Genomic DNA, 144,179 nt, shown 5'->3' with positions numbered 1-144,179 from the left:
AGGTTCGGTAGTGACTTGATCCGAAGCATCATGATCACTATCATCAGCTTCCACTTCAATTGGTGTAGGTGCCACATGAACAACTTCTTGTGCCCTGCTACACACTGGTTGAAGTGATGGTTCAATAACCTCATCATGTCTCCACCATCCTCCCACTCAATTCTTTCGAGAGAAACTTTTCCTTGAGAAAGGACTCGTTTCTAGAAACAATTACTTTTGCTTCCAGATCTGAGATAGGAGGTATACCCAACTGTTTTTGGGTGTCCTATGAAGATGCATTTTATCCGCTTTGGGTTCGAGCTTATCAACCTGAAACTTTTTCACATAAGCGTCGCAGCCCCAAACTTTTAAGAAACGACAACTTAGGTTTCTCCAAACCATAGTTCAAACGGTGTCGTCTCAACGGAATTACGTGGTGCCCTATTGAAGTGAGTGTAGTTGTCTCTAATGCCTAACCCATGAACGATAGTGGTAATTCGATAAGAGACATCATGGTACGCACCATATCCAATAGGGTGCAACTATGATGTTCGGACACACCATCACACTATGGTGTTCCAGGCGGTATTAATTGTGAAACAATTTCCACAATGTCTTAATTGCGTGCCAAAGCTCGTAACTCAGATACTCATCTCTATGATCATATCATAGACATTTTATCCTCTTGTCACAATGATCTTCAACTTCGCTCTGAAATTACTTGAACCATTCAATAATTCAGACTTGTGTTTCATCAAGTAAATATACTCAACATCTACTCGAATCATCTGTGAAGTAACAACATAACGATATTTACTGCATGCCTCAGTACTCATTGGACTGCACACATCAAAATGTCTTACTTCCAACAAGTTGCTATCTTGTTCCATCTTACTGAAAACGAGGCTTTTCAGTCATCTTGCCCATGTGGTATGATTTGCATATCTCAAGTGATTCAAAATCAAGTGATTCCAAATGATCCATCTGCATGGAGTTTCTTCATGCGTATACACCAATAGACATGGTTCGCATGTCTCAAACTTTTCAAAAACGAGTGAGTCCAAAGATCCATCAACATGGAGCTTCTTCATGCGTTTTACACCAATATGACTTACATGGCAGTGCCACAAGTAAGTGGTACTATCATTACTATCTTATATCTTTTGGCATGAAAATGTGTATCACCACGATCGAGATTCAATAAACCATTCTTTTTAGGTGCAAGACCATTGAAGGTATTATTCAAATAAACACGGTAACCATTATTCTCCTTAAATGAATAATCATATTGCGGTAGACATAATCCAATCATGTCTATGCTCAACACAAACACCAAATCTCGATGGTAGAGGGAGCGTGCGATGCTTGATCACATCAACCTTGGAAACACTTCCAACACATATCGTCAGCTCACCTTTAGCTAGTCTCCGTTTATTCCGTAGCTTTTATTTCGAGTTACTAACACTTAGCAACCGAACTGGTATCTAATACCCTTGTGCTACTAGGAGTACTAGTAAAGTACACATTAATATAATGTATATCTAATATACTTTTATCGACCTTGCCAGCCTTCTCATCTACCAAGTATCTAGGGTAATTCTGCTCTAGTGGTTGTTCCCCTTACTACAGAAGCACTTAGTCTCGGGTTTGGGTTCAACCTTGGGTTTCTTCACTAGAGAAGCAGCTGATTTGCCGTTTCATGAAGTATCCCTTCTTTCCCTTGCCCTTCTTGAAACTAGTGGTTTCACTAACCATCAACAATTGATGCTCCTTCTTGATTTCTACTTTCACGGCGTCGAACATCGCGAATAGCTCAAGGATCATCATATCTATCCCTGTTAAGTTATAGTTCATCACGAAGCTCTAGTAGCTTGGTGGCAATGTCTTTGGAGAAACATCACTATCTCATCTGGAAGATTAACTCCCACTCAATTCAAGTGATTGTCGTACCCAGACAATCTGAGTACAAGCTCAACGATTGAGATCTTCTCCCTCAGCTTGTAGGCTAGAAAACTCGTCGGAGGTCTCATACCTCTTGACATGGGCACGAGCCTGAAAATCCCAATTTCAGCTCTTGGAATATCTCATATGTTCTGCGACATTTCAAAAATGTCTTCGGTGCCTCAATTCTAAACCATTTAACATTACCGAACTATCATGTAGTCATCAAAACGTGTATGTCAGATGTTCGCAACATCCATAGACCACGTTCGAGGTCTAGCACACCGAGCGGTGCATTAAGGACATAAGCCTTCTAGTGTCCGCATAATTGCTACTGTCAACTTTCAACTATATTTTCTCTAGGAACATATCTAAAACAGTAGAACTAAAGCGCGAGCTATGACATAATTTGCAAAGGGCTTTTGACTATGTTCAGGATAATTAAGTTCATCTAATGAACCCCCACTCAGATAGACATCCCTCTAGTCATCTAAGTGATTACATGATCCGAGTCAACTAGGCCGTGTCCGATCATCACGTGAGACGGACTAGTCATCATTGGTGAACATCTTCATGTTGATCGTATCTACTATACGACTCATGCTCGACCTTTCAGTCTCTTGTGTTCCGAGGCCATGTCTGTAGATGCTAGGCTCGTCAAGTCAACCTAAGTGTTTCGCATGTGTAAATCTGGCTTACACCCGTTGTATGTGAACGTTAGAATCTATCACACCCGATCATCACGTGGTGCTTCGAAACGACGAACTTTCGCAACGATGCACAGTTAGGGGGAACACTTTATTGAAATTTTAATGAGGGATCATCTTATTTACTACTGCCGTTCTAAGCAAATAAGATGCATAAACATGATAAGCATCGCATGTAATCAAAAAAAGTGACATGATATGGCCAATATCATTTTGCTCCTTTTGATCTCCATCTTCGGGGCTCCATGATCATCATCGTCACCGGCATGACACCATGATCTCCATCATCGTGTCTTCATGAAGTTGTCTCGCCATCTATTATTTCTACTACTATGGCTAACGGTTTAGCAATAAAGTAAAGTAATTACATGGTGTTGTTCAATGACACGCAGGTCATACAATAAATTAAGACAACTCCTATGGCTCCTGCCGGTTGTCATACTCATCGACATGCAAGTCGTGATTCCTATTACAAGAACTTGATCAATCTCATACATCACATATCATTCATCACATTCTTTTTGGCCATATCACATCACATAGCATACCCTGCAAAAACAAGTTAGACGTCCTCTAATTGTTGTTTGCATGTTTTACGTGGCTGCTCAGGGTTTCTAGCAAGAACATTTCTTACCTACGCAAAAACCACAACGTGATATGTCAATTGCTATTTACCCTTCACAAGGTCCCTTTTCATCGAATCCGATCCGACTAAAGTGGGAGAGACTGGCACCCGCTAGCCACCTGATGCAACAAGTGCATGTCAGTCGGTGGAACCTGTCTCACGTAAGAGTACGTGTAAGGTCGGTCCAGGCCGCTTCATCCCACAATACCGTCGAAACAAGATTGGACTAGTAACGATAAGCATATTGAACAAAATCAACGCCCACAACAACTTGTGTTCTACTCGTGCATAGAAACTACACAATAGACCTAGCTCATGATGCCATTGTTGGGTAACGTAGCAGAAATTCAAAAATTTCCTATGAGTCACCAAGATCTATCTATGGAGAGACTAGCAAAGAGAGAGAGGAGAGTGCATCTACATACCCTTGTAGATCGCTAAGCGGAAGCGTTCAAGAGAACGGGGTTGAAGGAGTCGTACTTGTCGTGATCCAAATCACCGGAGATCCTAGTGCCGAACGGACGACACCTCCGCGTTGAACACACGTACAACCCGGTGACGTCTCCCATGCCTTGATCCAGCAAGGAGAGAGGGAGAGGTTGAGGAAGACTCCGTCCAGCAGGAGCACAACGGCGTGGTGGTGATGGAGGAGCATGGTATTCCAACAGGGCTTCACCAAGCACCGCGAGAGATGAGGAGAAAGAGAGGTAGGGCTGCGCCAGGGAGAGGTCGAAACTCTTATGTGTGGTAGCCCCAAAACCTCAAGTATATATAGGGGAGAGGGAGGGGGCTGCGCCCCCTCTAGGGTTCCCACCCCAAGGGGTGCGGCAGCCCCAAAACCCATCTAGGGTGGCGGCCAAGGGGGGGAGAGGGGGAAACTTGCCCCCCAAGTAAGGTGGAGGCGCCCCCTCCCCAAACCCTAGGCGCCTTGGGCCCTGGTGGGGGGGCGCACCAGCCCACCTGGGGCTGGTCCCCTCCCACACTTGGCCCATGCTGCCCTCTGCGGCCGGTGGCCCCACTTGGTGGACCCCCGGGACCCTCCCGGTGGTCCCGGTACGTTACCGATAGCACCCGAAACTTTTCCGGTGACCAAAACAGGACTTCCCATATATAAATCTTTACCTTCGGACCATTCCGGAACTCCTCGTGACGTCCGGGGTCTCATCCGGGACTCCGAACAACATTCAGTAACCACGTATATCTATTCCCTATAACCCTAGTGTCATCGATCCTTAAGTGTGTAGACCCTACGGGTTCGGGAACCATGCAGACATGACCGAGACGTTCTCCGGTCAATAACCAACAGCGGGATCTGGATACCCATGTTGGCTCCCACATGTTCCACGATGATCTCATCGGATGAACCACGATGTCAAGGACTCAATCAATCCCGTATACAATTCCCTTTGTCTAGCGGTATTGTACTTGCCCGAGATTCGATCGTCGGTATGCCGATACCTTGTTCAATCTCGTTACCGGCAAGTCTCTTTACTCGTTCCGTAACACAACATCCCTTGATCAACCCCTTGGTCACATTGTGCACATTATGATGATGTCCTATCGAGTGGGCCCAGAGATACCTCTCCGTCAACCGGAGTGACAAATCCCTGTCTCGATTCGTGCCAACCCAACAGACACTTTCAGAGATACCCGTAGTGCACATTTATAGCCACCCAGTTACGTTGTGACATTTGGTACACCCGAAGCATTCCTACAGTATCCGGGAGTTGCACAATCTCATGGTCTAAGGAAATGATACTTGACATTAGAAAAGCTTTAGCATACGAACTATACGATCTTTGTGCTAGGCTTAGGATTGGGTCTTGTCCATCACATCATTCTCCTAATGATGTGATCCCGTTATCATCGACATCCAATGTCCATGTTCAGGAAACCGTAACCATCTATTGATCAATGAGCTAGTCAATTAGAGGCTTACTAGGGACATGGTGTTGTCTATGTACCCACACATGTATCTGAGTTTCCTATCAATACAATTATAGCATGGATAATAAACGATTATCATGAACAAGGAAATATAATAATAATAACTAATTTATTATTGCCTCTAGGGCATATTTCCAATAGTTCACCTGTCACTTAATAACCTGGGGTGATCAATATTAAGCGGGAAGAACAAAAACCCATCTCATAGTGCTTTCAAGAAGGTCTCAAGATAGTCAAATAATTATGTTTATGAAATATAATGGATAGCAAACACTATCCGAAGGCTTCTGATTCGAATACGATCAGTAAACCGTTCCAAAGGGGATAAGCTAAGATTCAGATACAATTATATAGCCCCCAGTGGCTTTGGCGATGCCGATCAAGTGGGTATCGACAACTATGTTGTCTTTGGTTCGAATATGACCTATGTTTGAACAGGAAGCCCCCAAGTGACCATAAGAGTTGTTTAATGGTGCCGATTCGAATATGATCCACGTCAGACCCAAAGGGGTTAAGCTATGATTCAATTTTGATCAAGAAGCCCCCAAGTGGGTTTGGCAGTATGCCGATCAAGTGAGTATCGACAGCTATGTTCTCTTTTGTTCGAATACGACCTATGTTTGAACAGGAAGCCCCCAAGTGATCATGGCTAGATTCAGATATGATCATAAGCCGGACCAAAGGGAAAGCCGGATTCAGATATGATCCGCTCCCTGTTGGTTGTTTCCACTATATGGTAAAAAGAAATATAGACTTTTGAGGGTAAAAAAAGGACAGAGGTCCTGCTTTATTGCTTTATATAATATATACATCGTCAAAATATATAAATCTTGAGAACCGGTGGCTCAAGAATAGTAAGGACGAAGATGGGCGATATTCCAGAGTCGGCGGGTCTCCTCCTTCGACTTACGTGAGTCTTTGTGCTCTCGAATATTGATGAGGTAGTATGACCCGTTGTTCAGATTCTTGCTAACCACAAAAGGTCCTTCCCAAGGAGGGGATAGCTTGTGCATATCAGACTGATCTTGGATGAGCCGGAGCACTAAGTCACCTTCCTGAAAGGTTCTGCTTCTAACCCGACGGCTGTGATAGCGACGAAGGTCTTGCTGGTAAATCGCCGAGCGGGCTATTGCCAAGTCTCTCTCCTCATCCAACAAGTCAAGTGCATCCTGACGAGCTTTTTCGTTATCAGCCTCAATGTAAGACGCCACGCGGGGTGAGTCATACCGGATGTCACTTGGTAGGACTACCTCAGCTCCATAGACCATGAAAAAAGGTGTATAACCCGTGGATCTGTTAGGCATAGTGTTGATGCTCCATAGTACAGAGGGTAACTCCTCCACCCAACAACCCGGGGTCCGCTGTAAGGGGACCAAGAGCCGTGGTTTGATACCCTTCAGGATCTCCTGATTAGCTCTTTCTGCTTGACCATTGGATTGAGGATGAGCAACAGCCGAAACATCAAGCAGGATATGTTCTCGTTGACAGAACTCTTCCATGGCACCCTTGGAGAGATTAGTGCCATTATCAGTTATGATGTTGTGTGGTAAACCAAAACGAAAGATCACCTTTTTGATGAACTGAACCGTTGTGGCTGCATCACACTTATTGACCGGCTCTGCGTCAACCCACTTCGTAAACTTATCCACTGCCACCAGGAGGTGTGTCTTTTTATCTTTAGACCTCTTGAAAGGTCCAACCATGTCAAGCCCCCAGACTGCGAACGGCCAAGTAATTGGAATCATCCTCAACTCTTGAGCCAGCACATGAGCTCGTCGTGAGAATTTTTGACATCTGTCACATTTGCTGACTAGATCCTCTGCATCAGCATGAGCCGTCAGCCAATAGAAACCATGACGGAAAGCCTTGGCCACAAGAAATTTTGAGCTGGCATGATGACCACAATCTCCTTCATGGATCTCACGAAGTATCTCTTGACCCTCCGCAGGCGATACACAACGTTGAAATGCCCCCATGACACTGAGGTGATGTAACTCGCCATTAACAATCGTCATTGACTTGGATCGCCTGATGATTTGTCTCGCCAAGGTCTCATACTCAGGTAACTCTCCCTGGGTCATGTAGGCCAAATATGGCACTGTCCAATCCGGAATGACATGAAGGGCATCCACCAGCTGTGCCTTCGGGTCTGGCACTGCTAGTTCTTCCTCTGTAGGTACCTTGACAGAAGGATTATGCAAAACATCAAGAAAGGTATTAGGCGGCACCGGCTTACGCTGAGATCCCAACCGGCTTAACGCATCAGCCGCCTCATTCTTCCTTCGATCGATGTGCTCTACTTGATAACCTTTGAAGTGCCCAGCCACAACATCTACTTCACGATGGTAAGCCGCCATAAAGGGATCCTTGGAGTCCCACTTACCTGACACTTGTTGAGCCACGAGATCTGAGTCGCCCAAGCACCTTACCCGGCTCAAATTCATCTCTTTGGCCATCCGGAGACCATGGAGCAAGGCCTCGTACTCAACTACATTGTTAGTAAAGGGAAACATAAGCCGGAGCACATAACGAAATTTGTCACCTCGAGGGGAAGTTAAAACAACTCCAGCCCCTGAGCCTTCTAACTGCCTGGACCCATCAAAGTGAATAGTCCAATATGTGTTATCTGGCTTCTCCTCAGGTGCCTGCAACTCTGTCCAATCATTGATAAAGTCCACCAAGGCTTGAGATTTAATAGCAGTACGGGGCATATACTTCAAACCATAGGGCCCAAGCTCAATAGCCCACTTGGCGATTCATCCTGTGGCCTCCCTGTTCTGAATGATGTCTGCCAAAGGGGCGAAACTTACCACCGTTATAGGATGACTTTGGAAGTACTGCTTCAGCTTCCGGTTTGCCATGAACACGCCGTAAACAAGTTTCTGCCAATGTGGATATCTTTATTTAGACTCAATGAGCACCTCGCTGATGTAGTAAACTGGCCGTTGAACCGGATGCTCCTTTCCTGCCTCCTTACGCTCCACCACAATGGCGACACTGACGGCTCGTGAGTTAGCAGCCACATATAACAGCAACGGCTCTTTATCAATGGGAGCCGCAAGGACCGGTGGCTCAGACAATTGTCTCTTTAAATCTTCAAAGGCAGTATTAGCAGCATCACTCCAGACAAAGGTGTCTATTTTCTTCATCATCTGATACAGCAGTAGGGCCTACTCACCTAACCGGCTTATGAACTGGCTTAAAGCAGCAACACGACCCGCCAGTCGCTGAACATCATTGATGCACGCCAGTTTAGCCAAAGAGGTAATTGCCTTGATCTTCTCCGGATTAGCTTCAATGCCTCTGTTTGAAACCAAAAAACCCAAGAGCTAACCTGCAGGTACACCAAATACACACTTTTTCGGGTTAAGCATCATTTTATAAACCCGGAGATTATCAAAGGTGTCTTTCAGGTCAGATATCAAGGTTTTCTTCTCTCTGGACTTCACCATGATATCATCCACATAAGCATGAACATTGCGCCCAATTTGATCGTGGAGACAGTTATGTACACATCACTGATAAGTCGCCTGAGCACTCTTGAGCCCAAACGGCATAGATACATAATACAAGGCTCCAAACAGAGTGATGAAAGCCGTCTTCTCCTGGTCCTTAACTGCCATCTTGATCTAATGATAACCAGAGTAAGCATCCAAAAAGCTTAAACACTCACAACCCGCCGTAGCATCAATGATTTGATCAATATGGGGGAGAGCAAAGGGATCAACCAGACAAGCTTTATTTAAGTCTGTGAAATCCACACACATCCGCCAGGTGCCGTTCTTCTTGAGCACGAGCACCGGGTTAGCCAACCACTTCGGGTGAAAAACTTCAACAATAAACCCAGCTGCTAAGAGCTGGGCGACTTCCTCTCCAATAGCTTTCCGCCTCTCTTCATTGAACCATCGAAGAAACTGCCTGACCGGCTTATACTTTGGATCAATATTGAGAGTGTGCTCAGCGAGTTCTCTCGGTACACTTGGCATGTCAGAAGGTTTCTATGCAAAGATGTCCCGGTTCTCATGGATGAACTCGATGAGCATGCTTTCCTATTTAGGATCCAAATTGGTACTGATGCTGAACTACTTAGATGAATCACCTGGATTGAAATCCACAAGCTTGGTTTCAGCCGCCGACTTAAACTTCATCGTCGGGTCATGCTCGGTGGTTGGCTTCTTTAAAGAGGTCATATTTGCCGGGTCAACGTTGTTTTGATAAAACTTTAGTTCCTCCGCTGCACAAACAGACTCAGCATAAGCCGCGTCACCCTCCTCACATTCTAGGGCTACCTTTCGACTTCCATGCACGGTGATGGTACCATTGTGACCCGGCATCTTAAGCTGCAGGTAAACATAGCACGACCGTGCCATAAAGTTGGCATAAGCCGGCTGTCCAAATAGAGCATGATATGGACTCCTGATTTTGACCACCTCAAAGGTTAATTTTTCAACTCTGGAGTCATACTCATCTCCAAAAGCCACTTCCAGTTCAATCTTGCCAACCGGGTACGCCGACTTACCAGGGACCACTCCATGAAAAACAGTGTTGGACGTCTTTAAATTCTGATCAGTTAACCCCATGCGTTGAAAGGTCTCATAATAGAGGATATTGATGCTGCTACCCCCGTCCATGAGTACCTTAGTGAATTTATATCCACCAACCTGAGGCGCTACCACCAAGGCTAACTGACCCGGATTATCAACCCGGATGGGGTGATCTTCCCTGCTCCACACAATGGGCTATTCTGACCACCTCAAATAACGAGGAACCGCCGGCTCAATAGAATTTACAGTCCTCTTATGAACCTTCTGGTCATGTTTGCACAAGCTAGTGGTAAACACATGATACTGCCCACTATTCAGCTGCTTCGGATGGCTTTGATAACCCGACTGCTGCTGCTGTTGTTCCCCTTGACCAGATTGCTGCTGATTATAACCGCTCTGTTGTCCCTGAAAGCCGGAACTTGAACCGCCACCCGGGCCATGAAAACTGCCAGCTCCTGAGCCGCCGCCCGACCCATGATTGCCATCAAATGTATTGGAATTCTTAAAAGCCTTCATGATCGCACAATCTTTCCATAAGTGGGTGGCGGGTCATTCCCGGGTGCCGTGTTTCGGGCATGGCTCATTGAGTAACTGCTCAAGAGACGAGCCTGACCCACCAGATCGGGGGGGGGGGTCTGCCCTTACGTCTCTTATTGTTATCCTGTGCATTGGCATTGGCTACAAACTCCGGGTTACCCTCGGCCATACGCTTGTTGCCCCCTTGATTCATCGGGTTATGCTGCTGCCCCTTTCCTTTGTTGTTCTTCTTTCCCTCCTCTGTCTTTTCCTCATCAGACGCGGGGTCCTTGGTACTATCAGAATCGGCATATTTGACTAAAGCGGCCATCAGCATACCCATATGGTTGCAATCACGCTTAAGGCACCCCAGTTTCTGTCTCAGCGGCTCAAAGTGGCAGTTCTTTTCCAACATAAGGACTACAGAGCCAGCATCCATCTTGTCAGACAAATGTATTATCTCCTTGACCCGGCGTACCCAGTGAGTCATGGATTCACCCTCCTCCTGCTTACAATTTGTCAAATCCACAATGGACATAGATTGCTTGCTAGTGTCCTTGAAGTTCTGGATGAAACGGGCCTTCAGCTCTGCCCACGAATTAATGGAATTGGGTGGCAAGCCCTTTAACCAGGACCGGGCCGTTCCATCTAACATCATGGTGAAGTATTTAGCCATTGCCGCGTCGCTGACCTCCAACAGCTCCATGGCCATCTCATAGCTCTCGATCCGCGCTCCGGGCTGTAAGTCGGTCGTGTAATTCGGCACCTTTCGAGGTCCCTTGAAATCCTTGGGTAGGCGTACATTACGCAGAGCCGGCGCCAGACAAGGAACACCGCCGGTTCTAGTAGCCACTCCCGTATCAACGGAAGTCATCGGATACTCTGGGAAGTCTTGATGAGACGTCTGTTGAGCCGCTAGCTGAGCCGCCTGCTCGTTCTCCTGACGTACCCGACCTTGTACCGGGTTATAGCCACTGGGCTGGTTCCGGAGCTGGGCATTGCTTGTCAAAGATTCTGACTCCATGTGCCTGCTGTAACTTGGACTCCGGTTTTGACGAGGTGGTGCTAACCAAGGCGGAGGAGTTGAGTGAATCCTGTCCCGACTATAAGAATAAGTCTCTTACTGAGCCAGGGCCGTCTGGACAAGTTCCTTGATCCTCCGGGTCTCCACTGCTGTCGGATCATCACCGTCCACCGGGAGAGCTGCCAAACGCGATGATGCTACGATTAAGTTCTCCATGGGGCTGGAGAAGTGACCCGGCGGTATCGGTACGTAACGAGGCGGCGCCATGTTCCCATGAGGAGGTGCCATCTCCCGAGGTTGAGCCGATCCTCCTGTTCCAGCTGTCATAAACTGATTTGCATCTGGCGGGTTACTTGGGCCGACTCCGGGTGTAGCAAAAAGAACCCGAGGGTCGTAAGTCGGAGGCAAACGGGATTGAGTTTTCTGGTGCCTCCTTCTCATCACCTCATTAGATGCGTTCAAGCTCATCGTAAGCTGGAAAGCCTCTGACTGGAGCTGCTGCGCCCGTGCATCCAAAGCCGCCCGTTCCGTGGCTAACCTGGTATCCTCAGCTGCTAAGGACTCCTTGGCCCGAGTTATTTCCTCGCGCACCCGCGCCACCTCCGCGTCATGCTCATCTTTATTTGCAGGAATAACCGTGGCGGTTAACAAGGCCGTAAGCTTATCCATGAGATCTATCAGCACTTGAGCCGGCGGGCGCACAGGGCCTCCTGCCCCGGCCGCTCCTATCTCGGACGTAATTGCAGCAGCGGCTGTAGAATTTTGGCCGGGTTGAGTCCCAGACATGAAGACTCCTGCCCAATTTGGCGACTCATAGGGGTCCGGAATACTGGAGCCATCGGAACAGCCCCCAAGCACGTCATCTTGCACTTGATACATCGAATCTGTTGAACCGGCGGATGAATCACCGTCGGAGATGACGGCCGTCTCACCACCATCTTCAGGTCCTTCAGAAAGTTCTTCTCCATGGACGCAACCCACAAAGACACGCTTCATGCCGGGTTGGACTCAGGCGGGTCTCGCACGCTGAGCCGTCTCGACGAGGTCGGTGCAGTTGTCCGGCTCAGGGCCCGGCTCACCAATCCGGCCGATGAAGACGTGGATTCTGCCGAAGGGGACCCGGTACCCGTACTCAATTGAGCCGGCGTCGGGGCCCCAATCTTCGTTGTCGATGTAGATCTTGCCGCGACGACTTTTAGTCATCCGGCCCACTGCGTATCCCTTGAGCCCTTCGAAGTTGCCCTTCAAGAACTCAAATCCACTGTGCGTGGCCCCACGGTGGGCGCCAACTGTCGTGGAATTGTCACGTCAGATATCCTAGTGAAAGGACTTCATCGTGGAGCCATCGCAACTAGGAAGCTTGAAGGGGTTAGTTGGGACAAGAGACACGAGGGGTTTATACTAGTTCGGCCCCTTACGATGAAGGTAAGGCCTACGTCTAGTTGGGTTGATATTGCTTGACGTTTCGATGACCAGGGAGCGAGATACGCTATGCCTGGTTCTCGATGAGTTGTTTCTTACCCTAAGCCGCCAGCGGGTCGTCCCCTTATATACACGGGTGGACGCCCTGTGGCCTACAGAGTCCCAGCCGGCTCATAGACAGTGTCCGGCTCGGTGACTAGTTAAGTCTACCTTATGTTACAAGTCATATTATCATGACGGTTTACCACTATGGGCATTAAGCCTCTTGCGGGCTTTAGACCCTTTATTGAACCGCCATCTTCATGCTTGGTCTTGGGCTTCTTTCTAGGTTCACGACGAGAACAAAAGGAAAAAAAGTATCACGACACAAAAAATCAAAAAGTTTCATCGCATGAAACATGGCAAGTTCGGAAAATAAAACAACATTATTATTTTTGAGTAAGATTAACTGGTCCATCCAAAACAAATTATGAAAAAAAATCATAAGAAACGGATTCCGTGCTTCCAAATAAAAAACATGAAGTTCAAATTTAAATAACCGAGAAGTTCAATATTTATTAGAAAGTAAGGAAGGTGAAACCAAAAATATAGTGTAGTTTAAAATGTTTTTGAAAAAACAAAATTCCCCATTTCTAAAAAACCTAGAAGTTTAAGTTAAAATAACGGAGTAGTTTAGTGTTTGTAAAAGAAAACTTGGATTTCTTTAGTTCCTAAAGAATAAAAACCAAGAAGTTCAAATTACGATAACACGGATGTTCGATGGTTATATACCATGAAGAAAAACAACCTTCAACTATAAAAGTGTTAACTTGAGAAGTTCAAATTTGATAAAATAGAGAGTTCAAAAAAAATGTTATCGCTATACTAATAAATATTCCCATGGATATTCCCATTATTGAAAATGGATAACCAAAAAGTTCAAATTAAAATAACAAAGTTGTTCAATATTTGGAACATAAAACATTTTATCATGGTTTTAATAACCCTGAGAAGGTCAAATTAAAGTAATAGAGCAGTTCAAAAATAGTTTATAAAAACAGTTTTTTTCCGTTTCTAGGAAAAACATGGAAGTTCAAAATTATAAAATGAAGTCGTTCAATGATTAACTTCTAATTTTTTTCGTTATGCAAAGGGTCAAAATGTTATGTTCGGGAAGGTCAAGTATATTACAAAACTATGATTTTCTTATTACTATTTGAAACAAACCAAGAAGTCCAAATTTTAAAAATGGTCCTGTTTGATTTTTGTAAAAAACTTAGATTTTCCTTGTTACTAAAGAATAAAATGATGAAGTTCAAATTAAAATAAAGGAGTAGTCTGATGTATACGAAAAACTCAAATTCTTTCCGTTCTCTATGGAAAATAAAAACATAAACTTGAATTAAAAAAAGTTTGATGATTATTTAAAAACATATTTATTTCTAAGAATAAGGCTAACAAGTTGAAATTACAATAATAGAGAAGTTCGAACTATATAGAAAACTCAGATTTATTACAATAAGTTAATGTGCACCTTCGCGCATGGTTCAGAATTTATATTGCGGGACGCCGACCTCCAATTACATGTTTTTAAATGGAAAAAAATGACGTCCGACCTTCAATTATGTGTAATTCGACGTATACACAAAGATGTGACAGAAGTTCATAGTGAAAACAACGAGAAGTTCAAGTACTGCAAGGAATGCATTTCAGATGAGAATAAAAGTATAAAAAAATAAAAGCTTAAAAGGTTTGTTGAAAGAAGTTCAAGTGCTCTGTCCGGGGAAGTTCAAAAATTCTCCCAATCCATTACAAATTTGGAACAAAAATGCTCTACATGAAAAAGTTCTTTTCTATAGAACAACTTTTCAAAAGTGGTATATTGTATGCTCTATTCGAAGAATAAAACCAAGAAGTCCAAACTAAAATAACGGAGTAGTTCAATGTATATAAAAAACTCAGATTTTCCTCATTACTAAAACAATAAACCCAAGAAGTTCAATTTATAATAGTAGAGTGGGTTGATGTTTTTTCTACAAAAATCAGATTTCTCCCATTACTAAAGAATAAACTAAGAAGTTCAATTTATAATTATAGATGTTGGAAATATGCCCTAGAGGCAATAATAAAATGATTATTATTATATTTCCTTGTTCATGATAATTGTCTATTATTCATGCTATAATTGTATTAATCGGAAACTGTGATACATGTGTGAATACATAGACCACAACATGTCCCTAGTGAGCCTCTAGTTGACTAGCTCGTTGATCAAAAGAAGGTCATGGTTTTCTGACTATGGACATTGGATGTCATTGATAACGGGATCACATCATTAGGAGAATGATGTGGTGGACAAGACCCAATCCTAAGCATAGCACAAGATCGTGTAGTTCGTTTGCTAAAGCTTTTCTAATGTCAAGTATCAGTTCCTTAGACCATGAGATTGTGTAACTCCCGGATACCGTGGGAGTGCTTTGGGTGTACCAAACGTTAAAACGTAACTGGGTGACTATAAAGGTGCACTACAGGTATCTCTGAAAGTGTCTGTTGGGTTGGCACGAATCGAGACTGGAATTTTTACTTCGTATGACGGAGAGGTATCTCTGGGCCCACTCGGTAATGCATCATCATAATGAGCTCAATGTGACTAAGTGGTTAGTCACGGGATCATGCATTATGTAACGAGTAAAGTGACTTGCCGGTAATGAGATTGAACGAGGTATTGGGATACCGACGATCGAATCTCGGGCAAGTAACATACTGATTGACAAAGGGAATTGTATATGAGATTACTTGAATCCTCGACATTGTGGTTCATCCGATGAGATCATCATGGAACATGTGGGAGCCAACATGGGTATCCAGATTCTGTTGTTGGTTATTGACCGGAGAGCTGTCTCGGTCATGTCTGCGTGATTCCCGAACCCGTAGGGTCTACACACTTAAGGTTCGATGACGCTAGGGTTATTAGGAAGACTTGTATGTGATTACCAAATATTTTTTGGAGTCACGGATGAGATCCTGGACGTCACGAGGAGTTCCGGAATGGTCCGGAGGTGAAGATTTATATATGGGAAGTTATCATACGGTCACCGGAAATGTTCGGGGGCATACCCGTATTGTACCGGGGCCACCGGAAGGGTTCCGGGGGTCCACCGGGAGGGGCCACCTCTCCCGGAGGGCCTCATGAGCTGTAGAGGGAAGGGAACCAGCCCTTGGAGGGCTGGGCGCCACCCCCCTTGGGCCCATGTGCCTAGGGTTGGGGGGGACCCTAAAGGGGGTGCCCCCCTTGCTTGGGGGGCAAGCCCCTCCCCTTAGCCCCCCCTCTAGATCTCATCTAGAGGGGGCCGGCCCCCTTCCTCCTTCTCCTATAAATAGAGGGGCGAGGGGAGGGCTGCAGCACCACATCCAAGGTGTAGCCCCTCCCCTCCCCAACACCTCTCTTCCTCCGCAAGAGCTTGGCGAAGCCCTGCCGGAGTATTGCCACTCCATCACCACCACGCCGTCGTGCTGCTGTTGGAGCCCTCTTCCTCAACCTCTCCCTCCTCCTTGCTGGATAAAGGCGCGGGAGACGTCACCAGGATGCACGTGTGCTCAACATGGAGGTGCCGTTGTTCGACGCTAAGATCGGAAACCACCACGATCTGAATCGCTTCGAGTACGACTCCCTCATCCACGTTCTTGTAACGCTTCCATCTCACGGTCTTCAAGGGTATGAAGATGCACTTCCCTCTCTCTCATTGCTAGTTACTCCATAGATTGATCTTGGTGATTCGCTGAATTTTTTTAATTTCTGCAATGATCCTCAACAGTGGCATCATGAGCTAGCTCTATGCGTAGTTTCTATGCACGAGTAGAACACAAGTTTGTTATGGGCGTAGATTTTGTCAATTTACTTGCCACTACTAGTCTTATCTTGTTTCAGCGGCATCGTGGGATGAAGCGGCCCGGACCGACCTTACACATACACTTACGTGAGACAGGTTCCACCGACTGACATGCACTAGTTGCATAAGGTGGCTAGCAGGGGTCTGTCTCTCCCACCTTAGTCGGATCGGATTCGATGAAAAGGGTCCTTATGAGGGTAAATAGAAATTGGCATATCACGTTGTGGTTTTGGCGTAGGTAAGAAACGTTCTTGCTAGAACCCTATAGCAACCACGTAAAAACATGCAACAACAATTAGAGGATGTCTAACTTGTTTTTGCAGCATATGCCTTGTGATGTGATACGGCCAAAAAGGATGTGATGAATGAAATATATGTGATGTATGAGATTGATCATGTTCTTGTAATAGGAATCACGACTTACATGTCGATGAATATGACAACCGACAGGAGCCATAGGAGTTGTCTTTATTTATTGTATGACCTGGGTGTCACTGAATAACGCCATGTAATTACTTTACTTCTTTGCTAAACTGTTAGCCATAGTAGTAGAAGTAATAGTTGGCGAGACAAATTCATGGAGACACAATGATGGAGATCATGATGATGGAGATCATGGTGTCATGCCGGTGACGATGATGATCATGGCGCCCCGAAGATGGAGATCAAAAGGAGCAAAATGATATTGGCCATATCATGTCACTATTTTGATTGCATGTGGTGTTTATCATGTCTTTGCATCTTATTTGCTTAGAACGACGGTACTAAATAAGATGATCCCTCATCACAATTTCAAGAAAGTGTTTCCCCTAATTGTGCGCCGTTGAGAAAGTTCGTTGTTTCGAAGCACCACGTGATGATCGGGTGTGATAGATTCTAACGTTGACATACAACGGGTGTAAGCCAGATTTACACATGCAAAACACTTAGATTGACTTGATGAGCCTAGCATGTACAGACATGGCCTCGGAACACAAGAGACCGAAAGGTCGAACATGAGTCGTATAGAAGATATGATCAACATGGAGATGTTCACCGATGATGACTAGTCCGTCTCACGTGATGATCGGACACGGCCTAGTTGACTCGGAACATGTATCACTTAGATGACTAGAGGGATGTCTATCTGAGTGGGAGTTCATTTAATAATTTGATTAGATGAACTTAATTATCATGAACTTAGTCTAAAAACTTTTGCAAAATGTCTTGTAGATCAAATGGCCCACAGTCATGTCAACCTCAACTTCAACGCGTTCCTAGAGAAAACCAAGCTGAAAGACGATGGTAGCAACTATACGGACTGGGTCCGGAACCTGAGGATCATCCTCATAGCTGCCAAGAAAGCATATGTCCTAGAAGCACCGCTAGGTGAAGCACCCGTCCCAGCGAACCAAGATGTTATGAACGCTTGGCAGTCGCGTGTTGATGATTACTCCCTCGTTTAGTGCGGTATGCTTTACAGCTTAGAACCGGGGCTCCAAATGCGTTTCGAGCAGCACGGAGCATATGAGATGTTCCAAGAGCTGAAAATGGTTTTCCAAGCTCATGCCCGGGTTGAGAGATATGAAGTCTCCGAGAAGTTCCACAGTTGGAAGATGGTGGAAAATAGTTCTGTCAGCGAGCTCATACTCAAAATGTCTGGGTTGCACAACCGCTTGTCCCAGCTGGACATTAACCTCCCGGATGAGGCGGTCATTGACATAATCTTTCAGTCGCTCCCACCTAGCTACAAGAGCTTTGTGATGAACTACAATATGCAGGGGATGGTGAAAACCATTCCTGAGGTATTTTCAATGCTGAAATCAGCAGAGGTAGAAATCAAAAAGGAACATCAAGTGTTGATGGTCAATAAAACCACTAGTTTCAAGAAAGGCAAGGGTAAGAAGAACTTCAAGAAGGATGGAAAGGGAGTTGCCGCAATCGGTAAGCCAGTTGCCGGAAAGAAGCCAAAGCACGGACCCAAACCTGAGACTGAGTGCTTTTATTGCAAGGGGAACGGTCACTGGAAGTGGAACTGCCCCAAGTACTTAGCGGATAAGAAGGCCGGCAACACCAAAGGTATATGTGATATACATGTTATTGATGTGTACCTTACCAGTAGTAGCTCCTGGGTATTTGATACCGGCGCGGTTGCTCATATTTGTAACTCAAAACAGGAGTTGCGGAATAAGCGGAGACTGGCGAAGGACGAGGTGACGATGCGCGTCGGGAATGGTTCCAAGGTCGATGTGATCGCCGTCGGCACGCTACCTCTACATTTACCTACGAGATTAGTTTTAAACCTCAATAATTGTTATTTAGTGCCATCTTTGAGCATGAACATTGTATCTGGATCTCGTTTAATACGAGATGGCTACTCATTTAAATTCGAGAATAATGGTTGTTCTATTTATATGAGAGATATGTTTTATGGTCATGCCCCGCTGGTCAATGGTTTATTCTTAATGAATCTCGAACGTGATGTTACACATATTCATAGTGTGAATACCAAAAGATGTAAGATTGATAATGATAGTCCCACATATCCGTGGCACTGCCGCCTTGGTCACATTGGTGTAAAACGCATAAAGAAGCTCCATGCAGATGGAGTTTTGGAGTCTCTTGATTTCGAATCATTTGACACGTGTGAACCATGCTGTCGGGGAAGCTAATCCACGAACACCTATGGGACCGGTGAACCGAGCCCCTTTCGGTTCGGCGGGGGATGGAGATCGCACGAAGAGCGGATCGAGGTGAAGCACATGAGCAGTTTACCCAGCTTCGGAGCTCTCCGGAGAGATAACACTCCTACTGCTGCATGTCTGAGTGTATTGAGTTCTTGCTCGGGAGCGCTGAGTGCTACAGTACACACTAGCTGCTAACAAGATCGAGCGTGAGTGTTTTTCTGCCTTCGAACCCCCCTCTACGTTGCGCATGGGCCTCCTTTTATATGCTAAAGGGGTTTCCGACAGGTGGCAACGTAGACAAGGGTAAAAATGGAAAAGGAATTGCGGTTGGTACAACTACCTATACAGTGTATCATACCTAACCCTGACGGCAGGGGACAAAGGCATTAAATGCCCGTCTATGTCGCCCAAATAGTGCAAAAAGGGACCGTCAGGGACGCCACCGCTCGCCACGATGGCAATCTTGTCAGCGTCGCTTGCCACCGCGCACCGCTGGCTGCACAACCTCTTGCCACGCGCGCCTGGAAAGGCCCCAGGGCGACACGTTGATGGATGTGCTGGAGTGCGGGTACAGAGTGGTAGCTTGCCGCGGCAAGTGCTTTGCCGCGGTCGTTGTCTTGTCGCGTCCGGAAGCTTGTTGCTCACCGGGCCTCGCCGGGACGCGTGGCGCGTTGCGGCAAGTTCCTTGAGATGCCTTGGTTGGCCTTCCCGGCAAGCTCCTCTTGCCGGGGCCTTGTCTCCTTGGCTTGAATACTTTGTTCTTGAATGGCTCCACAGGAACCACGGAGGACCTTGGCGGTCACCCGGCAAGCCTTGCCGCGGGGTGCTGCAACTGCCCGTGCACAAGTTCGGGATACTAGGGTACCCCTACTCTAGTACACCGACAGGAGCCCCCGGGCCTGGGCCACACACGGTGCCGAGCGCTGTTGGGCTAGGCCCAAAACAGGGCACAGGCACGCGCGGCCTGGGTTACGCTGTATTTCACTCTATATCCACCGTGCCCTCCTCGAACGGCACGCGTCGAATGCGGCATCGTGGGAGAGATCGTGGGTGGTTTTTTATTCGGAAAGACAGAACGTTTGCCCCCTCCCTCTTTATAAGTAGGGGAAACAGGGGTAGTTCGCCCATCTCGCCGGTCGCTATTCCAATCTCAAAAACCTCCGCCGCTCCCCCCTTCTTCCCAAAGCTGAAAGAGAGCAGCGCTCCGCCCCCCATCGCCACCGGCACCACCAACGCCGTCGATCTCTCTCACCACCTTCGCCATGGCTCCGAAAGCCGGGAAGGTTGTGAAGTCGGCCGAGGCGCAGCGGCTCGCGGCGCTGCGAAAGGAGCGGGCAATCTTCCCCCCTCAGCTCGCTGCGAAGGAGCTGAGGGAGTATTACTACCTCTTCTGGTCGATGGAGACGTGAGCGCATCCGCGCACGAAGGTACTCTCAGCTGCCGCTTTGGAACTGGCTCCGAATGGATATCCCTTCTTCGCGTTGTTCTTCTACTGCTGGCTCTGCCCGCCTTTCTCTGAGTTTTTCTGTGATATTATGAACACCTACGGGTTCCGCCTCCTTGACTTCACCCCCAACGCCGTTCTGACCATGGCAGTTTTCGCACATCTCTGCGAAAACATTGTCGGAGTCTATCCAAATGTAGCTCTTTTTCGCCACTTCTTTATGCCCCGAGTTGAGAGAGGGGAGCCTTTATCCGGCGGAATCGCCTAGATCTCGAGAGCTGGCAAGAAGGAAGCTTATCTGGAGGGAGAGCTCCGCAGCAAGTGGGAGGAATGGAGAGCAGACTGGTGCTAGATTGTCGAGGAGAACCCGCAGCCATTTACCGCCCAGTGCCAAGCCCCAATAGCGCGCGGCAACGATTGTAGAAACGTGGCCCCGGAAGACGATAGGCTGAAGATTGCCGTCACCCGGATCCTACGCCTCAGGCTTGTCGGGCTCACCGTAGGCGCCGTTGGCGCAAATTTTCTTCGCCGCCGCATCGCCCCTCTGCAGGAGAGGAGGAGACCCGCCTGGGAGTTCCAGAATGCGGCGGATATCATGAGGTTGCGCCCGGGCCTCAACTTCAACTTCACTGTCCTGGAACTGGACGCGATGCTCCTGGAACTGTTCAAGCGCGATCCTCAACATCCCGAAGCATTCATGTTGCCGAGGGGTGTCGTTCCGCTGTGCAACAACTCCTCGCTCGACCGCATCCGTGCAATGATGCCGCTGTGCGATTCGCACGGAATTGTTCCAACTTGGCAAGAGCTTGCAGACGACGTCGTGCAGGAGTTCTTTGACGGCTTAGTAGAAGTGCCGGTCCACTCCGATGAACAGAAGAGCCTTACTCGCGACACCACCAATGCGGAGATGCAGCGCATCGCCACTAGGCTGGAAGAGGCGGCGGCAGCCGCTGCCGCAGGCGAATTTGGATTCACCGTGGAGGAGGCAGAGGCAGCAGAGGCGGCAAGCCTTTCCGAGCGAGAGGAGCTTGCCGGCGAGGGAGAGCTTGTCGGGCCTGAACCTGAGTCGAGCGAGCCTGCTGAGGGCGCGAGCGACTCGTTGAAGATCGACTCCTCCTCTTTCTCACCTTCAGATAGCTCGCCGCAAGCGGAGCCTCCAGCTCCACCAAGAAGGCGTCTCCGCAAGGCCGTGGACGTAGCGGGGCGGCAGACGGGTCAACAGCCGCCGCGCCGCGCGATGCGCTCCATCGTGGCAGGCACTGTTGCCGCGGGAGCACCTCACGCCGCTGCGGCAACTAGAGCGGGGCCCTCCCGGACCACCGCTTCTGCTCCCGCCAAGCGGCTAAGGGAACCTACTCCTCCGCCTTGTCGCGCCGAAGGTGGGCCGGACTTTGACCTCTCCGCGCTCAGCTCCGACGAGGAAGAGGAAGAGTAACATTCCTTGCTGTACTTGTAGTTCTTCAATTCTTGTTGTTTTGTCTTGTATCTGATTTGCTTTACTCTGAACCCATTCCTTTTCAGGACTCTGGCCCAGAGAGCGGCGAAGAGAGCCAAGGTCCCGGTGATTGTCATCGAGGACGAACCCACCGCGACAGCAGGGGGTGTGTCCGAGACCACCTTGCCGGACCCGGAAATTACCCAAAGCAGCCCCCAGCGCAGCCCCCAGCATAAGTATATGGTTTACTTCCTGCTGTTAGGCGCGCATGGGTGCTCTTTCTTTGCTGACATCTGATTCTTGGTTTGCGTAGGAGCAGAGCAGTCTCACCAGGAGTGCCCGGAAGCCGCTCCCGACATGCCCTCTGCTTCAACTACACCGCCAAGGGAGGATTCCCCGGCAAGGGAGCGTTCTCCGGCAAGGGACAATTTTCCGGTAAGGGAGAAGTCTCCGGCAAGGGGCAGTTCTCCGGCAAGGGACAGCACCAGCGACCCCTCGATGGCGGAGACCACGGCTGTAGATCCTAGTACAGGTAATCCTCTTGCTTGAAAACTTCCCATGGGTTCTTCTTCTTCTGATTTTCTTTTTGAATATTTGCTTGACTTTTCTCCCTTTTCCGGTCATCAGATCCATCTGCCACGGAGCCGATGGAAACCGAGGTCGCCGGCGATGAGAACATGCACGGCGATACCAACGACGCTGCTGCCACCGAAGAAGAGGCCGGCGCCGATGATCCCGCCGGCGAACAGGCCGCCAAAGCTGCCGCCGCAGAAGCTGGCGAGGGGTCCGGCGATCGCACTGACGGCCCCGAGGCCGCAGGAGCGTCGGGCGCTACGCCGACCGCCGATCCCTCCGCCGCTGCTGCAGCGTCAGGCTCCGAAGAGCCCCAGCCCGGCGCCTATTTGAAGGTCGGCGATGGCGTCTTCATCAAGCCCCCCTGGGCGTCGAGCTCTAGGGCGCCGATCGAAGGAGAAACCTTTGATGAAGAGTTGCTCGCCTCCGCTGGGCTGACGCTGGTCGACGCGCTGAGCAGCAGCAGCGGCGAGCCTGAGAAGGAGCAACTGCTGTGGAAGCTATTGTCGCTCTACCGCGCTCGACAGGCCAAGCTGGTATCCCGAGAAGCGCTTGTCGCGAAGGCGGGAGAGGACATCGAGAAGCGTGCGGAGGAGCTCCGGGGTCTCAACCAGGAAGCTCTCCGGTCCCTGGCAAAGGAGCAGGAGCAACTCGCCGAGGAGCGGAAAGCCTTCCTCCTTGAGAAGGCTGAAGTTGAGGAGCAACAGCGGCTTGCTGCCGAGAAGCTGTCTGCGCAGGAAGGCGAGTTGGCGCAACGGAAGGTTAACCTTGATAGCCACGAGGAGGAGCTTGCCGCACGCGAGCAAACATTCGGCGGGGCTCTCAAGGAAGCAGAGGATGCTGCCGCAGCTGCCGAGGCCGCCAAGAAGGAGCTGGAGACGAAGGTGGCGCAGCTGGAGGCCGATCTCAAGGTGAGCGGCGAGGAGCTTGCTGCGCTCAAGCGTGAGCGCGAGAAGGACGCCTACACCCATGGCGAGCTGCAGGGTCGTCTCGCCGAGAGGAGCAAGGAGCTTAGCGCCGCCAAGGACTCCAACGCGGATCTTGAGTTGAAGCTAACTACTTTGACCAAGACGTTGGACGGCGCCAGGGAGCAGGAGGTGGCCTTGAAGGAGAAGATCAAGGCCGACGAGGCGCTGCTGGCCAGTGCTGCTGCCGCCCAGAACACTTTTAGGGAGAACGTGGAGCACTGGACCGAGGGTCTCGTGGATGTTGCCGCAGCCATCGACGGGGAGCTGGCGCAGCTGGGGATGGAGGATCTCGGGTATTCCTCCAATGAGCACCTCCAACCCAGCGCCAAGCTCAGCTTGTTCTTCAAAGGCGTGGCGACGGCCCTCCAACGACTCCGGGAGAAGATCCCAAAGCAGCTGGCCGACGAGTCACGCAAAATCTGTGCGGGAGCTCTTCAAAAGGTGCTGGTGAAGGTGGCCTTCCGCAACCCAGGCCTCAACCTCACCAACGTCCTCAGGACCTTGCCGCCGGATGCTGATCTGGAAGCGCTCAAGACCCTTGTCGCACCCATTATGGACAAGGTGAGCGGGATCAAGAGGGTTGAGGGTGATCGCGTAGATTAGGCCGCCCGTTTTCTCTTTTTCTTGTCGCTGCTGGTCATGTTATGAGAACAATCTGTTAGAGCTGCGACAAGCTATCTTATAATATGACTCTATTTTGGGTAGCGATTGCTATGTTATTTCCTTTACTTGATTCCTTGCTTTGTATGTTTTTGCCCTACGCTTTTAGGGAACTTGTCGGCGCAGGCACCTTAGCCACGAGCGCTGAGTGCGGGACGTCAGCAGCCTGCTGGCGGTGCCGCTACCGACAAGAAACCTTGTCGCAACTAGTCGCAGCTCACTTAAGTTGTTGAGCGGACTCAAAACAAAGTAAGGGCGCAACTAGCTACGAGTTGGTTCCTCTGCGCACAGGTTTTCCATACAAAGCACGGTCGTTCGAGGAAGATAACTTAAAAATTTTAAAACTGATTGCTCAAACTTTAGCAACTTAGCTTTTCTGTCGTTTGCTTCCCGGTAAGGCGAAAATTCCTCGAACGACGCTTGGTCCACACCATTATCTTCTCCTTTCCCCCCGGCAAACTTGTGGGCGAGGGAACCTTCCCTTCTTTGAGAAAGAGAAAGAAGAGAAAAATAAAGATATGGGGCCTTACGGCTCGTTATTGCTTACCGGGGGTAGGCGCTGCACAAAGTGTCAGATAACACATGCAAAGAAAAGTAGAAAGCATGAAATTGACAAGATGTGCGGAGCACATGAGCTTTACTTATGCACGGGGTCTGCGCCCGGCTTCGTACAAAGGATTACATGGAACATCGGCAAGACTTGTACAAAAGGTGGTTGCCGGAACAGGTTCCGGCAACCGTGCCTTACGGGTAAAACTTACGAAGATGCTCAATGTTCCAGGAGTTGCTTACCGGAATGCCATCTTCGGTCTCAAGGCGGACAGCGCCAAGCCTAGTGACTCGTTTCACCCGGTAAGGGCCTTCCCACTTTGGCGTCAACTTGTTGGAATTCTTGGCAGACTGAACGCGCTGAAGAACAAGGTCGCCTTCCTCGAGACTTCTGGCATTAACTTTGCGGCTATGGTAGCGGCGCAAAGCTTGCTGGTATCGAGCAGCTCCTACAGCGGCCTGAAGACGGTCCTCCTCAAGGAGCAGCGCGTCATCTTGTCGCAATTGCTCTTGCTCAAGCTCATCATAAGCGAGCACTCGAGGTGACCCGTATACGAGTTCCGTGGGGAGAACTGCCTCTGCTCCATAGACTAGAGCGAAAGGTGTCTGGCCAGTGGCTCGATTTGGCGTCGTCCTGACCGACCAAAGAACCACCGGCAGCTCCTCAATCCAGTTCTTTCCGCACTTGCGCAGCCTGTCGAAAGTCCTGGTCTTGAGCCCGCGCAGCACTTCAGCATTCGCCCTCTCCACTTGACCGTTACTTCTCGGATGAGCAACAGAAGCGAAGCAGACCTTGGCGCCAAGATCTTGGACGTACTGCATGAAGGTGCGGCTCGTGAATTGCGTGCCGTTGTCGGTGATGATCCTATTAGGGATCCCGAAGCGGCAAACAATCGACCTGAAGAACTTGACTGCTGACTGTGCTGTCACCTTCCTCACTGCTTCCACTTCTGGCCACTTTGTGAACTTGTCGATTGCAATGTACAAGTACTCAAAGCCCCCGATAGCTCAGGGAAAGGGGCCGAGGATGTCGAGCCCCCAGACCGAAAATGGCCAGGATAGAGGGATCGTCTGGAGAGCTTGAGCTAGCTGGTGTATCTGCTTGGAATGGAACTGGCACGCTTCACACTTGGTTACTTGTGCAGTTGCATCCTGGAGGGCTGTCGGCCAAAAGAAACCTTGCCGGAATGCTTTGCCGGCAAGTGCTCTTGCGCCAATGTGGTGACCACATATGCCTCCATGTATCTCTGCCAACAGCTTTTGTCCGTCTTCCCGGTGAATACACTTCAATTTCACGCCGTTGAGTCTTCTTCTGTACAGTGTGTTGTCGACAAACTGGTACATACTTGACTGCCGGGCTACTCTTTCCGCTTCTTCTTGCTCTTCGGGAAGTTCTCCTGTCTGAAGGAAACGGACAATCTGCTGTGCCCATGCTGGAGCTTGCGGCTCGACAACAAGGACTAAAGGCACATCTGCTGCTGCGGGAACATCCGCTTCTACGGCGAGAACCTGCGGCTCAGCCGGAGCTTGACGTTCCCTGGCAAGCTTGCCGGAGCAAAACTTGTCGGGAGCGTCTGCTTCAACAGAGAAAACCCTAGGGCTTGCCGGAGCAGACTGCTCCTCAGCACCCTTGGTGTTGATCTTGAGGACCTTCTTGGCGGCGGCTTCGGGGACCTCTGCCGGAAAATAGTCACCAGAAATCAACTTCCTCTTCTTGCTCTGTCCAGTTGATGGCGTTACAGATGGTTGAGTCAGTTTGAGCACAAAGATCCCTGGTTCCACAGGTAACTAAAGTGCGGCGCACTTCGACAGGCCATTGGCAATGTCGTTCTGAGCTCTTGGAACATGTTCCATCTATAGGCCGTCAAAGTGCTCTTCTAGCTTTCTCACTTCATCTACGTAAGCTTCCATCAACGGACTCTGATAATTCTTGTTCACTTGGCGGACGACAAGCTGTGAGTCACCCTGACAATGAGCTTCTTGATCCCAAGGTCTGCTGCGATCCTGAGACCGGCAAGCAAACCCTCATACTCTGCGGTATTGTTCATTGCTTGCTCCTTGGGAAAGTGCATCTGGACTACGTACTTGAGGTGCTCTCCGGTGGGTTCAACAAGTAGCACACCCGCACCGGCGCCTTGCAGCGAAAAGGCACCATCAAAGTACATCAGCCACTCTTTGCTTGCTTCCTTGACGGGGATGCTCGTTTCTGGAATTTCTTCATCTTGTGTTGGCGTCCATTCTGCTATGAACTCCGCCAATGCTCTGCTTTGGATAGTCGAAGTGCTCTCAAACTTGAGGCCAAAGCTTGACAGTTCCAGTGCCCACTCGACAATCCTACCTGTTGCTTCTGGATTTTGCAGTATCCTCTTCAGCGGAAAACGAGTGACGACTGTGATCTCATGTGCTTGGAAGTAATGGCGCAGCTTTCTCGAGGCCATGAGAAGGCCGAAAAGCAATTTCCGCACACCAGAGTACCTTGACCTAGCCCCCCACAGAAGGGAACTGACAAAGTAAACTGGGCGCTGCACCATTCTTTTCTGCATCTTCTCACGCGCCTGTGCAGATCCATCTTTGTCGGGACCAGAGCTTGCCGGGACCAGAGCTTGCCGATGAAGTCCCCTGCTTGTCGCTGGATGCATCTGCCGTGGTTGCTGGCTCATCGTCCGCCTCCCTCTCCGCTACTAACGCAGCACTAACCACTTGATTGGTTGCCGCTATATATAGCAGCAACTTCTCTTGTGGCCTAGGTGCGACAAGTGTTGGAGTGGAGGACAGGTATCTCTTTAAGTCCTGCAGTGCAGCCTCCGCTTCCGGAGTCCATTTCATTGGACCTGCCTTTTTCAATATTTTAAAAAATGGCAGGGCGCGCTCAGCAGACCTAGAGATAAACCTGCTGAGAGCAGCTACGCAACCGGCAAGTCTTCGTACATCCTTGACGCGCTTTGGTGCTTCAATCTGCTCAATGGCCTTGATCTTGTCGGGATTGGCCTCAATTCCCCACTGAGACACGAAGAACCCGAGAAGCTTGCCGGAGGGGACTCCAAACACACACTTCTCGGGGTTAAGCTTGAGGTTGATCTTGCGCAGATTTGCAAAGGTTTCGTCTAAATCTTGAATCAGAGTCGCCTTGTCCTTGCTCTTGACCACTATGTCATCCATGTAGGCTTCCACATTTCTGTGCATTTGCGGCTCAAAAGCGTCATGGACTACCAATGCAAATGTTGAACCAGCATTCTTTAAACCGAAAGGCATCCGTATGAAACAGTATGTGCCACATGGGGTGATGAATGCGGTCTTCTCCTCATCCTCTTCTTCCATGAAGATCTGATGGTATCCTGAGTATGCATCAAGAAATGAAAGCAAGTCACATCCGGCCGTGGAGTCAACAATCTGGTCGATGCGCGGCAAGGGAAATGGGTCTTTGGGACAAGCTTTATTGACATCGGTAAAGTCGATACAAGCCTCCATTTCCCGTTTGCCTTGCGCACGACTACAGGGTTGGCCAACCACATAGGATGGAGCACTCCTCTGACAAGGCCTGCTGCTTCCAATTTCTTGATTTCTTCTGCGATGAATTCTTGGCGCTCCACTGCCTACTTCCTAACTTTCTGCTTGACGGGCTGCGCATGAGGACAGACGTTAAGATGGTGCTCGATTACTTTCCTGGGAACACCGGGGATGTCAGACGGTTGGCACACAAATATGTCGACGTTCGCCCGCAGGAAAGCAATGAGCGCGCTTTCCTATTTAGGGTCGAGAGTGGCACTGATGGTGAAGGTACCACCAGTGCCATCCTCCTTGGCGGACACCTTCTTGGTCTCTGGTGGAGCTGCCATTGTCTTCTTACACTTGCCGGTGGAGCTCGATGGTGCGTCCTCGACGGTAGCGCAGCACTTTGAAGAGGTGCGCTTGCCGGAGTGGGCATCAGAACTCTTGCCGGACTTGGTCTTCTTCTTCGCCCCGGGAGCTTCAATGGCAAGTGACTTGCGATCTGTTGCGGCTGCTGCTTCCCGGTAGATCTTGTCGGCACAGATAAGAGCATCCTTCTTGTCGCCAGGGATAGAGATGACACTTATCGGGCCTGGCATCTTCAGCATGTTGTATGCATAGTGAGAGGCTGCCATGAATTTGGCGAGTGCTGGACGGCCGAGTATCCCATTGTAAGGCAATGGAAAGTCAGCAACGTCAAAAGTGACCCTCTCAGTCCTGAAGTTCAACTCGCTGCCAAATGTCACCAGCAACGTGATCTTTCCCTTCGGCTTGCTCCTTCTCGGATTGATTCCTTGGAATATGCCGGTCTCTTCGAGCTCGCCATCAGGGATCTGGAGTTTCTGGAGTACCGCGAAGGAGATCAGGTTCAAGCCGGCCCCGCCGTCAACTAGCATCTTAGTGACCTTGAGGTTGTGGATAGTTGGTGAAACCAACATCGTCAAGCACCCGACCGCAGTTATGCGATCAGGGTGGTCCTCAATATCAAAGATGATAGGCGTGCTGGACCATTTCAGAGGCTTGCGTGACTCGACGGGTGGTTGTGCCGCATTGACTTCCCGCACCCACCGCTTGTGCTGGCGGTGTGAAGTATGCAGAGAAGCACCGCCGTCAACGCACAGGACCTCTGTGGCTTTCTGGAACTCCTGCTCATCGGTCTCATCATCATCCATATCTTCATCGTCGTCGTCATCTTCATCCTTGTCGCGGCCGCGGGGAGGTCTATCTCCTTGCCGCTGCTTGGCCTTGCCGTGGCGTCCTCCTCGGCCGGGGCGTTTCTTGCCGGCTCCTCCAGCACCTTCTTGGGCCTTCTCCTTGTCGCGTTGCTCGTATTCAGCCTTTTGCTGCTCGATAAGCTGCTCAACCTTCTTGCAGCTCTGGAGGTCATGGCCCTTGGTGCGGTGGATCTTGCAGTACTGCTTGTTGGTGCCGTCCTGCTTGTCGGCGACCGCCACAACCTGGTAGTTGGTGCCTGCGGCAATATCCCCGCCGGAGCTACCAACTTTGGCTTTCTTGGCGCCACCTCCGTTGCCGGACTGCTCAACGACTAGCACATCTTTGCCTTTCTTATTCCTGTTGTTCCGCCGCCGGTTTTTCTTTGCCGGGGCAGCCTCCTCACTATCAGATCCTCCTGCTTCTGTATTCTCTCCGGGGAGTTTCCTCCCTTCCTCAGCACGTGCACACTTGTCGGCCAGGGCATATATCTCACTGACGTCTCTGATCTTGCACATCGCCATCTCCTCCCGCATCCTGCGGTTTCGCACGTTCTGATGGAACGTGCTGATTACCGCGGCAGGGTGGACATCTAGGATGTTGTGCTGTACGCGGCTGAATCTCTGAATGTACTTGCGCAGGGGCTCTCCTTCCTTCTGGGCGAGCAGATGAAGGTCGCTCTCTTGGCCATGAGGCTTGTGGCCGCCTGTAAAGGCGCCGACAAACTGATGGCATAGGTCTGCCCAGGAGGATATGGAGTTGTTCGGCAAGTGCATGAGCCAGGATCTGACATTGGGCTTGAGCACCAGCGGGACGTAGTTGGCCAGGATCTTGTCGTCCCGCCCCCCGGCAGCTTGCACCGTGATGGTGTAGATGCTGAGGAACTCCGACGGATGCGACTTGCCGTCGTACTTCTCTGGTACGTCTGGCTTGAAATTCTTCGTGCTGGGCCACTGGACTTGCCGCAGCTCACGAGTGAACGCAGGGCAACCTACCGCATACAGCAAGTCGCCTGGTTCCCCTGGTGAATGCATGTCGACAGAGGGCCCAGCGCGCTGGTCCGATTGACGCCGCGCTTCTCTTCGGCGCTCGATGCGAGTTCGAGCGTCTTCTTGCTGTCGTTCGTGAAGAACTTGGCGCTGATCGCGACGAGCTCGTGGATCTGATGATGCGGTGGAGTCGCTGTCGAGGTGGATCCGGCGAGTTGATGATCTTGGCCTTCGGGGTGGAGAGTGCATGGTGGTTGCACCCCCACCGGTTTCGTCGCCATCGGCTCGTGCCCAGCAGTCCTGCCGCGGCAGCGATGTACTCGGCTGCCGCGGAGTGTCGCTGTTGGCGAAGCCGATGAGACTCTGAATGGTGGCCCTCCATTCATCGATCTTGTCTGCCGTTGGAGGGTAATCCAGGAGCAGTTGAGCTCGCGCCAAAGCTTCTGTTGGAGTGGTGGGCGGCAGTGGCGAACGGTGCGAGGAGCGGGATATGCTCGGACTTCTAACTATGTTAGAAGGAGCAGTATCCCGTCCAGGCGACCGTGTCTCGCTCGTGCCAGCATGTTGGCGTGCATGCTGGTCTTGAGCACCCCGAGATCCACCAGCTCAATCTTGGTCCAATGAACGTATGGCCCTACGAATACCATGACGCTGTCGGTCCTGCGCCTCCTGAGATGGGCGCGGTGCATGTACGGACGCCGAGGTCTGCGCAGCCTTGTCCTTGGACCTGGCGGCACCGTGAGCTCCCTCATCGATGCCCGTTCTTCCGCCGGCGTCTACCCCACCACCCGTTTGCTCCGGTGGTGGTGGGATCGACGTGGACGGAACAGCTGCCGCCGAAGCCTTCTTCTTCGGTGGCATGTCGATGAAGAAGATGAAGATCTAGCTCGTGTGAATGCCGGATCAGGTTCACACAACCTCAACGCCCCCTACCTGGCGCGCCAAAGATGTCGGGGAAGCTGATCCACGAACACCTATGGGACCGGCGGACCGAGCCCCTTTCGGTTCGGCGGGGGGCGGAGATCGCACAAAGAGCGGATCGAGGCGAAGCACACAAGCAGTTTACCCAGCTTCGGAGCTCTCCGGAGAGATAACACTCCTACTGCTACATGTCTGAGTGTATTGAATTCTTGCTCGGGAGCGCTGAGTGCTACAGTACACACTAGCTGCTAACGAGACCGAGCGTGAGTGTTTTTATGCCTTCGAACCCCCCTCTACGTTGCGCATGGGCCTCCTTTTATATGCTAAAGGGGTTTCCGACAGGTGGCAACGTAGACAAGGGTAAAAATGGAAAAGGAATTGCAGTTGGTACAACTACCTGTACAGTGTATCATACCTAACCCTGACGGCAGGGGACAAAGGCATTAAATGCCCATCTACGTCGCCCAAATAGTGCAAAAAGGGACCGTCAGGGACGCCACCGCTCGCCACAATGGCAATCTTGTCAGCGTCGCTTGCCACCACGCACCGCTGGCTGCACAGCCTCTTGCCACGCGCACCTGGAAAGGCCCCAGGGCGACACGTTGGTGGATGTGCTGGAGCGCGGGTACAGAGTGGTAGCTTGCCGCGGCAAGCGCTTTGCCGCGGTCGTTGTCTTGTCGCGTCTGGAAGCTTGTTGCTCACCGGGCCTCGCCGGGACGCGTGGTGTGTTGCGGCAAGTTCCTTGAGATGCCTTGGTTGGCCTTCCTGGCAAGCTCCTCTTGCCGGGGCCTTGTCTCCTTGGCTTGAATACTTTGTTCTTGAATGGCTCCATATGAACCATGGAGGACCTTGGCGGTCACCCGGCAAGCCTTGCCGCGGGGTGCTGCAACTGCCCGTGCACAAGTTCGAGATACTAGGGTACCCCTACTCTAGTACACCGACACATGCCTCATGGGCAAAATGACCAAGACTCCGTTCTCCAGAACAATGGAGTGAGCAACCAACTTATTGGAAAATATACATACTGATGTGTGCGGTCTAATGAGCATTGAGGCTCGCGGTGGCTATCGTTATGTTCTCACCCTCACTGATGACTTAAGTAGATATGGGTATGTCTACTTAATGAAACACAAGTCTGAGACCTTTGAAAAGTTCAAGGAATTTCAGAATGAGGTAGAGAATCAACGTGACAGAAAAATAAAGTTCTTACGATCAGATCGTGGGGGAGAATATTTAAGTCACGAGTTTGGTATGCACTTAAGGAAATGTGGAATTGTTTCACAACTCACGCCGCCTGGAACACCTCAGCGTAACGGTGTGTCCGAACGTCGTAATCGCACTCTATTGGATATGGTACGGTCTATGATGTCTCTTACCGATTTACCGCTATCGTTTTCGGGATACGCTTTAGAGACAACTACATTCACTTTAAATAGGGAACCGTCTAAATCTGTTGAGACGACACCGTACGAATTATGGTTTGGAAAGAAACCTAAGCTGTCCTTTCTAAAAGTTTGGGAATGCGATGCTTATGTCAAGAAACTTCAACCTGAAAAGCTCGAATCCAAGTCAAAAAAATGCGTCTTCATAGGATACCCTAAGGAAACCATTGGGTATAACTTCTACCTCAGATCCGAAGGCAAGATTTTCGTTGCCAAGAACAGGTCCTTTCTGGAGAAAGAGTTTGTCTCGAAAGAAGTAAGTGGGAGGAAAGTGGAACTTGATGAAGTACTACCTCTTGAACCGGTAAGTAGCGCAGCTCAGGAATATGTTCCTGTGGTGCCTGCACCGACTAGAGAGGAAGTTAATGATGATGATCAAGGTACTTTGGATCAAGTTGCTACTGAACTTCGCAGGTCCACAAGGACACGTTCCACACCAGAATGGTATGGCAACCCTGTCCTGGAAATCATGTTGTTAGACAACGGTGAACCTTCAAACTATGAAGAAGCGATGACGGGCCCAGATTCCAACAAATGGCTTGAAGCCATGCAATCCGAGATAGGATCCATGTATGAAAACAAAGTATGAACTTTGACGAACTTGCTGGATGATCGGCGAGTGGTAGAAAATAAATGGATCTTTAAGAAGAAGATGGACGCGGATGGTAATGTTACCATCTATAAAGCTCGACTTGTCGCTAAGGGTTATTGACAAGTTCAAGGGGTTGACTACGATGAGACTTTCTCTCCCGTAGCGAAGCTGAAGTCCGTCCGAATCATGTTAGCAATTGCCGCATACTATGATTATGAGATATGGCAAATGGACGTCAAAACGGCATTCCTTAACGGCTATCTTAAATGGCAGCTCTGTAGCATTTCTCATATTATATGTGGATGACATACTTTTGATGGGAAATGATATTGAACTTTTGGACAGCATAAAGGCCTACTTGAATAAGTGTTTTTCAATGAAGAACCTTGGAGAAGCTGCTTATATATTAGGCATCAAGATATATAGAGATAGATCGAGATGCCTCATATGTATTTCACAAAGCACATACCTTGATAAGATATTGAAGAAGTTCAATATGGACCAGTCCAAGAAGGTGTTCTTGCCTGTGTTGCAAGGTGTGAAATTGAGCTCAGCTCAATCCCCGACCATGGCAGAAGATAGAGAAAAGATGAGTGTCATCCCCTATGCCTCGGCCATAGGGTCTATTATGTATGACATGCTGTGTACCAGACCTGATGTAAACCTTGCCGTAAGTTTGGTAGCAAGGTACCAAAGTAATCCCGGCATGGAACACTGGACAACGGTCAAGAATATCCTGAAGTACCTGACAAGGACTAAGGATATGTTTCTCGTTTATGGAGGTGACGAAGAGCTCGTCGCAAAGGGTTACGTCGATGCTAGCTTCGACACAGATCTGGATGACTCCAAGTCACAAACTAGATACGTGTATATTTTGAATGGTGGGGCAGTAAGCTGGTGCAGCAGCAAGCAAAGCGTCGTGGCGGGATCGACATGTGAATCGGAGTACATGGCAGCCTCGGAGGCAGCACATGAAACAATCTGGATGAAGGAGTTCATCACCGACCTAGGAGTTATTCCCAATGCGTCGGGGCCGATCACTCTCTTTTGTGACAACACTAGAGCTATTGCCCTTGCCAAGGAGCCCAGGTTTAACAAGAAGACTAGGCACATCAAGCGTCACTTCAACTCCATTCGTGAAAATGTTCAAGATGGAGACATAGATATTTGCAAAGTGCATATGGATCTGAATGTCGCAGATCCGTTGACTAAACCTCTTCCACGAGCAAAACATGATCAACACCAGAACTCTATGGGTGTTCGATTCATCACAGTGTAACTAGATTATTGACTCTAGTGCAAGTGGGAGACTGTTGGAAATATGCCCTAGAGGCAATAATAAAATGATTATTATTATATTTCCTTGTTCATGATAATTGTCTATTATTCATGATATAATTGTATTAATCGGAAACCGTGATACATGTGTGAATACATAGACCACAACATGTCCCTAGTGAGCCTCTAGTTGACTAGCTCATTGATCAACAGATGGTCATGTTTTTCTGACTATGGACATTGGATGTCTTTGATAATGGGATCACATCATTAGGAGAATGTTGTGATGGACAAGACCCAATCCTAAGCATAGCACAAGATCGTGTAGTTCGTTTGCTAAAGCTTTTCTAATGTCAAGTATCAGTTCCTTAGACCATGAGATTGTGTAACTCCCGGATACCGTAGGAGTGCTTTGGGTGTACCAAACGTCACAACGTAACTGGGTGACTATAAAGGTGCACTACAGGTATCTCCGAAAGTGTCTGTTGGGTTGGCAAGAATCGAGACTGGAATTTGTCACTCCGTATGACGGAGAGGTGTCTCTGGGCACACTCGGTAATGCATCATCATAATGAGCTGAATGTGACTAAGTGGTTAGTCACGGGATCATGCATTATGTAACGAGTAAAGTGACTTGCCAGTAGCGAGATTGAACGAGGTATTAGGATACCGATGATCGAATCTCGGGCAAGTAATGTACCGATTGACAAAGGGAATTGTATACGAGATTACTTGAATCCTCAACATCGTGGTTCATCCGATGAGATCATCGTGGAACATGTGGGAGCCAACATGGGTATCCAGATTCCGCTGTTGGTTATTGATCGGAGAGCTGTCTCGGTCATGTCTGCGTGATTCCCGAACCCGTAGGGTCTACACACTTAAGGTTCAATGACTCTAGGGTTATTAGGAAGACTTGTATGTGATTACCGAATGTTGTTCGGAGTCCCGTATGAGATCCCGGACGTCACGAGGAGTTCTGGAATGGTCCGGAGGTGAAGATTTATATATGGGAAGTTATCATACGGTCACCGGAAATGTTCGGGGGCATACCGGTATTGTACCGGGGCCACCGGAAGGGTTCCAGCGGTCCACCGGGAGGGGCCACCTCTCCCGAAGGGCCTCATGGTCTGTAGAGGGAAGGGAACCAACCCTTGGAGGGCTGGGCGCCACCCCCCTTGGGCCCATGCGCCTAGGGTTGGGGGGGGGGGAACCCTAAAGGGGGCGCCCCCCTTGCTTGGCGGGCAAGCCCCCTCCCCTTGGCCGCCCCCCCGCTCTAGATCTCATCTAGAGGGGGCCGGCCCCCTTCCTCCTTCTCCTATAAATAGAGGTTCGAGGGGAGGGCTGCAACACCACATCCAAGGCGCTGCCCCTCCCCTCCCCAACACCTCTCCTCCTCCGCAAGAGCTTGGCGAAGCCCTGCCGGAGTACTACCACTCCATCACCACCACGCAGTCGTGCTGCTGTTGGAGCCTCCTTCCTCAACCTCTCCCTCCTCCTTGCAAGATCAAGGTGCGGGAGATGTCACCAGGCTGCATGTGTGTTGAACGCGGAGGTGCCCTTGTTCGGCGCTAAGATCAGAATCGACCGCAATCTGAATCGCTTCGAGTATGACTCCCTCATCCGCGTTCTTGTAACGCTTCCGTCTCGCGGTCTTCAAGGGTATGAAGATGCACTCCCCTCTCTCTTGTTGCTAGTTACTCCATAGATTGATCTTGGTGATGCGTAGAATTTTTTTAATTTCTGCAACGATCCCCAACAATAGAGTAGTTCAAAATTCAAATAACTCGGTTTTCTATACATAAGCTTTTTTGTGTTGCCACCTTGCACCTCAGGGCGCCGAATATGGTAAGGATCCGCTAAAAGAATTTCTATTTAACCATAGAGAATTTGGAAAAAGTTTCTACATGGGGAAGGAGCGGATTTTGCAGCAGCTTTCCAACGCCATCACATTTGCCTCATTCCAATAAATGGTTTAAAAATCAACTCAAAAATATGATTCACATTTTTTTATATGAAGAAAACAGTTTTAAAAATTGCTCTTAAACCGTGTACATTTTGCCAAAATTATAACTTGCTCATGATACTTGTGTCCATAGCTTTCCAACGGTATATCTGAAGCCCCATTTGGGCAATGTTTGCGGAACTTCAACCTAGCACTTGGGGAAGCTCAAGTGCTACTGTTGCGGCAGGTTATGTAGTTACTAGAATATTATTCTCACCACACGTTCATCACAACCCGAGAGCAAATCCGCCAATGAGAGAGATTCCTATTGAAAACGGGCATTTAGTTGCTAAAAACCATTTCCAGGTTACACTTACATCACATAGAACACGACTGACGAGTATAATTCACGCGGGGAGACACGGTTGCGAAGATAGCCCGAAGGTCGGGTTCCTATAGAGGGAAGTTCAGGTTGTGTAACTCAGGAAGTTCAGGATTTTTCCCATTACTAAAATAAATAAAACTAGGAAGTCCATATTAACAAGATGGAGAAGTTTGATGATTATAGAAAACTCAGATTTTCCTCGTTATTAAAGAATGGAAACAAGAAGTTCAAAAATGAAATAACAAAAATTTCAACTTTTAAAAATAGAGCGCTTCAAAATTTCATAAAATAGATTAAGAAAAAACAAGGAAGTCCATATTAAAAAGACTGAGAAGTTTGATGATTATAGAAAACTCAGATTTTCCTTGTTCTTAAAGAATGGAAACAAGAAGTTCAAAAATAAAATAATAATAAGTTCAACTTTTAAAAAATAGAGTGCTTCAATTAAGAAATTTATATTAAAATGCATAAAAAATTCAGATATTCTCACGTAACTGAGAGAAATTCAGATTGATAACTGACAGAAGTTCACGTACTATATGGTGTGCATTTCGTATTAAAAAAGAATAACAAGCAAAGACTAAAAGTTTTGTTGTTATAAGTTCAAGTCCTTGGTCAAAAAAAGTTAAAAAATATATTGTGAGAGAGGTTTCAATAAAAGGAATATCATTTGTGTAACACTGCTGAATGGATGAGAAAATTACAAACGAAAATATATCACAGAAGTTCAACGTGAAAACAGCAAGAAGTTCAACTACTACACTGAATGAATTTCAGATGAAAAACTTTTTAAACCATCACGAGTATGAAATAAAATGATCAACATGGGAAAGTTACATGTTTACAGCAGCTTTCCACCTAGATATTACTTGCTCAATTCCGGAGAGTGGATGGAGAGCTACAAGAAAAAAGCACGTGAAAAACAGAGTGAAGTTCAGGTAGACATGTTGAGGAGTTCAAGTTCTTCACACGATGCATTTTTGCAGAACGCACGATCTCGCTATTTTCAAAATTACATGAAAACGGCTAGGAATCAGAGAAAATCATCAACATGAAAAAGTTCCACATTTTCCGTAGCTTTTCAAGGGTATATTATTTGCGCCATTCCGATAAAGTTTGTAGAAAATACGGCGAAAATATGTTTTGCGCCATTTTCGAAACTGACTTAAAACCGTAATGAATTGGGAGAAACAATACATACCAAAAAGTTTTGCATTTGTTCAAGCTTTCCAACGCCATATCATTTGCTGCATTTGAGCTCGAAAATACGATCTCCGTAGAACTTGTACCATTTTCTAAATTACTCTTAAACCGTTCAAAATTATAAAAAACTTTCAAAATGAAAAAGTAGCACATTTTCACAAGCTTTCCAAAGCCATATCGTATGCCTCAATTGGATTAGCCGTTTAGAAATGACATCGAAAATATGAACTCGGCTGTTCGGTTTGCGAAATTTTACGTTTTTTCAAATTACTCTTTAACCATAAGGAATTAGAGAAAACTTTCAACATGTGGAAGGAGCGGTTTTGCAGCAGCTTTCCAACGCCATATTATATGCCTCATTCCGATAAACGGTTTAGAAATGCGATCAAAAATATGATTCACGTTTTTTGTGTGAAGAAAAAACGGTTTTCAAAACTGCTCTTAAACCGCCTACATTTTGCCAAAAATTTAAGTTGGGTCATAATACTGGTGTCCATAGCTTTCCAACGGTATATCGCAAGCCCCATTTGGAAACCTTTTAGCTGAAGCTCAACCTAGTACTCGGAGAAGGTGAGGCTCGTTACTCGGGAAGTTCATGTTGTGATTAGAATATTATTCTGATCCCGTGATCAGAATAGTGTTTATATATATATATCAGGATCTTTCCAACACATTGTGCTTGCCAAAGGATAAAGTGTAAAAAGAAAAGGTGAAGATCACCATGACTCTTGTATAAGGGTAGAAGGTAAAAATAAAAGATAGGCCCTTCACAGAGGGAAGCAGAGGTTGTCATGCGCTTTTATGGTTGGATGCACAAAATCTTAATGCAAAAGAATGTCACTTTATATTGCCACTTGTGATAAGGACCTTTATTATGCAGTTCATCGCTTTTATTTCTTCCATATCACAAGCTCGTATAAAGCTTATTTTCTTCACACTAATAGATCATACATATTTAGAGAGCAATTTTTATTGCTTGCACCGATGACAACTTACTTGAGGGATCTTACTCAGTACATAGGTAGGTATGGTGGACTCTCATGGAAAAACTGGGTTTAAGGATGTTGGGAAGCACAAGTAATATCTCTACTTGGTGCAAAGAATTTGGCTAGCATGAGGGGGAAAGGCAAGCTCAACATGTTGGCTGATCCATGACAATATAACTTATTCAGATATAAGAAAACATAACCTATTATGTTGTCTCCTTGTCCAACATCAACCTTTTAGCATGTCATATTTTAATGACTGCTCACAATCATAAAAAATGTCCAAGATAATATATTTGTATGTGAAAACCTCTCTTTCTTTATTACTTCCTATTAATTGCAACGATGACCGAAACTATGTTTGTCAACTCTCAACAACTTTTATTCATCATACTCTTTATATGTGAAGTCATTACTTTCCATAAGATCAATATGATCTTTTTATTTCTTTTTATTCTTTCTTGTTATTCCCTCAAGATCATAGCAAGATAGCAAAGCCCTCAACTCAAAACTAATCTTTATTATATATAGCTCAAGGTCTCAATTACATAGATAGAGATCAAAACAAAACTCAAAGCTAGATCAAACTAAAACTTTATTCTACTAGATCAAGATATAACCAAAAGGATCGAACTAAGAAAAACAGTGAAGATAGAAGTGTGATGGTGATATGATACCGGGGCACCTCTCCCAAGCTTGGTAGTTGCCAAGGGGAGTGCCCATACCCATGTATTTATGTCTCTTTCTTCGGAGGTGGTGATGATGGAGTTATTGATGACGTATGCTTGTTCCTCCATGGTCCAACCACAATGCTCTAGGTTCGAGTAGAACTTGGGGTCTGCGAGGTAATCAGCCACATAGCTTTCTCCTTCCGAATCTTGGGATGACATGTTGCTCTAAATCTGCGACAGAAACAACTCAAAACAAAAACAGAGGATTTCGTTGTGGTATGGTGGTCAAAACCTTCGGGAGATTATATAATGAATTTTTACCGACCAAAATAAGTATCATGCAAGAAAATGGAGTCCAGAGGGCACACGAGGTGGCCACGAGGCAGGGGGAGTGCCAGGGAGGTAGGGCGCGCCCTCCACCCTCGTGGATGCCTCGTGTCCCTTTCGGACTACTTCTAATTTTCCTTATTTTTTAAATATTCCAAAACGGAGAAAAATTGCTATTTGAGCAGTTTTGGAGTAGGTTTACTTACCATACCACATACCTATTCCTTTTCGGAGTTTGAAACGTTCTGGAAAGTGTCCCTTATGTACTACTCTGAGCGGTGTCAATAACATTGGTTTCAACATTTATGGGATTACCTAAGATATAATGTTTGATTCTTTGACCGTTCACCACCTTCGGATTTGTGCCTTCAGCGTTGTTGATTTTGATGGCACCGGAACAATAGACCTCCTCGACAACGTAAGGACCTTCCCATTTAGAGAGAAGTTTTCCTGCAAAAAAATCATAAACGAGAGTTGTATAGCAAAACATAATCACCTACATTAAAATCACGCTTTTGTATTCTCTTGTCATGCCATCTTTTAACTTTTTCTTTAAACAATTTGGCGTTCTCATAGGCCTGGGTTCTCCATTCATCAAGTGCACTAATGTCAAATAGCCTTTTCTCACTGGCAAGTTTGAAGTCATAATTGAGCTCTTTAATAGCCCAATATGACTTATGTTCTAGTTCGAGAGGTAAGTGACATGCTTTTCCATAAACCATTTTATACGGAGACTTATCCATAGGATTTTTATATGCAGTTCTATAGGCCCATAATGCATCATCAAGTTTCTTGGACCAATTCTTTCTAGATCTATTAACAGTCTTTTGCAAAATCAATTTAATCTCTCTATTACTCAATTCTACTTGACCACTAGACTAAGGGTGGTATGGAGATGCAATTATATGATTAACATCATACTTAGCAAGCATTTTTCGAAAAGGACCATGAATAAAATGTGAACCACCATCAGTCATTAAATATCTAGGGACTCCAAACCTCGGAAAAATAACTTCTTTAAGCATCTTAGTAGAGGTGTTATGATCAACACTACTAGTTGGAATAGCTTCTACCCACTTAGTAACATAATCAACAACAATTAAAATATGTGTATACCCATTAGAGGAAGGAAAAGGTCCCATATAATCAAATCCTCAAACATCAAATGGTTCAATAACAAGTGAATAATTCATAGGCATTTCTTGACGTCTACTAATATTACCAATTCTTTGCATTCATGACAAGACAAGACAAACTTACAAACATCTTTGAAAAGAGTAGGCCAATAAAAACCGATTGCAATACCTTATGTGTAGTTCTATCTCCGGTGTGGTGTCCTTTGTAAGCCTCAGAGTGACACTTGCGTAAGATATGTTCCTGTTCATGCTCAGGTACACAACGTCTAATAACACCATCTACTTCTTCTTTATAAAGGTGTGGGTCATCCCAAAAGTAATGTCTTAAATCATAGAAAAACTTTTTCTTTTGTTGGTATGTGAAACTAGGTGGTATAAATTTAGCAACAATGTAATTAGCATAATCATCATACCAAGGAGCAGTACGAGAAGCATTTATGAGAGCTAATTGTTCATCAGGAAAGCTATCATCAATAGGTAGTGGGTCATCAAGAACATTTTCTAACCTAGACAAGTTTTCTGCAACGGGGTTCTCAGCTCCCTTTCTATCAATAATATGCAAATCAAATTCTTATAGCAAGAGAACCCATCTAATAAGTCTAGGTTTAGCATCTTTCTTTTCCATAAGGTATTTAATAGCAGCATGATCAGTGTGAACAGTTACTTTGGAATCAACAATATAAGGTCTAAACTTATCACAAGCGAACACAACTGCTAAATATTCTTTTTCAGTAGTAGCATAATTTCTCTCGGCACTATCTAGAGTTTTACTAGCATATTGGATAACATTTAATTTCTTATCAACTATTTGTCCTAGAACAACACCGACAACATAATCACTAGCATCACACATAATTTCAAAGAGTAAATTCTAATCAGGTGGCTAAACAATAGGTGCAGAAATCAAGGCTTTCTTAAGTATTTCAAATGCTTCTACACAATCGTCATAAAAAACAAAAGGAACATCTTTTTGTAAGAGATTAGTCAGAGGCCTAGAAATTTTAGAGAAGTCTTTAATAAACCTCCTGTAAAAACCAGCATGACCAAGGAAACTTCTTATACCTTTGATATCCTTAGGACACGACATCTTTTCAATAGCATCTACTTTAGCTTTATCAACTTTAATACCTCTTTCAGAAATTTTATGCCCCAAGACAATACCTTCATTAACCATAAAGTGGCACTTTTCCCAATTCAAGACAAGATTAGTTTCTTCACATCTCTGCAAAATTGGATCAAGGTTGCTCGAGCAATCATCAAAATAAGTTCCATAAATGGAGAAATCGTCCATGAAAACCTTAATAATCTTTTCATAAAAGTCAGAGAATATAGCAGTCATACATGTTTGAAAGGTAGCAGGTGCATTACATAAACCAAAAGGCATAAGTCTATAAGCAAAGGTACCGAAAGGGGAAGTAAAAGTAGTCTTATCCTGATCCTCCTTTGACACAGGTATTTGAGAGAAACCAGAATAACCATCTAGAAAGCAAAAATGTGTATGTTTGGATAATCTTTCTAGCATTCGATCAATAAAAGGTAGAGGGTAATGATATTTTCTAGTAGCTTTATTTAATTTGCGGAAATCAATTACCATTCTATAATCTGTAACAATTCTTTGTAGGATCAATTCATCTTTATCATTAGGAACAACAGTAATACCTCCCTTCTTAGGGACACAATGGACATGACTTACCCGCTGACTATCGGCAACATGATAAATTATACCTTCCTCCAGAAGCTTTAGTATTTCATTTCTTACCACTTCTTTCATCTTAGGATTTAACCGTCGTTGATGATCAACAACTGGTTTAGCATCTTTCTCTAGTTTTATTTTGTGCTGGCATAGAGTGGGACTTATGCCCTTAAGATCATCTAGAGTATATCCAATAGCAGCACAGTGCTTCTTCATAGTTTTCAATAATTTCTCTTCTTCATGCTCTGAAAGGTTAGCACTAATAATAACAGGATATATCTTTTTTTCATCAAGATAAGCATATTTCAAAGTATCAGGTAATTGTTTAAGCTCAAACACGGGATCACCCTTGGGTGGAGGAGGATCCCCTAGGATTTCAACAGGCAAGTTGTGTTTCAAAATAGGTCCCTGTTTAAAGAATACTTCATCTATTTCCCTTCTTTCATTCATAAACATATCATTTTCATGGTCTAGCAAATATCGTTCTAAAGGATCATTAGGAGGCACGACAATAGAAGCAAGACCAATAATTTCACCTTTACTAGGCAATTCTTTATCATGGGGTTGTCTATGAAATTTAGCAAAATTAAAGTCATGAGACATATCCCCTAAACCAACAGTAACAATATCCTTTTCGCAGTCTATCTTAGCATTAATAGTATTCAATAAAGGTCTACCAAATATGATGGGACAAAAGCCATCTTGTGGGGAACCAAGAACAAGAAAGTCAGTAGGATATTTCATTTTCCCACACAAGACTTCAACATCTCTAACAATCCCAATTGGTGAAATAGTATCTCTATTGGCAAGCTTAATAGTAACATCAATATCTTCTGTCTCAGCAGGTGCAGTATCATGCATAATTTCTTTGTATAAGGAATGAGGTATTGCACTCACACTAGCACCCATATCACATAAGCCATCATAACAATGATCTCCTATTTTAACAAAAGCAACAGGCATGCCAACAATAGGTCTATGTTTATTTTTAGTATCGGGTCTAGCAATTCTAGCAGCTTCATCACAGAAGTAAATAACATGCCCATAAATATTATCGACTAAGAGATCTTTAACCATAGCAATACTAGGTTCAACTTTAATTTGCTCAGGGGGTGTAGGTGTTCTAGCATTACTCTTACGAATCACAACTGAAGCTTTAGCATGATCCCTTATTCTAACAGGAAAAGGTGGTTTCTCAATATAAGCAGTAGGAACAATAGGATCAACATTATAAGTAATAGTCTTTTATTCAACTTTAGTAGGTTCTACTACTTTCACTTCAATGGGAGGATGATATTTAAACCACTTCTCCTTAGGGAGATCAACATGAGTAGCAAATGATTCACAGAAAGAAGCTACTATCTCAGAGTCAGTTCCATATTAGTGCTAAATTCACGAAAAGCATCGGTATCCATAAAATATTTAAGACAATCAAACTTAGGTGTTATACCTGACTCCTTACCTTCGTCGATTTCCCAATCTTCAGAGTTGCATTTAATTCTTTCCAACAAATCCCATCTGAATTCAATAGTCTTCATCATAAAAGAACTAGTACAAGAAGTATCGAGCATAGAGCGATTATTGAGAGAAAGCCGAGCATAAATTTTTTGAATAATAATTTCTCTTGAGAGCTCATGATTTGGGCATGAATATAACATTGACTTGAGCCTCCCCCAAGCTTGAGCGATAATTTCTCCTTCGCGAGGCCAAAAATTATATATATAATTACGACCATGATGAACCAGATGCATAGGATAAAACTTCTGATGAAATTCCAATTTCAATTGCGTGTAGTTCCATGATCCAATATCATCACATAGCCTAAACCATGTCAATGCCTTTACCTTCAAAGATAAAGGGAAGAACTTCTTCTTGACAACATCATCGGGCATACCTGCAAGCTTAAATAATCCACAAACTTCATCCACGTAGATTAGGTGCATATCGGGATGTAATGTTCCATCTCCTGTATCTGGATTAGCTAGAAGTTTCTCTATCATACCCGAAGGAATTTCAAATTAAATATTTTCAGTAGGTTCAGTAGGTTGAGGAGCATGTCTTTGCTCTTCTGGTCGGGGTGAAGATACCCCGAACAAGCCCCTCAAAGGATTATTTTCCATAGTAACAAGTGACACTAAATTTCAGCACACTATATAAATGTTTCCTTACCAAATTCCACCTACCAAAGGCGCTTTACTCCCCGACAATGGCGCCATAAAAGAGTCTTGATGACCCACAAGTATAGGGGATCTATCATAGTCCTTTCGACAAGTAAGAGTGTCGAACCCAATGAGGAGTAGAAGGAAATGACAAGCGGCTTTTAGTAAGGTATTCTCTGCAAGCACTGAAATTATCGGTAACAGATAGTTTTGTGATAAGGTAATTCGTAACGGGTAACAAGTAACCAAAGTAACTAAGGTGCAGCAAGGTGGCCCAATACTTTTTGTAGCAAATTACAAGCCTGGACAAACTCTTATGTAAAGCAAAGCGCTCCCGAGGACACATGGGAATTACTGTCAAGTTAGTTTTCATCATGCTCATATGATTCACGTTCGTTACTTTGATAATTTGCTATGTGGGTGGAACGGTGCTTGGGTACTGCCCTTCCTTGGACAAGCATCCCACTTATGATTAACCCCTCTTGCAAGCATCCGCAACTATGAAAGAAGAATTAAGGTAAACCTAACCATAGCATGAAACATGTGGATCCAAATCAGTCCCTTACGAAACAACGCATAAACTAGGTTTTAAGCTTCTGTCACTCTAGCAACCCATCATCTACTTATTACTTCCCAATGCCTTCCCCTAGGCCCAAATCATGGTGAAGTTTTATGTAGTCGACGTTCACATAAGACCACTAGAGGAGAGAAAACATACATCTCACCAAAATATCGAACGAATACCCAATTCACATGATTACTTATAACAAGACTTCTCCCACGTCCACAGGAAGAAACGTAACTACTCACAAATCATATCCATGTTCATAATCAGAGGGGTACTAATATGCATTAAGGATCTGAACATATGATCTTCCACCGAATAAACCAACTAGCATCAACTACAAGCAGTAATCACTACAAAAAAATACACTTCCGTGATGATACGTGTTTGTCATAGTAGGTCACGTTTTCTGTCATGCATGTACATCCATGACGATTTTATGAAAGAATCAATATAGTCATACATGTGATGTCGTAGAAGTGTTCCATGAAATTACCAAAATTATCATCACGAAAGTGTCCACTTCTAGGACGATAAATCTCGCGTCATAGAAGTGCTTTCGTCAAGGGTAACCGACATGTGGCATCCACCGTAACGGCTCGCCATTAAGCTATCGGGTCCGTTTTTGGATCCGATAACCCGTTAACAGCCCCGACCAATGGGGATTTTCCACATGTAAAATTATCATTGGCTAAAGGAAACACGTGTCGGCTCACTGTTGGGACAGATGTCATCCACTCATTGGACCGAAGGCGCCTATGATACGTCGACATGTGACACGACCCAACAGAGGCCCATTCCTGTGAAAAGGCCGGCCTGTTTGACTTGGTCAAAAGGTGGCGGGCCAGCCCATGGAAAGCCTGTTAATGGCATGTTCGGATATAGCCCATTTATAGCCCGCTAACCCAGGGCCCATTACGACCTATCTGAATTAGGCCCAGTAGCGTTATCTGGGCCGTCCAATATGGTTCCAGCCTGTTTTAACTTCTGACCCATGTATGGACCATGACGTCTTTCGGCCCATATGAGGCCCTTTGTAACTCTTGGCCCATTAACGGCCCGTGGTGAAACTGGCCCATAATAAACAGTGCATCACTTTATACCCATTAACGACCCATTATTACATTAGCCATTTCTGGCCCATGTTATCTTTTGGCCTTCTCAGGGCCCATTTATTCTTGGGCTCATTTCCACCATTTGGTTACTTACGGCCCGTTACTGTCATTTTCTGCTTGTGGGCCAAATTCAACCCGTGGTTATAGTCGGTCCATTTGTGGCATGTTAATACGTTGGGCCGTTTTCATAGCGTCATCAAATACGGCCGATTAATGACAACCTGTTATGGTCGGCCCATGAATGGACGACTCCACCTCTAGCCTGTTTAATGCCATAATGTGGTCTGTTATTGGCCCATGTTTGGCCAATCAATCATATGGCCCGTATAAGGCCCATTGATGATACGGCCCGTAGAAGGCCCATTGTGTCTACGACCCGTAGAAGGCCCATTGTTTCTATGCCTCGTAGAAGGCCCATTGTTTCTATGGCCCGTAGAAGGCCCATTGTTTCTACGGCCCGTAGGAGGCCTAGTGTCACTACAGTAAATATGTAGCCCATCGTTATTGTGGCCTAGTTTTAAAAAATAGGTTATTGCGGCCACTAGCAAACCGCGGAAAAAGAGCTGCACTCAGTACAAGCAAACAAATAAACAAGAAACAAGGAAATAAATAAGCAAGCAACTTATGCTAGGCTATCATGGCTATTACACATATTACATCCACTGGGCATCAAAGTTCGCCACCAGTGCAAATATAGGGAACAAAGCAGCATATCACATACACTGGTTGTCAAAGTTGGCGACCAGTGCAAATAAACGCCGCAACAAAACAAGTCCGGAACTAAAACCACTTCAGAAGAGCTCAAGAAACAATATCCTGGGTACCCATAATGCTGGCAAGATGCTTAGCAAGCTTATTAACTTTCTCTTGTTTGGCGCTTAAATCCTCCAGCGCTTGCTGTTGCACAAGAAAGTATGCATCTGAATTCTGTAGGGACTTCCTCGGTCCTTCGGCTTCTTGCTACAACACAGTTGACTGATGCCTTTCAGCTTGTAGCTGAGACTGAAAAAGCCGAAGTGATTCAGGCAGCGAGTTTGAAGAGCTTGTGCCAGTGGTACTGGCGAGTGACTCGAACACTACATCAATGCAGGATTGTGGGGTTTTCTCACTGTCTAGAAGATCGTTTTTATCACCTTTCTGGGAGACCAATAGGGTTGTATCACTATCTTGAACCTTATCTGCATTACTTTCTCTACCACTGCATAGTGGGGTGCTCTTCTCCAATATTATGTTCGCATACTACAAGAGAAACAAGCAGACACATCACAGGTTTAGCATGTAGTATGCGAAACTCATTTTGGTAAACCGGTTCAGTAGTAAGGTGGTCAGGATAACAGCATGAAACAAACATATATCTATGTACTATGGTCACTGTATTGTCCATATCATTCTAGTTTATGTTGCCTAATCAAGATAGACACATAATTCAACTCATATATTTTTAAGACATGACAACATAGACAGAATATAAGTGTGAGAAACTACACAACATTGGCAGCACTTGTAATGTGCATCATATGAGAACATAACTATTTATACAACTGAAACTGAAATCAACATAGAGCAAGAAGTTAGAACAGCAATCCAGTTAAAGAAATAGGTTCAAAACATACCTTTTGCGCCATTGGAGTTTCAATTGGATCCTTCAAATTTGAAAGTAGTTGGTATGAGTAAATACAGTGATGCAATAGCAAAGGAGTATGGACCATAGCTACGGAATCTGACCTGAGAACAGTTGCTCTTCTGCTTTAAACATGGAGTTTGGGTTCGCTATGGTGGTCTTCGTGCTTTGGGCACTACAGTTGCTTTACAAACTGCTCATGTGGGGGTACTCTGTGGTGCACCTGGTGCTTTGTCAACTAGAAGTGGGTTACTATCCGCTGGGGTTGCGGTTAGATGGGTTGTAGCTGGTTCTTTGCCCAACGGTGTAAGAGTGCAATCTGGAAGAGTCTCGATTATGTGTGGTGGGGCTAGTTTGTGGGCCAGTACAACCATGGTTTTATCTGCATTGACGGGTAGCACTGTTGAGGGAGTCCTAGATAAGGGGGTATCCGAACAGCCGGACTATCTACTTTGGCCGGACTGTTGGACTATGAAGATACAAGATTCAAGACTTTGTCCCGTGTCCGGATGGGACTCTCCTTGGTGTGGAAGGCAAGCTTGGAGATTCAGATGTAGATCTCCTCCTCTGTAAACCAACCCTGTGTAACCCTAGCCCCCTCCGGTGTCTATATAAACCGGAGGGTTTAGTCTGTAGGACAACAACAATCATACCATAGGCTAGCTTCTAGGGTTTAGCCTCTCTGATCTCGTGGTAGATCAACTCTTGTAATACTCATATCATCAAGATCAATCAAGCAGGAAGTAGGGTATTACCTCCATCGAGAGGGCCTGAACCTGGGTAAACATCGTGTCCCCAGCCTCCTGTTACCATTAGCCTTAGACGCACAGTTTGGGACCCCCTACCGGAGATCCGCCGGTTTTGACACCGACATTGGTGCTTTCATTGAGAATTCCTCTGTGTCATCATGATAAGGCTTGATGGCTTCTGCAACCTTCAACAATGCCGTCCTAGGCGAGGCTTTTCTCCCTGGACAAATCTTCGTGTTCGGCAGCTTCGCACTGCGGGCCAACTCGCTTGGCCATCTGGAGCAGATCGATAGCTATGCCCCTAGCCATCAGGTCAGGTTTGGAAACCTAAACTACACTGCCGACATCCGCGGAGACTTGATCTTCAACGGATTTGGGCCCGTGCCAGGAGCGCCGAACGATCACGACGTGCTCGACCTAGATCTGTAGTCGGAAAGTATTCGGAACATCGCACCTCCCACCGCTCCGAACTCCATTCCAGAGCAGGTCGTGCCTTCCGAGGACGGATGGATGGACCCCGTCCCGAAGGCCGCACACTCACCGGCGTTGGAGCCGTACATAGACTCCTCTCCTAAGGAAATCAGTATCTCCGGACTCCCGGACTCGTCTCCGGCCGTATGTTCTGGACCGCACGCACTCGTGCCCGTCGAATCTAACTGGGCTCCAGTCATGGAATTCACCGCCGCAGATATCTTTCAGCACTCCTCCTTTGGAGACGTGCTAGATTCATTAAGGTCTCTATCTCTGTCAGGAGACTCCTGGCCGGACTATATCTGGCCCGTGTGGGATACGGACAACGAAGAAAATCGTGACCCACCCACCACCCACTTTGTAGCCACTGTCAATGACCTAACAAACATTCTCAATTTCTACCCCAATAACATCGACGGTATGGATGTTGATGATGGGGACGGTCTGGAAACAACGCCCATGAGGCACTGGACAACCACTTCATCATATGATGTCTATATGGTGGACACGCCTAAAGAATACAATGGTGACAAAAAGGACACAACGGAGGATAAACCCCCCGGGGAAAAGCAAAAACGACGGCGCAGACGCTGCCTTAAGTCCAGTCACAGTAAAAATAGCGATAACAACCGAAAATAGGATGACACTCCGGTTGATTCCGAATGCAACAACGACCGTATGGACCCAGCGATGGAGCAGGATAAGCCAGGTCATGCCAAACACAGCCCAGAGCAGACGCTCAATCACAAAAATCCAGAGGGCCGAACCCATCATACTACCTCCCAAGAGGAGAACAGTCCGGTTGACGATGCTTTCATCATCCCGGAGGAATGTTCGAAACAAGATAACCTCCACAGCAAACTCATGGCCACAGCGTGGAGCCTGAAGAAGCAGAAGCAAAAGCTTAAAGCCGCGCAGGATACGCTCAACCGAAGATCGAATAAGGTGCTGGACACCAAAGGGAAATTTGACGATGATCTCCACACAAAGAGCTACCCAAAGCGCAAACTACTACCCGAATTCGATGATGAAGCTGCGGCGCCCGTTCCGCCAAAAAACAATACGACCACTCAGCCGGACCAACCACCTCACGGCTGCAATAGAGCAGCCACCGATACCGCACATGATTTACGAGAGCTCCTGGACAAAAAGGCCAGTGCGGCCAGATCCATCTACGGATCCAGAGGACGTGCTCCAACGCGGGATCATGGTCACCACAGGGATCATACCGATTGAATTCTAGTCCGGAATCAACACTGGGAGCAACAACAGCCGACAGCATACTGCAACACGGCCAGATACAGAGGAGTTGTGCACCCCCTGTGCTTCACCGATGAGGTGCTGGATCATGAATTTTCACATGGATTTAAGCCCGTGAATATAGAGCCATACGACGGAACGACGGACCCTAGAGTCCGGATTGAAGATTCTATCCTCCACATACACATGGCTCGTGGGGATGACCTCCACGCAATAAAATACCTTCCCCTCAAGTTAAAAGGACCAGCTCGTCACTGGCTGAAAGGCCTCCCCGAAAACTCAATTGGTAGTAGGGAGGAACTTGAGGATGCTTTCAGGGCCAACTTTCAAGGAACCTATGTCCGGCCTCCGGACGCTGACGATTTAAGTCACATAACACAGCAGCCCGGAGAGTCAGCCCGCAAGCTTCGGAATAGATTCCTCACTAAGAAGAATCAAATTGTCGACTGTCCGGATGCCGAAGCCTTAGCCGCCTTCAAAAACATTATCCGAGACGAGTGGCTTGCCAGACACCTCGGCCAAGAAAAGCCAAGGACGATGGCAGCCTTAACAAGCCTTATGATCCGATTTTGTGCGGGCAAGGACAGCTGGTTGGCTCGTAGAGGCACCAGCGACCCAGGCACATCCGAAATCCGGGATGGCAACGGGAAGCCACGACGCACTAAGCACAAACGTCGGAATAACGATAGTCCGGACAACACGGCGGTTAACACCGGATTCAGGGGCTCTCGACCTGGTCAAGGGGAAAAGCCATTTAAGGACAGCAAGAGGGACCATCCGTCCTGAATAAAGTCCTGGACAGATTGTGCCAAATCCATGGCACTTCCGACAAACCTGCAAATCATACCCACAGAGAATGTTGGGTCTTCAAGCAGGTCGGCAAGATAAACACCGAACACAAGGAAAGGGACACACCAAGCGAAGAAGAGGATGAGCCTCGTTAGCCGAACACGGGGGGGGGGCAGAAAAAATTCCCACCAGAAGTCAAAATGGTGAATATGGTACACACAACTCACGTAGAGTTCGCCGCCCCCAAATCCAATCCATGGGCGGCCTGCCCGATCACCTTTGATCATAGGGACTACCCGGCCGGTATCCGACACGGAGGATCGGCTGTCTTGGTGCTCGACCCAAAAATTGACGGATATCATCTCACTCGCGTCCTAATGGACGGCGGCAGTAGTCTTAACTTGATATATCAAGACACCATCCGGAGGATGGGGATAGACCCATCCAGAATAAGCCAAAGTAGCGCCGCCTTCAATGGAGTAATTCCAGGCGCCGTAGCCCATTGCTGGGGCTCCCTCGTATTAGAAGTGAGGTTTGGTTCTCCCGACAACTTCAGAAGCAAGAACTTACTCTTCAACATCGCTCCCTTCCGCAGCGATTATCATGCATTGCTTGGAAGAACGGCCTTCGCTTGCTTTAACGCAATACCGAACTACGCCTGCCTTAAACTTAAGATGACCGGTCCACGTGGCGTCATAACCATTGTCAGAAAGACAGAACAGTATGCGGCGGCTCTAGTAGCCAGACATTAAGCGGCCTCTCCTATCGGAAGCATGATCGGTCGTCAAGACCACGCACACGGTTAGACGGGTCCAGTCCATCATTTTTTCACAACAGCCCAGAATAAACCCGCGCTAGGTGCCTTACATGTATCCCCATAAAATGATACTGGGGGCTGTTAGTACATAACAAGGCCCACAATTTGGCTTGCCTCATTAATATGCAAGAATGCCATACCTCGAACATCCCTCGAGACTAACTAACTTCTCGCACGCTTACTCTTTCTTCATGAAGTTTTCGTTTTTCAGACATTCTTCGTGCTACACCCTTCCAGGATACGGCACAACGGAGACAAAGGCGCAGACGTGCAGCAGGGCCCTGCCCAAAGGTTTCTATTTAGATTAAGCCCCTGTGTAAACCTTCTTTACTGTCTTTTGTTGCTTGACATCCCATGGGCATTTCATACACCCATAAGGGACACTGCCGTTATAGGCTTTTCACCACGACAGACCAATGCACGTACCTGGAATTACAGGGTCAAGGGCGTTATTCCGCCCACTATATGTTATAAAGTCCGAATACCCTCGGGAGTGTTCGGCGTCGCAAGTTTGGCCTTATATGCATCAGCTCCGAATCATGTCTTTGGTCAAATGTTGGGTTATCCCGGCTCCTGGGTTTGCGGCCTTACGTTCCGTTCTATCGGCTAAGGCGGCCAAAGGAGAACTACTGCGATTGTGCCCTGGTTATTCCGGATGAGCACCTCATTAGAGAAAGCCGAAAACTGACTGTCATGATACAGCGAGAGACTGGTCAACCACTCGAGGACTCCTCGGAATCTATAGGATTCCTCCGCATTAATGAAGGACCGGTTTTCCGGTCAAGTACGTGCACCGTATCCGGACTCCTACGGCTAAGTGAAGGTGTTACAGCTATATAGTCCGGTTGCCTGGTTCGACGTGCGATCACCTCCTTAACGGACCAAGACGTTGGATCAAGTGTGTTATGCCTATCTTTTCGAACACCACTGCATTATATGTGTGGGGGCTAAAGCCAACGACTGCTAACTTTCACGTTATATGCATACATTAATGGCCACACAGGAGACATCATAATACTTCTAGGAAAAAGTATAAATAACAGCCTCTATATGTAACACATAATTGTTTACAACTCAGTGACTTGTCACTCGAACACAACATTCTTCGAGCACTGAGCCTCTATTCTACAGGCACCTTCTATGACCTGCTCGAAATACTGCTCGGCTGGGTCTTGGCTTCCCGCCGGACCCTGGGTCGCAACGCCGGTGGCATCCATATCTGCCCAATATGTCTTAACACGGGCAAGAGCCATCCGCGCACCCTCTATACATGCCGACCTCTTCATGGCATCGATTTGCGATCTGGCGCCAAATAATCATTGCACCAAACCAAAGTAACTGTCCAGCCTCGGCTCCCTCGGCCATAGATGGTCAATTACAGACCTCATCGCAAGGCCGGATAGTCTATGGAGCTCGGCTATAGCGGCCATCTTCTCATTTAACAACAATGAGCGTACTAGGGCATTAAATTGCTACCAGAACAGCCTCTCCATTTCATTATCTTTATGATCCTTGAACAACTTGGCCGCATCTGCCGCACTCTTCGCCAAGTCTGCATACTCATCTGCAGCGCTAAACAACTTATCCAAGGGAGCATACTTGGGATCTAAAAACTTCATCCGCAATAAGTAAGGATTCCCAGCCGCGATTTCTCCGGCCTGTTGAAGTTCATCCCGCGCGCCCCTAATTTCAGAGTGCATCTCCTTAGCCGAATCCAGCACCTTCTTCAGGTCAGCCGCCTTTGCCTGATTCTCCTTCTTGAGAAGTTCATGCCGGCCGGCGGCGTCCCTCAGCTCAACAACCATCTTGGCTATCTTCTCTTCGCTTCGAAGACGAGCGGCCTGTTCGGCTTTCAAGTCTTCGGCCTCCCGTAGAACAGCCGCATTGCTGATCCGGTCTTGTTCCTTGGCTAGGGCCAGCTCCGCCTTCAGGGCCTCAACAACAGCAGCTCCACCTGCAGCCAACATCATATTACATTAATACTTCAAATACTTTCCACGGTTCCTAAAAACCAAATACGGAAACACCGATTGCATACTCTATGACTCGTCCAATCGCTTGTTCATAAGCGTGATGTCGGCATCCACCACATCAATTTTTCGCCCCAATTCGGCGACTTCAGCAGTCCGGTCTACCGCCGGACCCTTAGAAACCCGCGCATGAATACAGTATGATCAAACCTGGGAATGTGATCCTCCGTTTGCCGCTTAGGGCTGGCAACCAGAGTCTCAGGGGCTACTATCTATACAGAGCACATCTATCGCATACGGTACAACCAAAAAATTGCGCATTGTGTACCTCAAAGCCTTTGAGCAAGCTCCTAAAAGCTTCATTTAACCCACTCGTGGCGAAAGAAATTTTCTCCAACACTGTACCCATTAGTGTACGGTGATCCTCCGAGAGAGCAGCTGACTCTAGGAGGCCCATCAGTATGTCCGTCCGGGCACCGGATTCTCCCAGACCTTTGCCATTGCCCTCCAAAGGAGTCAAACGTGACGGGCTCGGGGCGGCCTAAGTGTTAGCTTCTGGCCTTAGTGTATCTAGACTCCTTCACGACGACACCTTAGGGTCGCCGGCCCCACGGGGCGGAGAGGTAGGTGGGGTTTCGCTCTCCATCATGTCCGGAAGAAGATCCCCCGAAGGCAAACCCTGTTGAGATGAACTGCTAGCCGGACTGTAAAAAGATTCTGGTTATTATTCTCAAAGGGAAAAAGCGATAAGCTTCTTATATATGAACTTACAACTCGGTGGAGGGCTGGCCTGTTGGCGGGCATGACGCGGTGAGGACGTCCTTCGGGGCCGGGCTCCCTGAGGAAGGTTTCTTCCCTTGCTTAAGCGCCTCCATCTCCGAATCTTCAGAGGCAGCCCTTTCCTTTCTGCGGGGGGAGGAGCCCTTGGATTCACCTCCCCGACTATCCTCCCTCGTAGAGACATTAATTCCCTTGATTTGGATGAGCAATGTATGAGGCACACCTTCCCCTTCCGCTTTCCTCGATGGCACTTGGCTTAACGTCCGCTCGAGCATCTTGGCTATGGCCAAACTGGGCGAGCCTTCGGGAAGGGGGGCCGGACACCTGATTCTCTCCGCCTTGCTAAGCCAATCCTGGTTGCGCACAGTGTTCAGAACAATGCTATGACAAATATAAGCAAAGTGTTTGGTTATAAGGTTACTTACTTGGGTATCTGGGTGATTGCAGCTCAGGCCCGCATCCTCGATGGTGTCCGGACACTTTATTCATGGTCCGAAGAACAACTTATACATCCCTTCGGGCGTTGTGCCGAGGAAGTGCTGAATGGTTCGCGGGCCTTCTGGATTGAACTCCCACATCCGAAGAGGCCGATGTTTGCACGGCAGGGCCCGCCGAACTAGCATTACCTGGATTGTTTTGACAAGACTAATGTCCCTCTCGAGAAGCTCCCGAATGCGGCTCTGCAGCATCGGTACATCGTTCACGGGTCCCCAGTTTGGTCCCATGTTGGCCCATGACGCCAGTTGAGGAGGGGGGCTCGAGCGGAAGGCGGGTGCGGCCGCCCACTTTGAGCCTCGGGGAGCTGTGACATAGAACCACCTCCGTTGCCATAAATCAGATACCTCCGGGAAGGAGCTTTCGGGCCACGGGGCATCAGCATTCCTGCCTATTATGGCGCCTCCGCACTCTGCGTGTCGCCCCTTAATCATCTTCGGCTTCACATTGAAAGTCTTGAGCCATAAGCCGAAGTGGGGGGTAATATGCAGGAAGGCTTCACACACGACGATAAACGACGAGATGTGGAGGATGGAATCCGGAGCTAGATCATGGAAATCTAGCCCGTAGTAGAACATGAGCCCTCTCACAAAGGGATCAAGAGTAAGGCCCAAGCCCCGGAGGAAGTGGGAGACAAATACGACGCTCTCGTTGGGCTCAGGAGTGGGAATAACCTGTTCGGGAGCAGGAAGCCTCTGCTTGACATCGGCGGTCAAATACCCGGCCTCCCTGAGCTTCGCAATATCCTCCTCTATGACAGAGGAAGCCTTCCACTGGCCTTGATGGCCATATCGGGACATGATCGAAGATCCGGGGTGCTTAGGCTCGAGCTTTGGGTGTTGGAACTCAGGGTGCGAGATGCGCGTGCGTGGAGATAGAGGGATAGGCCTCGACTCCCTTATAAAGGGGGGGAAGAAAATCAAGCGTCCCCAAGCGTGGTCATTCTGGACTTGCCTAAAAGCACGGAGTCATGCCAACAGGCACGATTGGATTACCCATACCCGTATTGATGAGGATCCCATAGTAAGAGGGACACGATCTCTGCTTCGACAAGACGTGCCAATGGAACCGCCTCGTAATGTGCACGGTAGCCTTCTATAAATAAAGCGGTTTGAATAAAAATCGGACCGCGGTGTGACGTTTCAAAGAGTTGTCAGCAGATCGGATTCGTGGATTATTATTCTCTCTACGGTGGTATATGGGATTTATCTTACAGAGTCGGACATGGTCCTTGTGTTCGGAATTTATCTTGGAGTATTCAGAGATGGAACCCGCCTCGCAATGCCAAAGACAATCTACGCGCCGGACTTGTCGTCATTGAAGCCTGGTTCAGGGGCTACTGGGGGAGTCCTGGATAAGGGGGTATCCGGACAACCGGACTATGTAATTTGGCCGGACTGTTGGACTATCAAGATACAAGATTGAAGACTTCGTCCCGTGTCCGGATGGGACTCTCCTTGGCGTGGAAGGCAAGCTTGGCGATTCGGATGTAGATCTCCTCCTTTGTAAACCGACCCTATGTAACCCTAGCCCCGTCCGGTGTCTATATAAACCGAAGGGTTTAGTCCGTAGGACAACAATAATCATACCATAGGCTAGCTTCTAGGGTTTAGCCTCTCTAATCTCATGGTAGATCAACTCTTGTAATACTCATATCATCAAGATCAATCAAGCAGGAAGTAGGGTATTACCTCCATCGAGAGGGCCCGAACCTGGGTAAACATCGTGTCCCCAGCCTCCTATTACCATTAGCCTTAGACGCACAGTTCGGAACCCCCTACCCGAGATCCGCCGGTTTTGACACTGACAACTGTCTCGTGAAGAACGGGTTTTTGCTCCCTTAGATACTGCCATCACCCCCTCCATTTCAAATGGCTGATAAACAAGAAAAGAAATTGAACGTACAGACATTGTACACTACTAGAATCAGCAGATTTGCCGTTCGCCCATTCTTTGCCGTCTACTAGCTGACGGCAAAGGTAGGCTTTGCCATAAGACAGTAGAAAGCGGACGGCAAAGAGGCAGCGGACGGCAAAGAATGGCTTTGCCATAAGCCATCTCTTTGTCGTCTGCTAGCGGACGACAAAGAAAGATTTGCAGTCAGCTTGCGGACGGCAAAGAGGGGGTTTGGCCCACTGGCTGTCAACCCCTAAAGGGGCCCCTCTTTGTCGTCCGCTAGCAGATGACAAATCTTTCTTTGCCATCTGAGGGGGTTTGGCCCACTGGCTGTCAACCCCTAACGGGGCCCCTCTTTGTCGTCCGCTAGCAGACGACAAAGAGAGGGTGGACAGCAAAGCTTCAAAATTGACTTAATAGCCATGCCCCCGTCATCGCCCTCTCTCTGTCTCCTTTCCTCTTTCTTCCTCCCTCATGCCACCCCACCCATGCCGTCACCGCCGCACCCTCCCTGCGCCGTCACCACCCCCTCCCGCCCCGTTACCGCCCCTCCCTGCCTCCCGACCCCCCCCCCCCCCCCCCCCGAGCCTCCCCATCGCCGCCTCCCCGCCACAGCCGCGGGTTGACCTCCCCCCGAGGAGCGCCGCCCGTCGTCGCCCCATCGCCGCCCCGCCTTGTCGCCGCTCCATCGCCTCCTCCTCCCTGACCCGTAGCCGCCCCCACGGTGAGCCCTTGCCACCCCCCTGTCCTATTTTCTTTTCTGTTTAGATTAGGTTATTTAGTTTAAGTTTTTCAGTTTAGGTTTAATTAGTTTAGGTTATTTAGTTTAATTAGTTTAGGTTTAATTAGTTTAAATAGTTTAGGTTTAATTAGTTTAGGTTTAGGTTGAATTAGTTTAGGTTATACAGTTAGCTGGATTAGATTAATTAGATTAGATTAGATTATATTAGATTAGTGTTAGATTTTAGTTAAATAGTCATAATTAAAGGAAGTTAAAAAAGATGAAAAAAAAGAAGAAAAGTAGAATAAGTAGAAGGGGGAAGAAGAAGAAGAAGAGGAGGAGGAGGAGGAGGAGGAGGAGGAGAAGAAAAAGAGGAGAAGATGAGAATAAAAGAGGAAAAAGTAAAAGAAGGAAGAAGAAAAATAAGAAGAAGAGGAGGAGGAAGAGTTCTGTTTTTTCTGTTTTAGATAATAGATACAATAGATATATAGTTAGCTAGATTAGATTATATGATACTAGATTAGTGTTAGGTTTTAGTTAAATAACCTAAGGTCGCGAGTGTCGTGGTCGAGGGTCGAGGGGTCGGGGTGTCGTGTCGAGGGTCAAGGGGTCGAGGTGTCGTGTCGAGGGTCAAGGGGTTGAGGATTTGCTATCCCGACCATGACACCCCGACCCCCTGACCCCGACCCCTCGACCCTCAACCACGACACCCCGACGCCTCGACCCTTGACACTACACCCTGACACCCTGACCCCTCGACCCCCGACACGACACCCCGAAACTTTTTATTATGTTCATGATGATGATACACACTAATTTTTTATTATGTTTATGTTGTACTAATTTCGTTTACTCTTTCTCATTGCAGGTGTTGACATATGGTGGGCTTGGATCGAGAGCGCTCCAATCCTCCTACCTCGGCGCCTGGGAGGGGTGTTGTTATTCCACCCCACAACCTTCGGAGGGCGCTGGTAGACAACATGCACACACACCCCCAGCATCTTCGGCGGGCGCTTCTTCTTCTACCGGGAGAGGAGGTCAGGGGAAGAAGAGGGGTAGAGGTGGACGGGGTGTTGGCAGAGGTAGGAAGGTTGTTTTGCCTTCCTCACCGCCACCACCCGCTGAGTCTCCGGACCACCGAAGTGCTCCGTCTGAGGTGGACCCGTCTGACCTGGACCCGTGTCAGACTCCGGTCCACGAGCCTCGGGACGATGAGCCTCTGGTCGCCGAGCCAAGAGTCGATGAGGCTCTGGTGGCCGAGCCTCAGGTCCTAGTGTCTTCCTCCTAGGAGACTCGGGTCCCACAGTCTTCCTCCCAGGAGACTAGGGTCCCAGAGTCTTCGTCCCACGTGACTCTAGAGACTAGCGACCATGATGATAATCTCGACGAGACCTTATCTGAGGATAGCTACAGCAAGAACGAGCGGGTTGAGGAGGGCAAGAGGGTCTACCAGCGTGGTAGTACTAAGCTACCTTCCGTGTCGGTAACCCGTGACCAGAGGTGGTTGATTCAGCCTAATGGGGAGAAGTAAGTGCATTAATTTACTCTTTTTAACCTTTTTCCTTCATGTTTGTTCAAATTAATATCTAATGTGTTGGCCTTGTCATACTGCAGGGGTTGGGTACACGCAGATAAGGTCCGCAGGCCCAACCAGGTCCTTGGTACTCTAGTCCGGCACCACTTCCTGGGGTGGGTCACATTGCTCGGTGAGGGTGAGATTCTATAGCTAGCACTCACCTGGGAGTTGTACCAGGCTGCCCTGGCCCCGCTGGGGGAGATAGTCGACGGTGTTGTGTGCGATACGGCGGCCGACATTGTGAGGCGGCGGTCTTGGGTAAGTTATCCTTTACAAAATTAAAAATCAACAGTACCTAGTGATTGTAATAGTGATCGGTGTTGTCTTGTTTGATTGCAGACCTTCTACAGGTGTCTTGAGGAACACGAGGCGGAGGCGGCTATGGTTCTCGAAGCCGAGTGCAAGCGCCTACTTCGGAACACACGGCACGAGGCTCAGGTCCAGGATGTCCAAGACTACTATGCCTCGACTAACATCAGGATGCAGAAGAAGAAGTGCCGCCTCGAGTATCTGAGTAAGGAGAAGTACATGATGGTAATTGCCTATTCTTAAGGCCTGGTATCAGTTTCCTTGATTTGATTCGTAGGCGTAGCGCTGGAATTTCTCTTTGTATAACTTAGGTGCCCCCGAGATGGTGTGCGGATAAGATGGACTGTTGGGAGAGGTTGGTGGATGAGTGGTGCTCTCCCCAATGGCTAGCCACCCACAACAAGGCCAGGGACAAGCGTGCCCAGATGTGAGGTATGCCGCACCATCAAGGGAGCTCCAACCTATTTGAGTATGGGGATCACTTGGCATGTGGTTTGATTCATGCAATTTCATTCTTCATGCTAGCTTTAATTACTAATTTACCCCTGTTCCTCTCTTTCAGGCAAAATACAATAAGAAGGAGGTGCTGCCACTGTACAACCTCTATGCCATGGCCCATAGTGCCCCATTCAAGAAGGCCAAGGCATTCTCAAAGGATGACCTCAATCATCCAGAGAGCTTCACCAACATCTCCTCCCACAACAATCTTATGAGGTACAGAGACTGGGGGAAAGAGATGAAAGGCGAGGAGTTCAACCCGAGCCAGAGTCCTTTTGATCCTGAGCTCGTGATGCTATCTGGTGATTGGAGGAAACATGGCCACATAGCCATTGGGGATGGGATCATACGTTCTCCTAGAAGTCTCTCGGAGATCAAGAAGCGGCAAATGAAGTCTCTTCCTGACATGGGGCCTCGACCACGGCCAGTGGATCTCGCTATCGAGGCTAGGGCCCAGGAGTTTGTGGCAGAGGCAACCAGGCAGGCGGACGAGAAGGTGAGGCACATGGAGGAGAGGATGGCTAATATATTGGAGGCGGAGAGGAACCGGAACGACGCGAGTCACCGGGCCCTATATGAGATGCTCGTGGTAAGTTTCTCCCGCATACTAGTCAAATCATGCACGCAATGTTCGTTTCATTACTGACTCATATGACTGACTCGTGAAAACAAAATGTGCAGACCGTGTGCGAGAAAGCCAGCCAGACCCCTCCGCCGATGCCCCAGATTGCTATAGCGGACACTGTGAGTTTCATTTGAATGGTCATTAGTTACTAGTATTCACATTTCAGTTGCATCATGCTAACTAAACATTGCAAATGATCTTTCGCGCAGCACGCCTCCCACAAAGGATTGACCGATCCTTCTCTGTCTCATAGTGGCGCAACCCCGACCGGCCCTTCACCTCCCGGGTCATGGTAAGTTTTCCCAAGTGCTTAGCTAGTTCATTTATGACATAATTAGCTCACTTGGGTATAAAATGGCATAACAACCTAGGATAGGTCAATAATGATCTATAACTAGCTTAGCTACTTCATTTATGACATAATTAGCTCACTTAGGTACAAAATGGCACAACAACCTAGGATAGCTCAATAATGATCTATAATTAGCTTAGCTACTTCATGTATGACATAATTAGCTCACTTAGGTACAAAATGGCATAACAACCTAGGATAGCTCAATAATGATGTTGGATTTTGGGTTCCGGTAGACCCTTTAGATTCGAACACTGGGGTGCACACGGAGATTTCGCCCTCTACCTACCTGCGCCTCACCGCCTCGCTATGGATCTAAGCTATGAAAAGAGCAACACAAGAGACACAATGTTTATACTAGTTCGGGCCACCATTGTGGTGTAATACCCTACTCTAGTTTGTGGTGTGGTGGATTGCCTCTTGGGCTGATGATGAATAATACAAGGAAGAATAACCTCGCGAGGGTCTATTCTTGGCTGGTGCGATGAACTGCTAGAGGGAGTTCAATCGCTCTCCCAGATGATGATCCGGTCGATTTCTAGATGCCTCTACATTGTGGGTGGCTAGTCCTATTTATAGGCAAAGGCCCTGGGCCTCTTCCCAAATATTGAGCGGGAAGGGCGCCAACAATTGGCCATTTTGAAGGGGAACATCTAGTACACTTATCCTGACTAAAGTTGGTCCTCGCCTGCCAAAGGCTCTGGTGGTGACGCCGGCTTGGGCTCCACGATGACCTCCATCCTGCCGTTCTGCTGGTCTTGGTCTTGTTGCACCGAAATGGATGCCTTTGCTTGATGCTCTTGCCTGCGCTTGCTCCCTTTGCACCAAAGAGGAAAGGGAGGACACTGCGAGGGCTGGCGCCCGCCTGGCGCCCTTGGTCGTCATGGCTTGCATCATGGGCACCTCGTGAGGTACCCCGCCTTGATCTCTCCGCCTCCTCGCGAACCAGCCTGATGAGGCCGTGCCTGAGGAAGCTTCTTGTCGTCCGCCCCGCGAGGCTTGGCCCCTCGCGAGGGTCTTGAGCTCGTCCTGATGAAAATGGGCCGCGCTGGGCCGCCCCTTGAGCCACGCTGCAGGCTGCAGGCAGGCAAGTCTGGGGACCCCCGTTCCCAGAAGATAGTAGCCCCCGGGCCCAAGGCGCGCCCGGACTTGGCTGAGCAGAGAAGCGAAGGGGCAAGTGCGAAGCGTGGCGGTCCCTAACAGCCTACGGCCTTGGGCGCCGCGTGGCAGTTGATTGGACGTGGACGGCTCCGCTTCCCCACGATGCCTCGGCAACTGCGCGAACTGACAAGTCCCTGCATGCAAAGCGGGTCATGATTACCTGTGATCGTGGAGGCCGGCGGTTAGCCTCCTCTGTCTATAAGTACGGGGCGACGCCTGCCCTTCCGGTCCATCCCTTCTCGCTTCTCTTTCTTATTCATGGCTCTGCCAAAGAGGTTCTCAGCCGCGGAGAAAGGGAAGGCCCGCCAGGCGGGGCCTGACCTTCCCCTGCCCAAGCGCGGTCGAGGCCGCCCCCGCAAACACCCTGTGACTCCCATGGTGGCTCCTCGCGGCCGTGGAGGTGATCTCCCGCATGGTGACGGGCGGCAGGCCGCCGCTGGGGGGCGCGCCATGGCCGCGCAACCCCCTAGGCCTCGCTCCCACTTGGCAGAGGTTCTGCCGGAGTTCGTTGTGTGGTCGGCGGAACCGGCCAGCACCCGGCTCCAACTTCCTCGCTCCCTCCTAGGTGAGCTTCCGGCTGGCGCCCCGGGCGGCCTCTGGCTTTAGGCGGACGGTTGCTGCAGCCGAGCCTCCTGGGCTTCGCTGGAGGTCTCTGCAGCCGGGAGCCTGGCTCTGACCCGCGGCTGGCAAACGTTTGCCCGCGCGCGATCTGAGCCGGCGGTGCACCCTGCACTTCAAATTCGACGGTGATGCCACCCTCTACGTGAGGGTGTTTTCGGAAGATGGTCGCCGCGTTGGGTGCTGCCCTAAGAACGATGATCATGGCCGTGGATCCACCCCTAGTGATGATGAAGACGACAGCACGCGCATGGTCGGCGGCGCTCGTGGTTCATCGAGCTTCGACAGCTCTTCTTCGGGCAGCAGCTCCTCCAGCGGTGGCCGCGATCGGCCCCCGCACCGCCGCGCCCGCCTGGAGGGAGGTAGAGGGTCCGCCCGCCATCGCGCCTTGGTGAAGCGCGAGATGGAGTCCTCCTAAGCTCCGGAGGCAGTTCGAGCCTCCATCGCGAGTTGGTCGGGCGAGTCGCGCTCGTTTTGTTCTTTTTTTTCTTCTCTTTTCCTGCGCAAAGAGACAACAGTGTAGGGACCCACGAGGGTGCGCTTGGACTATTGCTGTTAATTATCTTACTACTTCCGCTATTCTGATATTGTGCCTTTGTGCAGCGCGCCTGCGCGCAGAAATTACTTAGCTCGGGGGGAGGCCTGCTGTGGCCTTTTCTTCCCGAGGCCGAGGCCTCGTCGAACGCTTTGAGTCCTGCGAGGGTTAGTCTGAAGAGGTAGCTCCCGGCCTCAGCCGCAGAGGCGACCGACCCAGGTCCTGTGTTCGTGCCGCGGTGCCCGTGGGGCACGGATTGGAGGGGTGCTCCTGTAGTGGACCCGGGTAGGGAAGCCTCGAATGATAAGGGCAGAAAACACTCGCGAGGGTGCCCGCATTGCTCCCTCGCGACACTTGCGCGAGAGAAATCGGGGCAGGAGAGCGAAAAAGCCAAAGACGACAACAACTTCAATAAAACCTCGAATGGGGATGAACAGCCAACTGCAGAAAGCAAATGAGAAAAGCCGCGTCCGGCACCTAATCTAGTCTTTGACGTCTTCTCACCAGCACAGAGCTAAGTGCTGCCACTTGGCGTGGGAGGGAGCCCCAGGGCCTAAGGTCGGCGCTCCTGAGACTCCAGGGCGTGTACAGCCCCACTCATTATTACGTGAGAGTGTCACGGGCGGCGAGCTTCACAGGCATTGTCCTTCTTCACAGGCTCCGGGCCTTTCTCGGGAGGATAAACTTCACAGGTGCTTGCCTTCTTCACAGGCACCGGGCCTTTTCCAAAATGCGACAACTTCACAGGCGTTCGCCTTCTTCACAGGCTCTGGGCCTTTTCCAAAACGGAACAGCTTCACAGGCGTTCGCCTTCTTCACAGGCTCTGGGCCTTTTCCAAAATGCAACAGCTTCACAGGCGTTCACCTTCTTCACAGGCTCTGGGCCTTTTCCAAAATGCAACAGCTTCACAGGCGTTCGCCTTCTTCACAGGCTTTGGGCCTTTTCCAAAACGCAACAACTTCACAGGCATTCGCCTTCTTCATAGGCTCTGAGCCTTTTTAAGGGTAAAATCTCCGAAGGTGCTGGATGTTCCACGCGTTCTGGACGGGTACCCCCTCCTGAGTCTCCAAGCGCGCGGAGCCGGGCTTGGAAACATGAACAACCTTGAACAGGCCCTCCCACATGGGAGAGAGCTTATGCAGTCCCTCCCTAGAGAGAACCCGCCTGAGCACGAGGTCCCCTACCTCGAGAGTCCTAGGGCGGATGTTGCGGCAGTGGTATCGCCCCAGTGCTTGTTGGTATCTTGCTGCTCGGAGCGCAGCCTCCCGACGACGCTCCTCCCCCAGCACGAGGTCCGTCCCCGCATGGCGTCGTGCTGCGCCTCATCGAACGCCAGGACCCGTGCGGAACGATGCCTGACCTTGTGAGGGAGGACCGCTTCAGCTCCATAGACCAGGAAGAATGGGGTCTCTCCAGTTGGCTTGGTCGCGGTCATGCGGATGGACCACAGCACGGACTGAAGCTCGTCATACCAACCTCGGCCGCAGGCCTCCAACTTCTTCTTGAATGTCCTGGTCTTGATGCCTCTCAGGACCTTCGCGTTGGCCCGCTCGGCCTGACCGTTGCTCCGGGGGTGCGCCACTGAAGCGTAGCATATCTACGTTCCAAGGTTAGCACAGTATGTTTTGAAGAACTTACTGGTGAACTGCTAACCGTTGTCGGTGATGATGCGGTTCGGCACCCCGAACCGGCTCACGATGCCCTTGATGAACTTGACCGCAGACCCTGCAGGGATGGTGCGGACGGCTTGCACTTCAGCCCACTTAGTGAACTTGTCCACGGTGACGTAGAGGTAGAGATAGCCCCCTGGCACCCGAGGAAACGGACCCAGGATATCCAGCCCCTAGACTGCGAATGGCCATGAGAGGGGTATAGTCTGCAGACCTCCAGCCGGCTGATGGATCTTCTTGGCATGGAACTGGCAGGCCTCGCAAGCCTTTGCCAGTTCGACAACATCATTGAGCGCAGTGGGCCAATAGAATCCACTGCGGAACGCCTTGCCAATGAGGTTCCGCGATGATGAGTGATGCCCACAGTCTCCCCCGTGTATATCCGCCAGCAGTTCCTTCCCTTGCTCCCTGGTGATGCAGCACAGGGACACATCATTCGGTCGCCTCCGATAGAGCTCTCAATCCCTGATGCAGTATGCTGTGGCTTGCCGTGCCATGCACTCCACTTCCTCCTCCTTCTCTGGCAAGGTCCCTTGCATCAGATAGCTCCGGAGCTCCGTGATCCAGCACCCCTCCCGAGGCTCCATTGTCAAGAGCAGACGCGCTCCTGAGGCCGGGCCACAGACCGGGGCTCCAGAGGCTGGCGGCTGGGGGAGCTCCTCCCGAGGCTGCACTGCGCTTGATAGTGATGGCGTGGCCGAGGGCTTGAAGAGCCGTTCTTCGAAGACGCCAGGCTCCTGAGGTAGCCGCCTGGATGCTCGTTTGGCGATGTCATCGGCCTCCTGATTTGTGCCATGGGGCACATGCTGTAACTCCAGCCCCCAGAACTGCTTCTCCATCCTGCGGACCTCCGCAAGGTAAGCTTCCATGTGCTCATCCCTCGGCTCGTATACTTTGTTGGAGAAGTTGACGAGGAGTTGCGAATCTCCCTTGATGGTAAGGCGCTTCACTCCTAGGGCGGCCGCGGCCTTCAGACCTGCTATTGGGCCTTCATATTCTGCTATGTTGTTGGAGACCTTTTCTCCGTGCTGGAAACAGAGCTGCACGACGTAGTAGATCTTGTCTTGAGTAGGAGATATAAGCACCACGCCAGCCCCCGCGCCGTGCCTGGAGAATGCCCCGTCGAAGTACATGACCCAACCGTCCAGCGCCTCGCTTCCCGGGGAGAGGGATCGATCCTCATCAGCCCTGAGGCCCGGCGCCTCCGCCCATTCTACCATGAAATCCGCCAAGGCGGCCCCCTTGATGACTCTGGTTGTGCTGAATTCGAGCTGAAACGCTTGCAGTTCAATGTTCCACTCGGCGACTCTTCGAGCCGAGTTAGGGCTCCTGAGCACCCTTTCCAAAGGGTACGCTGAGACAACCTTGATGGGGTGGCCCTAAAAATAATGCCGCAGCTTGCGCGAGGCCACCAATAGCGCTAGGAAGAGTTTCTGAGGCATGGGGTACCGCGCCCTCGCATCCTGCAACACCGTGCTGATGAAGTACAAAGGGTGTTCGACAAGGTTGGGAGTGCTGGTGTCGATGGCGCCCTCCGGAGACCGTGGCGCCTCCTGAGACAGGGGAGCCCCTAGTGGCTGGTCGCTAGGGGGAGGGGTCTTCGCTGCCCCGAGTGTGTTCTCCTGTGACGGCTGACCCTTCTTGGCTGTGGTAGCAGTCTCTGTGGGTCTTCCTTGTTCACGCTTCACTTCGACATGGGCAGATGCCGTGGCTTTGTTCCGACGCTCCTCTCTAACCGCCACCAGGGCTGCGCTAGCGGAGTAGGGAGTGGCTGCAAGGTAGAGCACCAGGGGCTCCTGAGGGCGTGGGGCCACCATTACAGGAGGACTAGTTAGGTACCTCTTGAGGTCTTGGAATGCCTTGTCGGCCTCTTCAGTCCATTCAAAGGGTCCCTTTTTCTTCATCAGTTGGAAGAAAGGCAGTGCCCGCTCCCCCAACTTGGAGATGAAGCGTCCTAGTGCCGTCACGCACCCAGTGAGCTTCTGCATTTCTCTGAGGGTCTTTGGCAGGCTCATTTCCTCGACCGCCTTGACCTTTTCTGGGTTAGCCTCGATGCCTCTGTGAGACTCGAGGAAGCCCAAGAGCTTGCCTGAGGGGACCCCAAACACACACTTCTCTGGGTTGAGCCGCAGGCTCACAACGTTGAGGCTCGTGAAGATTTCCTCCAGGTCTTGTATCAGGGTCTTGGCCAAGCGAGACTTCACCACAATGTCATCGACATAAGCCTTGATGTTTTTCCCGAGCTGCGGGCCCAAGGTGATGTGCATCAGCCGCTGAAAGGTCGCCCCTGCATTGCGCAGTCCGAACGGCATGCATGTGTAGCAGTATACCTCACACAGGGTTAGAAAGGCCGTTGTTTCCACATCTTCTACCGCCATCTTGATCTGGTGATACCCAGAGAAGGCATCCAAGAAACATAACAGGTTGCACTCGGCGGTGGAGTCGACGATCTGATCGATGCGGGGGAGCAAAAACGGATCTTGCGGGCAAGCTTTGTTGAGGTTGGTGAAGTCGACACACATACGTTCCTTCCCCCCTTTCTTTGGCACAATAACTGGGTTGGCCAACCAATCCGGGTATTGGACCTCGTGAATGACCCCTGCAGCTTCCAACTTGCGGGTCTCTTGGATGATGAAAGCCTGCTTTTCCGTGGACTGCCGCCTTGCTTTCTGCTTCACGGGGCGGACATTGGGGCACACGTTGAGGTGTAGCTCGATTACGCCTCTAGGGATCCCCGCCAGCTGATCGGGCTCCCATGCGAATACCTTCTTGTTCGTGCGCAGGAACTTGACCAGGGCCTCTTCCTGCTTGGGCTCGAGGTTGGCGCCTATGGTGAAGGTGGCGTCAGTGGATCCGTCCTCGTCAACCAGCATCTGTTTGGTTTCTGCCTTGTCTTGGGTGAACAACTGCTTCTTCTTGGCTGGCGCAACCCCCTTGGGCTCAGGGGCGTCCGAGTCTGCAGGCTGCGCCGAAGCCGCCGCCTTAAAGGCGAGCTTGAGCGCTTGCAACGCATCCCCGGTGTCTCCGCACACGGTGAGGACGCCGCTGCTCCCGGGCATTTTCATGAGGTTGTATGCCGGGTGAGTCGCGGCCATGAATCGGGCCAGCGGTGGGTAGCCGAGGATGGCATTGTACGAGAGGCCGATGGGGGCAATGTCGAAGTCGATTAGCTCCGTGCAGAAGTTGTCGTAGGTGCTGAAGGTTACCGGGAGACGGATCTGCCCCAGGGAGCTGGATGACCCGCCCCCAACACCCAAGAAGGGCCGGCTGGGCTGAAGCCGCCCCGGTGGTATGTGGAGGAGGCTGAAACTTTAATCGAGAGCATGTTGAGGACCGAGCCGCCGTCGATGAGAGTCCTCGTGACAGCCACCTGGCAGATGGTGGGGGTGCACAGCATCGGGAGCGCGCCCGAGCAGGCTGCGTTGGAGGGGTGGTCCTCCGAGCTTAAGGCCAGATCGGCCTTGAGCGCCGACCGACCTGAGGGAGCCCCCTGCCGCATGGAGGTAGCACCAACCTGGCAGACTAATGGCTTTACGCGGTGGCCTGAAGGTGGCGCCTGCGAGCCGCCCAGGAGGGCCGCGACGACCGGGGCAGGCGGCGCGCTGCTCATTGCAGGGCGAGTCGCGGTGTCGACGGAGAGCGGGTCGGTGGAAGGAAAAGCCCCGGCGCACCCCTACCTGGCGCGCCAAATGTTGGATTTTGGGTTCCGGCAGACCCTTTAGATTCGAACACTGGGGTGCATGCGGAGATTTCACCCTCTACCTACCTGCGCCTCACCGCCTCGCTATGGATCTAAGCTATGAAAAGAGCAACACAAGAGACACAGGGTTTATACTAGTTCGGGCCACCATTGTGGTGTAATACCCAACTCTAGTTTGTGGTTTGGTGGATTGCCTCTTGGGCTGATTATGAATAATACAAGGAAGAACAGCCTCGTGAGGGTCTGTTCTTGGCTGGTGCGATGAACTGCTAGAGGGAGTTCAGTCGCTCTCCCAGATGATGACCGGTCGATTTCTAGATGCCTCTACCTTGTGGGTGGCTAGTCCTATTTATAGGCAAAGGCCCTAGGCCTCTTCCCAAATATTGAGCAGGAAGGGCGCCAACAATTGGCCATTTTGAAGGGGAACATCTAGTACACTTATCCTGACTAAAGTTGGTCCTCGCCTGCCAAAGGCTCTGGCGGTGACGCCGTCTTGGGCTCCACGATGACCTCCATCCTGCCGTTCTGCTGGTCTTGGTCTTGTTGCACCGAAATGGATGCCTTTGCTTGATGCTCTTGCCTGCGCTTGCTCCCTTTGCACCAAAGAGGAAAGGCAGGACACTGCGAGGGCTGGCGCCCGCCTGGCGCCCTTGGTCGTCATGGCTTGCGTCATGGTCACCTCGTGAGGTACCCCGCCTTGATCTCTCCGCCTCCTCGCGAGCCAGCCTGACGAGGCCGTGCCTGAGGAAGCTTCCTGTCGTCCGCCCCGCGAGGCTTGGCCCCTCGCGAGGGTCTTGAGCTCATGCTGATGAAGATGGGCCACGCTGGGCCGCCCCTTGAGCCACGCCGCAGGCTGCAGGCAGGCAAGTCTAGGGACCCCCGTTCCCAGAACGCCGACAAATGATCTATAGTTAGCTTAGCTACTTCATGTATGACATAATTAGCTCACTTAGGTTCAAAATGGCATAACAACCTAGAATAGTTCAATAATGATCTATAATTAGCTTAGCTACTTCATTTATGACATAATTAGCTCACTTAGGTACAAAATGACCTACACGCTTAGCATTTTTACCTACCTTAGCTAAAAAATGGCATTTTACCTACCTTAGTTAGAAGAAGAATAAGGAAGAAGAAGAAGAAGCAATCTTCTTCTTCTTCTTCTTCTTCTTCTTCTTCTTCTTCTTCTTCTTCTTCTTCTTCTTCTTCTTCTTCTTCTTCTTCTTCTTTTTATTCTTCTCTTCTTTTTCTTCTTCTTCTTCTTCTTCTTCTTCTTCTTCTTCTTCTTCTTCTTCTTCTTCTTCTTCTTCTTCTTCTTCTTCTTCTTCTTCTTCTTCTTCTTCTTCTTCTTCTTCTTCTTCTTCTTCTTCTTCTTCTTCTTCTTCTTCTTTTTCTTATAGCTAGTCGTCTTCTTCTTCTTCTTCTTCTTCTTCTTCTTCTTCTAACTTTCAACTTTCCTAATTTGCAGATTTGCTTGAGATGAGGAAGCTAGCATTGATGGAAACTTGTTGCAAACTTGTACTTGTGCTTGTGCTTCCTTTTTATTTGTGGAAACTTGTTGGATATGTTGTTGGTTGGAAACTTGTTGGATATCTCTTGTTGCAAACTTATTGTATATATGGAAATGTTGGAAACTTGTATATATCTCTTGTTGGAAACTTATTGTTGAAATTATTTTGAAATATGTACACACACGCACACACACACACACACACACATATATATATATATATGTGTGTGTGTGTGTGTGTGTGAAATTCTATCAAAATTGAATGAATTTAAGAAGAAATAGAAAAAAATCAGGGGCTATATAGACACTTTGTCGTCCGCCAGCGGACGGCAAAGAGCTTTGCAGTCCGCCAGCACACGGCAAAGCTGCCATGTGGCAGCTACTTGTGCAACCTGGCAATTAGGGGCTGGCCTATTTGGCAGATTTGCTGTCAGCCAGCAGACGACAAAGGCCTTTGCATCTTTGTCGTCCGCTGGCTGACGGCAAACACCTCGTTAACCACTTAACGGACTTGAACTACCACGTGTGTCGTCTAAGCTCTTTGTCGTCCGCTGGCTGGCGACAAAGCCTTTTTCATCTTTGCCGTCCGCCAGCTGACGGCAAAGATCCCTTTGCTGTAGCCTATTCAGCCGGACCTATTGCTGTCTACTAACTGACGACAAAGGTCTTTGTCGTCCGCCATGTATGCCTTTGTCGTCAGCCTTGGCGGACGGCAAAGTTCCTAATTCCTCTAGTGGTATGAATGACAGATGTGGTAATTCATATATATGTTGTCTAACCAAACATGACAGCATGACACAATTTCACATATATGATGCCTAACTAAACAAGATAGCATGACACATTTTCAGATATATGATGGATAACTTAACATGATATAATGGGATAATTCAACATATGATGAGTATCTAAACAGGATGACATGACAAAACTGTATGATGTCTTTCTAAAATAGGTTGGGATGAAATAATTCACATACATGTTGTCTAAGTATACAGGATGGCATGATATAATTGACATAATTGATTCATATACTAAGCAACTGACACTCACATGTATGATCTCCAAACTAAGCAGATGGAATTCAATATTGTGCATATGATGTCTAAACTAAGCAATGCAAGACACCATATGCATGATATGAGAAATATAAACATTGCAACTTAGAGCATACACCTCAGGTGGGATATAGGACTGGTCATCTGTCTCTGAATCCTCCTCTGAGGAGCTCCCTGTAACCATCGAGATATATGCTTCAACAGGTACCATTGCCTGCTCTGAACACCTTGTTTTCACTCCAGATTTTTCCATAACCGGCTCAAACGGCTGATACACATGAAGAGTAGTTCAATATACACAGATTGTCGACAAATGGAATACATAACAAAAAAAAGATGCCATGAGATAATTCACATATATTATGCCTGGCTACATGGCGGTGCATAATTCACATATATGATAATTGGCTGAAAAACATGGCATTGCATAATTCACATATATGATATAGAAAGCAAACAAGAGGCATTCACACAAAGCATGTCTAATCTAAGCAGATGGCATGGCAATGCAAGACACCATATGCATGATATGAGCAATATAACCCTGCCAAGTTAGAGCATGCACCTCGGGGGGGGGGGGGATATGAATGGTCATCTGTCTCTGAATCCTCCTTTGAGGAGCTATCTGTAACCAGCAAGAAATTTGCATCGACAGGTAGCACTGACTGCTCAGAAGACCTTGTTTTCACTCCAGATTTTTCCATGATCAATTCAAATGGTTGATGCACAGGAAGAGTAGATGAATGTATAAACATTATTGACAAATGGAATAAATTATGAAAAAAATAATATGGCACGATACAATTCACATATACGATGACTAGCTAAACAGGATGGCATTGCATGATTCACGTATATGATGCCTGGCTAAAGAAGATGGCATTGCATAATTCCCATATACTCCCTCTGTCCCTAAATATTTGTGTTTTTAGAGATTTCAAATGGACTACCACATACGGATGTATATAGACATATTTTAGAGTGTAGAATCACTCATTTTGCTCCGTATGTAGTCACTTGTTGAAATCTCTAAAAAGACAAATATTTAGGAACGGTGGGAGTATGATATAGAACAAACAGGTGGCATTCACATAAACCAAATCTAAACTAAGCTGATGACATATAAGATGTATAATGTAAGCAATGCGAGGCGCCATATGCATGATATGACCAACATCAGCATACCAGGTTAGAGAAAACACCTCAGGTGGTAAATAGGAGTGGTCAGCTCCCTCTGAATCCCCATCTGAATAGTTATCTTCCTTTGGAATACAATCTGGAATGGCGGGAGGGGGCCCACTTCGCCCACCATGGAGCGGCGTCTACATGACATTATATTCCCACACAACGGTCTTCTCTTTTTATCTACATGTTCAGTACGATTGTGTACAATAACTGACGTGCATAATAAAAAAAATACTTAGATTTTGTAAGGCCTAAGGGGTGCATGCAGAAATCAAGACTGATGGTAGCAAACGAGTGGATAGATCCAAAACTAATGATAGCAGGTAGATTATAGCTTCAGTTTAAAAAGATAGACAATGGATCATCTACTATTTGTTGCCCACCCAACATGAACCACACAGAAGACCCCAGATGAACCAAATAGTAGACAGATACTATTCGTTGCTGCCTCGATATGAGACCCACGGGTATTTTAAAACTCAAGTTTGAACGATAAAGTACTCCCTTCGTCCGAAAATACTTGTCAGAGAAATTGATAAAAACGGATGTATGTAGAACTAAAATACATCTAGATACATCCATTTCTCCGACGAGTATTTCCGGACGGAGGGAGTAGCAGGTAATAATAACCGATGTATAACGTAAGCAAACACGAAAGACTGCGACCTCTCTTCCGGAACCTTGTAGTCCTTAGGTTCATCTGCTCAGTCGATGATGGTAATGCAGTTGGCATGGCTGCCGGCAACATGGAAGATGATCTAAGGCGGCGAAAGAAAGTCTGCAGGGCGAATCTCTGCTGCAGTGAACGCTTCTGTCGATGGTGCACCTCAGGTGGGGTGGATGATGGCATGGCAGGAGCAGGACATAATACACAGAGTTTTCTTTGACGCCTATCTGAAAATGAAGTAAATCTATAAGGGCTCCTTAGAATTGGAGGATTCTATAAACGCAGGGATAGGAAAGACACAGGAATAGGATAGGAATGCACGTGCAAAACACAACATTTGGAAACATAGGATTTCTGTCAACCTGGGTGTTTGGTTCACATGAATTGGAAGAACACAGGAATGGAGAAACATGGTCAAATTAAATTCAAACCACGTGAAAAATGAAAAAATAAGAATCTTATTATGCCAGTAATGCAATTAGTTTTGTTCTTCATACATATTAATTTGAAAAGGACGTCCAAGTGGGTATTAAAATTCCAGCATTTTTTCTTTGAAAGAGACACCAAAGGAAAGAAATCCTCCAGTTTTGCTTTGCTCCACTCCTTCTAACCAAATGCACGAATAGTAGTACCATAGTAGTTACATAGCAAAGGATCCCTGAGGGATCAACATGAATGCAGAGTAACAAAGTGATGCGACGAGTGTGCAACCTCTTTGGCATAGCCTTGTGGACCTCAACATCATTGGGTTGGACGTGGAGGATGGTGATGCTTGTGTGACTATCGGAGGCGGGGAAGAAGATCTGAGGCCTCTAAAAATGGCGCCGAGGGTACTACTCCGCTATGATGGACGGTTTCGTCGTTGGAGTAGTGAATGTGCAACTATCCCTGGGTGGTTTTGGTAATGATTAACAACATATAGATCATTGAACTAATGCTATTTCAAGATGAATATTTCAGGAAAGTTCAATGATTGGCATGGCATGGATTAGGAATGTGGACCCCTCAAAATGTAAGAACAAGGGATTGGCTCAAGCTCTAAAGCTGAAGACTCTACATTTTACTTTTAGTGATCCAAGATCACATTGAGTCCATAGGAAAAGCCAATACTATTAAAAGGGGATGAGGTGTTGCTTAATGGCTTGCTTTCTCTCATGATGCTTAGTGATATGCTCCAAAGCCCTCAACCACTTTCTCATATCCACATATGTCCCAAACCAGAAGTCAAACTCAGCCCCACCGATTTGATCTATCCGGCGCCACCGAGTTCATTTGACATAGCCACTGCCAGAAACCCAGGTGACTTCGGTCTCACCGATAGGGATCTCGGTCTCACTAAGATGGGATTGCAAACTCTCTGTTTCCCTTCGTAACATTTCGGTCTAACCAAGATGAGCGATTGGTCCCACCGAGTTCGCAATGCAAACTCCATGTTTCTCTTTCGTAACGTTTTGGTCTCATCGAGATGAGCGAATCGGTCCCACCGAGTTTGCTTGGCCAACTCTCTGGTTAGCTAATTACCAAAGTTGGCCCCACTGAGTTTGTATAATCGGTCTCACCGAGATTATGTTATGCCCTAACCTTAAATAAATCGGTCCCACCGAGTTGACATGTCGGTCCCACTGAAATACCTAACGGTCACATTATGAACTAAATCGGTCTGATCGAGTTTTCTGATTCGGTCCCACCGAGTTTGGTAAATTGTGTGTAACGGTTAGATTTTGTGTGGAGGCTATATATACCCCTCCACCCTCTACTCATTCGCGAGGAAAGCCATCAGAATATGCCTACACTTCCAACATTCATTTTCTGAGAGAGAACCACCTACTCATGTGTTGAGGCCAAGATATTCCAATCCTACCATATGAATCTTGATCTCTAGCCTTCCCCAAGTTGCTTTCCACTCAAATCAACTTTCCACCAAATCGAATCACATGAGAGAGAGAGTTCAGTGTTGGGGAGACTATCATTTGAAGCACAAGAGCAAAGAGTTCATCAACAACGCACCATCTATTACCTTTTGGAGAGTGGTGTCTCCTAGATTGGTTAGGTGTCACTTGGGAGCCTCCGTCAAGATTGTGGAGTTGAACCAAGGAGTTTGTACGGGCAAGGAGATCGCCTACTTCATGAAGATCTACCTTAGTGAGGCAAGTCCTTCATGGGCAATGGACATGGTGGGATAGACAAGGTTGCTTCTTCGTGGACCCTTCATGGGTGGAGCCCTCCGTGGACTCGCGCATCCATTACCCTTTGTGGGTTGAAGTCTCCATCAACGTGGATGTACGATAGCACCACCTATCGGAACCACACCAAAAATCTTCATGTCAACATTGCATTTGCTCCCTCCAAACTACTCCCTTTACCTTCATATGCAATGATTTACATTCCGCTGCTATAATCTTAGAATTGGATGTGTAGGTTGATTGCTTGACTTGTGCTAAGTTGCTAAAATCTGCAAAGAACTAAAATTGGGAAAAGGCTAGATTTTTATTTGGTAAAGTAGTCTAATCACCCCTGCCCCCTCTAGACATACTTTCGATCCTACAAGTGGTATCAGAGCTATGGTCTCCATTTGCCTTGATTTCCATAGCTTTTGCTGATCATAGCCTTGGTTTCACAACCTAGGAGAGTATGGCGTCTAGCGAGGGAAATTACCACCATAGAGGTCCTTACTTTGATGGTACTAATTTTGCTAGTTGGAAACATAAGATGAAAATGCATATTCTTGGAAATAACCCTGCTGCTTGGGCTATTGCGTGTATTGGCTTGCAAGGTGAATTCTTTGATTGGAGAGAACCGAACCATGAAGCTACCGCGGAAGAGTTGAAGATGCTGCAATACAACGCTCAAGCTTGTGATATTCTCTTCAACGGATTGTGCCCCGAAGAATTCAACAAAATCAGCCGTCTTGAGAATGCAAAGGAAATTTGGGATACTTTGATTGATATGCACGAAGGTACTGACTCGGTCAAGGAATCCAGATTGGATGTCCTTCAAAGTCAACTTGACAAGTTCAAAATGAAGGATGGTGAAGGTGTCACTGAAATGTACTCTAGGCTTGCTATCATCACAAATGAGATTTCCGGCTTAGGAAGTGAAGAGATGACCGATAGATTCATCATCAAGAAGATCCTAAGAGCCTTAGATGGAAATATGATACTGTGTGCACACTGATCCAAATGATGCGAAATTACAAAGATCTCAAGCCAACGGAAGTCATTGGAAGAATTGTTGCTCATGAGATGTCACTCAAGGATAAAGAAGAGCTTCACAACAAGTCAAGTGGTGCTTATAAAGCCTCATGTGATTCTCCTACATCATCAAGTGAGAAACAAACCTTGAATGAAGAATTGAGGCTAATGGTGAAGAACTTCAACAAGTTCTACAAGAGTAGAAGCAAGGAAAGAAGTTCCAAGTCAAGGTCCTACGATGACAAAAGATCTTCGAGTCATGAACGTAATTGCTACTATTGTGGAAGACCCGGACACTACTCCAATGAGTGTACGACTCCCTACAAAAGAAGAGAAGATTCACCTAAATGAAGAAGTAGAAGAGAAGAATCACCACCAAGAGAGAGAGAAGGAGTAGAGATGATCGTTATGAACGAAGAACCTCCCGGAGAAGCAAGGATTCAGAAAGTAAGGACAAATCATCAAAGAGCTACACAAAATGAAGACATCAAGCTCACGTTGGTGAATGGGTATTCGGCTCCGATTCTGACCATCACTCTGAAAGAAGTTATCACTCCGACTCTGAATATACTCAAGATGAAGGTGTTGCCAGTCTAGCACTTGTGTCAACCAACTCCTATGACATATTTGACTCGCCAAATGAAGGAATTGGAAGATGCTTCATGGCTAAAGGCCCAAAGGTATCACATCCCAAGTATGTTGATTTCAATAGTGACGAAGATGATTTGCTAAGTGATGATGATTTACTTGTTGATAACTCTAGTGATGAAACGTCAATTAATCATGCTAATCAAGATAAAACGAATGACAATGATAAGGAGAAGATTGAGCGTCTAACTAAAGAACTAAACACTCTTAAGTTAGCTCATGAAACTACCTTGGAAGATCATCGAGAACTTTTAAAGACTCATGACAAGTTACGCTTTGAAAAGCTCAACCTAGAGCAAGAGCATGAGTTTTTAAAGGCTATCAATGATGATCTTCACAAGAAAAGTTCTTCTTACATTGCCAAGCGTTTACTCTTGTCTACTTACATGCCACAAGTAAAATCTAGCAACAGAAGTAAGAAAGATTCTTCCTCTAGTAGTAACAATAATCATGTTAAATCCAATGTTGTTGCTTCTAGTAGTCCTCTTGATTCCACTAATGATTCTCTTAGCCAAGTTACACTTGAGCAAGAAAATAGCTTATTGAAGGGAATTATAGAGAAAGGTGTTTACAAGAGCCTTGCCAGAAGTAAGCAATTTGAGGAAATTGTACGCAAGCAAGGAAGGCACCAGAAGAATCAAGGTGTTGGTTTTGAACGAAAGTTCATGCCAATGGAGTTGAGTGGGAAGAAGATCAATACCCCAAGATGAAGTTTATTCCTCAGCAAGAGAAGTATGATCCTACTTATTTCCAAGGGACACAAGCTCAATATGATCTTCCACCACAAGACCACAAGCAAAAAGGCAAGGATGAGCTTCAAGAGGAGATTGATGCATTTGAAGAAGCTCCCAAAGCCTTGGTCAAGTGGGTTCCCAAGACTACATCAAGTTCTACTTCATCAAGTATGACTACAATGTAGGAGATATGCCCTAGAGGCAATAATAAATACTATTACTTATCTTCGAGTTCATAATTATGTTTATGTTCCATGCTATAACTGCAATGATTCTCGAGTCTACAATATCCATGAGGCTCGGAGGAAGACTCATATGCACGTGTGGAATAATAAATGGTAAGAAGTATTCCTAGTTTGGCCTCTAAGACTAGCGCAAGTGTTGCATGATGGTTCTGTTTTCCTGATCATGGGCATGTCTATGCCAGCAACTTTGAGGGCACAATGTTAAGAGAAAATTTGTGTTGAAACGACCCGGTTTGATGTTATGCTATGAGATTCATTCGTCACAAGTTAATGGTAAATAACACAGAGATGGTTAACGTTTGCATGATTCCTTAGACCATGAGAGTATCGAGTTTCTTCATGCTTGCTTCATGAACTTTGGGGTTTGTTAAACGTCATCCGTAAATGGGTGGCTATTACGGCGGCTTACGGGTTCATGGAAAAGTGTGTCAAGTAACTTGATAGCTCAAGATTGGGATTTGCTCCTCCGACGATGGAGAGATATTCTCGGGCCCTCTCGGTGTTACGGTATCCATCATCGTCTGGCCAGACACTTTGTGATTTGATCACAGGGATGCCGAAACACGGAAACGAGAAAAGAGAACAAAACCAGTAACGAGGTAACTAGCATAGTGGACAAGTTGTCGATCCACGGGGATGCAAGTAAATATCACCTCGGGTCTTTGTAACATATCGCGAAGCAACAGGAATAGCACACGGCAACTGGAGGTTCACTCGAATATTCATTCGTGTGGGTATAGGGGTCAATATGGGTGTCCACGGCTCTGATGTTGATCATTGATCGGAAGGGGTTTCGGGTCATGTCTATACTTCACCGAACCTATAGGGTCACACGCTTAAGGGTCATCTATGTGTTGAATACTAGACAAGGAGTCTGAGAGAAAATCACCGGAAAATTTTCGGACACAGGAAAAGTTTCGGACAGCGGAATCGTACCGCAGAGAGAGGTCATCAGATAAGTTTCAATGATACCGAAAAGTTGTTTCGGGATATACCATTAAGTCAAATTGGTTTCGGCACATGCCTGATAATTCTTGGAGGGTGCCAGAATCATTCTGGAAGCTTTTTGGAATTTTCTGAGATAAAAACCGGAAATGTTCCGGAGCTGCCGGAGCCACTTCAGATGCGTTTCACAGATGAAAATCACTAAAACCGGAATTTTTTTGGAACGCGTTGAAAATTATTATGGCGGGTACTGGAAATGTTCTAAGCCCACATAAATATTTTTAGTTCGAGTGGACGCTGAAAAATGTCGTCGTGAATAGTGAAAGTGCTTTTTGGGATATTTTATGGAAAGCCACCTTCTGGGGCTTTTCCCAAAAGGCTTCTAGAAGGACTTGGGGATCAAGGAACCCCCTTTGGGGGCCCCCATGAAGGTGGGACGTTGGAGGGTGTAGCTCTTGCATGGGGCTCCACTTGTCATCCCTTTATGCCTTTTATACCCTTTGTGTGTGACACAAAGTGGGGGCACTTTTGGTATTTCAGAATACCCATCCTACCCCTTGGTTTCCCTATAAATAGGAGGTGAGGGGGCTGACCAAACCTCATCACTTGCTCTCATACACATGTCATGCATTATCTGGCTTCTTCTCTCCCTCCCACGAAAAGAGTTTCGTAGAGCCGTAAGGCTGTCTGGGTTCCGGCAGGAACTAGTTCTGGATGGCGCAGCCCTGTCGGATAGATGACACTGTATGTGTGGAACTCTGTAGAGAGATTGTAGTTTCGGTATTAGTTCGTGAGTGCCTCCCGAAGGGCTGTCCATGTGGCCGTCCGAGTTTCAAAGGTCCCCCCGAAGGGCTGTCTGAGTGACCGTTCGAGTTTCGAAGGTCCTCCGGAAGGGCTGTCCGCGACACCGTCCGGGGGGGCCGTTCAACCGCCTCCTGGAGGGCTGTATGAGGAGCAGATGAGGTTATACATCCTCGCGGTTGGGAGGTTGTAAATCCTAGCTGCGGGGATCTGCACCGCCGTTCGTCATCGACTCTACTTCCCGCTGCGCTACGAGTCGGTAACGAAAAAGATCAAACCATGTATGCAGTCTCCATAGTGGTCCTAGGCTGGTGCGTAGGTCGGAAATTTTTTGTTTTCTGCTGCGTTCCCCTAGAGTGGCATCAAGAGCCGTGCTATGCGTAGATGCAGGTTACGATCTAGAATACATGGAGATGTATGGGTATTGCATAATATAATTTTGGAGTAGATGAGATCTATTGCTGAAAATTATTTATGCGGGTGACAAATGAAATCTGTTACCCGACGTTCTTGTTGCTTCCCTAGAATTTGCATTTGCTCAATCTCGAGACAACATGGTGGAATTTTACAAAGTTCTGGGAATCCGTGATCCTAATTGATCATGGAAGTGCTATCAGTTCTTTGGATTCTGCCATAGTCAAAAGAAAGATGAAATTCGCAGATGAAAGGGCATTGCAGATATGATCTGCACGGGGGTCATGCGTATGATGAAGTTTAGTATGGGGCTCGAGATTTAATTATCTCGTGTTTCATACACCCCGAGATGTTAATCTAGCAACTTGAATAATCATACTTGATGATAAAACGTTGGTAGCTGCGGTTTAAGTCGAAACCTTAGAAGCCACGAAAAACAAGTTTTTGCATGAACCAATTAGAAACGTCGAACTTGGTTTTGCAGGAGGGTTTGCATGTGCATGTGATGTGGTATAGCAATGCTCATATTCAATTTGATTATGTATGAGGTGACTATATGATGTAATTAACATGACCTGCGTGTCATGATTTGGCATGATGGCTGGAGCCATATGATTGCACTTTAATGACCTGCGTGTCAACCTTAAGTAATGCATTTATTTTATCCGCTATGGAGATAGCAATATTATCCGGTGCATCAACAAGGTGGTGGAAATCTTCATGAAGGTGAACACCGACGCGAATGCCGAAGACAAAGAAATGAAAGACTTCTCCGTCAGAAAGGGCTATACCATATCATGCTATTATGAATTGCCTGAGATGTTTATCCCTTATGATGCACCCTTCTTGATTGCGCAGTAGTCGCTTTTTATTAGGGTGATCTCTCACTTAAAATATCAAAGTAGTTAGTGTTCACCCAAGTGTAGCACCGTCTGAAATTTGTATCTTTTCAGGGTGCGCCATGTACACATGAGCACGAATGAATCGAGAGGAATGAGATGGGTGAGGTCAGACCTCGCAGCAAGATCACTTGGTTGCCTTTGACGTTCAGGCAGGAGAGTCCTGAGCTCGGAACACGCCCATCGAAATATGAACAAGAATCACATAGAGATGTGATCGGCAAGTTGGCCTAGCGATTGAAATTCGTGTCATCAGTGATGAACCCGTCAATGGCATCGAATAGAAATATGGATCTTGAATCACTCTAAATCAATTATGAGAGATATTGATTTGAGTGGGAGCGCACTGTAGAATTAACTTGTTTAATTCTCAGTGCAATTAATTATGAACACTATCTAAGTGTTTCTTGCAAAATAGTTGTAGAATAATGGCTCGCGTTTCCACTTTCCCTGTTAAAATTGAATAGCTGTTAAATATCTGGTTAAAACTTTATGATTGGTAACATAATATGAGGATTGTTCTCAAAAGTGCCGAGAAGGACTTTGTCTATCGCATGCTTTCCGTATCCTCCCGCTAATGCTATGGATCATGTGACTCTCGTCCTTCAATCCAAAAGCTAGAATTCTATTATGGTCAAGTGGAATATGTTTGCTTCCATGAAACCCAAACTTCGAAAGTTGGGATAGTTATATGATATTCATGGAACTGAAAATTATTTTCAGATACAAACAAAGCAATGTTTGTTTGCAAGTATTAGTAAAAGTGTTTACTATGCATTTGACTGTTGGGAAAGGGATCCAGAAGAATGCCTGTCATATAATGAAAGGTGAATAAAACAACAACTTAAAGAGAAAGGAAGTGTCCAAATGGTGTTATTGTGACTTACACGCCTAGGAAATATGGGGCTAACGCCACTCTTAAGTTGGGTGCTTCTTTTGCGAGTAGGAGAAATACTAAAAGTTAAACTGTTAGAAGTATAAAGGCAGAAAGAAAGATGACTGGAATATCCAGCTCATGTATGAATGTCATACAAGTTTTTGATCTATAAGTAGGCTGGTCAAAGATATAGTTCTTGGGAATTATGGTTAAACATGTTAATCACTAATTCTTTGGTATTGTGAGTTAATCACAAAGATACCCGCTTGATTGCATTCTGTTGCGAATCAATGTAAGAGCTACTATGGCCTAAAAAGACTAGCCAGAAATGAGGTTAAGGTATACACAGGGAACATAGTAAATGTTACTATACCTTCCATCGGTGTATTGCCGTCTATATTTATTTTCATAATTCATGTAGAGTTTTACAAACTCTAGCCCATTGCATCAGGTATCTTGCAAGAAGGTTGTTCATAAGAGAACTTTTTATGTTCGATGTTATGAATAACACAAGGGCCATACTTTCATTATGAATGAGATGTATGTTATGAATATTGATAATAATAAAATACCTCTGGGTTTACTTTCATAATTCATTTTAGAGTTTCATACACTCTAGCCCATTGCACAATGTTTGTTGCAAAAGAGTTGTTCATAAAACCAACAATTGTTGTTAAGTATTATGAATAACATGAAGGGCCATGCTTCCATCCAAGATGGGATGTATGTTATGAATATTGATGGTAATATGATACATCCATAACGCTGACGCTAAATGTCGCGAGACTATGAGAATACCACACATGTGTGGCACTACATTTGGTCACATTGGAGAAACCCGCATGGAAAATTCCATTATGATGGATTTTGAAGTCGTTTGATTTTGAATCATCTGACACTTGCAACTTTCCTCCGAAAAGTGAAGTGACTGAAATACCGTTCACAGGCCATAAGGAACGAGCAACAAACTTATTGGTGATCATACATTTTGATGTGTGTAGTTCAATAAATGTTGTTGCAAGTGGTGGATTTATTTATCTTCAGAAATGACTCAAGTAGATATATGGATATTTACTTGATGAGACGTAAGTCTGGATCTTTTGAAATCATTCGAAAGGTTTTCAAAAATGAAGTAGAAGTTATTGTAACAAGAAAATTATGTTTCTGCAATTTGATTGCACAAAGGAATATTTGAGTTACATGTTTAGCGAATGTCTGATGAGTTGTGAAAGGGGTTTCATAACTTGCACCTCCCGGAACACCACTGCAAGTGAAAAGTCCGTGGAGATGTAATCTAACCATTTATGACATGGTAAGGTCAAAGATGACATAAATAAATTTGCCATTATCCCTTTTAAAGTGATGCTTTAGAGACTGCGGCTTTTACACTGAAAAGAGCTACATCGGGTCTGTTGAAATGAAGCCATGGTATGGTACGCCCAACCATGTTATATCTTTTCTTAACATTTGGAATATGGGGCTTGTGTAAAAGGTTACAAACCTATTCCAAATCAGACAAGTGCTACTTTGTAGGTTATACCAAAATGTTGGGTATTCCTCCCTCACTATACCGAGGCAAATAGTTTTGCCGCGAAACGGTGTGCTTTTAAAGAGAATGGTTCTTTCAAAAAGGTGAGTGGGAGAATAGTGCAACTCGACGAGATAAACAGTATCTTCGTCATCAGATCAAAGGAAAGAGACCTTGGAAGTAATTCCAGAGTTTCCTACTGCGACTGATACGGAAGTCTCTACAATAAAATGTATGAACTTCGGTCGAACTTGCAGCTGAACCACGTAGGCAAGGCTCGTGCAAACCTCTCAGGTGCGCAAACGAGATATTGTTGTTAGACAACATTATACCTACGATACACAAGGAAGCGTTGATGGGCCCTGACTCCGGAATTGGCTAAATGCCAATACAACCCGAGTTAGTTTCCATATAAGTGATTCAAGATTAAAACCTTGATACACCTTTCGGAAGACTTAGAGTCTAACGAATATTTATGGAACTTAAAACTGATACGGATAAAAATGTTTTATCCATAAAGCTCGACTTGTTGAAATAACAAGTTCAAGAGTTGACTACGATGAGGTTGTTTTCATCGTAGCGATGCTTAAAGTCGGTTCGGGTTGAACTAGCAATTAATACATATTTCAATCATGAGATATGAAACATGGATGACAATAGGATTTCCATCTGATGGAAATGAAACCAAGGACTTGCATGTGTTACAGTCCAAGGCATTTTGTCTATCCAGAGGATGCTAGTAAGGGTGCAAACTTCAGAGTTCCAGCGATGGACAGAAGAGAGCAAAATGGAGTTGGAATCTTCGTGCTTTGATGAAATGGTCAAAGGGGTTTGACTTCATCAATGGGTAACGAAGATGCTTGTAATTCAAGAAAGTAAGTGGGAGCGTAATAATATTTCTAAAAACCTTGTGTGCTTGACACATTGTTAATTGGAAATAAATTTCTTGACACGAATTAGGACTTCATTTGAAAATAGTTTTTTGATGAAGTGCTTAGGCTAAATAGCCTCAATATTAGGCATAATGATCTATGGAGATAGATTTACCTAATAGGGCTAAGCAATGAATACATATTGACAAGGTGCTAAAACCTTTTAGCATTTAAAACCGCCAAGGAGTGATTCTTGCCGGAGTCACATGGAAGAGTTTTTGCAAGAATCGGTGTCCCAAAACACTGATGAGCAAAATACATGATGCAGATTCCACACACTTTTGTGTTTGGATTAATCATGTATTCCATGGTATGTAAAACAACCAGATATGTCCGATACTCCCAAGGTGTTGCGAGTATGGATACTAAAGTGATCAAAGTACTGATCGTGGGACAACAGTGAAAGATGTCATTGAGTACTAGAGTAAGTACTGATGATATGTTTTCTCGCAAGCGGAGATCATGAAGAGTTCGTTGTAAAATGTTACATCGATACAGTCTTCATCTTTTCTCCATGCGATTTTCGATTTAAGTTAAGGGTTTTGTGTAATACACAATATGGTGGCACGGTAGTTGGAAATTGTTCCCAACAGGATACTGTGGCGAATTCTATAACAAATGACTAAGTATGTTGACGCTTTAGAAGCGACAAACAAGATGTTGAATCATATAGTTCATTCATGAACTTAGTATGGTTCCAACATGACTTTTGTCAATGGGACACTACTGCAGGTAGTTTCTCCATAACTCAGTCTGAGGAATCCAGGTTCAACCTGTGATTCACATTTATACAAAGCCAAGTCCGCACAAAATATGAATTTTGTGAAAGCGTGAAAACGCGAGGATATGCAGAGATAGACACGGAGCTGAAGTTGTCAGATCCGATGGACATCAAGCTATACCACATGCGAAGCATTTTTTACACCGGTATGCCATGGGTGTAAAGTGCATTAGCATTAACTAGATTATTGACTCTAGTGCAAGTGGGAGTCTGTAGGAGATATGCCCTAGAGGCAATAATAAATACTATTACTTATCTCCAAGTTCATAATTATGTTTATGTTCCATGCTATAACTGCAATGATTCTCGAGTCTGCAATATCCACGAGGCTCGGAGGAAGACTCATATGCACGTGTGGAATAATAAACGGTAAGAAGTATTCCTAGTTTGGCCTCTAAGACTAGCTCAAGTGTTGCATGATGGTTCTGTTTTCCTGATCACGGGCATGTCTATGCCAGCAACTCTGAGGGCACAATGTTAAGAGAACATTTGTGTTGAAACGACCCGGTTTGATGTTATGCTATGAGATTCATTCGTCACAAGTTAATGGTAAATAACACAGAGATGGTTAACGTTTGCATGATTCCTTAGACCATGAGAGTATCGAGTTTCTTCATGCTTGCTTCATGAACTTTGGGGTTTGTTAAACGTCATCCGTAAATGGGTGGCTATTACGGCGGCTTACGGGTTCATGGAAAAGTGTGTCAAGTAACTTGATAGCTCAAGATTGGGATTTGCTCCTCCGACGATGGAGAGATATTCTCGGGCCCTCTCGGTGTTACGGTATCCATCATCGTCTGGCCAGACACTTTGTGATTTGATCACGGGGATGCCGGAACACGGAAACGAGAAAAGAGAACAAAACCAGTAACGAGGTAACTAGCATAGTGGACAAGTTGTTGATCCACGGGGATGCAAGTAAATCTCACCTCGGGTCTTCGTAACATATCGCGAAGCAACAGGAATAGCACACGGCAACTGGAGGTTCACTCGAATATTCATTCGTGTGGGTATAGGGGTCAATATGGGTGTCCACGGCTCCGATGTTGATCATTGATCGGAAGGGGTTCCGGGTCATGTCTATACTTCACCGAACCTATAGGGTCACACGCTTAAGGGTCATCTATCTGCTGAATACTAGACAGGGAGTCTGAGAGAAAATCACCGAAAAAGTTTCGGACACCGGAAAAGTTTCGGACAGCGGAATCGTACCGCAGAGAGAGGTCATCGGATAAGTTTCGATGATACCGAAAAGTTGTTTCGGGATATACCATTAAGTCAAATTGGTTTTGGCACATGCCTGATAATTCTTGGAGGGTGCCAGAATCATTCTGGAAGCTTTTTGGAATTTTCTGAGATAAAAACCGGAAATGTTCCGGAGCTGCCGGAGCCACTTCAGATGTGTTTCGCAGATGAAAATCACTAAAACCGGAATTGTTTCGGAACGCATTGAAAATTATTATGGTGGATACTGGAAATGTTCTAAGCCCACATAAATATTTTCAGTTCGAACGGATGCTGAAAAATGTCGTCGTGAATAGTGAAAGTGCTTTTTGGGATATTTTATGGAAAGCCACCTTTTGGGGCTTTTCCCAAAAGGCTTCTAGAAGGACTTAGGGATCAAGGAACCCCCTTTGGAGGGCCCCCATGAAGGTGGGACGTTGGAGGATGCAGCTCCTCCATGGGGCTCCACTTGTCATCCCTTTATGCCTTTTATACCCTTTGTGTGTGACAAAGTGGGGGCACTTTTGGTATTTCAGAATACCCATCCTACCCCTTGGTTTCCCTATAAATAGGAGGTGAGGGGGCTGACCAAACCTCATCCCTTGCTCTCATACACATGTCATGCATTATCTGGCTTCTTCTCTCCCTCCCACGAAAAGAGTTTCGTAGAGCCGTAAGGCTGTCTGGGTTCCGGCAGGAACTAGTTCTGGACGGCGAAGCCCTGCCGGATAGATGACACCGTATGTGTGCAACTCTGTAGAGAGATCGTAGTTTTGGTCTTAGTTCATGAGTGCCTCACGAAGGGCTGTCCATGTGACCGTACGAGTTTCAAAGGTCCTCCCGAAGGGCTGTTCGAGTGACCGTTCGAGTTTCGAAGGTCCTCCCGAAGGGCTATCCGCGACACCGTCCGGGGGGGCGTTCAACCGCCTCCCGGAGGGCTGTATGAGGAGCAGATGAGGTTATACATCCTCGCGGTTGGGAGGTTGTAAATCCTAGCTGCGGGGATCTGCACCGCCATTCGTCATCGACTCTACTTCCCGCTGCGCTACGAGTCGGTAACGAAAAAGATCAAACCATGTATGCAGTCTCCATAGTGGTCCTGGGCTGGTGCGTAGGTCGGAAATTTTTTGTTTTCTGCTGCGTTCCCCTACATACAAGCCCAAGGATTCCCATCAAGATGATGTGGATCCCAGAGAAGAAGAACTAGAGAGTTCTTGAGGGTGACTCCGCCAACACACTTCACTCATATCATTTTGGCAAGAACAAGTGCAAACTACTTCCACATCTTGCACTATGTCAAGGAGTCACAAACCCTCTTGTTGGTAAGACAAGGGACAAGTAACCTAATGCTTTCATGGACATCATCTTGTGTGTGCATCACTCTATGTCTGTGGATATCCTTGTTTGTTCCTTATGGGACTAACCCGTGTAGGTATTGAAAGTGCAACTCACTCAAATGGATAGCTCCGAATGATCTACATCAACATTGAGCATCCACATCTTCAACACCTACATGAAGTCATCATTGACAAAACCCAAGGTTAGTTCACCCCTCTTAGGGGGGATATCACATCTAGGGGGGAGCTTTACTATAAGACTTGAGCTAAAGCAACTCTAACGGTGTGAACACATTAATGCTTTATGTAAAATTGGTAACCCCACTTGTTCTTAAATGATGAGTATGACCTATGATCAAATGTTCTCATTTGACTCCTAAGTCAATCTACTCATATATAGATGACCTAGTCATCGCAAATTGCTTGATAGATGCTAGAGTGTTTGTGCATGCTTTGCCACATATTTCATTTGCCATTTTATTGTGTGAGCATGTTGGTTGCATATTTTACTCATTCAAGGACATCCACTTGTTGCTTTGATTGTTTGGCTCTTTCTCTTTTGCCAAGTGGATGGACAAGAATGCCTAAGAACCTTCTGTAGCTATCTATGCTTTTCTCGTCTCAAACTCTATTCATGCTACATCACAAAGTTTAATCAAGTCAGAATTGAACCACTCTGTGTGAGGACCACTCGAAGTCCCCGATTCATCATGGACTTAAACTTCCAAAACCTCTCTGTGCATTTCGGTATGACCGAGTCATCCATTTCGGTCAAACCGAGTTCACTAAGTTGATCTAGGTTTTCATCTCGGTGCAACCGATTTGAACATTTTGGTCACACCGAGTTGCAGTAACCGCTTGCGATTCTGCATCTCGGTGCCACCGAGTTGTTCCACTCGGTCACACCGACAGGGTCGGGATATATATACCCATAGGTGAGATTTTGGAAATTTCTTCAAAACCCCTCAGCCTGCACGTATCCTGCTCTGCATCCTCAGGTCTCCGGATCGCCTCCTTGCCGCGAGCGACCTCCCACCACTGGTTTCTGCCGCCGTCGATGGAATCTGCTCTGCCATTGCCGCCGTAGCGGACACCCGCTGAACTAGGGTATGTGTTCGACCCCTTGTGCTCTCTATTTACCTCCGATTCTAAGCACGAGGACAATGCCATGATTCTTGCCACGTATGAAATCTATCTATCCAGAAAAAACTTCTTTAGGCTTAGTTTGATTCAAAAAATTTAGGGTTAGCTCTCCGCTGAACTCATCTCGGACCGACCGAATTGTAGAAATTGGTCTCACTGATTTGGCTTAGGCCATTGCACATGCGCTTTTCGGTCTGACCAAAAACTGCAAATCGGTGTGACCGAGTTCAATTCTCTATGAAACCCTAGCAATCTCGGTGCCACCAAATTGTGACTCAGTCTGACCGAGTTCACTAGTTTAGGTTCCAAATGTTGCTTCGGTATCATCGAGTTTATCAATTCGGTAGCTCCGACATCATTTCAGTAGAGAACTAAAACTAAGTTTTTGACTCATTTGGTTTGCAAAAATCTCTGCACTTTGTGATCCTCATCTACTCTACCTCATCTATATCTATTCACAGGGTTTGCTGTCAGTTTGCCTGCCAAGATGTCTGACCAGAGTGATAGCCAGAATAAGTCTGAAGAGCAAGTGCAAATGAGTGAGGGCACTAGTACCTCAAGCAGCTATGATGAGGGCAGCAGGAGCACACCAAGTAACTTGCCCAAGGCAGCCACTAGAGAAAGGAAGAAGAGAACCTCAGACCCTAAGGATGAGGACTATGTTGCTGTTGAGGACGAGGCCACCTCAAATAAGAAAGTGCTAAAGAAAGAGTATGGCACTGCTGCTACAACAAAGCCTGGTATGAACAATAAGGCACCTGCAAAGAGAGTCCCAACTCCAAGCCAAGGAAAGTTGCCATAGGAGAAACCATGAAATTCACAATAGAATCAGATGATGGTGATGTAGTTGGAGATGGCAATAAGAAGTAGAGGGCAAGAACCACAACTGCAAAAGTTCTTGGAAAGTCAACTATGGTGAGAGACTCTAAAGAGGAAGAGGAAGAGGATGTTGCACCAGCACCCAAGTCCCAAAAGCTTATGGGAGATGCAATCAAGTCAGGGGCTGCTTCTAAGCCCAAAGCTGCTCCCAAAGTTGTTGCTCAAACCACCAAGTCTGCACCCAAGAGAAGCACCAGAAACATCCCAGCTGAAGAGAAGAACAAGGCCCCAGTGCCTGAAGTTGATGAAGAAGATGTTGAAGCCCAAGTGCTGAGAAAGCTCAAACCAAAGATTCCAGACCACAATGACACTCATCCAGTGGCACATGACATGAACATCAGAAAGGATGTAGGTATGAGACTTTGGAGGAAGAATGCAGGTATGAGAACTGCAGTGGACTACAGGTTCCACACCAAAGAACAACAAGATTTCTATGAGACCATTTTGCTTGACAAGAAGCCAATTGTCTGTGATATGAGATGGATTAACTGGACATACATCAAAGAGAATGAAGATCACTTCCTAGGTGTATATGACAGGTTCAAAGCTTGTGGAGTTGACAAGTTTGTCGGACAGAAGCTCACCAAATGGAATGATGAGCTAATCATGCAATTCTACTCCACTGCTCATTTCTATCCAGATGGAAGGATAGTCTGGATGTGTGAAGGTACAAGGTACCAGTCAACTGTTGATGAATGGGAAAAGTTGATCAATGCACCAGAAGACCATGAGGATGATGGATGTGTATGCCAAGAAGAAGAATAAAGACCACAACTCCATGGCAATTATGTACAAGGAAATTCCTGATGAAGCCCTGGAAACTCACAAGTTGGGCTCAGTGAAATACTTGTTGTCTGGTCTGCCTACTATCAACACCATCTTGAGGCATACTCTATTGCCCAAATCTGGAGATCATAGGATGATAAGAGGACATTCAATCAACTTGCTGCACATTTTTGACGTCCCTCAAAAATTCAAGGTCATGAGTCTGATTGTAGAGACAATCAAGAGCATAGCTGCTGATCAGAAAAGGTCTTGTGGGTATGCTCCACAAATTCAGGTGCTCATCAACTCAAAGATGGGTACATGCACTTACTTGTTGGACAAGGAGCACTTACCTCTCAAGCCAGAATTTGAAGACAACACAGTTGTAATGGATAAGAATGATCCTTCATCAGTGCAAGCACATGAGAAGAGAGCAAAGGCAAGGGCAGAAAAAGCTGTAAAGATGCCAAGTGTTGAAGAGGCACCTCAAGTGTTCTTGAAGAGCAAACAAGATCAACTTGGCTTTCTGATCCAATCTACTTTGAGGATTGAGAAGGGCTTGGCCACCCTGACTCAGAATTAGGAGAGTTTGGAGATGATCATTGAATAAAACTTCTATGATCTTGATCTGAAAGTGACTGAGATGCAAATAGTAGTTGAGCAGCTCCAGGAGGATGCAAAGGAGAAGAAAGGGAAAGCTACTAAAGAAGCTTTTCAGTGAGTGCCAAGAGGTTAGAGGTTAGCTGCAGTGCCAGTACCTGATACTAGAGCTACTACATCAACACCAGCATCCACAGCTTTAGTGCCACCTCCAGCAGCGACTCCATCAGCTCCAACTACATCGACAGAAGCTTTCGTCCTTGGAGTCATCTCTACACCACCTCACGGAGACCAAGCCTGAGAGACGCATAGCACTATGCATATATGAACTTTTTAGTAACTTGTTACCAAAGGGGGAGAAATATGTATAGATCATAGCCTTCGAGAGAGAGTGTTGCTTTTTGTCTCTCTTGCACTTTATTTGGTTGAACTTTATTGTATGCTTGTTTGATACATTATGTCCTGGTGTGAGATACTTGAATGATCATGTGTTTGATCATATGCTACTTTAATGTATGTTTGGATGATATTATCTCTTATATCCATATACGATCATTCACTTTGCTTGGTAATGAGTGCATGCTTTTAATTGCTATCACTTTGAGCGCTCCACCAAGATGTATGTGACATGGAAGAGTAACCCATGATACTAATCGATTGTGCATTTGCATTCAAAAGAAAATCTTAAATAATGCACAAATTTAGGGGGAGCTCTTGCTTATCACATACTTCTCAAAGCGGTGATGTATTTAAATCTTATTATCATTTATCGAAGCTTTGATCTATATGTTGCCATCAATTACCAAAAAGGGGGAGACTGAAAGTGCAACTATCCCTGGGTGGTTTTGGTAATGATTAACAACATATAGCTCACTGAACTAATGCTATTTCAAGATGAATATTTCAGGAAAGTTCAATGATTGGCATGGCATGGATTAGGAATGTGGACCCCTCAAAATGCTAAGGATAAGGGATTGACTCAAGCTCTAAAGCTCAAGACTCTACATTTTACTTTTAGTAATCCAAGATCACATTGAGTCCATAGGAAAAGCCAATACTATTAAAAGGGGATGAGGTGTTGCTTAATGGCTTGCTTGCTCAAAATGCTTAGTGATATGCTCCAAAAACCCTCAACCACTTTCTTATATCCACATATGTCCCAAACCAAAAGTCAAACTCAGCCCCACCGATTTGATCTATCCGGCGCCATTGAGTTCATTCGACATAGCCATTGCCAGAAACCCTAGTGACTTCAGTCTCACCGATAGGGATCTCGGTCTCACTGAGATGGGATTGCAAACTCTCTATTTCCCTTCGTAACATTTTGGTCTAACCGATATGAGCGATCGGTCCCATCGAGTTCGCAATGCAAACTCCCTGTTTCTCTTTCGTAACATTTTGGTCTCACCGAGATGAGAGAATCGGTCCCACCGAGTTTGCCTGACCAACTCTCTGGTTAGCTAATTGCCAAAGTCGGTCCCATCGAGTTTGTGTAATTGGTCTCACCGAGATTACGTTATGCCCTAACACTAAATAAATCGGTCCCATCGAGTTGACATGTTGGTCCTGCCAAAATGCCTAACTGTCACATTATGAACTAAATCGGTCTGACCGAGTTTTCTGATTCGGTCCCACCGATTTTGGTAAATTGTGTGTAATGGTTAAATTTTGTGTGGAGGCTATATATACCCCTCCACCCTCTCCTCATTTGTGAGGAAAGCCATCAGAACATGCCTACCCTTCCAACATTCATTTTCTGAGAGAGAACCACCTACTCATGTGTTGAGGCCAAGATATTCCAATCCTACCATATGAATCTTGATCTCTAGCCTTCCCAAGTTGCTTTCCACTCAAATCATCTTTCCACCAAATCCAATCCCATGAGAGAAAGTTGAGTGTTGGCGATACTATCATTTCAAGCACAAGAGCAAGGAGTTCATCAACAAAACGCCATCCATTACCTTTTGGAGAGTGGTGTCTCCTAGATTGGTTAGGTGTCACTTGTGAGCCTCTGTCAAGATTGTGGAGTTGAACCAAGGAGTTTGTACGGGCAAGGAGGTCACCTACTTGTGAAGATCTACCCTAGTGAGGCAAGTGTAGGACCTTGAGAAGAGGTGTCTAGAGGGGGGTGATTAGACACTAAGTACCAAAGTTGCAGCTTTTAACTTCTTTAAGTTTAAGTGGAGTTTAGGCACAAGTTTAACATTCACAACATATAGCAAGCAAGCATGCAAAGAGTATATGAGCAGCGGAAAGTAAAGCATGCAACTTGCAAGAATGTAAAGGGAAGGGTTTGGAGAATTCAAACACAATTGGAGACACGGATGTTTTTGGCGTGGTTCCGATAGGTGGTGCTATCGTACATCCACGTTGATGGAGACTTCAACCCACGAAGGGTAACGGTTGCGCGAGTCCACGGAGGGCTCCACCCACGAAGGGTCCACGAAGAAGCAACCTTGTCTATCCCACCAAGGCCGTCGCCCACGAAGGACTTGCCTCACTAGCGGTAGATCTTCACGAAGTAGGCGATCTCCTTGCCCTTACAAACTCCTTGGTTCAACTCCACAATCTTGTCGGAGGCTCCCAAGTGACAACTAGCCAATCTAGGAGACACCACTCTCCAAGAAGTAACAAATGGTGTATTGATGATGAACTCCTTGCTCTTGTGCTTCAAATGATAGTCTCCCCAACACTCAACTCTCTCTCATAGGATTTGGATCTGGTGGAAAGAAGATTTGAGTGGAAAGCAACTTGGGGAAGGCTAGAAATCAAGATTCATATGGTAGGAATGGAATATCTTGGCCTCAACACATGAGTAGGTAGTTCTCTCTCAGAAATAGTAAGTTGGAAGTGTAGGTTTGTTCTGATGGCTCTCTCCATGAATGAAGAGGATGTGGAGGGGTATATATAGCCTCCACACAAAATCTAACAGTTACACACAATTTACCAAACTCGGTGAGACCGAATCATCAAACTCGGTCGGACCGATTTAGTAAACCTAGTGACCGTTAGGGTTTTCGGTGGGACCGGCATGCAACTCGGTAGGACCGATATGGTTAGGGTTAGGGCATAATGTAATCTCGGTGAGACTGATTACACAAACTCGGTGAGACCGATTTTGGTAATTAGCTAACCAAAGAGTTGGTCAGGCAAACTCGGTGGGACCGATTACTCAAACTCGGTGGGACCGATTTTTGTAATAAGTTAACCAGAGAGTTTGCATTGTAATCTCGGTAGTAACGATTACACAAACTCGGTGAGACTGATTTTGGTAATGGACATACACAGAGAGATTGCAATCCCATCTCGGTGAGACCGAGATCCCTATCGGTGAAACTGATTTGCCTAGGGTTTGTGGCAGTGGCTATGACATCTAAACTCGGTGGCGCCGGATAGAAAGAATCGGTATGGCCGAGTTTGACTTTAGGTTTAGGTCATATGTGGATGTGAGAAAGTAGTGGAGGGTTTTGGAGCATATCACTAAGCACATGAAGCACGAGCCTCATTAAGCAACACCTCATCCCTCCTTGATAGTATTGGCTTTTCCTATAGACTCAATGTGATCTTGGATCACTAAAATATAAAATTAAGAGTCCTGAGCTTGAAGCTTGAGCCAATCCTTTGTCCTTAGCATCTTGAAGGAGTTCCCACATCTTTTAGTCCATGCGACTCCATTGTTGAACTTGTCGGAAATGTACTAGGTAAAAGTGTTATTCCAACAAAAGATATGTTGACATTAATTACCAAAACCACCTAGGGAGCACTTGTGCTTTCAATCTCCCCCTTTTTGGTAATTGATGACAACATACATCAAAGCTTTAGATAAAGATATAGAGAATAGCAAGTAAAGCTTTGGAAAGACGTGTAACAAGCATAGGCTCCCCCTACATGTATGCAATCATGTGAATATTGAATATAGAAGAGCATAACCATGATATAGTAGGCAATGTGTTACATGTATCTTGGCCATATGCATCAGAGCAAAGAATGTTAAAGAAAATACCTTCATGCTTATGAGTCCTTCTTGCAAACAATATGTACATCAGCGAGAATTCCTCATACACATGAGTATGATGCATATACTTACCTTGTAGTCTTGAGTTGGCTTAGGATGGAATGAACCTGCACAAACAAGGTTAGATAACACAGGTACATCTACTAGCCAGAGCAAATAGAAGAAACCACAAGAATACCAAGACTGGGATGACATGTAGATAGTGAGTACTAAGTACCACATTGGATTAGACATGTCCCCAAGAGTAAAGATATGCAATGAATTTAAATGATTTTTTCCCTTAGATGTCTTGCTCCCCCTGAATCTAGCATGGGATACTGGGAGAAGATAGGGAACAGAAAATCAGAGCTGAAAGATATAAATGAATAGAGCTAATGCAAGCTAATGCAAATAAGCACATATGAACATGTCTTTTCCCCTCAATAAGACATGTGGCATCTCTCCTCTTGAACACCAAGCATCTGGGATCCTTGAGAAATACTTTCTACTTGAGTATTCTCTCCCCCTGGAGATCTCTTTCTCCCCCTGAGGAGGTGATACTAACCCTCTCTGATGTGATCTCTCTAAGTGATAAGCTTTGATGTGATCTCTTTCTCCCCCTTTGACATCAATTTCCAAGAAGGGTTTGATCCTTGAGTCACAGCACAAAGCATTTATAAAAATGTGATGCTTGTAGAGGACAAGATTCATTGAGTGGAGCTGGATCAGAAGAAACACAAAATAAGTGGCAAGTTGTTTTTCCTGTTGTGAAATCGGTGGCACCGAGTGGTATGCTTCGGTTGTACCAAAAGGATTCGGTTGGACCGAAAACAACAAATCGGTGAAACCGAGTTCATCGCAGAGAAAACACTTGTCACCTCAGCTCACTAGACTAGTAGGATCTCAAAAGGATTTGCAAGGAATTTACTGAATGATATGCAATGAATTGGATGCAGAAAATGCAGAACAAACAGAAAAGAAAGAAGGAAATCTAGATGAAGTTGTTTTTTTTTGAGAAAGGGGAAACAAATATGCATGAGACAAATGCAAAAGCACAGAGAAGAACACAAGAGAACTTCATCTAGAGATGGTCGGCGACAAAGTCACCTATGTTAGAGTATATTGACTTAGGAGTCAAGTGAGATCACTTGATCATAGGTCATACTCATCGTTTAAGCTCAAAATGGGATTACCATTTTTCGTTTAAGCATCTTGATGTATTCACATGTAGTCGAGTTGCTTTAGCTCATGACTCGAAGTAAAGCTTCTCTAAGATGGAATAACATACCTTGGTTGATGGTGTTGACCATGTAGTTGAACTTGTGTGGGTTGCTCAAGGTTGATGTAGCTCATCAAGAGTTGGGAGCACCACTTGGAATTTGAGGCCATCTACCTACATGGGTTAGTTCTTGCAAGGAGTAGCACTTGTGTATCCAAAAATGATAATCATGAAGCTCAACATAGAGTTTGTCAAAGGATATGTTTGAATGATTCTGTGCTTCCTTGTCCTCAACCACCATAGTGTAGAGACTTGGTGATGTAGATATTAATCAAGATGTGAGTAGATTACAATCTCATGAAATTTTATTCAACCAAGTACCTACATGGGTTATATAACATGCAAGATACAAATATATCCAAGACATAAGATTTCATCATAAGAGAAATATCAAGGATTATTCATAAGCTCATGTCTTGCATGTATCCAATGGAGTTTCTACTCCAAGTTTTGAAGCATCAATGATGTTCAATTCTCCTACAAAACACTTTCTCATCAATAGGTTTAGTGAATATATCCGCTAATTGCTTTTCGGTGCGAACATGCTTAAGATCAATGTCACCCTTGGCAACATGATCTCGAATGAAATGATGATGAACTTCAATATGCTTAGTTCGAGAATGTTGTACGGGATTATGACCAATTTTGATAGCACTTTCATTGTCACAAAGCAATGGAACATGTTTCACATATATCCCATAATCTTTAAGAGTTTGGGTCATCCAAAGTAATTGAACACAACATGAACCAATGGCAATGTATTCCGCTTCGGCGGTGGATAAGGATACCGAGTTTTGTTTCTTGGAAGACCAGGACACAAGAGATCTACCAAGAAATTGACAAGTACCCGAAGTGGACTTTCTATCAACCTTGTCTCTGGCATAGTCCGAGTCGGAGTAGCCAACAAGATCGAAAGAGGCCCTCTTAGGATACCAAATGCCAAAATTTGGTGTATGGATTAAGTATCTCACTATCCTTTTCACGGCCTTAAGATGACATTCTTTAGGAGCAGCTTGATATCGTGCACACATGCACACACTTAGCATGATATCAGGACGTGAAGCACATAGATATAACAATGAACCAATCATAGAGCGATAAACCTTTTGATCAACGGGTTCACCATCTTTGGTCAAGTCAAGATGTCCACTAGTAGGCATGGGTGTAGACATACCTTTGCACTCTTGCATATTGAACTTCTTGAATAAGTCCTTAGTGTATTTCGTTTGAGACACAAAAGTACCTTCCTAAGTTTGCTTGATTTGCAACCCAAGAAAGAATTTGAGTTCACTTATCATTGACATCTCAAACTTCTCCGACATTAGCTTTCCAAATTTCTCACTAAAATGAGGGTTAGTTGATCCAAATATGATATCATCAACATAAATTTGGCATACAAATAATTCTCCATTAACCCTTTTAGTAAAAAGTGTGGAATCGATTTTCCCAATTTCAAAGCCTTTTTCAATAAGGAACTTGGTCAAGCATTTATACCACGCTCTATGAGCTTGTTTAAGACCATAAAGGGCTTTGTGAAGTTTGTAAACATGATTTGGTTTCTTAGGATTGACAAAGCCAGGAGGTTGTTTAACATAAACTTCCTCCTCTATTTCACCATTTAGAAAAGCACTTTGAATGTCCATTTGGTACAAGGTGATATCATGGTGATTAGCATAGGCATGTAAGATGCGAATGGACTCAAGTCTAGCAACGGGAGCATAAGTCTCACCATAGTCCATACCTTTGACTTGTGTGTAGCCTTGGGCGACGAGACGTGCTTTGTTGCGAACTACTTGTCCATCTTCATCTTGCTTGTTGCGAAACACCCATTTGGTACCATGATGTTGTGGTTGTTGTCGGGCTTCTCAACCAATGTCCAAACTTGGTTTCTCTCAAAGTTGTGTAGCTCTTCATGCATAGCGTTTATCCAATCCGGATCTTCCAATGCTTCTTCGACCTTCATAGGTTCAATGCTAGAGATGAAAGAATAGTTTTCACAAAAGTTAGCTAAACGAGTTTTAGAGCGAGTGATTCTCCCGGTTTGAATATCATTGTAGATTTGCTCAATGGGATGATGTTTAGCAATTCTTGCTCGAACTCGTGAAGGCTTTTTCTTGGTTCTTGGTTGAACTTCTTCTTCATCTTGTTCTTCTTCTTGGCCTTCTTCATTGTTGGCGTTGTCGTTCTCTTGTCGTGGTGGAGAAGGAGGTCGTTGACGTTCATCTTGATGCACTTCCTCGTTTTCTTCATCTTGGTGTGTCCCACTTTTGGATGCTTCCGTATCAACTCTTGGTTCACCTTGTCGTGAAGTAGAAGCTTCCACTTGGACGGACGAGGTACTCTCCTTCACCTCCGTTGGACGAACCTTGCCAATAGACAAGTCTTGGATTGCTTCCAAAGGATCTTTGTCTCCTACATCAATTGGCAATTTCTCTACTTGCGAGCCATTAGATTCATCAAACTTCACATCTACCGTCTCTTCAACCTTTAGGGTGAAATTGTTGTAGACACGATAAGGGTGAGAGTTTGAGCCATAACCTAGTAGGAAACCTTCATGGGACTTAGGAGCAAATTTAGAACGACGATGCTTATCAAGAATGTTGCACTTTGAGCCGAATACTCGAAAGTATCCAACTTGGGGTTTGTTACCGGTGAGGAACTCGTATGCCGTCTTGTCGAGTAGCTTGTGAAGATACAAGCGATTTGTTGCATGACAAGCTGTCTCAACCGCTTCTGCCCAAAAGTGTTTTGGCGTCTTGTACTCATCAAGCATCGTTCTCGCCATTTCGATGAGCGTCCAGTTCTTCCTCTCAACAACTCCATTTTAGTGAGGTGTGTGTGTAGCCGAGAACTCGTGTGAAATCCCTTCTTCGTCAAGAAAGGTGTCCACATTTGCGTTCTTGAACTCCGTTCCGTTGTCGCTGCGAACCTTCTTGATCTTCACTTCAAACTGATTTTGGGCCTTCCTAGCGAAGTTTTTGAAGATCTTTTGGACCTGCGATTTATCATCGAGAAAGAACACCCACGTAAATCTTGAAAAATCATCAACAATAACTAGACCAAAAGAATTTCCACCGAGACTCTTGTAAGAGTTGGGACCAAAAAGATCCATGTGAAGTAGCTTGAGTGGCCTCCTTGTGGTCATAATGTTCTTCACGGGATGCCTTCCTCCAACTTGTTTACCTGCTTGACAAGCACTCCAAAGTCTATCCTTATCAAATATGACATCGTTAACACCAAGGAGATGATTCCCTTTAATAAGCTTGTCAAGGTTTCTCATGCCAACGTGACCTAGTCGTCTATGCCGTAACCAACCTTTTGAGGATTTAGAAATGAAGCAAGTTTTAGGTTGAGCCTTTTTAGTGAAATCAACAATGTATAGATCACCTCTATGCACACCGGTAAAGACCATTTTATGATTATCTCTACGAAACACTTGGCAATCTACTTCAGTAAATAGGACATTGAAACCGAAATCAACAAGTCTAGATACTGAAAGTAAGTTACAGCCAAGAGATTTAACGAGCATGACATTTTCTATGGAGCTATCATGTGATATGGCCACCTTACCGAGGCCAACCACCTTACCCTTTGAGTTTTCACCAAAAGTGACATACTTTCGAGGACTATCATTTTCAGCAAGCTCATGAAACATGTCTTTATCTCCGGTCATGTGATCGGACATCCACTGTCAAGAACCCATTCCTTTCCTCCTGACACATATCCCCGAAGATTTGCCATAAGACCAAAATGTCTCATTGCATCATCAAGATCAAAGTCATCATCATCATTCTCATAGTATCCATGTTCAACATCGTCATGTGGTGGATCAAATCCTGGTGAGAGTGATTCATTAGTATGAGTTTGACAATAATCTCCTCTATGAATTCTAGTAGCTTCGGAAATGATATCACTAATAATTCCAACATTTCCTTTGGCACGCATAAGATTTGTAAGTTCAAATAGACGATCACCAAACATAGGATCATTGGAATTCATCTTACTCAAGGCAATAGACTTGTGAAGAATTTCATCCAGATTTTTCAAGGAATAATTTGGAAACCGTTCCTCAAGAAATTTCCATATAGTGTAGGCACACTCAAGAGTAGGCAATTTTCCAACCAAGTTTCTAGGCAAGCCTCTAGTGATAAGATTAATAGTTCTAACATTTATAATCATGTCAATCCACTCATCAAGAGTAGGATGCAGAGGATCAACATGAGGTGCACAAGGGCTAGCAATGTACTTGTTCAAATGATATTGATTGAAAATTACAAGCATCTCATTTTTCCACTCATGAAAATACTCTCCATCAAGAATAGGCACTCTATGTCTAAGACTCCCCAAAGTAGACTCATCCATCTTCCTCCAAAGGTGATTAAACTAAGGAAATGGAGACCAATGCTCTGATACCACTTGTAGGACCTTGACAAGAGGTGTCTAGAGGGGGGGTGATTAGACACTAAGTACCAAAGTTGCAGTTTTTAACTTCTTTAAGTTTAAGTGGAGTTTAGGCACAAGTTTAACATTCACAACATATAGCAAGCAAGCATGCAAAGAGTATACGAGCAGCGTAAAGTAAAGCATGCAACTTGCAAGAATGTAAAGGGAAGGGTTTGAAGAATTCAAACACAATTGGAGACACGGATGTTTTTGGCGTGGTTCCGATAGGTGGTGCTATCGTACATCCACGTTGATGGAGACTTCAACCCACGAAGGGTAACGGTTGTGCGAGTCCGCTGTGGGCTCCACCCACGAAGGGTCCACGAAGAAGCAACATTGTCTATCCCACCATGGCCATCGCCCACGAAGGACTTGCCTCACTAGCGGTAGATCTTCACGAAGTAGGCGATCTCCTTGCCCTTACAAACTCCTTGGTTCAACTCCACAATCTTGTCGGAGGATCCCATGTGACACCTAGCCAATCTACGAGACACCACTCTCCAAGAAGTAACAAATGCTGCGTTGATGATGAACTTCTTGCTCTTGTGCTTCAAATGATAGTCTCCCCAACACTCAACTCTCTCTCATAGGATTTGGATCTGGTGGAAAGAAGATTTGAGTGGAAAGCAACTTGGAGAAGGCTAGAGATCAAGATTCATATGGTAGGAATGGAATATCTTGGCCTCAACACATGAGTAGGTAGTTCTCTCTCAAAAATAGTAAGTTGGAAGTGTAGGTTTGTTCTGATGGCTCTCTCCAAGAATGAAGAGGAGGTGGAGGGGTATATATAGCCTCCACACAAAATCTAACCGTTACACACAATTTACAAAACTTGGTGATACCGAATCATCAAACTCGGTCGGACCGATTTAGTAAACCTAGTGACCGTTAGGGTTTTTGGTGGGACCGACATGCAACTCGATAGGACCGATATGGTTAGGGTTAGGGCATAACGTAATCTCGGTGAGACTGATTACACAAACTCGGTGAGACCGATTTTGGTAATTAGCTAACCAGAGAGTTGGTCAGGCAAACTCGATGGGACCGATTACTCAAACTCGGTGGGACCGATTTTGGTAATAAGTTAACCAGAGAGTTTGCATTGTAATCTCGGTAGTACCGATTACACAAACTCGGTGAGACCGATTTGGGTAATGGACATACACAAAGAGATTGCAATCCCATCTCGGTGAGACCGAGATCCCTATTGGTGAAACCGATTTTCCTAGGGTTTGTGGCAGTGTCTATGACATCTAAACTCGGTGGCGCCGGATACAAAGAATCGGTATGGCAGAGTTTGACTTTAGGTTTAGGTCATATGTGGATGTGAGAAAGTAGTGGAGGGTTTTGGAGCATATCACTAAGCACATGAAGCAAGAGGCTCATTAAGCAACACCTCATCCCTCCTTGATAGTATTGGCTTTTACTATAGACTCAATGTGATCTTGGATCACTAAAATATAAAATGAAGAGTATTGAGCTTGAAGATTGAGCCAATCCTTTGTCCTTAGCATCTTGAAGGAGTTTCCACATCTTTTAGTCCATGCCACTCCATTGTTGAACTTATCTGAAATGTACTAGGTAAAAGTGTTAGTCCAACAAAAGATATGTTAACATTAATTACCAAAACCACCTAGGGAGCACTTGTGCTTTCAGCAAGTCCTTCGTGGGCGATGGCCATGGTGGGATAGACAAGGTTGCTTCTTCATGGACCCTTTGTGGGTGGAGCCCTCCGTGGACTCGCGCAGCCGTTACCCTTCATGGGTTGAAGTCTCCATCAACCTGGATGTACGATAGCACCACCTATCAGAACCACGCCAAAAATCTCCGTGTCAACATTGCGTTTGCTCCCTCCAAACTCCTCCCTTTACCTTCATATGCAATGATTTACATTCGGTGCTATACTCTTAGAATTGCATGTGTAGGTTGATTGCTTGACTTGTGCTAAGTTGCTAAAATCTGCCAAGAACTAAAATTGGGAAAAGGCTAGATTGTTATTTGGTCAAGTAGTCTAATCACCCCCTCTAGACATACTTCCGATCCTACAAGTAGCTCCGATGAGGTGTACGGCGGTGAGGCTGAAGCAGGACAAGACAAACAACATTAATTTGAAGTCGGACTCTAATATCATCTGCAATAGATGATGTAAAATACATCACCAAAAAATGCTAGATGTAAAATCCATCAGCCGCGCCACGGCAGCTTCGACGGATGCTGTAAATACTGTTCACTCTGAACTTAACTGAGGAAAGTGAACTTTATGGTCGAAACTAAATTTTACTATCAAAATTGATTGAACTACTAGTAGAGCATTGCAATATATGCTTAGGGCATTCGAGCACTAGTAGCAGAGAAGCAGTGATCTAAATCAGCAGACGCTCGAGCAGGGAACACACTAGCAGAGAGCAAGTCGTGCAGTAGCACCACGAGCGAGTGCTAAAGCAGCAACTCATGTAGCTGCCAGAGGTCGTGTAGGAGCAGCAGCAGCGCGAGCGAGAGCAAGAGGAGAGCAGCAGCACAAACGAGAGCAAGAGTGGAGCAGCAGCGCGACCGACAGCAATAGCAGAGCAGAGTAGCAGCACGAACGAAAGCAAGAGCAGTGCAATAGTGGGACCGACAGCAAGAACAGAGCCGCAACACGAGCGAGAGCCAGAGTAGCAGCAGCAGCAGCACAAGCGAGAGTCGGAGCAGCTGCAGCTAGTGCCAGTGTAGAAGTCGCCGTCGAGGAAGCAACGACATGGGGGAGAGACGTTGTGGATGAAGTGGCCGACGACGGCGCTGTCGATGGAGACCCGCCATGGTTGCTCGGTATCGAGCACTAGCAGCCTCGTGAGATCGAATAAAAGATAAAATGCAGTGGTGAGTGCAGAACCTCCTTGGTGGGGCCGAGTTGGCCTCAGCTTCATCGAAGAAATTGGTGAGGGTGTTGCGGTTCCGGTGGGGCAGGTCAAGATGGTGCTGTGGGGATGGAGGTGGTGCGATAGCCGAGGCGAACGTCGGGGCAGCTCCTTGGAGATGGAGGACGGGGCGGCTGATCCAACGGGATGATGAGATCGACGACGGGTCCTCATCCGGTGCGGTGGATGAGGGACGTCGAGCTGTTACGGTGGACGACGTCATCGGGGAAGAGTCTCTGCCTGGGCGGCGGTCGGGAGGCCAACGGAGGAGCGTGGGGTTTCGCAGGTTTTGGCGGCCTCGGTGTATGAATGGGGGGAACGAAGGGGAAGGTAGGGGGAGCCATGGCTTAGGGACGTGCTTGTCCGAAATGTAGGGTAAGTTACCAGCGTACCCTCACCGGTTTTGACACCGCGATGTCGAGCCGGCATTTCCGGCTGAGGAGTAGAAGGGGAATTTCACGTGTCTGGGCCGCAGACCGATTTTGAATGAGGAGGGAGTTTTCGCGCGCGTCGAAATTTCGGGATAACAAGGCGCAACACGGGTTGAAGAGGCGGGAGTTTCAAAGCAGGTGAGACAAAAGATACTCGAGCTTGAAAATTTCGGGATACAAGGTGCGGATTACTTGTTCGGCAGAACAAACTTAATGTGTACAAAAAGACAATTCATACAAGACACAATAGAGTCATGTCCCCTTTTACTATATTGCTATAAATGCCATTGAAAAAACTACAAGAAAAATGTAAAAAAAATGGGAGAACAAGATTACCTTGTATAGTACCAAATCGATTCGCACTTCCCTCAACAACAACAAAAAAAACAAATCAATTCCCACCAAAAGAAAGAGTAATGTCCTTTTTATATGTTTACAAATGCCAGGATCTCGAATTTCAATTTTTGAATCCACGGTATGTTGAATTCAAATATATCGTTGGGTGACCTTGCGGTTTATAATTGATGTAGTCGTACATTTTGATCTTCCAGCATATATGAACATTTTACTCCACCCTATGAACATATATATTGTCGTCTACCATATGGACTAAATTTGAATCAATTTTCCTTATTTGAATACGATTGTTGTCAAGTTATACAATCATCTAAATATTATCTTGATAACAAAAAACATGCATATAACAGTTATCATATTTCACTATGAACTACATGTACCATAGATCTCCAATTCAAATATTTGTATCCATTTTATGTTGAATTCAAATCATAGTACATTGGTCTAGGTAGCGAGATGTTCAGGATAATCTAAATCATGTTTTCATATGTATAACTTTTGGCTGAATTGGGACAAGTTTTGGTATAAGCTTCTTGCAAAACCGGAGATTCGCTCAACAAGCCTCGTGGTTCCGAGATGGAACATGTCACCTTTGTGTGCGAAACGATATACGATGCCTCCCCCCCCCCGATTTTATTTGCAGAGGTAACATAGAACTATATGAGTGCCTTGTTAAATTTTGGAATTATTCCAGGTTTGTTTGGCCTTTTTATACATTAATTGAGTTTCTGGACATTTAATGTGCATAATCCAAATTTGAACTGCAAGCACATGCTCCAGTGCACCAAAGTTGGTTGAAAAATCACATGTGTGTCCTTGGTTGAATTTGTAGGTCCCATGCAAGAAATGAGAATGAAATTGAAACACCTCGGCATCGTGACTCGGCCGAGAACATCGAGAAACTTGGATTTTAAATTCATGTAAATCCAAAACTCGCCTGGAAAGCATGAAACTTGGCATGGTGTCATGGCATGGCACTAACATGTTGTGGTAAAAAATTGGGCCGATTTGGAACAAGTTTTGGTATAAGCTTCTTGCAAACCGGAGCTTCTCTCAAGAAGGCTCATGGTTCTCAGAGGGAACGTGCCACCTTTGAGTGTGAAACGATATACGCTGCCCCCCTTGAGTTTCTTTACAGAGGCAACATAGAACTACATGAGTGCCCTTTCTATTTTGGAATTATTTTGGGTTCGTTTGGCCTTTTTTATACATTAATTGAGTTTCTGGTCATTTAGTGTGCAAAATTCAAATTTGAACAACAAGCACATGCTCCCGTGCACCAAAGTTAGTTGAAAAATCACATGTGTGTCCTCGGGTGAATTTCTAGGTCCCATACAAGAAATGGGAATGAAGTTCAAACATCTGGGCATCGTGGCTCGACCGAGAACATTGAGAAACTTGGTTTTAAAATTCTTGTAAATCCAAAACACGCCTGGAAATCATCAAATTTGGCATGGTGTCATGTCATGGTACTACCATGTTGTGGTAAAAAAATTGGCCGAATAGGAACAAATTTTGGGATAAGCTTCTTGCAAACCGGAGCTTCTCTCAAGAAGGCTTGTGGTTCTGAGAGGGAATGTGTCACCTTTGTGTGCATAATTCAAATTTGAAATACAATCACATGCTCCAGTGCACCAAAGTTGGTTGAAAATCACATGTGTGTCCTCGGGTAAATTTCTAGGTCCCATGCAAGAAATGGGAATGAAATTCAAACATCTAGGCGTCGTGGCTCGGCTGGAAACATTGAGAAACTTGGTTTTATAATTCATGTAAATCCAAAACACGCATGAAAATCATGAAACTTGGCTTGGTGCCATGACATGGCACCAACATGCTGTGGTAATTTTTCTATCCGATTTGCGAAGGCGCACACATTAACAATCAACAAAGTCATTTTGGAACAAGTGTTGTCATGTTACAATTGGAAACACAAATATTATTGAAACTGTGGGTGTTCTATTTACCATTTACATGCCGCCACGTGTCCCCTTTTTTTATTAACTAGGAGGCGTCGTGCAGGCTACCTTTTTGAGTATGGGAGGCGTGCGATCAGACCCTGCTACCTCTTGAGCACTGCGTTGGTTTTCCCTTGAAGAGGAAAGGGTGATGCAGCAAAGTAGCGTAAGTATTTCCTTCAGTCTTTGAGAACCAAGGTATCAATCCAGTAGGAGGCTCCACGCAAGTCCCTCGTAGCTACACAAACAAACAAGAACCTCGCAACCAACACGATAAAGGGGTTGTCAATCCCTTCACGACCACTTGCGAAAGTGAGATCTGATAGAGATAATAAGATAAGATAAATATTTTTGGTATTTTTATGATATAGATTGGAAAGTAAAGATTGCAAAATAAAGTAGATCCGAAACTTATATGATGGAAAATAGACCCGGGGACCATAGGTTTCACTAGTGGCTTCTCTCAAGATAGCATAATTATTACGGTGGGTGAACAAATTACTGTCGAGCAATTGATAGAAAAGTGCATAGTTATGAGATTATCTAGGCATGATCATGTATATAGGCATCACGTCCGCGACAAGTAGACCAACATGATTCTGCATCTACTACTATTACTCCACACATCAACTGCTATCCAGCATGCATCTAGAGTATTAAGTTCATAAGAACAGAGTAACACATTAGGCAAGATGACATGATGTAGAGGGATAAACTCAAGGAATATGATATAAACCCCATCTTTTTATCCTCGATGGCAACAGTACAATACGTGCCTTGCTGCCCCTGCTGTCACTGGGAAAGGACACCACAAGATTGAACCCAAGGCTAAGCACTTCTCCCATCGCAAGAAAGATCAATCTAGTAGGCCAAACCAAACTGATAATTCGAAGTGACTTGCAAAGATAACCAATCATACATAAAAGAATTTAGAGGAGATTCAAATATTTCTCATAGATAAACTTGATCATAAACCCACAATTCATCGGATCTCGACAAACACACCGCAAAAAGAGTTACATCGAATAGATCTCCAAGAAGATCGAGGAGAACTTTGTATTGAGATTCAAAGAGAGAGAAGAAGCCATCTAGCTAATAACTATGGACCAGAAGGTCTGTGGTAAACTACTCACAACTCATCGAAGAGGCCACGGCAATGATGTAGAAGCCCTCCGTGAATGATTCCCCCTCCGGCGGAGCACCGGAAAAGGTTCCAAGGTGGGATCTCACGGGTACATAAGGTTGCGGCGGTGGAAATAGGGTTTCGTGGTGCTCCTGGATGTTTTCAGGGTATGGAGGTATATATAGGCGAAGGAGGTTGGTCAGGGGAGCCACGAGGGGCCCACGAGGGTGGGGGTGCGCCCACCCCCCTAGGGTGCGCCCTCCTGCCTCGTGGCTGCCTCGGCGGCTTCTTGACGTCCACTCCAAGTCTCCTGGATTGCATTTGTTCCAAAAAGATCGCTCCCGAAGGTTTCATTCCGTTTGGACTCCGTTTGATATTCCTTTTCTTCGAAACACTGAAATAGGCAAAAAAACAGCAATTTGGGATGGGCCTTCGGTTAGTAGGTTAGTCCCAAAAATGATATAAAAGTGTAAAGTTAAGCCCATAAACATCCAAAACGGGTAATATAATAGCATGGACCAATCAAAAATTATAGATACGTTGGAGACATATCAAGCATCCCCAAGCTTAATTCCTGCTCGTCCTCGAGTAGGTAAATGATAAAAACAGAATTTTTGATGTGGAATGCTACCTAGCATATTTCTCAATGTAAGTTTCTTTATTGTGGCATGAATGTTCAGATCCAAATGATTCAAGATAAAAGTTCATATTGACATAAAAGTAATAATACTTCAAGCATACTAACAAAGCAATCATGTCTTCTCAAAATAACATGGCTAAAGAAAGTTTATCCCTACAAAATCATATAGTTAGGCTATGTATCATTTTTGTCACACAAAATACTCCCATCATGCACAACCCCGGTTTCGGCAAAGCAATTGGTTCATACTTTTTTAATGCGCTTAAGCTTTTTTCACTCTCACGCAATACATGAGTGTAAGCCATGGATATAGCACTATGGGTGGAATAGAATATGATGATGGAGGTTGTGTGGAGAAGACAAAAATGGAGAAAGTCTCACATTGACGAGGCTAATCAACAGGCTATGGAGATGCCCATCAATTGATGTCAACATGAGGAGTAGGGATTGCCATGCAACGGATGCACTAGAGCTATTAATGTATGAAAGCTCAACAAAAGAAACTAAGTGGGTGTGCATCCAACTTGCTTGCTCACGAAGACCTAGGGCATTTTCCGGAAGCCCATCATTGGAATATACAAGCCAAGCTCTATAATGAAAAATTCCCACTAGTATATGAAATTGACAACATAGGAGACTCTCTGTCATGAAGATCATGGTGCTACTTTGAAGCACAAGTGTGGAAAAACATATTAACATTGTCCCCCTTTTTTTGGGCCATTCTTTTTTTTGCCTTCCCCTTTTTTTATTTGGCCTTCCTTTTTTTATTTGGCCTTTTTTGTAGGGGACAATGCTCTAATAATGATGATCATCACACTTCTATCTATTTACAACTCATGAATTACAACTCGATACTAGAACAAAATATGACTCTATATGAATGCCTCCGGCGGTGTACCGGGATGGGCAATGAATCAAGAGTGACATGTATGAATTTTTTTGCATGATGGATCTGCCACAAATACGATGTCAACTACATGATCATGCAAAAGCAATATGACAATGATGGAACGTGTCATAATAAATGGAATGGTGGAAAGTTGCATGGCAATATATCTCGGAATGGCTATGGAAATGCCATAATAGGTAGGTATGGTGGCTGTTTTGAGGAAGATATAAGGAGGTTTATGTGTGATAGAGTGTATCGTATCATGGGGTTTGGATGCACCGACGAAGTTTGCACCAACTCTCAAGGTGAGAAAGGGCAATGCACGGTACCGTAGAGGCTAGCAATGATGGAAGGGTGAGAGTGCGTATAATCCATGGACTCACATTAGTCATAAAGAACTCATATACTTATTGAAAAATTTTATTAGCCCTGGAAGCAAAGTACTACTACGCATGCTCCTAGGGGAAGGTTTGGTAGGAGTTAACCATCGCAAGATCCCGACCTCCACTCATAAGGAAGGCAATCAAAAGAGCACCCCATGCTACAAATTTGTTACACAACTTTTACATACGTGCATGATACAGGACTTGCCAACTTCAACACAAGTATTTCTCAATTTCATAATTAACCAACTAGCATAACTCTAACATTACCACCTTCACATCTCAAAACAATTATCAAGCATCAAATTGATCATAGCATCCAATTCACTTCCTATGATAGTTTTTATTATACCCAACTTGCATGCCCATCATTCTAGGACCAATTTTATAACCATAGCAAATACGATGATGTTCTAAAAGACTCTCAAAATAATATAAGTGAAGCATGAGAGATCAATAATTTCTACAGAATATAACCACCGCCATGCTCTAAAAATATATAAGTGAAGCACTAGAGCGAAATTGTCTAGCTCAAAAGATATAAGTGAAGCACATAGAGTATTCTAATAAATTCCGAATCATGTTGTGTCTATCCCAAAAGGTGTGTACAGCAAGGATGATTGTGGTAAATTAAAAATAAAAGACTCATATCATACAAGACGCTCCAAGCAAAACACATATCATGTGGTGAATAAAAATATAGCTCCAAGTAAAGTTACCGATAAACGAAGACGAAAGAGGGGATGCCTTCCGGGGCATCCCCAAGATTAGGCTTTTGGTTGTCCTTGAATTATCTTGGGTTCCATGGGCATCCCCAAGCTTAGGCTCTTGCCACTCCTTATTCCATAGTCCATCAAATCTTTACCCAAAACTTGAAAACTTCACAACACAAAACTCAATAGGAAATCTCATAAGCTCCGTTAGTGCAAGAAATAAGAACCACCACTTAAGGTACTATAATGAACTCATTATTTATTTATATTGGTGTTAAATCTATTGTCTTCCAACTTCTCTATGGTTCATACCCCCCGATACTAGCCATAGATTCATCAAAATAAGCAAACAACACACGAAAAACAGAATCTATCAAAAACAGAACAGTTTGTACAAATCTGTAACTTTCGAATACTTATGGAACTCTAACAATCCTACAAAAATAAGGAGTCCTGGGAAATTTGTCTATTGATCTACTGCAAAAAGAGTCAACTAAAAATCATGTTTCTGTGATTTATTAAAACTATTCTCGTGCGCGCAAATTTTTTTGTTTTTCAGCAAGATCAAATTAACTATCACTGTAGGTTATCCTATAGGTTCTACTTGGCACAAACACTAATTAAAACATGAAAACACATCTAAACATAGGCTAGATGAATTATTTATTACTAAACAGGAACAAAAAGCAAGGAACAAATGTAAAATTGGGTTGCCTCCCAACAAGCGCTATCGTTTAACGCCACTAGCTAGGCATAAAAGCGAGAATAGATCTAGGTATTGCCATTGCTGCCCCTGCTGTCACTGGGAAAGGATACCGCAAGATTGAACCCGAAGCTAAGCACTTCTCCATTGCAAGAAAGATCAATCTAGTAGGCCAAACCAAACTTATAATTCGAAGAGACTTGCAAAGATAACTTAATCACACATAAAAGAATTCAGAGGAGATTCAAATATTTCTCATAGATAAACTTGATCATAAACCCACAATTCATCGGATCTCGACAAACACACCGCAAAAAGAGTTACATCGAATAGATCTCCAAGAAGATCGAGGAGAACTTTGTATTGAGATTTAAAGAGAGAGAAGAAGCCATCTAGCTAATAACTATGGACCCGAAGGTCTGTGGTAAACTACTCACAACTCATCGGAGAGGCCTTGGCGATGATGTAGAAGCCCTCCATGATTGATTCCCCCTCCGGCGGAGTGCCAGAAAAGGCTCCAAGATGGGATCTCACGGGTACAGAAGGTTGCGGTGGTGGAAATAGGGTTTCGTGGTGCTCCTGGATGTTTTCAGGGTATGGAGGTATATATAGGCGAAGGAGGTCGGTCAGGAGAGCCACGAGGGTGGGGGCACGCCCACCCCCCTAGGGTGCGCCCTCCTGCCTTGTGGCTGCCTCGGCTGCTTCTTGACGTCCACTCCAAATCTCCTGGATTGCGTTTGTTCCAAAAAGATCGCTCCCGAAGGTTTCATTCCATTTGGACTCCGTTTGATATTCCTTTTCTTCGAAACACTGAAATAGGCAAAAAAATAGCAATTTGGGTTGGGCCTCCGGTTAGTTGGTTAGTCCCAGAAATGATATAAAAGTGTAAAGTAAAGCCCATAAACATCCAAAACGGGTAATATAATAGCATGGAACAATCAAAAATTATAGATACGTTGGAGACGTATTAGACCCCTGTGCGTGCTTATCGGGAGGAGAGCCCTTTGACCTCCATCTGTCGTCCACCTCTCTCCCAAGGTCTCCATTAATGGCGCCCGAGCCTCTGTTTAATGGCGTGGCTATGTCTCACTCGACTGAGATTTAAGAGAGAAAAAAGAAAATCTGAAAAGAAAATTTTGCACGGATCTTGATGTAAGATCCAACGGACCTATATAGCATCTACTGCGACTTATAGCAAGACTGGTGAATATATAAGGACGACGACAGTGGATAATAATTATCTTACATAATTAGGAAGATAATTAAAATAGCCACATGCGGCTACGCCTGAAATACACAAGTGCAAAAGAAGAAGGAAGACAACAATTTGGCTCGCTGATCTCTACTTTCTTGATGTGTTGCTGCAGGCAGCGGGAACTAGTCTCCGCGGCGAGCAGCGATGAGCTGTGTCATGTCCTCAAGATGCTGCTTGAGAGCATCCATGGATTCCTCCACCAGCCTTTGGCGCCCGATGCGGAGCATATCATTCGTGTCCATAAGTTTCTTGACGATGACGCCGGTCCTCTTCAACAAGGCACTGGTCTCCTCCTGCTGGTCTGCACTTCGGACGATCTTTGCCCTCAGCAGGTTGCGCTCGGCCCGGAGCCTCTCATTGCCCTCCCTTAGTAATTGGATGATGTTGATAGCCTGTTCAAACGAGGCTTTCATGTCGTCCTACAACCTCGCCCAGCCGGAGATCTGATCCATCTGGCTATGGAGGATCACATACATGCGCATGTAAGAGTCATCGCCTGCCCGCGAGACATTTTCCCAGTACGCTGCGGCGCGGCAGGACATCTCCGCTGCATTCATGGTGCGGCGGGGCATCTCTGCTGCTTCCACGGCGCGGCCGGACCAGTCTACTGCATCGACAGCGCGGTGGGACCTCCGTGCTGCTTCGGCGGCGCGGCAGGACCTCCGTGCTGCTACTTCCGTGTGTTGGGACATGTCATCTACTTTCGCGGCGAGGCGGGACATCTCTCGTGCTTCCGCTTCCATGCTCGCCTCTCCTTGGTGGTAATCTCTCGACCCAGAACACACACTGGCCATGGCAGACGCAAGGGAAGGATGTTGAAAGACTTGTTTGTTTTTGTGGATGAGGAGTTGAGGAGGAATGTGCAGTCATCTTGGCATACTAGTATTTATAACCGAGTACTAATACACTCCTAAGTGGGAAACCATTTAGGTTGTGATCAGTGTGGACAGGTTGGCAATTAAATATAGCGTGGTAGTAGTAGTAATTTGGAATGTGACGAGACACAAGCTCAAAAGCTATTGACGGTTCTAGTTTCAAAGTGCGGCACTATTCCTGGATGGCGTAACGTGGGCACGTGTTCTCGGACGAGTGTAGCATATGCCATGGTACTTCTTTTTCTAATGCTGTGTACGTGCAATAACTGGCACCGTCAGATACATATCTTACGGTTATTGGGCGTTCGACGGGAATAGCCTTGTGGCGAGCTATAGACTAGTCTTTTTTTCAAACGCATTAAACCTATCTCTCGGGACTTCTCGCACACACCATCTCTAGCTCCCTAGGCCGATGCCACCCATGCACACTTGTACTCTGAGTTTAGTACGTTATACAGGAAGAGAAGAGGTGCGCGCACGCACTCGTCCTCTCTCACACATGCATTTGTAGCTACGAATTGTAGTGTTCTCAACCATCCGATTGGCTCTATCATAGGTTTCATGTTGCTCCTTGGCCTTGAGATTGAGAAGTTTAAAACGTGGAGGCTAAGCTAGAGGCGCGAGGTTTTGGTTAATGTGCAGGCCGCACACGGCACCAACACGACACGAGCTTCATCTGCCTGGTGCACAGTCAGGTGAGTTGTCCAACACAACCAGGCCCTGCTTGGTATCTGCGCCTTGACTTATGCGCAGGGAAATTAGGATTGGAGGGAGTACTACTATTAGTACTACTTTGATGTGTTGCGTCAACTCACACAAGTATGAAACACTTTGTGAACAAACAAGCATATAAGCTCCCTCCGTCCGAAAATACTTGTCATCAAAATGGATAAAAAGGGACGTATCTAGAACTAAAATACGTCTAGATACATCTCATTTTATCCATTTTGATGACAAGTAGTACTTCTTATCCAAAGGAACTTTATATCCAACAGACACAAAATATATGTTTGACTGTTGGAAATTACTGATCTGATGTCGAAGTAATTGCTGCATCGCCACCAAAACCCACCATCTCTTAAGCTAAAGTAGACCGAGCTAACCCCTATATTAGCATATTACTAAGATAAACAGAAGGCACTATAGAAACTTTTAGGATGTGAACTTGTCAATCTGAATGTGGAGGGACACCAGCTTAGCCCCGGCCAGCATCTTGGGCAGAACTGTGAAGAAGGTCAGCTTCTGCACGGCGACGTTGTCGGGATCCTTGCTGCTTGTCACCTCCATTTCCACCTTGACAGTGTCGGTCCTACCTTTGGGCTCCCCCGGCGGGCCGTTCGCCCACATCTTGGCCACGTAGTGCGGCAGTGGGGACGCCCCCGCTCTGATGTAGACAACTGACGTGGTGATAGGCGCGCCGATGTCGAGCACGCCGCCGACCAAGAAAAACATGCGGCCATCCTCCTCCGTGAACAGCAAGAGCCGTGGCTCCGACAGTGGCACTTGCAGCTGGAGCACCTTGCCTTACTGGATCCTGTGCACGGGCATGGGATGTGCGGTGCTGATGTGGTGGGAGAGCACCGGCGGCGGGCCTTCGTAGCCGCAGACGGGCACGAGGCATTTGGAGGGCACGAGAAGACACACGCTCTGGTGATCGGTGAGCTTCTGATAAGTGACGTAGAGTGCACAGCCTTCGTGCGGGCACTCCACCCTCATCGACGAGAGGACGGCATCCACTGCCGTGTTTCGCACATCGAAGCCACCACTGCGCTTGCACTTCTGGCACTGCTGCTGGTTCCCGGGGCGCTCAACGCGGCAGTCCGTGCAGGCCAGGTGCCCTCCCTTGCACTGGACAAATCAATCGAACAGCACATCAATCAAGAAACCTGTAGCTTGCTCGATCAACCGAACGAACGAGGTGTATTCGAACCTCATACACTAGAGGCCTCAAGGGGCGGAGGCACAAGGGGCAGTGGAGCAAGGTGAGGTCCATTGAGACCATAGTGAGATCCATCGTCGGGTCCTGTTTCGTCTGCATGATCTCGCCCTCCTCGTGCACAACAATCTCTCGCTTTAGCACCGGGGCATTACAAAGCTTTACAGTCACATATTCATACGACTTCAAGGTGCATTAAATCAACACATGCAAGTATCAAAAGGAGAGTCACGGCATGCATGCATGCCTTGTAATTAATGCATCGGTAAACACAAATTATTGAAATATATCGAGTGCAGTGCTTTGATGTGTCGTGTCAACTTGTACAACAACGAGAAGTTTGATTATCCTCTCCCTCACGGACTGTGCTTCAGTGACTTAACTACACCTGCCTTTGGCTATATGACAGGTGGGCCACCCACCTGTTGGGCCCACTTGTCATACACGCAAAGGCTGGAGCAGTAAGTCAATGAAGCTGCGTCCCTCCCTCGCCCATGAGCATGGTGCCTGGCAGGACTGAAAGAAGCTTTCGCTACACCCTCTCCCTCCCGCACGCGGTGGACATGCACCAGTTCAATCGGTGTCAGATGGCCAGAAGCATACTGTAGTACTCCTCCAGTGCAGTAGTACTCCGTCATTGTTCGACTTCCCGAAGAGGCGAAGGGCCAAGCGCAGCCCGAATGCTCGTGTGGCAGTTTCATGTGTAGAGTATTCTAGGATAGCGTGTACCGTTCCTGTAAGCTTAAAATAGTTGGGGTCGGCTCCATGCTATGTGGCCGTCTCGAAGCTTTTTTATTGAAATAATCTTTTGGCCCTACCTGTCATCCTGGTGATTGTAGTTTGCATGCTCATCTGGTCAAGACAGGAATATATATTTAAATTTGTGGTGGGTAAATGTTAGAGGTTGCAGCAAATATATTGTACACTGCGGGTCTTTCAACCAAGTTTAGAGTCAAGCATGTGGGGCCAATGCTATGATGTGTCGCATCAACTCGTACAATGAGGAGAAGCATGATTTTACTACTACACGCCTTCTCCCTCGCCCATGCGCGCGGTGGCTCGCAGACAAGGACAGGATTTTGCGTATAGTACTACAACAAGCTATCCCTCCCGCTCGCGGTGGACGGACATGCAACAGTGGATTCGATAATGTAGAAGCAGTAGTAGTAACATCATTGTTCGTCTTATCGAAGAGGCGAAGAGCCAAGAGCAACCCGAACATGGCAGTTGCAAACCTTGGAGCATGCATATAGCCAGGCTCTTGCATGTGACAAAATTGCTATGTGAGCCCACTATTGTAGTACTTGCTAGTATAGCCCTGTAACCAGAAAGGAGTATTGCCTTTCTAGAGATTTCAACAAGTGACTAGACTACACTGAGACGGAGTACATATGGAGCAAATTGAGTGAATCTACACCGTAAATAAATACGTAGTTCTCTCATTTTCCTCTCCGCCTTGGTCGCGGTGCACAATATTGAGTATACTGACTAGTCTTTTTTTGACACGCATTTACGTTTTTTTACCATAGTACAGATGCAAGCGCTCATATACATGCGCATACACTCACCACTATGAACGCACACACACACAGCCTACCCCTATGAGCACCTCCGAAAGACTGAACCGACACTATCATCTTGAAATTTATGAAGTCACCATAGACACCTCGTCGTCGACGGGAACGTCTCCTAACACGTGATAGACGCGAGCGGCAGTCGCCTCCATAGGTGCTTGAATGCCAAGGAGGGAGAGAGTAGCGGTTCCCGAGATGTTGAACGGTCAATGATGCATCCTCAATTACATGCAGAGGGAATTAATTGGAGAAGCAGAATAGAGCCAGCACGATGTGAATGCAACAGAGTTTGGACTCTCATATAAAGGTGTCCCACCACTCCAATCCATCTAATCCTAGTCTCTGCACAACACTACTCACTCCAATCCAATACCAAGTGACCAGAAGCCACAAGCACCTATGGAGGCGATGGACGCGAGCGGCAGTCGGCTGTGCCAAATCATCCAAGGCGCCGGCCTGCGGCCCCGCACCGTGCAGTGTTTCCAGACGGTGCTGGCAACTGCCGGCGTTGTAGCCCTCGCCGACGCCGGCTTCGCCTCTCGCATGGATGACATGATGGTCAACTCCATTCGCAAGTTCACCACCGTCAAGAAGCGCATGGACGACCTTGCCGTACTGCTCCAGCCCACGCGCCCAGGCTCCTCATAGCCTGCCACCCTCATCGGCCTCCATGGTGATGAAATCTTTCAAGCCTTGGTGGCCCTGCAGGTGCCGGAGGTCACGATGAAGAATGTGCACCTCGAGGCCGCGCTCGCCGCACAGCACCTGCCATGCAAGAAACCGTCGACCTGCACATCCACGTCTACGAGGAAATCGTCTACATCGGCCACTACAAGGCAAACTAGGACAGGAAGATGTTGGCCTTCTTCCAGCGGTGGGAATCTTTGGACGTCATTGTTCAGAAGCACGTCGACCTGGCCAGAAAAACCGCTGCTACTTAGCCACTGTTCGGTGGGCCGGCGCCCTAAGTTGAGGAGGTGGACGTCGACGATGGATGCATCTCTTCTTCTGCCTCTTGTAACCAGCACTGCATCGCCTCGTGGCCTTAATGTTTTATTAGTATAGTACTCCCTCCGTTCCCAAATATAAGTCTTTCTAGAGATTCTAGCAAGTGACTACATATGGAACAAATGAGTGAATCTACGCTCTAAAATATAATTACATACATCCGTATGTTGTATTCCATTTGAAATATCTAAAAATGCTTATATTTAGGAACAGAGGGATTATATGGCATTTTTATTCTAGTTGTAACATTTTCACTGTGAGGTGGGGCTGCAGTTGAGTAAACCGACCATCGATAAATCCTCACCCTGCCCACCGGGCATCGGCTGAGTTTAGAATTAGAAGAGAGAAACGAGGGAGAAGAGCTAGTTGTAGCACGAACGCTGTTGTCATATGGGACTCGTGTTGATAGAATAGGAGTACTGAGCACTCGTACCTCTTTTTTTAGGGAAAAATAGTCGTATGTCTAGTACCACTAGTTGGGTCCGTGCGACCTATAGCTATCATCACTTTAGGTCTCCTTTTCGAACCGCAGCTTGTTCGTGGATCAGTTGATTCTTCTTCTTCTGATTTTCTTTTTTGAATGTTCGCTTGATTTCTCTCCCTTTTTCCGTTCGCCAGATCCATCTGCCACAGAGCCGATGGAAACCGAGGTCGCCGGCGAGGAGAACGCGCGCAACAGCGTTGACGACGCCGTCACCGCCGAAGGAGAGGCCGACGCTGATGATCTTGCCGGCGAAGAGGTCGCCAAGGCTGCCGCCGCAGAAGCCGACGAGGGATCTGGCGATCGCACTGACGGACCCGAGGCCGCAGGAGCGCCAGGCGCTACGCCGACCGCCGATCCCTCCGCTGCTGCTGCAGCGCCAGGCTCCGAAGAGCCCTAGCCCAGCGCCTATCTGAAGGCCGGCGACGGCATCTTCATCCTTGTCACGACCACGGGGAGGTCTGTCTCCTTGCCGCTGCTTGGCCTTGCCGCGGCGTCCCCCTCGGCCGGGACGCTTCTTGCTGGCTCCTCCAGCACCTTCCTGGGCTTTCTCCTTGTCGCGCCGCTCGTATTCAGCCTTTTGCTGTTCCACAAGGTGCTCGACTTTCTTGCAGCTCTGGAGGTCATGGCCCTTGGTGCGGTGGATCTTGCAGTACTGCTTGTTGGTGTCGTCCTGCTTGTCTGCGACCGCCACAGCCTGGCAGTTGTTACCGCCGGAGCTACTAGCTTTGGCTTTCTTGGCGCCACCTCCGTTGCCAGACTGCTCAACGACTAGCACATCTTTGCCTTTCTTCTTCCTGTTGTTCCGCCGCTGGTTTTTCTTTGTCGGGGCGGTCCCCTCACTATCTGATCCTGCTGCTTCTGTATTCTCTCCGGGGAGTTTCCTCCCCTCCTCAGCACGCGCACACTTGTCGGCTAGGGCATATAGCTCACTGACGTCTCTGATCTTGCACATTGCCATCTCCTCCCGCATCCTGCGGTTCCGCAATTTCTGATGAAACACGCTGATTACCGCGCTAGGGTGGACATCTGGGATGTTGTGCTGTACGCAGCTGAATCTTTGAATGTACTTACGCAGGGGCTCTCCTTCCTTCTGGGCGAGCAGATGAAGGTCGCTTTCTTGGCCAGGAGGCTTGTGGCCGCCTGTAAAGGCGCCGACAAACTGATGGCGTAGATCGGCCCAAGAGGATATGGAGTTGTCCGGCAAATGCATGAGCCAGGATCTGACGTTGGGCTTGAGCACCAGTGGGAAGTAGTTGGCAAGGATCTTGTCGTCCCGTCCCCCGGCAGCTTGCACCGCGATGGTGTAGATGCTGAGGAACTCCGACGGATGCGTCTTGCCGTCATACTTCTCTGGTACGTCTGGCTTGAAATTCTTCTTGCTGGGCCACTGGACTTGCCGCAGCTCACGAGTGAACACAGGGCAACCTACCGCATACGGCAAGTCGCCTGGTTCCCCTGGCGCATGCATGTCGACAGAGGGCCCAGCGCGCTGGTCAGATTGACGCCGCGCTTCTCTTCGGCGCTCGATGCGAGTACGAGCATCTTCTTGCTGTCGTTCGCGAAGAACTTGGCGTTGATCGTGACGAGCTCATGGATCCGATGATGCGGTGGAGTCGCTGTCGAGGTGGACCTGGCGAGTCGGCGATCTTGGCCTTCGGGGTGGAGAGTGCATAGTGGTCGCACCCCCACCGGTTCCGTCACCGTCGGCTCGCGCCTGGCGGTCCTGCAGCGGCAGTGACGTACTCGGCGGTCGCGGAGTGTCGCCGTTGGCAAAGCCGATGAGACTCTGAATGGTGGCCCTCCATTGATCGGTCTTGTCCGCCGTTGGAGGGTAATCCAGGAGCAGTTGAGCTCGCGCCAATGCTTCTGCTGGAGTGGTAGGCGGTAGTGGCAAACGGTGCGAGGAGCGGGATGTGCTCGGACTTCTAACTATGTTAGAAGAAGCAGTATCCCGTTCAGGCGACCGTGTCTCGCTCATGCCAGCACGTTGGCGTGCATGCTGGTCTTGAGCACCCCGAGATCCACCAGCTCGATCTTGGTCCAACAAACGTATGGTACTGCGAATACCATGACGCTGTCGGTCCTGCGCCTCCTGAGATGGGCGCGGAACATGTACGAACGCCGAGGTCTGCGCAGCCTTGTCCTTGGACCTGGCATCACCGTGCGCTCCCTCGTCGGCGTCCGTTCTTCCGCCGGCGTCTACCCCACCACCCACTTGCTCCGGTGGCGGTGGGATCGACGCGGATGGAACAGCTACCTCCGAAGCCTTTTTCTTCGGTGGCATGTCGATGAAGAAGATGAAATCTAGCTCGCGTGAACGCCGGATCAGGTTCACACAATCTCGACGCCCCCTACCTGGCGCGCCAAAGATGTCGGGGAAACTGATCCACGAACACCTATGGGACCGGCGGACCAAGCCCCTTTCGGTTCGGCGGGGGGCGGAGATCGCACGAAGAGCAAATCGAGGCGAAGCACACGAGCAGTTTACCTAGCTTCGGAGCTCTCCAGAGAGATAATACTCCTACTGCTGCTTATCTGATTGTATTGAGTTCTTGCTCGGGAGCGCTGAGTGCTACAGTACACTCTAGCTGCTAACGAGACCGAGCGTGAGTGTTTTCTGGCTTCGAACCTTCCGAACCCCCCTCTATGTTGTGCATGGGCCTCCTTTTATATGCTCAAGGGGTCACCGACAGGTGGCAACGTAGGCAAGGGTAAAAATGTACAGAAGAAGACTCAACGGTGTGAAATTGAAGTTTATTCACCGGGAAGATGGACAAAAGCTGTTGGCAGAGATACATGGAGGCATATGTGGTCTCCACATTGGCGCAAGAGCACTTGCCGGCAAAGCGTTCCGGCAAGGTTTCTTTTGGCCGACAGCCCTCCAGGATGCAACTGCACAAGTAACCAAGTGTGAAGCATGCCAGTTCCATTCCAAGCAGATACACCAGCCAGCTCAAGCTCTCCAGACGATCCCTTTATCCTGGCCATTTTCGGTCTGGGGGCTCGATATCCTCGGCCCCTTTCCCCGAGCTGTCAGGGGCTTTGAGTACTTGTATGTTGCAATCGACAAGTTCACAAAGTGCCCGGAAGTGGAACCAGTGAGGAAGGTGACAGCACAGTCAGCAGTCAAGTTCTTTAGGTCGATTGTTTGCCGTGTCGGGATCCCTAACAGGATCATTACCGACAACGGCACACAATTCACGAGTCGCACCTTCATGCAGTATGTCCAAGATCTTGGCGCCAAGGTCTGCTTCGCTTCTGTTGCTCATCCGAGAAGAAACGGTCAAGCGGAGAGGGCAAATGCTGAAGTGCTGCGCGGGCTCAAGACCAGGACTTTTGACAGGCTGCGCAAGTGCGGAAAGAACTGGATTGACGAGCTGACAGTGGTTCTTTGGTCGGTCAGAACGACGCCAAATCGAGCCACTGGCCAGACACCTTTCGCTCTATCTATGGAGCAGAGGCAGTTCTCCCCACGGAACTCGTATACGGGTCACCTCGAGTGCTCGCTTATGATGAGCTTGAGCAAGAGCAGCTGCGACAAGATGACGCGCTGCTCCTTGAGGAGGACCGTCTTCAGGCTGCTGTACGAGCTGCTCGATACCAGCAAGCTTTGCGCCGCTACCATAGCCGCAAAGTTAATGCCAGAAGTCTCGAGGAAGGCGACCTTGTTCTTCGGCGCATTCAGTCCGCCAAGAATTCCAACAAGTTGACGCCGAAGTGGGAAGGCCCTTACCGGGTGAAACGAGTCACTAGGCCTGGCGCTGTCCGCCTTGAGACCGAAGATGGCAATCCGGTGAGTAACTCCTGGAACATTGAGCATCTTCGTAAGTTTTACCCGTAAGGCGCGGTTGCCGGAACCTGTTCCGGCAACCACCTTTTGTACAAGTCTTGCCGATGTTGCATGTAATCCTTTGTACAAAGCCGGGCGCAGATCCCGTGCACAAGTAAAGCGCATGTGCTCTGCACATCTTGTCAATTTCATGCTTTCTATAATTCTTTGCATGCATGTATCTGACACTTTGTGCAGCACATACCCCCGGTAAGCAATAACGAGCCGTAAGGCTTCATATCATTATTTTCTCTGCTTTCTCTTTCTCAAAGGAAGGAAGTTCCCTCGCGCACAAGTTTGCCGGGGGGAAAGGAGATAATGGTGTGGACCAGGCGTCGTTCAAGGAAGTGTTCGCCTTACCGGAAAGAAAACGACAGAAAAGCTAAGTTGCCAAAGTTTGAGCAATCAGTTAAAAAAAATTTAAGTTACCTTCCTCGAACGACCTTGCTTTGTATGGAAAACCTGTGCGCGGAGGAACCAACTCGTAGCTAGTTGCGCCCTTACTTTGTTTCGAGTCCGCTCAACAACTTAAGTGAGCTGCGACTAGTTGCGACAAGGTTTCTTGTCGGCAGCGGCACCGCCAGCAGGCTGCTGACAATCCGCACTCAGCACTCGCGGCTAAGGTGCCTGCGCCGACAAGTTCCCTAAAAGCGTAGGGCAAAAACATACAAAGGAAGGAATCAAGTAAAGGAGATAACATAGAAAATTGCTATCCAAAATACAGTCGTATTACAAGATAGCTTGTCGCAGCTCTAACGGTTTTGTCTCGTAACATGACCAGCAGCGACAAGGAAAAGGGAAAATGGGCGGCCTAATCTACGCGATCGCCCTCAACCCTCTTGATCCCGCTCACCTTGTCCACAATGGGTGCGACAAGGGCCTTGAGCGCTTCCAGATCGGCGTCCGGCGGCAAGGACCTGAGGACGTTGGTGAGGTTGAGGCCTGGATTGCGAAAGGCCACCTTCACCAGCACCTTCTGAAGGGCGCAGATCTTGTGTGACTCGTCGGCCAACTGCTTTGGGATCTTCTCCCGGAGTCGCTGGAGGGCCGTCGCCACGCCTTAGAAGAACAAGCTGAGCTTGGCGTTGGGTTGGAGGTGCTCATCGGAGGAGTACCCGAAATCCTCCATCCCCAGCTGCGCCAGCTCCTTGTCGATGGCCGCGGCAGCATCCACAAGACCCTCGGTCCAATGCTCCACGGTCTCCCTGAAAGTGTCCTGGGCGGCAGCAGCATTCGCCAGCAGCGCCTCGTCGGCCTTGATTTTCTCTGACAAGGCCGCTTCCCGCTCCCTGGTGCCGTCCAGCGTCTGAGTCAACGTGGCCAGCTTCAACTCGAGATCTGCATTGGAATCCTTGGCGGTGCTGAGCTCCTTGCTCCTCTCAGCAAGAAGACCCTGCAGCTCACCATGAGCGGCAGCGTCCTTCTCGCGCTCACGCTTGAGCGTGGCAAGCTCCTCGCCGCTCGCCCTAAGATCGGCTTCCAGCTGCGCCACCTTCGTCTCCAGCTCCTTCTTGGCGGCCTCGGCAGCTGCGGCAGCATCCTTTGCCTCCTTGAGAGCCCCGCCAATTGCTTGCTCGCGCGCGGCAAGCTCCTCCTCGTGGCTGTCAAGATTGACCTTGCGCTGCGCCAACTCTCCTTCCTGCGCAAATAGGTTTTTGGCGACAAGCCGTTGCTTCTCTTCAGCTTCAGCCTTCTCGAGGAGGAAGGCTTTCCGCTCCTCGAGAAGTTGCTCCCGCTCCTCCGCCAAGGACCGGAGAGCTTCCTGCCTGAGGCCCCGGAGCTCCTCCGTGCGCTTCTCAATGTCAACTCCCGCCTTCGCGACAAGTGCTTCGCGGGACACCAGCTTGGCTTGTCGGGCGCGGTAGACTGACAGCAGCTTCCGCAGCAGCCGCTCCTCATCAGGCTCGTCGCTGCTGCTGCTTGGCGCGTCAACCAGCTTCAGCCCAGCGGAGGCAAGTACTTCTCCGTCCAGCATCTCTCCTTCGACCGGCGCCCCGGAGCTTGAAGCCCAGGGGAGCTTGATGAAGATGCCGTCGCCAGCCTTCAGATAGGCGCTGGGCTGGGGCTCTTCGGAGCCTGGCGCTGCAGCAGTGGTGGAGGGATCGGCGGTCGGCGTAGCGCCTGGCGCTCCTGCGGCCTCGGGGTCGTCAGTGTGATCGCCAGATCCCTCGCCGGCTTCTGCGGCGGCAGCCTTGGCGGCCTCTTCGCCGGCAGGATCATCAGCGCCGGCCTCTCCTTCGGTGTTGACGGCGTCGTCAACGCTTCTGCGCGCGTTCTCCTCACCGGCGACCTCGGTTTCCATCGGCTCCGTGGCAGATGGATTTGGCAAACGGAAAAAGGGAGAGAAATCAAGCGAACATTCAAGAAAGAAAATCACCAGAGGATCGCTGGTGCTGTCCCTTGCCGGAGAACTACCCCTTGCCAGAGAATTTTCCCTTGCCGGAGAACGCTCCCTTGCCGGGGAATCCTCCCTTGGCGGTGTAGTGGAAGCAGATGGCATTTCGGGAGCGGCCTCCGGGCCCTCCTGGTGAGGCTGCTCTGCTCCTGCACAAACCAGCAATCAGATATCAGCAAAGAAGGAGCACCCATGCGCGCCTGAAAGCAGGAAATAAATAATACACTTACGCTGGGGGCTGCGCTGGGGGCTACTTTGGGGAATGGTTGCCGGGCCCGACAAGGTGGTCTCGGACATGTCCTCTGTCGTCGCGGTGGGATCATCCTCGATGACAATCACCGGGGCCTTGGCTCTCTTCGCCGCTCTCTGGGCCAGCATCCTGAAAAGGAATAGGTTCAGAGTAAAAGCAAGCCAGATACAAGACAAAGCAACAAAATTGAAGAGTTGCAAGAACAGCAAAGAATCTTACTCTTCTTCTTCCTCGTTGGAGCTAAGCGTGGAGAGATCGAAGGCCGGCTCGCCTCCGGTGCAACGAGGCGGAGGAGTAGGTTCCCTTGCCCGCTTGGCAGGGGCAGTAGCGGTGGACCGGGAAGACCCCGCCTCAGTTGCCGCAGCGGCGTGAGGCGCTCCCGCGGCAACACTGCTTGCCGCGGTAGAGCGTGTCGCGCGGCACGGCGGTTGTTGACTCGTCTGCCGCTCCGCTACGTCCCGGGCCTTGTGGAGACGCCTTCTTGGTGGAGCTGGGGGCTCTACTTGTGCCGAGCTGCCTGAAGGTTCGAGCCCGACAAGCTCTCCCTCGCCGGGCTCGCTCGGCTCCTCTTCGGGCCCGACAAGTTCTTCCTCGCCGGCAAACTCCTCGCGCTCGGCAAGACTTGCCGCCTCTGCTGCCTCTGCCTCCTCCATGGTGAATCCGAACTCACCCGCGGCAACGGATGTTGCCACCTCTTCCAGCCTGGTGGCGATGCGCTGCATCTCATTGTCGGTGGTGTCACAGGTGAGGCTCTTCTGTTCATTAGGGCGGATCGGCACTTCTACCAGGCCGTCAAAGAAATCCCGCACGACGTCGTCTGCAGGCTCTTGCCAAGTCGGGACGATTCCGTGCGAGTCGCACAGTGGCATCATTGCGCGGATGCGGTCGAGCAAGGAGTTGTTGCACAACGGAACCACATCCCTCGGCAACACGAATGGATGTTGAGGATCACGTTTGAACAGCTCCAGGAGCATCGCATCCAGCTCCAGGACGGTGAAGTTGAAGTTGAGGCCCGGGCGCAGCCTCATGATATCCGCCGAGTTCTGGAACTCCCAGGCGGGTCTCCTCCTCTCCTGCAAGGGGGCGATGCGGCGGCGGAGAAAGTCTGCACCAACGGCACCTACGGTGAGCCCGGCAAGCCTGAGGCGAAGGATCCGGGTGACGGCAATCTTCAGCCTGTCGTCTTCCGGGGCCACGTTGCTCCAATCATTGCCGTGCACTATTGGGGCTTGGCGCAGGGCAGTAAATTACTGCGGGTTCTCCTCGACGATCCAGCACCACTCTGCTCTCCATTCCTCCCACTTGCTGCGGAGCTCTCCCTCCAGATAAGCTTCCTTCTTGCCGACTCTTGAGATCCAAGCGATCCCGCCGGCAAGAGGCTCTCCTCTCTCAACCCGGGGCATAAAGAAGTGGCGGAAGAGGGCTACATTTGGATGGACTCCGACAAAGTTTTCGCAGAGATGTGCGAAAACTGCCATGGTCAGAACGGTGTTGGGGGTGAAATCAAGGAGGCGGAACCCATAGGTGTTCATGATGTCACAGAAGAATTCAGAGAAGGGCGGGCAGAGCCCGCAGTAGAAGAACAGCGCGTCCATTCTGCTATGAACTCTGTCAATGCCCTGCTTTGGATAGTTGAAGTGCTCTCAAACTTGAGGCCAAAGCTTGACAGTTCCAGTGCCCACTCGACAATCCTGCCTGTTGCTTCTGGATTTTGCAGTATCCTCTTCAGCGGAAAACGAGTGACGACTGTGATCTCATGTGCTTGGAAGTAATGGCGCAGCTTTCTCGAGGCCATGAGAAGGCCGAAAAGCAATTTCTGCACACCAGAGTACCTTGACCTAGCCCCCTGCAGAAGGGAACTGAGAAAGTAAACTGGGCGCTGCACCATCCTTTTCTGCATCTTCCCATGCGCCTGCGCAGATCCATCTTTGTCGGGACCAGAGCTTGCCAGTGAAGCCCCCTGCTTGTCGCTGGATGCATCTGCCGTGGTTGCTGGCTCATCAACCGCCTCCCTCTCCGCTACTAACGCAGCACTAACCACTTGAATTGTTGCCGCTATATATAGCAGCAACTTCTCTTGTGGTTTAGGTGCGACAAGTGTTGGAGTGGAGGACAGGTATCTCTTCAAGTCCTGCAGCGCAGCCTCCGCTTCCGGAGTCCATTTCATTGGACCTGCCTTTTTCAATATTTTGAAAAATGGCAGGGCGCGCTCAGCAGACCTAGCGATAAACCTGCTGAGAGCAGCTATGCAACCGGCAAGTCTTCGTACATCCTTGACGCGCTTTGGTGCTTCAATCTGCTCGATGGCCTTGATCTTCTCGGGATTGGCTTCAATTCCCCGCTGAGACACGAAGAACCCGAGAAGCTTGCCGGAGGGGACTCCAAACACACACTTCTCGGGGTTAAGCTTGAGGTTGATCTTGCGCAGATTTGCAAAGGTTTCATCTAAATCTTGAATCAGAGTCACCTTGTCCTTGCTCTTGACCACTATGTCGTCCATGTAGGCTTCCACATTTCTGTGCATTTGCGGCTCAAAAGTGTGGTGGACTACCCTTGCAAATGTTGAACCAGCATTCTTCAAACCGAAAGGCATCCGTACAAAACAGTACGTGCCACACGGGGTGATGAATGCGGTCTTCTCCTCATCCTCTTCTGCCATGAAGATCTGATGGTATCCTGAGTATGCATCAAGGAATGAAAGCAAGTCACATCCGGCCGTGGAGTCAACAATCTGGTCGATGCGCGGCAAGGGAAATGGGTCTTTGGGACAAGCTTTATTGACATCGATAAAGTCGATACAAAGCCTCCATTTCCCGTTGGCTTTGCGCACGACAACAGGATTGGCCAACCACGTAGGATGGAGCACTCCTCTGACAAGGCCGGCTGCTTCCAATTTCTTGATTTCTTCTGCGATGAATTCTTGGCGCTCCACTGCCTGTTTCCTGACTTTCTGCTTGACGGGCCGCGCATGAGGACAGACGGCAAGATGGTGCTCGATTACTTTCCTGGGAACACCGGGGATGTTAGACGGTTGCCACGCAAACACGTCGACGTTCGCCTGCAGGAAAGCAACGAGCGCGCTTTCCTATTTAGGGTCGAGAGTGGCACTGATGGTGAAGGTACCACCAGTGTCGTCCTCCTTGGCGGACACCTTCTTGGTCTTCGGTGGAGCTACCATTGCCTTCTTACACTTGCTGGTGGAGCTCGATGGTGCGTCCTCAACGGTAGCGCGGCACTCCGAAGAGGTGCACTTGCCGGAGTGGGCATCAGAACTCTTACCGGACTTGGTCTTCTTCTTCGCCCCGGGAGCTTCAACGGCAAGTGGTTTGCGATCCACTGCGGCTGCTGCTTCCCGGTAGATCTTGTCGGCGCAGATAAGGGCATCCTTCTTGTCGCCAGGGACAGAGATGACACTTATCGGGCCTGGCATCTTCAGCATGTTGTATGCATAGTGAGAGGCTGCCATAAATTTGGCGAGTGCTAGACGGTCGAGTATCCCATTGTAAGGCAATGGAAAGTCAGCGACGTCAAAAGTGACCCTCTCAGTTATGAAGTTCAACTCGCTGCCAAATGTCACCGGCAACGTGATCTTCCCCTTCGGCTTGCTCCTTCCCGGATTGATTCCTTGGAATGTGCCGGTCTCTTCGAGCTCGCTATCAGGGATCTGGAGTTTCTGGAGTACCGCGGAGGAGATCAAGTTCAAGCCGGCCCCGCCGTCAACTAGCATCTTAGTGACCTTGAGGTTGCGGATAGTTGGTGAAACCAACATCGGCAAGCACCCGACCACAGTTATGCGATCAGGGTGGTCCTCAATATCAAAGATGATAGGCGTGCTGGACCATTTCAGAGGCTTGCGTGACTCAACGGGTGGTTCTGCTGCATTGACTTCCCGCACCCATTGCTTGAGCTGGCAGTGTGAAGTATGCAGAGAAGCACCGCCGTCAACGCACAGGACCTCTGTGGCTTTCTGGAACTCTTGCTCATCAGTCTCGTCGTCATCCATGTCTTCGTCGTCGTCGTCATCTTCATCCTTGTCGCGGCCGCGGGGAGGTCTGTCTCCTTGCCGCTGCTTGGCCTTGCCGCGGCGTCCCCCTCGGCCGGGACGCTTCTTGCTGGCTCCTCCAGCACCTTCCTGGGCTTTCTCCTGGTCGCGCCGCTCGTATTCAGCCTTTTGCTGTTCCACAAGCTGCTCAACTTTCTTGCAGCTCTGGAGGTCATGGCCCTTGGTGCGGTGGATCTTGCAGTACTGCTTGTTGGTGCCGTCCTGCTTGTCGGCGACCGCCACAGCCTGGCAGTTGTTACCGCCGGAGCTACCAGCTTTGGCTTTCTTGGCGCCACCTCCGTTGCCGGACTGCTCAACGACTAGCACATCTTTGCCTTTCTTCTTCCTGTAGTTCTGCCGCCGGTTTTTCTTTGCCAGGGTGGTCCCCTCACTATCTGATCATGCTGCTTCTGTATTCTCTCCGGGGAGTTTCCTCCCCTCCTCAGCACGCGCACACTTGTCGGCCAGGGCATATAGCTCACTGACGTCTCTGATCTTGCACATTGCCATCTCCTCCCGCATCCTGCGGTTCCGCACGTTCTGATGAAACGCGCTGATTACCGCGGCAGGGTGGACATCTGGGATGTTGTGCTGTACACGGCTGAATCTTTGAATGTACTTACGCAGGGGCTCTCCTTCCTTCTGGGCGAGCAGATGAAGGTCGCTTTCTTGGCCAAGAGGCTTGTGGCCGCCTGTAAAGGCGCCGACAAACTGATGGCATAGATCGGCCCAAGAGGATATGGAGTTGTCCGGCAAATGCATGAGCCAGGATCTGACGTTGGGCTTGAGCACCAGTGGGAAGTAGTTGGCAAGGATCTTGTCGTCCCGTCCCCCGGCAGCTTGCACCGCGATGGTGTAGATGCTGAGGAACTCCGATGGATGCGTCTTGCCGTCATACTTCTCTGGTACGTCTGGCTTGAAATTCTTCTTGCTGGGCCACTGGACTTGCCGCAGCTCAGGAGTGAACGCAGGGCAACCTACCGCGTATGGCAAGTCGCCTGGTTCCCCTGGACTTGCTGCAGCTCAGGAGTGAACGCAGGGCAACCTACCGCGTATGGCAAGTCGCCTGGTTCCCCTGGCGCATGCATGTCGACAGAGGGCCCAGCGCGCTGGTCAGATTGACGTCGTGCTTCTCTTTGGCGCTCGATGCGAGTACGAGCGTCTTCTTGCTGTCGTTCGCGAAGAACTTGGCATTGATCGCGACGAGCTCATGGATCCGATGATGCGGTGGAGTCGCTGTCGAGGTGGACCCGGCGAGTCGGCGATCTTGGCCTTCGGGTGGAGAGTGCATAGTGGTCGCACCCCCACCGGTTCCGTCGCCATCGGCTCGCGCCTGGCGGTCCTGCCGCGGCAGCGACGTACTCAGCGGTCGCGGAGTGTCGCCGTTGGCGAAGCCGATGAGACTCTGAATGGTGTCCCTCCATTGATCGGTCTTGTCCGCCGTTGGAGGGTAATCCAGGAGCAGTTGAGCTCACGCCAAAGCTTCTGCTGGAGTGGTGGGCGGTAGTGGCGAACGGTGCGAGGAGCAGGATGTGCTCGGACTTCTAACTATGTTAGAAGGAGCAGTATCCCGTTCAGGCGACCGTGTCTCGCTCATGCCAGCACGTTGGCGTGCATGCTGGTCTTGAGCACCCCGAGATCCACCAGCTCGATCTTGGTCCAACAAACGTATGGTACTGCGAATACCATGACGCTGTCGGTCCTGCGCCTCCTGAGATGGGGGCGGAACATGTACGGACGCCGAGGTCTGCGCAGCCTTGTCCTTGGACCTGGCATCACCGTGCGCTCCCTCGTCGGCGTCCGTTCTTCCGCCGGCGTCTACCCCACCACCCGCTTGCTCCGGTGGCGGTGGGATCGGCGCGGATGGAACAGCTGCCTCCGAAGCCTTCTTCTTCGGTGGCATGTCGATGAAGAAGATGAAGATCTAGCTCGGGTGAATGCCGGATCAGGTTCACACAATCTCGACGCCCCCTACCTGGCGCGCCAAAGATGTCGGGGAAACAGATCCACGAACACCTATGGGACCGGCGGACCGAGCCCCTTTCGGTTCGGCGGGGGGCGGAGATCGCACGAAGAGCAGATCGAGGCGAAGCACACGAGCAGTTTACCCAGCTTCGGAGCTCTCCAGAGAGATAATACTCCTACTACTGCTTGTCTGGTTGTATTGAGTTCTTGCTCGGGAGCGCTGAGTGCTACAGTACACTATAGCTGCTAACGAGACCGAGCATGAGTGTTTTCTGGCTTCGAACCTTCCAAACCCCCCTCTACGTTGCGCATGGGCCTCCTTTTATATGCTCAAGGGTCACCGACAGGTGGCAACGTAGGCAAGGGTAAAAATGGAAAAGGACTTGCGGTTGGTACAGCTACCTGTACAGCGTAGGTACAGGGTGGTAGCGTGCCGCGGCAAGTGCCTTGCCGCGGTCGTTGTCTTGTCGCGTCTGGAGGCTTGTCGCTCCCCGGGCCTTGCCGGGACGCATGGCGCGTCGCGGCAAACTTCTTGATATGCCTTGGTGGGCCTTCCCGGCAAGCTCCTCTTGCCGGGGCCTTGTCTCCTTGGCTTGGATACTTTGCTCTTATGCCTTGGTTGGCCTTCCCGGCAAGCTCCTCTTGCCGGGGCCTTGTCTCCTTGGCTTAGATACTTTGTTCTTGAATGGCTCCACAGGAACCGCGGAGGACCTTGGCGGTCACCCGGCAAGCCTTGCCGCGGGTGGCTGCAACTGCCCGTGCACAAGTTCGGGATACTAGGGTACCCCTACTCTAGTACACCGACACAGCTACACATCACGGTACATATTTTTTCAGCATTTATCCTCCTATACGTACTCCTAGGCTATTTCCACGTGCTCCCTTTCGCCGACATGTGGGACATAGAGCATCTGGGTCGTAGTGCATGCATGACTCGGAGCATATGCCGGGGTACTTTACATTTGAGACCTCACAAATTACATGCAAACCCCCCGCAGAAGAATAAATAAATAAATGAATTACTACATGAAATCGGATTATTTTCATAGAAACCAGAGCACGTTCATTAAATTTTGGACATAACACGTTTATAAAAAATGACCAGACCTAAACCAGTCTAAGGGCCTCTTTGATTCGCGGGATACTGAAAACACGGGAATGGGGAAAGTATGATGGCGATGAACCGAGACAAGGAGAACTCTAACTCAGTTAGAGTTTAGAGTTAGATTCTAACCCTGAACTAACTCTAAACCAAAGAGGTGTATGGATGGCAGGGTTAGATTGATAATAAATGGTCTTTCTCAATCATGTGACTACTTTGGACCCTATTTCCTGCAGGCAGGTGTGTCGGGCTCTTGTGTGGCCTCCTCCCGCTCACAATTGACATAAACGAACCATCTTTACAAATCAAGCATGCAAAACATGATAAATTTTACTTTTTCCATACAAATGAGATATCCCACTTAAACATACAAGTCGTCAATCAAGCTTCACAAAAAAAATACACTCCATGAAACAAAGCATGAGCTAACTCATCACGGAAGTCATTCACAATAGGGAGGGAGCCCGGAGCCCCTCAAGCACCCAGGGAGGAGCTCATCATCATCGCTCTAGAGGAAGGCTTTGTAGAGCCCAATCCCCAAGAACCCCTTCGACGCCCGCGCTTGCGAGTTGAGGTCGACACCGACATGAGTAGCAGGGCCGCTTGCCGACGACTGCGAACTTAATCTTTGGGCCTCTAGAAATAATGCAAGCCTGAAGCTGAAATACCTAGAAAGGTGAACTCAATCTTTGGGCCTCTAGAAATAATGCAAGCTTGATACTGAAATACCTAGAAAGGTGAACTGAATCTTTGGGCCTCTAGAAATAATGCAAGCCTGAAACTGAAATACCTAGAAAGGTGAACTGAATCTTTGGACCTCTAGAAATAATGCAAGCCTGAAACTGAAATACCTAGAAAGGTGAATTGAATCTTTGGGCCTCTAGAAATAATGCAAGCTTGAAACTGAAATACCTAGAAAGGTGAACTGAATCTTTGGGCCTCTAGAAAGATTTATTACCTCCTCAAGCAGCATCAAATAATTCCATGCATGCACCACAAATCTATACCAAGTTTGATCAGGATCTACTTTTCCAAATCAGAATTAGTGCTAGAGCGAGAAAGATCAATGATATGGATGTGAGACAGAGAAGGAACAAACAAACTCACCCCTCTCGCGACCTCCCTGGTAGATGCGCCGCCGCCGTGCACAACAGAGGGAGAAAAACGACCGGTGAAGGGGGAGCTGGGCGACCTTCAAAGGACGGAGGGAGAGGGCGGCCGAAGGAGAGAGAGGACGAGCGGCAGAGCGGCGCTTGGGCGGGCGGGCCGATGAGGAACAGAGAGGAGTCGTGCGAGGGGGGGCGGAGGGAACGATCTGGTGCGGGCAGGGGAGATTTTTTTAGTTCTCTTTTAGTGGGACCGAGGATAACTAACCCAATTAGAACCTCTCCACCGGGCTAGTTTTTTTAGCTAGGTTAGAGCAAACTACCTCAAACTAACCCCTCCTATTTTGATAATTTGAGGCTATTTCAACCCAAACTAGCTCTAACTCAGGGATCCAAACAAAGAGGAGTAGTAATGTACATGCTACAGTATGGACCGAGCACATTGTTTTTATGGCCATATCACCACATTGTTTTCTACTACTGGTTCACTGGGTTGCCGTGGTTCGCACCGATGGTTCACTGGGCTGCCGTGGTTCGCACTCCTCCGACATGAGTAGTAGTAGTAGTAGTATATACCGCATGATTCTTTGCTCCTTCTTACTACGTACTTCACCGACATGTGGGAGAGCCAGCATCCGGGTCGACGTGTCATGCACAGTGCAGAACGGAAGGGGGGCATCACCCCGGTCGTAGCGCCAGTAATTCATGACTACAGTGAGTAGTCATATCACAAGTCTTCCCAGCAATAACGCGCCATCAAATCACACAGCCCGACCTTTCCAGCAGTAAGTAAGATGAATCCGCTACTCCCTCACCCTCCTCGCCTCTGTGTCAAATTGCCTACGTGAAAACTACCACGCGTACTGCCAGGGAAAAGCCATGCCCTCAACTTTTAACTATGCGAAAATAGTTCGAGCTTGTTCGTTCTATATAAATACTAGTATTGTATGTTTATTCACCCGTGGGGTTGTTCAATGAATGGAGGGCCGGGGAGCACAAGTGAACAATACTAGTACTACTAGTAGTAAGTAGGAGTCATACAGTTAGTCACCTTAAATAGAGAGTTTATTTTCTTTAATGCCACATACACAAATTGCAACGCTTGTTATGGAGAGAAAAAGATAATCACTCCACTGTATATGTACGCAGGGGTCTGAGCGCTTGCTTTACTAGGGTTGCTCTCTTCATTCTCTCATCCTCTCCAGATCTAAACAAGACAGCGGTAGCAACATTTTCTCTTTGCTCACCGCTGGTCATAGATCCGGCCGGATCCCTTCGGCCAGTGTGTGTAGAGGACTAAAAGGTGCATCGTTCACACGGTCATCGCCACCGAGGGAGGAAACCCACAACTGTCGGTGGGGCCCGATCCTCTGCTCGTGTCGTTCTCTCCGATACAGCATCGGCTCGGGAGTTCCTCCGACCCTTCTTCCTCCCTGTCGTATTGTGCGCAGATCGGACCTGCCGCCGCCGACATCCTAACGAACCTCAGGTACAAGTTCTTCAAAAGCGGCCTTGCTCTACTACCCTAGCTCCCCACGTGTCTGCATGTGCATCTTTTTCTACTTCCATCAGCCCTTCCAAATCCACATTTTTAGTATTATTAGAGGTAAAGCTACTTCATGCATTCGAATCTAGGACTTGGTTCAAACAACGAAGAAAGGGGGAAATTCGTAGCATGAATCTAGGACTTGATTCAAAAAGGAAATAACAAGGGGAAAGTAGTAGAGACCAGATACCCAACCAGTCTCTTGGTTGAAAAGGGAAATAATGGGAAAACTCAGTACAAACTGGATAAGGAACAAATCTATTATTGGTTGAAAAAAGGATAGAAAGTGGCGGCTAGTGGATAAGTCAACAGAGTATGTCCATGATTAGATTTGTTGCTCTCACATAGTAAACGGTCTCCAGGATTAGATTTGCTGCCCTAACATAGTAAAAGGTCTCCGGGATTAGATTTGCTTCCCTCACATAGTAAAAGTTCTCCAGGATTAGATTTGCTGCCCTCACATAGCATGAACAAACTCGGCATCACCACTTTATGCCTCCTTGTAGGTACATTGTGTTGATGCATCCATTGTCGCATGTCCTTCTACCAACTTTTTGCTGTTGTTAATGTAAGGGCGCATGTAAAATGAAGCGATCACACTGTTACCTTAAGGACATGTATAACCAGTCTTATTGTTAATCTAATGCCTCCAGTGATATGATGTAATTAAACTGTGGTAACAAATAGTACTCCTGCTATTTTCCCCAGTATCATAAGTAAGTTGCTTCTTTAGGCTGCTGAGTGACCTGGTGTCCCCACGGTCCCATGCCCTTAAACCAACTCTTTAGCTGCTATTGATTTACTGTATCTGGTAAACAAGCAATGCCACAATTAAAGTAATCCCATATTTGACGAATGTCATAGTTGATCGTAATGCTTCCAGTAACATGAAGTATTGCTCACATTTTAAAATTTCTACTGTCCTTGCATGATTGCCATGAACATAATTAAGATGCTTTTTTTCATTTCGTGTATGTTTCGTATATTCTTATTGACCAGCAACTGTTTACTTTCTATCTTTTTGTGCAGTTAGGGATATCCATTCACCTTGTTGCTATTCTGACCTTTTGGTGAACTGCACAAAACACTTTTTTTTGGAATGAGTGTCTTGTGCAGTTCAACTAAAATTTCACATGGGCAACATCTCCCAATTTTGGTGGAACTGCACAAAATGGTCATTGGAGTTTACGAAATCTCCATCGAATTCTGCTGGTAATCTCGTGCAACATTTTATTAGCTTTTGCAAGATGAGCCATCACTGTCACCACAATGGCACTTTATTTTAGTGGAACTGCACAAAAGGATAAGCAAATTATAGTTGCACCTTACATGAGCAGGACAGCCAACCTCAATGTTGCTGAATTTTAGTGCAACTACTAAAGAAGAACCTGCCAGCTCACGAGAGCAAGTACTTCTTGCTAGCTGAATGATGCAATCTTTGCTTCATTTCAGGTGAACTGCAGAAAAAGGCGCATGAATTGAATCATGGAACTCTAGGCTCGCCTCATCCGAGTGGAGTTGCAGGTTCACCACATCGAGTCGTGGCAGTATAGGGCCCCTCACACCGGTTGCTTCAACTAGTGCCACTATTATAGTAATCATGCTCTTTCTTATTTGTGCAAACAGGAGTACTCAATTACAGATGTTGTGATGGTCAAGAGCATTCGCCAAGTTCTTGGGTCGTTTGACATGGCTAGCCAAGATGGATTTAATCCTGATATTTAGTTTATCAAAAGGCTCTAATGGGTTGGTTCTGAATCTTGCAAGCTGGGAATCAGTGAGATGTGTAGGCATCTTTGTTGTACTTATTGTTTGAATCTTATTTGTTGGTTCTGAATCTTGCAAGCTGGGAATCAAGGAGATGTGTAGGAATCTTTGATGTACTTATTATTTGAATCTTATTTGTTGGTTCTGAATCTTGCAAGATGGGTGACGGTGTCCTGGACTAGGGGGGACTCACCACGTCATCTCCCGATCTGTTAGATTGGGCCGAGGACCCCCATGGACGTATACTCATGGGCCGGTCCGGACAGCTACCGCATACAAGGAAGATTCCGCAAGACTTGGCGATCAAGACAAGGACTCCTCCCCCACCGGCATATTCGGCTAGGACTCATGTTATCCTAGGCCTCTGGTTCAGTATATAAACCAAGGTCAGGCTAGTCGATAGATATAGAACAATAATCATACCATAGGCTAGCTTCTAGGGTTTAGCCTCTCTGATCTCGTGGTAGATCAACTCTTGTACTACCCATATCATCAATATTAATCAAGCAGGAGTAGGGTTTTACCTCCATCAAGAGGGCCCGAACCTGGGTAAACATTGTGTCCCTTGCATCCTGTTACCATTGATCCTAAGACGCACTGCTTGGGACCCCCTACCAGAGATCCGCCGGTTTTGACACCGACATTGGTGCTTTCATTGAGAGTTCCGTTGTGTGATTGGCGAAAGGATCAATGGCTTGACCGTAGGTCAACTGCGACGTCGGCTTCTTCTCACCAGCTCGACTGGTCACCTTGGCTTGACCGAGGACTGCGCCCTACCTCCGATTGTCATGTTCGGATGAGGGCCTTCATCAACACCAACTCCAATCTCTATCAAGATCATAGAGGAGTCATCCATGGAGCTCGGGGGCTCAACGTCAACCTTGCCCTCAGGCGACCGTGCTCTTTTTCTGGACAGCAAACTTTTATCCGCCGCCACCGCCTCCTCGAGTGTCGGCTAAATGATTGCTTTAGTGGAATTATGTGGAATTAAGTCTACAACAAGACTGCAAAAATTCGTCGAGTTCCGATGGAGGAATCTCCGGCGATCTCCGATATACCGGAGCCCTGTTGAATCTGGACGAGAATCCGGACGAGTTTAGGGTGTGGTGTCCAGCATCTAGCTTGGATGTCCTTTGGAAGATCCAACCGTTGATTTGCTGCAGAATTCTCGTATCTACCACCTGCTCAGCTCGATCCGACCGTCCAAACTCTGGAAAACTTCCGATTAGTGCATCACTTTTTGGATCTGTTTTCTGCGCGAGAACGAATCCGGCCCGAATTCATCTTCTTTATGAACGGGATCTCGGGCATCCTTTTTGAAGGAAGTTTTCGTATGGGGTGTTGTGTTTTATTCTCAAACACATCACAGTAGTATTAAAAGTATTCTTGCAATACGAACTTCACCGTCGCGCCGGTGTCAAACCAACCCGACAACATCACTCCACGGCGGCCGACCTGCGTTAGACACGTCGTCGCTTTGTTGAACCGAGCTCAATTTGTTCGGATCATCATCTCGGCCAGCCGAACAATAGTTCGGCATCGCGAAGGATAAATCGTCACCAACATCGCTGCCCCACGGATTACACGGAGCGGGCATACCTGCATCGCCGCACGGTCACTTCATCAAGCCGACATCGACCATGTCATGACCTGCATCGGCAGGGCCGCACTGTTGTTATTTCAAGCTGGTGTCCATCACGCCGACCTACTTCGACTCATCGGCTGACATCGAGGCTTCATCACATTAGCTGGACCGGGGGCTTCATCATCTCTTCATCAACCTACTCCGGAGACTTCGGCGTCGCTGGCCGACCAGCTCCGTCACGTTAGCTGGACCGAGGGCTTTGCCTCGGCGAGCCAACCTTTGCAAGCATCGCTATGCCGTTGCTTTATCGCCCATCAGGCGATAGGTGTGCGGATCGAGTCCCAATTTTGGGAATCACCTTTCTTCGGATTGCTACAACAAATAAGCCAGGTGCTATTAATCCTAGTATTTTTTTTGCTTGTTTGGGTTCATTTTTTCCAACGAATTATTACTCTGGTTTGTCCATCATATGTACGCAGGTCTATCAAATGGTGGCCGCATTAACGATGGTCGCATGGTGGTTCGGTCAGTTTGCATACATAGTCCGGCGAACGCCGCATCCGGAGCGCGGCCCGACTTGTGAATTCAGGCTTTGCCACGCCTTTACCGCATCACGTCGACGCCCTGCATCGACATTGATTTCGGCGCTAGGCCATATTTCTTTTATTACTCACTTTGCATAAATTATTCATTATGCAACGATTTATTATTATTATTATTACTATTATCTCCGGTTTGCACTATTTGTTGTGCACAGGAAAATGATCCAGCCAGACTATATCCTTTGGTGTCACCTCGGCTGGACGGGGGGCTTCGTCAACACTTCATTACCCCATGCCAGAGACTTCGGCATCACCCTGCCGTCCTGCATTGACCGTGCTATGTCACCACTTCGGAGTGCCGAGCTCTTTGCTCCGCCACCTCGGGACCGGCTTGGGGGATGGAACCTTGTCCCGCATCAAGCTCGGACCGCGTCATCAATACCGAACACATTAACCAGCTAAGTTGTCTTCATGCTCAAAGTTTTAAATTTTTAACTTGTGTTCGGCTCGACCAAGCATTATACTTTTTTGGAAAAATGTTACTTGTAAAAAATTTCCTTGTCCAAACTTTGTTTGTGACGCATAAATTCAAAATACCCAATTCATTTGGGGGCTTCCTGCATGAGGTTTTTCCTCTTGCATATGATTATACTTGTACGGCTTCGTTCCTTGTTCGTGTATTACGCCACAGTATGCACCATATTGACTTAAGTGATTTGCAAGCTGGGTTGCCTCGCTCCTGTGTTTACCCCTATGTTCCCGATTGTTCGGCTAGGGAGTAAAGGGAGCACCTCTGCGATTGTCACGATCGGGTCATCCGAGCCAGACCTCAGACTGGGTGAAGCCAAAAGCTAGCGCTCTTATAGTTTTCAATGATGGTCGGCACACAACGGAACTCATGAGTACAAAAAATCTATTGCACAAGTCTCATAATAATAATGAGCACCGAAGAAAGGTATCGGTGGGGGTACTATTTTCTTCGAAGATGCTTCTTACACTTCGCAGTAATATAGCATAAGTTCCCTGAGCGCGCTTTGTCTGCTACAGCCTTATGGCCTGATTTCCTGGTTATTGGAAACACCATCGATATTCTCGACAGATGGAGTACATACCACTTTTCGGTCCTTGACCGAAGAGGGAGAAGCCGACAGTCGGTTAAGACGCGTTTAAAGTTCGGTTGAACATAGATATGATATAAGTACTTCGGTACATGCAATCATTCTTTTACCCAAGTCACTTGGGGGCTCTTAAATTTATATGAGCCGTTTTATGATAAGTGTTCTTCTTCTTAGTCGTTGCAAAGTTTTATTATTACTATTACTATCTATCACTCCTTTTTTCGACACGAGTGTGTGATCACTAGCCGGGGAGCCTAATTTCTCTCTCAAAGCCGCTAGAGTTTAGTTTGCTAAACTGGCCTAATGAGAAGTACTCCACCCTCGGGATAGGAGGTTGAAGCCGTAGGCTGACCCGCTTGAAGTCTTGAGATAAGATGTATCATGTTAAAGCACGACAGAAGCACTTCTTTTGCTAAGGCCAATTTTCGGATTGGCACCAAACACTTGATCTTGTTCGGACGTCAAGTTTTTACTGACGTTTTTCTTGGTTTTCCAAGCTTATGGCACTTTTAAACTATTTGTGTGTTTTCAGCACAAGTCTCGCAGTGCAACGCTGGACACCTTTAGAGATTCGGCAAAAACATTCTCGGATATTGCTATATATGCATCGGTTTCGAATTGTGTCTTCAGTCAATAGTTGGGTTGCCCGGCTCCTGTTCTTGCCTCCTATGTTCCGCTTTGTTCGGCTAGTTGTGCAAAGGGAGAACCACTGCGATTGTGCTTCCAGCTCACATGGTTAAGCACCTCAGTGGAGAAAGCCGAAAACTGACTAGCAGAATAAGCGTAAACTATTCAGCGATCCGATGACGGTGTTAAACACGGGCCATTCATAACAATGGCCGAAGTGTTTACGGCTTGACCTCGACTGTCGCCGAACACTATCGGGGGCTATTAACTGGCCTCCCAAACTAAATCCTCGATATTTTGCTCTTACATTGGAGCTGAGGTTTCATGATCATGCTTAGCATGACAACCCAAAGAAAGGAACCGATAGCGGGACTATTTTATTTGGTAGACATTTCTTCTGTTAAACAGTAATATAACATATCTCTCCGCGTACCTTTGTTTATAAAACCATATGGCCAGATTGCCTTGTTTGTTGTAAATCTTTGCCCTCATAAAGGCTTTATAAAGTAGGACAAACACTCCTCGGCTATTGGCCGAGGAGGAGGAAGCTGACGGTCGGTCAACAAAGTTTTGTACAATGCGGATCCGAGCATTAATGACGTAAAGTACTTGGATACATAGAGTCATTACACATAATTTGTGATTTTACTATGGATATCGATCCTTAATTCGGCCTCCCGTGCCCGCATTAAGGCTCGGGGGCTACTGGGCTTCGGGCTTATTATTTACAAATATTAAAGGGGCACATCGATCCCCTGATCTGATGTTGCCACCCGACCAGTGTCTCGGGGGCTACTGCATTGCATGTTCTATGCAGAAAATTTTAAGTGCAATACAGTTTCTGAGGAGATTTTGATCCTCAGGTTGGTCGGCCGCACCCAACCTGAGTCTCGAGGACTGAGCACGCTGCTTTTTGTGTCCCGAAGTATTCTGCCGAGCTAGGACTTGATCCTCAGACCAATTTTGCAAATCAACCTGAGTCTCAGCAGCTACGGGGATCAGCGGTCTTATGTCATCCTTCATGTGCATCTCGGGTTTTAGACCGATACCCACCTTGAGGCCTACTGGCTATGTATCTCGGCAGAGAATAAATTGCACCAATCAAAAATATTGACAAAAATCGGCCCACATTCGGGGTGGTGCACCACCTCGGAAGCAGTCCGGCATAAAGCTCGGGCGCTAGTGGATGGCTCCATAGAGGGCATTTCCGGCATTAAGCTCAGCTAAACTCCTTCAAACTTCTTTGAACCAAGGTGATTTACGACACCTCGGATACAGTCCGGCGTTGGAGCTCGGATACATAGTCCGGCATTAGAGCTGGGAATAAGTCCGGCATTGGTGTCGACTGCAAAAGATACCTCGAATGCAGTCCGGCGTTGGAGCTCGGACGCAAGAGGACGCTGCCGCCCGGGAACAACATCAAACCCAAGGTGTGGCATAAAAATAACAAGGCATTGATAAAGGCCGGAAACTTAAAGGGGCTCCTCGGATACCCAACGTGTAAACTCGTCGAATGCATTTCGGCGATCCTTAAGATCGAAGATGAGAAGATTTGTTGAACCAGTTTTCAAGACCGACGACTGAAGATGAAGAACGTTCCGGAAGAATCGAGGAGCGTCCCTAACTTGAAGACCAGTTCAGGGGGCTACTGACGGTGTCCTGGACTAGGGGGGACTCACCACGTCATCTCCCGATCTGTTAGATTGGGCCGAGGACCCCCATGGTCGTATACTCATGGGCCAGTCCGGATAGCTACCGCATACAAGGAAGATTCCGCAAGACTTGGCGATCAAGACAAGGACTCCTCGCCCACCAGCGTATTCGGCTAGGACTCATGTTATCCTAGGCCTCTGGTTCAGTATATAAACTGAGGCCAGGCTAGTCGATAGATATAGAACAACAATAATACCATAGGCTAGCTTCTAGGGTTTAGCCTCTCTGATCTCGTGGTAGATCAACTCTTGTACTACCCATATCATCAATATTAATCAAGCAGGAGTAGGGTTTTACCTCCATCGAGAGGGCCCGAACCTGGGTAAACATTGTGTCCCTTGCATCCTGTTACCATTGATCCTAAGACGCACTGCTTGGGACCCCCTACCCGAGATCCGCCAGTTTTGACACCGACAATGGGAAACACGGCATGATGATGCAGAGGACAGCAACCATAACAAACAGTTCAAACTTGGTAGTATTATCTGTGTGAAAGTGCGACAAATGTGTTGATCGTGTGCGTCCTGAGAATAATAATTCTAATTGTTGTGCATGTTGATCATGTGGCACTGAGGCTAGTCATAGTGGGAGTAACTTAGGTAGTAACATAACACATTCCAAGACAATTTTGCTTATGTGGCATGGAGTTAATGAGGAGAGAGATACTTGTGGTAACATATGTGTTACTATAACATAACACACCCCAAGGTAAAATGAGTCTATAGCTCAATTAATGAAGGCTTGCATGTTATCATTATGAAGGTAGTAAACATAGACTAGTAACATATGCATGTTACTAGTCTATGTTACTAGTTTTAAGAATAAATTTCTATTAAAGCTAATTAAATTTAAGTAAAGTGACCACTAACACTTGTTATTGCAGTATAAATACAGACCCGCTCGTGAACCGACATGTGGCCGGAATAGGTTTCTTAATAGAGGCGTTTGAATGCGCCGAGGGTGCATGTTCTGCCGGGCGTGCAGCGGGCGAGGGAGGGGTAGTAACTATTGTCGCCTGTACACACTCAGTTTGCTGTTGAATCCAGATCCCCAAGAGCTGAGAAATGAACTGTTGTCGCCACCTATCCACTCGTTCACCTGAAGAGACTCCAATGGCGATCCGAGGGGTGAGCCTGCTGCATATGGACTTCAGCAAGGAGTTCACCTTTGAGTTCGCCGATAAGCCCCATGGTTGCACCAAGTTGAATGTGATGTACACCAACGATCTGAAGGAAATATGCCCTAGAGGCAATAATAAAGTTATTATTTATTTCCTCATATCATGATAAATGTTTATTATTCATGCTAGAATTGTATTAACCAGAAACATGATACATGTGTGAATACATAGACAAACATATAGTCACTAGTATGCCTCTACTTGACTAGCTCATTAATCAAAGATGGTTATGTTTCCTAACCATAGACATGTGTTGTCATTTGATTAATGGGATCACATCATTAGAAGAATGATGTGATTGACATGACCCATCCCGTTAGCTTACCACTTGATCGTTTAGTATTCTGCTATTGCTTTCTTCATGACTTATACATGTTCCTGCAACTATGAGAAATATGCAACTCCCATTTATCGTAAGAACACTTTGGGTACTACCAAACGTCACAACGTAACTGGGTGATTATAAAGGAGTACTACAGGTGTCTCCGAAGGCACATGTTGAGTTGGGTATTTCGAGAT

Source organism: Triticum aestivum, chromosome 2B (genome assembly GCF_018294505.1).
Source record: "Triticum aestivum cultivar Chinese Spring chromosome 2B, IWGSC CS RefSeq v2.1, whole genome shotgun sequence".
In the NCBI taxonomy this organism is placed as follows: Eukaryota; Viridiplantae; Streptophyta; class Magnoliopsida; order Poales; family Poaceae; genus Triticum; species Triticum aestivum.
This window is presented reverse-complemented; position numbering follows the sequence as displayed.